General features: G+C 45.1%; 8 protein-coding genes across 15 annotated transcripts in view; 7 read left to right on the top strand and 1 right to left on the bottom strand.

The window, feature by feature from the left end:
- LOC307238339 (solute carrier family 22 member 4-like) overlaps nt 1–6,868 on the top strand; it is a gene marked incomplete at its 5' end in the record, with an annotated part of 7,572 nt that extends 704 nt beyond the window's left edge. Inside the window, 9 exons of the mRNA XM_080011271.1 lie at nt 1–4; nt 2,102–2,256; nt 3,144–3,315; nt 3,623–3,764; nt 3,912–4,009; nt 4,428–4,642; nt 4,753–4,935; nt 6,135–6,270; nt 6,405–6,868. The exon at nt 1–4 is cut by the window's left edge and continues 100 nt beyond it. Coding sequence (XP_079867397.1) covers nt 1–4; nt 2,102–2,256; nt 3,144–3,315; nt 3,623–3,764; nt 3,912–4,009; nt 4,428–4,642; nt 4,753–4,935; nt 6,135–6,270; nt 6,405–6,447 — 1,148 coding nt within the window. The 3' untranslated portion in view covers nt 6,448–6,868. The remainder of the gene's footprint in view (nt 5–2,101; nt 2,257–3,143; nt 3,316–3,622; nt 3,765–3,911; nt 4,010–4,427; nt 4,643–4,752; nt 4,936–6,134; nt 6,271–6,404) is intronic.
- A 1,722-nt stretch (nt 6,869–8,590) lies between these two features.
- Nucleotides 8,591–19,592, top strand: map2k2b (mitogen-activated protein kinase kinase 2b). 2 transcript variants are annotated; one of them, XM_080010700.1, is made up of 12 exons: nt 8,591–8,807; nt 9,194–9,499; nt 9,621–9,831; nt 10,197–10,343; nt 11,499–11,576; nt 11,681–11,732; nt 13,183–13,307; nt 14,211–14,424; nt 14,532–14,584; nt 14,760–14,821; nt 17,325–17,370; nt 18,184–19,592. In XM_080010700.1, the coding sequence occupies exons 2-12, from the start codon at nt 9,411–9,413 to the stop codon at nt 18,292–18,294; spliced, it is 1,188 nt and encodes a 395-aa protein (XP_079866826.1). In that variant the 5' UTR covers nt 8,591–8,807; nt 9,194–9,410; the 3' UTR covers nt 18,295–19,592. The 2 variants fall into 2 exon arrangements, with proteins under 2 accessions (XP_079866826.1, XP_079866827.1); XM_080010701.1 differs by lacking the exon at nt 14,760–14,821.
- A 4,860-nt stretch (nt 19,593–24,452) lies between these two features.
- tcf3a (transcription factor 3a) lies at nt 24,453–46,589 on the top strand. 5 transcript variants are annotated; one of them, XM_080011311.1, is made up of 20 exons: nt 24,453–24,754; nt 26,961–27,057; nt 27,494–27,566; nt 31,788–31,861; nt 33,379–33,454; nt 34,241–34,281; nt 34,656–34,791; nt 35,694–35,743; nt 37,364–37,463; nt 38,586–38,719; nt 38,838–38,988; nt 39,103–39,161; nt 39,294–39,372; nt 40,338–40,414; nt 40,546–40,719; nt 40,850–40,961; nt 41,052–41,178; nt 41,733–41,977; nt 44,689–44,835; nt 44,956–46,589. In XM_080011311.1, the coding sequence occupies exons 2-19, from the start codon at nt 27,004–27,006 to the stop codon at nt 44,826–44,828; spliced, it is 1,902 nt and encodes a 633-aa protein (XP_079867437.1). In that variant the 5' UTR covers nt 24,453–24,754; nt 26,961–27,003; the 3' UTR covers nt 44,829–44,835; nt 44,956–46,589. The 5 variants fall into 5 exon arrangements, with proteins under 5 accessions (XP_079867437.1, XP_079867436.1, XP_079867435.1 ...); XM_080011310.1 differs by lacking the exon at nt 41,733–41,977 and adding an exon at nt 44,066–44,307 and having other exon boundaries at nt 38,583–38,719; XM_080011309.1 differs by lacking the exon at nt 41,733–41,977 and adding an exon at nt 44,063–44,307 and having other exon boundaries at nt 38,583–38,719.
- A 6,350-nt stretch (nt 46,590–52,939) lies between these two features.
- Nucleotides 52,940–56,109, top strand: uqcr11 (ubiquinol-cytochrome c reductase, complex III subunit XI). Of its 2 annotated transcripts, none has more exons than XM_080011322.1 (3): nt 52,940–53,399; nt 53,820–53,947; nt 55,658–56,109. In XM_080011322.1, the coding sequence occupies exons 1-2, from the start codon at nt 53,350–53,352 to the stop codon at nt 53,938–53,940; spliced, it is 171 nt and encodes a 56-aa protein (XP_079867448.1). In that variant the 5' UTR covers nt 52,940–53,349; the 3' UTR covers nt 53,941–53,947; nt 55,658–56,109. The 2 variants fall into 2 exon arrangements, with proteins under 2 accessions (XP_079867448.1, XP_079867447.1); XM_080011321.1 differs by having other exon boundaries at nt 53,820–53,967.
- A 513-nt stretch (nt 56,110–56,622) lies between these two features.
- Nucleotides 56,623–64,267, top strand: LOC307238378 (methyl-CpG-binding domain protein 3-like). 2 transcript variants are annotated; one of them, XM_080011318.1, is made up of 7 exons: nt 56,623–56,746; nt 57,648–57,807; nt 60,863–61,000; nt 61,117–61,207; nt 61,352–61,529; nt 63,087–63,248; nt 63,329–64,267. In XM_080011318.1, the coding sequence occupies exons 1-6, from the start codon at nt 56,733–56,735 to the stop codon at nt 63,235–63,237; spliced, it is 732 nt and encodes a 243-aa protein (XP_079867444.1). In that variant the 5' UTR covers nt 56,623–56,732; the 3' UTR covers nt 63,238–63,248; nt 63,329–64,267. The 2 variants fall into 2 exon arrangements, with proteins under 2 accessions (XP_079867444.1, XP_079867443.1); XM_080011317.1 differs by having other exon boundaries at nt 61,117–61,529.
- Nucleotides 64,268–65,424: 1,157 nt separating this feature from the next.
- LOC307238372 (RNA-binding protein MEX3B) lies at nt 65,425–68,719 on the top strand (the record flags this gene model as incomplete). The annotated part of the gene is made up of 3 exons (XM_080011307.1): nt 65,425–65,968; nt 67,066–67,310; nt 67,487–68,719. 3 exons carry the CDS (start codon nt 65,425–65,427, stop codon nt 68,717–68,719), a joined length of 2,022 nt encoding a protein of 673 aa, XP_079867433.1.
- Nucleotides 68,720–81,395: 12,676 nt separating this feature from the next.
- Nucleotides 81,396–119,110, bottom strand: LOC307238338 (protein unc-13 homolog A; the record flags this gene model as incomplete). The annotated part of the gene is made up of 42 exons (XM_080011270.1): nt 81,396–81,684; nt 83,375–83,531; nt 84,311–84,397; nt 84,587–84,643; nt 85,366–85,513; nt 86,143–86,223; nt 86,333–86,389; nt 87,299–87,422; nt 87,677–87,820; nt 88,230–88,318; nt 88,406–88,483; nt 88,913–88,990; nt 89,292–89,435; nt 90,573–90,669; nt 90,793–90,919; nt 91,022–91,107; nt 91,548–91,675; nt 92,086–92,220; nt 92,518–92,607; nt 92,852–92,920; nt 93,218–93,371; nt 93,478–93,641; nt 93,724–93,839; nt 94,242–94,411; nt 94,615–94,756; nt 94,886–95,113; nt 95,551–95,770; nt 96,060–96,134; nt 96,658–96,736; nt 97,947–97,990; nt 99,037–99,139; nt 99,336–100,433; nt 106,951–107,161; nt 108,905–108,934; nt 110,084–110,138; nt 111,027–111,097; nt 111,647–111,770; nt 111,889–112,006; nt 113,486–113,585; nt 113,940–113,969; nt 118,428–118,505; nt 119,089–119,110. 42 exons carry the CDS (start codon nt 119,108–119,110, stop codon nt 81,396–81,398), a joined length of 5,697 nt encoding a protein of 1,898 aa, XP_079867396.1.
- Nucleotides 119,111–127,683: 8,573 nt separating this feature from the next.
- btbd2b (BTB (POZ) domain containing 2b) lies at nt 127,684–131,117 on the top strand. Its single transcript, XM_080011314.1, is given in 10 exon segments — nt 127,684–128,322; nt 128,675–128,794; nt 128,925–129,081; nt 129,284–129,389; nt 129,518–129,715; nt 130,032–130,224; nt 130,299–130,329; nt 130,331–130,387; nt 130,491–130,637; nt 130,748–131,117. Coding segments are annotated over 10 exon segments (1,800 nt in total). The 5' UTR covers nt 127,684–127,693; the 3' UTR covers nt 130,910–131,117.
- The last annotated feature ends 11,694 nt before the right edge of the window (nt 131,118–142,811 follow it).

Raw genomic sequence — 142,811 nt, 5'->3', positions numbered from 1 at the left:
ACAGGTAAGCTGCAATAAAAAAAAGACTGACACAGGTACCATACAGAAATGCTGTTCAATAAAACCTGTGACATATGTCATTTTACAGAGGACCAAATTACTCAAAAGTAAATAAATAAATAAATGGTTGCATTAAAAGTTTTGATTCATTTTATAAAATCTAAATTTTTGTAATCAGATTTTTTTGGGATATTCCATGAAAACATACAAACGGACATTAGCATAAACAATTTTTAATGGCCACACTGCAATACTGCTGAATTGAATTGATGTTTTTATTTAATGTTTTAATTCATAATAAAGCTTTTAGTATTTACAAATCTGCTTTTTCACAGTAATAGGCTGGATTTCCCAATGACACGTTTTCGAAATACGTATTTTTAAACACATATTACCAATGAGCTTTATCATAATAATAGTAGACCTTTTCCAAACGTCATTCAACAAAAGAAGGTGCGGTCTAACGTGCTGTGGTTGTAATGGTAAACTAGCACACTATATAGTACGCCACATTAGTGTTTAGTTAACCACAAATAAGAAAATAAATACTAAACAAAAAAAACATACTGTATCCAGTGAAATATTTTAGTATGCGAACACTGCACACTGCACTGGCAAGCATATCCCACAATGCATTGTGAGGGAAACCTTCCACCACAGATTGAGGGTGGTTACCCTCGAGGCCTTTTTCCCTTTTCTTCACCAGAGGGTGCAGGTGAAACGGCTTCCCTGTCTGTGTCCCATGCGTGCTTTGGCCTGCTACATGGACCGCACCACTCCAATTTGGTTGTCGGGATAACTGTTTGCAACCATCACATTGGCTTATGGGAACGTATCACGACGGCTTATGAGTCGGCAGGTTGGGCTACACCAACCACTCTCCGTGCCCACTCTACTCGAGGCGGGGCAGCTTTGAATGCCCTTTTTAGGGGCGTCAGGGTCCAGGACATTTGTACGGCGCTGTCATGGTCGCCGCCGTCCCCATCGGTCCGTTTCTACCTGCACGACAGTTTCCGCAGGGTCCCTTTTCCAGTCGATGCTCTGCATTGCAGCCGAGCGGACTTTGGGAATATTCTCTTTCACGGGCCGCTCGTTTCTGACGTGTTGCCTTTGTTTAGTGACAAACACTCTCTCTGTGGATACAGTGTGTGTAGAGTTGCTTCCCATTGGCCCTTCAGTGGGGCACGATGGATTGCCAGGGTTGTGCTTAGATTATGTTTACTGCTGGGTTTTGGCTGCTTAAGCCTGCACCCTGCACCGTTACGCACTTGGGCTGTGTTTGGGTCCAGCAGGGAGTAGCGTATCGGGGGTCTCCGCTCCTAGTATAACAATTGGAGCGTAGCCCCTAAGTGGCGGAGCCTCCTGACATAGAACAAGAGTTACTGTAGCTTTGTAACTACAGTTCTCTGAAGGAGGCATAGCCCCTAAGGGTTTTATTACCCACTGGACCCCCCATCAGTCTTGGTGAATTGTTTTCGGAAGAAGAAGGGAGTACTTCCGGGGTTTATATTGGCTATGCTGCTCCATCCTAATTGGCTGAAATTCCATTGCAACTGAAAGGTTTTCATGGAATGTTTCAAAATATAATGGACTTTTCATTACTGATTTAATTATTTGATTTCATTCTGTGTAATTTGCTCCTCCATATTATTTCAATTTGCTATGTGATTAGGGCTGTCGGGATTTGGGAGACTTTTCCCCAAATAAATTCCTGGTGGAGGTTAGACTAAATTCGAAGCATTTAGAGCTCCAGCCAATTGGTTGAGAATCACTTTTCTATGTTTGTAAATGTTGGTAAACACATTATTTCTAACCCTTTCAATGATACATCGATGCATCATTGTGGGGATGGTAGCTCAGGCGGTAGAGCTGGTCGTCTAGTAATCTAAAGGTTGCTGGCTTGATCCCAGGCTCCTCCTGCTAGCATGCTGTAGTGTCCTTGAGCAAGACACTTAACCCCTAATTGCTCCTGATGGCTGCGTCTGTCGGTGTTTGAATAATTGTAAGTCGCTTTGGATAAAAGCGTCTGCTAAATGTAGTGTAATGGCCAAACTGTCATTTTATGAAGCATTTCTCAAATGGTTGACATATTGTGTTGCAGGTTTGGCAGAAAGCCAGTGTTTTTTCTCAGCATGGCCGTACAAATAGTCTTTTCCCTGATACAATCTGCCTCCGTTAATTTGACCATGTTCTGCGTCTTCAACTTTTTGAGAGGATTGGCTGAAATATCCAGTTATATGGCATCATATATACTCGGTAAGAAACTATTTCCATCTGTATCTATGTCTGATGTCATTTCTCCCTCTTCGTTGACCTTCCCCAAGTCCACTTCTGAAGCAATAGCTAACATCACAGACAATCCCAAGGTCAAGAAATTATTTGTCACTTACATACACATACGGTCATACATATATGCAGTGAAATGTCATGACACCCGGTGATGATGCACAATCAGCTCTGTAAGCTCTAAAAATACTAGCTTGCAGAGTTTTAGAGGACTGGCAAAACAATGAGGTCGTAAACAGCAGACAGATACATCCACACTCGCAACAAAGACTTTCAAACTGAACATAGAAGAAACAAGAATGTTGTTGGAGGATTTTTATACACTCGTACAACCGTACGTGCAAAGTCGGCAAAGTACTGGAACTACCAGACAACACAGCTATTTATCAGCATCCTAGGAAGTACAATTGGGGTGTGTTTAAACCTGGACTTCATAGATTCAGTTGTCTCCGCAAGCGCCATAGTCATGATAACATAGGAGACGGAGAATATCAGAAAGGAGAAGGTGTAGATTAGAACGTCCTGAAGAAGGTCCTGGGCTTTAGTAGCGGCTTCTTTTCTTAAGTCATTCTTAACGGCACGTCCTCCCAAATAGGCTGTACATAATTGTCATCAGTTCAGGTTAGGTTACCTAACCAGCAGATAAAAGCAAAAGCTAAGTGCCGACGCGAAAATGAATAACATCCATTCAAAAGTGAATTATCAACTGACTACAAAGTGAATGAGCGCTGGTGACCTTGGTTTGAGATCGGTTTCAGTCAGTTCTGTCTAACTCCTGTCACACAGTTCTACAAAGGGTAACTATTATTTCTGGTCAAAAAGCTCCCATGAGTCATTTTTTTCTTTTTTTGGATCAGGGGCCGAGATCCTTAACAAGCGGACCAGGATCTGCTACAGCCTAGTGGGCCAAGGCTTGTGTTATTCCATCGGACATGCCTGCTTGCCTCTCATGGCGTACTTCATACGAGACTGGAGGATGCTGCTGGTTGCTGTCACCATCCCTGTCTTCCTTTATTTCCCACTGTGGTGGTAAGTTACATGTGCTGTCTGATCATTTGCCACCTTATACGTGCTTGTCGTCCATCATAATGTCGTACAAAATAAATGATAACAAGTTCAGTTTGTGCTTTATCAATGTCGTCACTTCGCAATCCCTTTGGAAAACAGGGTCTGCTGTAGTGTTGGGGAAACACCAGTGGGCAGCACATCGTTGGTCAAGATTTTAGTCTTTCTGAAATACTTATAGCCCCCAAAACCCTCCTCCCTATAACAGTTACTGGTAAGAACTGTTGTTGCTTTGGTGATGGTCATTGTCTCCTAACGTCTCAACATTTAGGGTGATCCCAGAGTCTCCACGTTGGCTTGTGACGATGGGCCGCTTTGAGGAAGCAGAAACAATTCTTCGCAACGCGGCCAAGAGGAACAAGATCGCTGCTCCCGAGGTCCTATTTGGGGCTGACGACTTTCACAAGCTAGTGGTACCAAATTCCAACTGCTAAAGCAATGGCTTTTGTTAAATGTGTTCTGTGCGGCGGCTCTTGTTCAACGCACACAAAGGCACTGTATGGCAGCTGCAGTGCACAGAACGACGCTCCTGACTTTTTTTTTTTCTGTCTATGATTCAGCAAAGTAAAGATGAAGAACAGAAGCAAAATTACACTTTTTTGGACCTGTTCAGGACAGCCAATATGAGGAACATGACGATTGCAAACATCATTCTGTGGTAAAGTCCTCCCTGTCGTCCCTACAAGTTATACTAACTTTTATTTTGAATTGTATGAATACCTTTACTAATCCTTTTACATTAGCAGCTTGTGGTTTGTGGAGGTGGATGTTGAGGTCACCATCCTCTGGGATGGATGAGAGGAGCTTGTCCAGTTCCTCCACACAGCTCCTCAGTCGACCTGGCGGACGATAGATGAGGACAATGTACATTTTAACAGAATCAGTAATAGAAATTGCGTGATTTTCAAAGAAGAAAGGAATAAAGGAATACATTCTTGGAGGTTATCAAACCTGTCCCGTCTCCTCGCCCAGTCGAGCGTAGGGTGGAGATGGCAGCAGGGGTTTACGCGTTCTCTGTGCGATGTCACCTTTATTCCTTGAATGATAATAAGATCCTGTTGTCCTTTCCCCGTCAGGGTGAGCTCTGCCATGATATTCTACGGTCTCTCCATCAACGTCGGCAATATGAGCGTCAACGTCTACATCAGCTGTTTCATTTTCGCGGTCACCGATATCGTTGCGACGTCTGCCATTTGGCTGCTGATCGATCGAATGCCCAGACCCATAATCCTCTTCTGCACTGAGTTATTCTGTGGCATTGTGCTTCTGCTTATCATCGTGATTCCTCCAGGTCCGTGGAGGGGGGGGGGGGGGGTTTAAAATGGACATTTTTAATAAGCACCTAGATACCACACGCTTGTTGCTGTTCTGTTTACTGTTTTTATTTTTATTTTTCTTCAGAAATGCATGTCATAATTCAAGTCTTAGCCATGCTGGGGAAGCTCTGCGTGAGTGCCGCCTACTCCCTCTTGTACTTGTTCTCCATTGAGCTGATTCCAACCGTGGTGCGGAACAGGGGCTTCGGTGTGCTCTCCATGGCCGCACGCATCGGCAGCACCGTTTGTCCCTATGTGGTCTACCTCGGTATGTGGTTCCCTTTTCTCCCGCAAGGGTGAATGGAAAATTTACGTCACTTGTCTGTCCCAGCGAGCGTCGGGTTGGATCCTGGGTTGGATCCTGAGATCAAACGGCCCAAAGGAAGTGGCTCAGGGCATATTCAGTGGTGCTCGATAAACACAAATGTGCACGTACCTGTTAGCGGAAGAACAGACTTTTGAGTTTATTATTTTCTTAGAATACTTGAAAAACAAAGACAACAGTGTCACAATGAATGAAGAACAATTCTATGTTTAATATTTCTGTGGCTATAAGTGATTGTGTTGTGATGCTATTGCTTAACACCATAACAAATCTATTGATTTAATGTCCGTGCAGGGTTCATGGATGATAGGGTTTTGTGATTTTGTGGCTCTTCTGGCTTTGCAAGAATAAACTTGTAGATCATTTGGATATTCACACTGTGGACGGACACTCATATCATTACGGAGTTAGTCACGCCGACATGAGCGTCGCTTACAGCGTAACGTTGCCCATGTTGTAGTAGACACGGGTTCATTAGTTAATGGAGACAGGTAAAACTTGGAAGGGCAGATCTTGAAATGAAACACAGCAAAGTCAATGCAATTTGCTCTCAAGAGGCTTGCACTTTTTAATTAATGAGATTTGGGGGGGGGCTTAGAACTTACCTTAGAACTATTAATGGTTCCTTACCTTGAACTGTTTTTATTATAAGCGTAATAAGAAGATACTATGGAGCCTGAAAACAACATCTCAAAAAGACTACAGCTTATCAGGCAACTCAAACTTAATCTAAAATGAATGTCAACCGAAAGCAGTGCAAATGAAGGATATTGCTTTGATTCAAAACCGACCCTATATAAATCTAAATTAGTTTTACATTTTATCGTCTTGGCGAGATATTGAGAAATTATTCTACAGAGAAAAATGTTGTATCTTGAAAATCTGTGCATCACCAGCATCACATCTATGTGGGGTTACTGGAAATTACTGTTATTTTGTGATTAATGATGACACTGGATATCCCACTTCAACAACATTCCTTTCCCAATGCTCCGTACTCATTTTGGTAGCAGTAGCACACGAGACACCCCAGTGAATGATAGTTTGTAATAGATTTAGCCTCATTCCAACTGTGAGAATTGTAAAACAAAGTCATTTTGAGTACACGTGATTTGTGTAATTTATTCTCTTGTTCGCTGCAGGGCTTTACAGCAAGTTGCTTCCTTACATTATATTTGGAATCATCAGCATTCTGGCTGCTGCTGTGAGTATGACCATGCCTGACACCCGGCACTCCAAATTCCCTGACAACATCAGCCAGGTTCAACCAATCAGATGGTGTGTATACTGTGTCTCTCCGTTTGTTTGTGTATATTCATCTGATGGAAAACTGAAAGCTTGTCTCTGTCTTTGTGTTCCGTTTCTGGATACGTTGTTAACTAAACAATTTTGCCCCATTTTCTTTGTTATAGTTTCTGCTCAAGAAAGAAGTTGTTGCAACCAGATGACGAATGACAACCATACGTGTCATTTCCCACACAAATGTGATTTTTTTTTTTTTTTTTTTACTAAATATGATTACAGGGTACCACTGTGAGGCTTTGCTGAAGAGTGCTAGTCAGCTGGTTGGACTACTAATGACAAATTGACTTATTTTAAGTCGCTTTGGATGGAAGCGTCCGCTAAATGGCGTAACGTAATGCACATATACAATGGGGAAAACAAAGATTAACCAGAGGACATAAAACACATCGGACGCAAGATGAAACGTAAGGCAGATGGGTAAAACCATAAAGCAAGATAAAACCCATAAAATAGCCATGGGCCGAAGATAAAACACATGTTCCCATATAGGGACGCTCTCTGACAAAGTCCTGTAGACCAAATCAAAGTGTTTCACGTGTACTTTAAAACAACGCCACACAGGCAAGCTGACCTCGATGCCATTGCACATTTAATTACGCCTGCCAAACTGTTCTGAACAGTTGAGGTGTTTAGGAGGTGGACGGCCTCAGTGGCGTAACAAGGTGGGCCCTGGAAAAAAATTATATTGGTTGGACCATCCCCACACGCACATGCACACCCTGCTCTCCGCAATCTGCCGGGGTCGGGGGGGGGGGGGGTGTCCTTTACGCACAGTGCTTTTTGTTTGCCTTGTTCAATACGTAACGCACACAGTTTTTATTTTTATTTTGAGGAACGGGGGAAGGGGACGCACAGCGGAGCGCATCGTTGGCGCGCCGATGGGATGGGCCCCTCGCAGCCACTGGGGGCCCCTAACGGCCCCTAGCGGCCACTGGTCCCCGGTGCAGCTGCACGGGCTGCACCGGCGGTAGTTACGCCACTGGACTGGCTCAATAATATATCCGCTGTTTGAGAGCAGAGATGTTAATGCTTCCAAGTTCAGGGTGGGGAATTAAAAAAAAAGGTGATCAATCAGGTAAGACGGGTTTGTTTGAATTTGAAAACAATTTGTTCGAGTCGCGTTTTCACCAATACCCAGTTCACACTTATAAATACGAAACTTGAGTTATTTGATTTTTCTTTTGTTTATTCTCAAGGTAAAACTTCCATAGTCATACTTACGTGTTTGTTCTGCAGTTTTCTCACGAGGCCATGACTGTGGGCCAAAGCACGATGTCGGGGGAAACAAACATCTTTGTTGATCTGTGCATATCAAATACATAAGCTGTGGAATCAGCGTAGATGGACCAACATCACTTACATGGCCAGCATGTGTAGGGGCCTCCACTTATTTCATCTTGACACAACTGAAGGAAATGAATGGCATTTATGTTGATTTTGCCAATCAAGCATAAAAACAAAACGAACAGAAGTGTGCATTCACTGCATCACAGTAAGCCTGGGACTTGTGCTGTTCTCGTTCTTTATGTCGCTGCATGTTGTTCGATAATCATACAACACCCGCGATACACATTAAAGAATCGTGGATTCATATATGATTGTATCATTCATTTAATGGGTCTGTAATCACCACCCCCCTCTTGCTACTTCACAAACGCGGTCATGGCTTTTAAAATAATAACGTGAAGTGTGTGTGTGTGTGTGTGTGCGTGTGTGATTGTGTGTGTGCTTAAAGAATTATTTGATGTTGTAATTCACAAATATATACATTAAATAAAAAATATGAACAAAAAATGAATATACGTGTCCATCCATAAATCGGTATTAACATTTTTAAATGGAAAAAAAAAAAAAAAGAACAACTCGTTCTTTCACGACATTCGTTTCTTTTAAGACGAGGCAAAGCTACACCGGAAGTACCCAAAGCAGTACTTCCGGTCGCGGTACTCCGGTTCTCCACTAGTCGGTGCTGGTTCCCCCGATCCTGTGCATGAGATTTATGCTGCATTTCGCTAGCACTCGGAAATCTGCAATACCGAAGCGGTAGTCCCGGTGTTCTCAGCTAAATGTGTGCAAATGACATTGTTCGAGAAAATATAACCCCCCCCCTCCGCTGTGAACATGTTGTTCGGCAACTTGTGAATTCAAAATTGTCAATCGTCTTTCCGGGAGCTACAATGATACGGATTCGATCCGGAACTCCGACTTGGGGTCGCGACTTTAAATGCCCGTCCCTTCGCATTTCGGTTTCCCGAGGAGGAGGTTGGATTTCTCCGAGTTCCGACCCCAAAGAAACGCGGCATAACTGTCTACAGAACCGCACACCTGCCAATAGGAATATACAATGGAGGATTAGACCGTGTTGGTTTAAATCATTTTATTCACAGAAAACAAGACTCAAAGGCGCCATAGTTTATGGAAACGCGCACTTTCTTGGTGTCAAGCTGAACGCTGTAGTCGGAGCTATCATGCAACAGCTAGCTAGCAGATGATGTCAGCTAACAGCAGTGGTGAGCTGATGGCTTTGGTTCAGTAGTAATCTTTGTACTGTACATGTGTGAGCTTTTCCAATCAAACCTAATCTTACTTTGACATTTTGCAATTCGTGTCGTGTAGTAGAGCTTGTAGAGTTTAAAGTATTACATTTGACGTCACAACTTTGTCATCATTGTTTTATTCGCCTGCCTAATTGCATTCCTAAAGGTCCTACCTAGACCCCCGACCCCAAACGTGGTTGTCTATAATGCACACAGATTAGTAACTAGCAAGAATGCTAAATATTAAATGTAATCATTTCAACTCAGATAGATAAGGGTAAATAAATGAAATGATTACAGTGGTGATAATAAATACAATTGTTAAATATGAATCTAATTCATCCTTGCTTGCTTTCCAGGTCTCATAAACTGTCAAAGGGTGCCTGTGTCTGCTCTTACACTGACTCTAGATTGACACCATGCGGCGCAATTCATCTTCTGATCACACCCATCCTGAGAGATAAGTCAGGAAAGTACCTGCCCTGTAATACAAGACATACAAAAATAAACCACATTGATTAAGACTGGGTGAAAAATAACGGCTCAACTCAAGACTGGACGTCATCTGAGAGAAATATGGCTCCCAAAAAAAGACCAGGGCCCTTAAACATTGCTCCGGCTGGTGATGGATTATCTACATCTTCCAATATTGATGTGGCTTCTGAGTAAGTCGTTGTGCTTGGCCGACATAGGTCTCTCTCAAAATTCAATCTTGGTTTCTCAATTAAGGCCACTCAACCGCAGAGCTGAATGATTATTTTCTTTCTATCAATTTCATTTCCTCAGGGCCAATTTAGAGGCGCTGCAGAAGAAACTGGAAGAATTGGATCTGGATGAACAGCAGAAGAAAAGGTTGGAGGCTTTCCTCACCCTGAAGGCCAAAGTGGGCGAGTTAAAAGAGGATGACTTCTATAGAATCTGTGAGCTTGGTGCTGGAAATGGAGGTGTGGTTAACAAGGTCTGCCACAAACCATCGGGCCTCATCATGGCCAGGAAGGTAAACCGCTGATAATTTGATTATTGATTGACATAAATTGGTAAAATTGTCACAATCTTGAAATCCTCTGGTCGGGTCTTAGTAATAGGAATCTTTCTTGGATAGGAAAGATGCTAATATGTTTATTTGCTAAAGGAGAAATGGAGAAAAGTAAAAGGGCGAAACAAAGCAACACTATATTCCAGTCGATATATATATATTTTTTCTTCTGGACTCAACTTTTAGTATGGTGGCCCCCCTAATGAATATCCTGGAAAGATTGACACAAGGCCAAGTGGACCAAAATGTCATTTTTGCACTGTCGTTGCAAGACAGGATCAGGGCCATTTTAACCCACAGCGATACTCTTCCTTGCATCCGCTCAGCTAATCCATCTGGAGATCAAACCGGCCATCAGGAACCAGATTATCCGGGAACTGCAGGTGCTGCACGAGTGCAACTCCCCCTACATAGTGGGATTCTACGGAGCCTTCTACAGCGACGGGGAGATCAGCGTTTGCATGGAGCACATGGTGAGACAAAGTCGTTGTTTTTTTATCACATGAGCGTTGGAAAAAGTAAAAGAAAATATATAATATTAAAGATAATGGGATTTTGTTTCTGACCCTCTCCCACAGTGAGCTCCAGGCAAGCCCAATCAGAAATCAAAACCCCATTAAGACAATACACTTTAATGTGGTTTCCGTCTAAATACTATATTTTCATTAAGCAGTTCAGTGTATGCCTGGTCTTTAGCCAGAGTCTCCTTTAACGAATCCAAATTATCCACTGGCGTATTTGAAAGGTCACACAGGAAGTTGACCCAGATGCAGAAGCTGTTAGTTTTACGCAAATGAAGCTGCTGGAGTGTGACATGGTGCATTGTGTTGGGTGTTTGAGGCGGATGCTCACACGAAAGGTGTTTCATATGAAAGTGTTTCATATTGAAATACAACTTAAAACCAGGCCTGTACAATTCCAGGTTTTGGGGAAAATACATGCTGTTACATCAAATCACAGTAGTACATTTTGATCAATAATTTACATTTATCGGCTTTTCATTCATGATGATTTATCAAGTAAATATTGGTGCTACAGGTCAACAGACAGTATTTAACTTTTTTGTAATTTATGATAAATGCAACATCAAAATCTGCACGGTGGGAGTATTTCACTCTCAAGGGTGAGCTTCTAAAGATGGAATGCAAAATATGCAAGCAGTGGTGTGCTTATCATAGTTAAACGTTGAAGAACTACAGCCAACTTACTGTACGCAAGTAAGTTGATGAAATAGTTATCAAATAGCTATCCCCATCATAGTGTGAAGCACACAAAATTAATTGAAATGTAGCCTTCATAAGTTTAAACTTTTTTTTTAAGGCCAGTATTTTGCTGTAATCTGTTCAAGAGGCAATTCCTGCTCATGGTCACACATTTCATGCAGAAGTGCCGTTTGGCAACTATGAAAAGGCCTTTGTAATTTTCAAGGCCTCATCTGAAACACTAAAGGGCGGAATGGCCGAGTCTGAATGTCGTTTATGGTAGTTAGGGAAAGGAAGGGAGCTTGTGAAATTATTTTTTGACCTCTGACTCCCTCTTGTGTTGTGTTTTTTGGTTGAACACGAATTAGCTGTGGACCTGCTCCGTGTAACACTTCTTGTCCTGTCCTCCCCTTGTGTGCTCTGCAGGACGGCGGCTCTCTGGACCAGGTGTTGAAGGAGGCAAGGATGATCCCAGAGGAGATCCTGGGGAAAGTCAGCATCGCTGTAAGTAGTGTTGCAAGAACATATTTGTTTGGAGTAAATATTTGTTAAAGTGGGTTTTTTTGTTTGTTTTGTTTTTGGTATTTTTATACCCTCTTGCTTAACAGGTTCTGAGAGGTCTCGCCTACCTACGTGAAAAGCACCAGATCATGCACCGAGGTAGAGTGATAAACCAGATGAATTCATGATTATGTGGCAGCCAAAAGTGTTAATAGTGTTATCACACCTGGGGGACGAGGATGAAAATAGAAATCACAATAATTAACTCTTGATCTTTAAAAAGGGGGGAAAAAAAAGTAACAGCCTTGACAATACGAGATTGGAAATCAGACCGATCCATTTCATTCAGACTCACGTCCTCTAACCCCTTTGTTTATGACATTCTCAGAGGATAAAGAAAAAAAAAAATCTTGTAGCTAGACATGTTGCTTAAAGCAGCGCTATGTACATTTTTGATTTGGTGCCCCCACAGTTTCTGAGTGCAATTGCACTTTTACACCACTGTTGCAAAACTCGGTCCGGTTTCCGTAAATTAATTTTACCGGACAACATTTGAACATTATTGGTCACGTTACAATAACAGTCTGTTACAAATGCAAATGTACGGGTGCCAGACGCACCACTGGCCCGTCTTTTCCGTGCCGTTGGGGAGGTGGAGCAGCTACTATACATTTTCTTATGAGCATTATTACCGGACATTTTGACCGGAAAGTTTATAATTTATCGTTTTTTTTTATAAATTTTACCAGGAAAAAAATGTAAATTACACCAGCCAAACATCAAAGACGTGACATAGTGCCATAAATCGTAAGGCACTTTTCTCCCGGTTTCATATCCGTTCACTAAAGTTACGTCGTGCAATAACAGGCGTTGGGTGGGAATGGAAGAGGTGCGGTTCTCCATAATACAGTGTACCATGAAAATGATTTGTAAGCTGTTATTTTAAGGCAAAAAAGTTACATAGTGTTGCTTTAAATGGGACCTATTGTGCAAAACTCACTTTCTCGGTGCCTGTGCACATACATTTGGGTCTCTTGACGGGCCTTCTAACACACAGACAACTCAGTCGAGTCGAGTGGAGTAGAGTGGTATTTTCCACAAAAAAAACCCCTTCAAAAACATGTTTTGGGGACCTCAGAGAACTATATGAACTTGTGTAAACAGGAGCAAAATAGGTCCACTTTAAGAAGTTGCTTAAGTAACATTTTTGTGATTGGCTTTCTATGCAGACTGCTGTACCATAAACCCCAACCTGCAATAGGTTAGATATATGGAGCTTATAGTTCATTTGTTCACAGGATTTGTCTGCATTCATATTATCTTCAGACTTTCTACTGGTGCTTTTGTTGCCAAACTTTGTTGGTGTATGATGTTGAAATATTCGCAAAATGTTTTTGCGCTTAGCCAGCTCAGACATACTTATTCATAACTGTGAGAAAGCTACACTCAAAGAGTGTGTGTGTGTGTGTGTGTGTGTGTGTGTGTGTGTGTGTGTGTGTGTGTGTGTGTGTGTGTGTGTGTGTGTGTGTGTGTGTGTGTGTGTGTGTGTGTGTGTAAGTAATATTTCATCATACTAGAAAATACATTTTTTCTATCAATCGTTGCTTAGACGTGAAGCCCTCCAACATCCTGGTGAACTCTCGTGGGGAGATCAAGCTGTGTGACTTTGGAGTCAGCGGGCAGCTAATAGACTCCATGGCCAATTCTTTTGTGGGGACAAGATCTTACATGTCGGTATGTTGGACGTCTCTACACCTACAGATTTTAAATTGATGTCCTGGTAATCCTTCTGCACTGTGGGTCAATATGAGTGTGCGTGATGCCCAGTCAGTTGACTGAGATTCTTCAAGTCGAGCAATTATTTATTTATTTATTTACTTTTTTTATTATTATTTTTCAGTCAGTGGGCATTATAATAACAGAATGAAACAGATAGAAGCTTACAAAATGCACAGGGATAACATTTCAATGGGCGAATTATAAATAAGGGGAACATTAATTATATTTTAATGTGTGAATCGTCCGGACACGGACACAAACATGGCTCTTCGTGTGCCCTGATCGCCGTGCCCCATTCCTCCAAATGAAACAGCTAAAAACAGTGTGGAGACAGGGCACAGAAGAACAGGGCACGGCTGGTAGACTTATTAAGATTATTTCCTGTGCGTAACGCATGCAGAGGTGGTGGTCGGGGAGAGAGTCACGGAGAAAGTATCACCATTACGTACGGTTTCCTTCCATCTCGTTCCATAAGGAGACTTAAAATAACCTACATCTAAAATTAAAACGCACTCTCCCGGCACGCCGTTCACAGGCAGTTCACTCGCTGGCATGCGCATCGTCTGTACCGTCAGAGAGGGAGACATGCGCGAGGGATGGCGCCCGAGGTGGCCGACTATATTGCCTATTGGGAGAGCCGAGCCAGCCGAGCCGGCCCCGCCGGGAATATGGGCGAATATTCACATTGAACAGCTGAATTCGATTCGATTTACAAAATTCTGAGTCGGGTACAGCCCAGACCACACACGACTTTGCTGTCATTATTGCTCATCTTGGGAGCAATAAGCAATATTGATGAGCAATAAACATCTTGAATTTGTGTTAATGCCTTTGTGTTATTTCCTGTCTGTTCTGTAGCCCGAGAGACTGCAGGGAACTCACTATTCTGTCCAATCGGACGTGTGGAGTATGGGCTTGTCCCTGGTGGAGCTGTCCATCGGCCGCTACCCAATCCCTCCGCCAGACACCAAGGAGCTGGAGGCCATATTTAGACGACCCATCTTGGACGGCGACGGGGGAGAAATGCCCAGCACTTCACCCCGGCCCAGAACTCCAGGACGGCCGGTCGGCGGTGTGTTCTCAGGCTTGCACAAACACACAAATTCTCTTAACTATGTCTGTTCATGCCTCGTCATAACCCTGCATGGCTGATGTGTCCTCCCCTGGCCTATTCCTCAGCTCATGGACCTGTCATGGCTATTTTTGAGCTGTTGGACTACATAGTCAATGAGGTAAGAGAGAAATTCTATGAAATACAATGAATAATACCAATCATACCACCTAGAAAAAGCAAGAATTCATGGCAATTCTCTTCTTCCACCCGTCAATGGCCTTAGAACAAATGGAGAACTTTCTCTTCCGTCTGTACCATGAACACATTATCTAACAGTTTCCTCTGCATTTTAGCCCCCTCCCAAACTACCGCATGGAGTATTTACCTCTGACTTCCAGGATTTTGTGACTAATTGGTGAGTCACTCTCTGCATGGGACCGTTGGTACATGTGGTTACTTACTAATTACTTATTATTGTTGTGAACTCACTTTTTTTAGTGCTTGTGCACGTTCATTTGGGTCTCTGGTGAGCCTTCTAATACACAAACTGTGAAATAACACAATGCAGTCAGTTATGTGAGTTGTTAGTTCAGAAGACGTCTTGAAACGAGCCCTTCAGCTTTGCTGCCCTAATATAGACCGATCAGCCACAACATTAAAACCACAACTAATGACCACTAATTGTGTAGTTCCCCCTCGTGCCGCCAAATCAGCTCTGACCCGTCGAGGCATGGACTCCACAAGACCTCTGAAGGTGTTCTGTTGTATCCCGCATCAAGACGTTTGTAGCAGAACCTTTAAGTCCTGTAAGTTGTGAGGTGGGGCCTCCATGGATCTGACTTGTTCTTCCAGCACATCCCGCAGATGCTTGATGGGATCGGACCCTCGAAGAAAACATGATTCATCAGACCAGGCCACCTTCTTCCATTGCTCCATGGTCGAGTTCTGACGCTCACGTGACCATTGTAGGCACTTTCGGCGGTGGACAGAGGTCAGCATGGGCACTCTGACCGGTCCATGGCTACAGTAGCTCTTCTCTGGGATTGGACCGGGTGGGCTAGACTTCGCTCCCCACGTTCATTAATCACCCATGGGCAGCCGTGACCCTGTCGCCGGTTCACCGGTTGTCCTTCTTTGGACCACTTTTGGTAGGTACTAACCACTGCCTACCGTGAACACCCCACAAGACCTGCTGTTTTGGAGATGCTCTGACCCAGTCGTCTAGCCATCACAATTTGGCCCTTGTCGAAGTGGCTCAGATCCTTACGCTTGCCCATTTTTCCTGCTTCCAACACATCAACTTCAAGAACTGACTGTTGACTTGCTGCCTAATATATCCCACCCCTTGACAGGTGCCATTGTATGAGCAATGTTATTCACTTCACCTGTCAGTGACTTTTATATTGTGGCTGATCGGTGTATGTGATTTCAGTAATATAGTGTACGTCACTTCAGTAGAATTAGAACCGCCCCCCACCTGAGTTACTCCACCTACAGTTGGAGTGCGACCAGACCCGCTAGTATCAAAGTATCAAATCAAAGTATGGGAACTGCTCTGTTGTTGGCTGCAGAGACCACCACAAATCTTTTAAAGGAAGAGGAATTAATACCAACTGCCTGTGACTAAACTAAAGTGTGTGTGTGTGTGTGTGTGTGTGTGTGTGTGTGTGTGTGTGTGTGTGTGTGTGTGTGTGTGTGTGTGTGTGTGTGTGTGTGTGTGTGTGTGTGTGTGTGTGTGTGACTTATTTCTCGCCTCAAACTTGTTCAGAAACAGATTTTGGTGGACTGATGAGGTGAAATCAGTGAAAGGTTACTGAGTAAATAAAACGGAGCCCCGAATAAAGCTTAAACCCCATTGGCTCACAGAACCAGGAACTTGTGCTCAAACCCCATTGACTAACAGAACTCGAGGCCTCGAGAGGGTGGCCACTCCCACTTAAACAGAGCGTCAGGAACAACGTGGATTTAGAGGCCGGTTTAGAATGGCTAGAATGCACAATTTGAGTGGTATTTTCATCTGTCCTCTTTAATACTCTAACACTCATTGTGTGTGAGTGTGTTTACATGCACACCATACTCAGAATTACTAGGATTAATCAGGTTTTTGCTTTTACACATGTAGCATTAGCGCTATTCAGCATTTTACTTTTGAGTCGGTTCTGTCTCAATGGTGCAGGTTTTCTGCATTATGGACAAAATGTAGAATCAATAAGTCGGAGCCCTCTTTAATATTCTAGCGCTTTACGGTTGCAGAACACAAGTGCTCGCCTTCGTCCCATTTTGTCCAAAAGCTGGGGATTGGACGTGGGCAAATTTGGAAAGCCGAAAGAGACCCGATGAAGTGTTTAAATGACAAGAGGCAGAGCAAAAACACTAGCCGTGTTGGAAGAGGAATCACTTTGATTGAACCGCGTGGGGAAACTTGTCATTTGCATTTGACCCATTCGATCACTATTTATGGGCAGTGGGTAGCCATAGCATTGCTCCGGGGACCAACTCCAGTTGTAGAGCCGTTGCCTTGGTCAAGGGTGTTGGCAGAAGTGTCTCACCAGAACCCTGATATTCATTTCTTTAGGTTGGGAGGAAATTCAAGTGAACATCGGAAGATTAGATGTATTATAACCCTTTTTCAGGCTTATCAACAACTTTATTTTCCCCAAGAGGTCTTCAGGAATGTCTTCAGACCATGGCATGCTGTGCCTCTAGAACCAGTGTAGACAACTTAAAGCCTACTACTCTCACCACTCTAACATCTAACATCTGGCCCAAACTATACCTGCATGTTTAACTCGTGCCCGAAACACCAACAAATGAAATGAGAATGTGTCACTCTTGCCTCTTAAGTTTCCTTCTATTCAGCTCCACAACCCATGGAAAGCTTTACGTTTTCGTCCATTGTGCTTATGTGTTTTCCACAGTCTCATCAAAAACCCCGCCGACAGAGCTGATCTGAAAATGCTGATGGTGAGTGTTTGGTTCACGGTTCCTTGTTTTGAACTAAAAAAAATCCACTGGTTTACTTTTGGGGTCACAGTATTACTATTTACATTATAGCGAAATCTAGACACCAGAAATGGATTTCTTGAGAACAATCAATAAGGGGCCTCGGATTCCTAATGTCACCCTTCAAATCTGCTTCCCTGTTTCTTCAGTATGAAGCACGCTTATCTCGCAGAGCTGTTATTCCACTCCCAGAGGATTGTGCATGCGCTGTCAATGCATAATTGTTCAATTAATTCATTTTGGCAGATAGTCTGTTCAGATCAAATAACAGTTGGGTGTAAAAGCCTCAAAGAAAAAATGTGATCATTGAAAACCTGTGGCATTCCCCCTGGTTTTGTTATTCAAATCGACGTAAAAAAAAAAAAAAAAAAATCCAGACTTGCTTTTATGATTCATCGATTATGCCAGGGAAATGAATTTAATCGTTAATAAATTTAATCCAGCATGGTTGGAAGGTGTGTGTGTGTGTGTGTGTGTGTGTGTGTGTGTGTGTGTGTGTGTGTGTGTGTGTGTGTGTGTGTGTGTGTGTGTGTGTGTGTGTGTGTGTGTGTGTGACACAATGAGATTACAATGATATTTAATTAATAAAGATCACATTGAAGATTGATTAGATTTGTTTTGTGTGACATTGTTGAAAATGAAAAAAAGAACGCTTAAAAAGTCCTTGGATTTCATTGTGTAATGTCATAATGAACCCTATTTATCAGACTTGTGGTTTTCTTTGTCCGAGTTTGTCTCGATTTAACCCTGATTTTTGTTTTCTTCTTTTTGCAGAACCATACGTTTATTAAGCGGTCGGAGGTGGAGGAGGTGGACTTTGCCGGCTGGCTCTGTAAAACAATGGGACTCCACCAACCCAGTACTCCCACACACACTACAGACTAAACACACACACACACACACACACACACACACACACACACACACACACACACACACACACACACACACACACACACACACACACACACACACACACACACACACACACACACACACACACACACACAGAGCGCGTGCACTTCGAGACCGACAGACAAGCTGCCGCACTCGTCGTCAACCACTCCTGTCCCGGGGTGACCCTCTGAAACCTCCGTTTGCATAATCAATCCATCATCCAGCCACATTCAAAGCAATTGAATCGCTTATTTGCGGGGAAGCACTTGAATATTTCTACTCACAAATGCTAATTTTGAAAGAAGCGCGGGTCAGGTTTGTACCGGATGCTCTCGAAAGTCATAAGGCTAAACACCGCCACGCTCAGAAGGGATACAAACTGTTTTTCCACTGCTGTTGTCAATCAAAACGAGACATTTCAATAATATATACACATATGACAACCTAGTTTTGTATTTGTTCTTTAGATGTATTAGTTTCCCTGTTTTTGGCATGACAACTGGGTTAGGGTTGACCTTACCCTCTGCCGCTGACCTTTTCAAAGTGCAACCAACGATATATAGAAAAAGCCGAAAGAAAGGAGAAACATACTGTGTGTCTCCGAGGTCCCAGAAATCGACCACAGAACATTAAACTCTTACCACAATGTTGTGTTTAAAAAAAAAAAAAGAAAGAAAAAAGTGCTTCATTGTCTTTTATTTTCACGCTCTCCGCTCCCATGACAGCGTTACCTACGGGATCGCTGATCGTGTGGCACCGACGCCGGGACACTTCACGTCACGTCTTGCCGGCTTCACGGGAAGAGGTGGCATGACAATCCATTATCCCCATAACGGTTAGCACAGCTGTATATGGCTATGTACAGTGAATAACTGGTTTCATCTTTTACGCGAATAAGATATGCAAAGCGTTTCTTAATGTCGGAAGGAGCGTCGACGACCGACTCAAGAGGTTGCAGTGAGGGAGGCGGTGAAATCTGGGAATGTTGTCTTTTTGGCTTTTGTCCTTATGTCGGGTTGCTGCTGAGCGCTGCTAAGTTTTGATTTAAATTGCATCAATGAGGCTACATTTTCCTTGTTGTTTGGTCTGGTATCTTTTAGGACTGAGGCAGTAGTACGCTTATTTGACATTACTGTGGACCTTGGCTGCAAGTGGGGCTCTTCTTTTTGTTCTTTTATTTCCATTTCTCAATGACATTCTAAGGAAATAAGCAGTTTGTGATAGTGGCTTTGTCACCGTAAAGGCACAATTGTCAATAAATTGGTGTTTTCTTTCGCTCTTTTTGACATGTGACCATGATCTCTTCATTCTCAAGTCGTATTCTGTGTTTAGTACACTCATCACACCACTAGGGGGTAGTAGATTAGGCTACACAGCAAAAACAAAAAAAACAACAATTTTTGTCTTTACATCAGATTTGCCACCGTACCGTGCTATGAATAGGAAAAAACTATTTAAAAATATATTGCACAGAACATGTTGTTTGCCGTGCATCCGTTGTAGTGTTGTGGTAACGAAACCAAATCACCTCTTCCCCAAAAAAAAAAAAAAAACTGAAACGCGCCCCTCCCATTCGATGTGAAGGTTACAGCAGCTCAAATTGCGTCAAATTCTGCTCGTATCTCCTTCGAGGATGAAACGTCTCCTTGAATGGAGCAACTTGAGGCTGCGGGAGAGAAGGCCTTGAGCTAGCAGGCAGATATGGGGTGTGTGTGTGTGTGTGTGTGTGTGTGTGTGTGTGTGTGTGTGTGTGTGTGTGTGTGTGTGTGTGTGTGTGTGTGTGTGTGTGTGTGTGTGTGTGTGTGTGTGTGTGTGTGTGTGTGTGTGTGTGTGTTGTGGCAAGTTGAAGGGGTAGTGATGGGAGGGAGCGTTTGTGTGTGTGTGTGTGTGTGTGTGTGGGGCGGAGGTGCGGGGGGGGCCTCTACTGCAGCAGAGAAACGGCAGTGTCTGCAGTCATTAATATGCAAATATGTAAATGAGGGTGTAATTAAGATTGGGCGTTTGTCAGTCTCTCTTTGATTGCTAATGAATTCCAATCTGCAAGAAAGGGGGAAGGGAAGATGAGCTGAGAATGAGGGGTGGGGGGGTTGAAAGAGGATGGTATTGTGCTTTTCCATGTTGCAAAAACCACGGTACGGTACGAGGAACATATCAAAATATCTCATTGGAAGCGACGGGAGAATGGATTCCTGCATGTTTTTTCCTCCCAAAGTGATAGAAACTCCACAATGCAGCCGTCATGTCACACAAACCAATGCAAACCCAAAGGGAGCTGCCGATCATGCCTATGATTAATTCTAGGATGTACATGCAGATATTTGATTTGGTTGCTCAGACAGATACCATTGCATGGAATGGACATCGAACACCGCTGCCAAAAAAAAAAAAAAAAAAGAGAGAAGAATGATTTAGCGTTCACGCAGGCGACTCGCAGTGAGAGAGATGGAGAGGGGAGAGCAGCGGTACGGAGGCAGGGTCTCAGGTCGACACTGTGGTGGCGGCGACGACGAGTGGCACATCGTGTGTCACAAACCAGGTTATTTATTTAAAAAAAAAAATTATATATTTGGGCAAAACAGCGGGGCCCCTTCATGCGGCGCTGTTATTGCCGTTTCAGTGGTCCCCGGGTACCTTTACATCTCCGCGTCTCAGCGTCTCCCTCATAAAAAAACGAGAGGACGGAGACTGCGAAATAAAAACAAATTAATCTTGTGAAGAACGTGGATAGCAGCTGCCTCCTTCGCCCTCCGGCCTACTGATTTTCTCGCTTTCTGCGCTCCCGTTTTTGGATACACCTTTTTTTTTTTTTTTTTTTTTTTTTTATACAGACTTGGCTGCTGTAGTTACTATAAAAAGGACATTAACTGTGTTGTAATACTGTGTGTTCTGGAAGGTAATAGGCCTTAAGACCTGGGGGCCACTGTTCACGGTGTCTTATACTAGGGGGGGTGGGGGGAGTTGAACATTAAGGTAAAAAAACAAATCTCTCCCGTTTATTTGTTTTATGTATTACACTGCACATCAGTAAATTGTTAAATAATACGTCAAAATAAATCATTTAGATGTTGCGACATAAAACTGATTTTAAAAAATCGTTGTTATATTCTATTTCAATCAGTTTGCATATTCTGAAAATGTTAATGAAAACGCTCAAAACAGTAAATTGCGTGGATTAATTAAGCCTTGATAGCTTTTGAAATTATTTTATAATTCATCATAAACGCGTCGAAGCGGGGCCGCATTAAAGTCTTGCGGGCCCGAGGGCCTGTAGTCTGTGGAGAGCCCTGCCTTAAGGTAGACGCACGACGCTGTGTCCTTTACTGTGTATCAAAGCTCAACCATTTTCCCAATATTTCAGCCTCATAAGTGTATAAAAAACACAAACACCAAAATAGAATCTGTAAAGAAAAGGCTTTACAGCTGATCCCAGGACTGCTCCATCTGGGTTGTTGGGGTGGGGGAGGTGTGTGTGTGGGGTGTTTATGTGGGCAATATGCAGTGTGCGGGGGGCGGGGGGCATAATGCTGTACAGGAAACAGGAAACCAGAAGTCATAACAGGAAGTCCCAGGTTTTCATATTGTACCTTATGCGGGGGCGGCTGCACTCGGGGGGTAACCCAGTTCCACGTAGGTGGAGAGAGAGAGAGAGAATCCCGGGGTGCGTGGGCACACACTTTTGAGTGCTGGCGGGTGGGGTGAAATGGAGTTCCACTATGAATCTATTTTTTGTCTTTCTTTCTTATAGTCTTGTGCTTTACTCTGCTACACCCCCTCTTCTCCCCCCCCCCCCCCCCCCCGCCCCCCATCTCGATGTTGTGGTGCAACCCTGCTGTTTGTCCTACTTTTCTTAAAGGAAACCAGCGAAACGCCGTTTGATGTCTCGTCTCGCGAAACGATACGATCACCGCCGTCTTCCCCCAGGTGTACGGGCGCTCGCAATCAATCCGTGACACCAGACTGGTTTTGTCATAATGGGGTCTCACGCTGTCTGCACGCTCTCCCACCTTTTTCTGCCGGCGCGGGCTGGCGTCAATGGCGGCGCGTCGTGCTCACACACTGTTTGACAGTGTGAGGCTGTTTTCGGAGCTCTTTTTTATTTGTTTTTTATTTTATTTATTTTTTTTTAGGTCAAGTCGGGTTCGGCTCGTTCTGTTCGGCAGGGATTTGGGGCCTCCAAATGTGAAAGAGGCAAAAATGTGTATTGAAGGTGCATTACTCACCACTGTCTGAGAAAATGGGTTGTTCTGAAATGAAACATCCACATTATGTCTCGAGGCAGATTTCCTTTACAGGTGTGTGGTTGTGCACATATGATTTTGATTGCGTCCCGTTTGTGTGTGTATGTGTGTGTGAGCCACACATGGTTCGCTGTTCTCGTAAAAGAAAAGAAAGGGGGGAGAAGAGGAGAGAAAAAAAAAAAAAAGGAAAAAAAAAAAAAAAAAAAGGCCGGCACAGATGTTAGTAAGGTTATTTCCACTCGTATACCGATGGAGGGTTTTTCTCGAGAAAATCGCAAAGAACAAGTACCGTAAAAACGAGAGCTTTGTAGGTATTGGCGGTCGGGTCAAGAAGACCAGGATCCACACGCCGCCGCTCATCCTTCAGGTTCTTGCCGTGTGTGTGTCTCGTGCGGTCATGGCAGAGGCCTGAGGAGGGTAAAAACGATATGATCAGACTGGGTTTTTTGGAAAGTGAAGCTATTTCAAATTGCCCGGTTTTCCCTCCTCTCTTGCGATCTCACGTTTGAGTACATACACTGTATGTCTATGTGTTGGACGTCACCATGTCAGACGCAGCTGTTGCCTTTTAGCTACTAAAGCAATTCGGTGAGCGTTTGCTTGGAACAGTGTTTTTAATAGACAGTGGATACACATTAACGTTAAAAAAAAAAAAAAAAGGTGAATGTCAGAGCAGATCCTTGAGGGTGCAGGGGGTGTGGTGTCTTTATCTGTTGAGGCACATGCACAAAATGGACTAAAATCAGTCATCCATCCAAAATAATAATTTAGAATATATACATATGTATGATACTGTCACTCAGTTATTTATTGAAGAAATGAGTACCACCGTTTTCCATAACTTAGGGCCTCATCTGACATCTCCGTCTTGGACTTGGTGTGCAGTAAGGTAAGCATGCAGCACAACGTATGCACGCTTTTTGTAGCTTAGACAGCGTTTTGTGGCCAAATTAAAATGCAGCCCTTGGCCAAAACCCGACTGCCCTAAAGGATATTGTTGAAATGTATGTGGGCGACCCACGTGTCCATCAAAAACCCCCCTCGCCCGATTGGTCCCGCGGTTCGATATTATCATTCCATCTTGTACTGGGCTGTCAGTCGGCTGGTGCACTTTGCGCTGTCCCCTTCCGCGAGCCGACCTAGATCCCCTAAGCTTGGCTACCGGGCGAAATGTAGTTTGTTGCATCTTTTGTTATTTTACACACCGTGTTATTCGAGGCGGTTGCGTGTGTTTACGTGGCATTTTTGACCAGTTTCGTTGTCTTTCTCTACCACCCCCCCCCCCGACAAGGCGTTTGAAATCGGACACCGCCGATGTTTCGCTAGCGTCCATCTCTCCTCTGGCGAAGGGAGGTTCGACTGTTTTTTTTCGGAGTCGTCTCTGGACGAGTGACTCGGTCGAAAAGACTCGTTCGCTATCCCGACCCTTCCGTGGCGGCACTCGGCCGTGACGGTCCACCGTGGTCGGGGGAGGCCGTGGGGCGGACGATGGACGAGAGCCAGGGGAGTCGGTCGGCCGGGCGTGGAGAATGGAGTTCTCGGAAGAATTGACTGCCGCCGAAAGCGCCTGCTCTGGTGGACCGAAAAGCGCGGATCGTCGCGCGAACGCCTCGGCCCTTTCAGCCGCCTCGGGCTGGTGCCGTGTGCCCCGTGCCCCGTGCCCCGTGCCCGGTGCCCGGTGCCCGGTGCCCCGTGCCCCGTGCCCCGTGCCCCGGCTGCTGCGCGGAAGACTCGCACGCTCGCCCTTCGGTTTCGCAGGAGTGACTCCCGAGTCGTTTGAAAAGGTCCCGGTTCGCCCCGAACGAGTCGTTCGCGGGTCTCGCGTCGCCGCTCTCCCTCGCGCTGGGCCGGAGCCGCGGAGGGATACACTTTTTTTTTTTTTTTTTTTTTTCTCCGGGGGACCGACAATGTGGAGGAGGCTGTTAAAATGTCTACTAGGAAAATGAAACGGCTACGGTCGCAACAATAACAAAAATCGGGAGTTATTGCAAAGAGTTTTAATTCCCACCGAGGTGCGTCGTCGGTCGATTTCGCGACGAGAAGCGCCAACCCCGGCACGGCGGCGGAGGAGGTTATATTCTAACATTGTCTTTGGCCCCATCTTCACCGAGCCCACGGTGCGGACCCGGGGAAGGATCCGATCCCCAACTTAGTTTTCCTCCGCTCGGGGAGCCCTTCTTCTCTGCTGGATGCCCGATCCCTAAGTCCAGGTAACGGAACACACACCGCAATTCAATCCGGCGTTTGCATGCGAAGGACAGTTGTTTCGCGCGGCCGTTTATCGCCCTATCGATCAACTTAAGCCCCAAGTTGCGAGCGCCTGGGCCGGAGGGTCCTGGAGGTCTGTCCGGCCTGGACCAGCAACATTTCCAGTCTAAACACTTCTTTGTTCCGTGGCTGTGACGATCCGGCACTTTTATTGTATCGGCACACGGCTCTAGCGGAGTTATTATTGTTATTTCCCCCCGCTTTGAATGTTGTCACCGCATATTTCATGGAAACGACACACACAACATTAATACAATTGTTTAATTCCTCAAAGAGGCGCGTCTCTCCACCTGTTCGCCACATGTTTAGTTAAATATTTGGATCAGTTTATTTAGCACACCGCCGCCTCCCACGATCCTCCACCTTTTCCCCCACAATCATTCTGGTACACATCGAAACCCTCCCACCGTCGAAGCGAAAATTATACTATTGTTATTATTTTATTATCATTAATAATTTTGAAAGGCGACACTATCTCGGCTGGAAAACACGGAACGTCCGAGCCGCCGCGCCGTTCACCCCTTTTCGCACATTTCGCCTAAATTTAGAAAAAAATGAGGAGAAAAAAAAAAAACCCCAAAAACATTTGGATTTTTAGGCTCTTTTTTTTTTTGGCCCCCACTCAACTTGAACTTTTTTTTCTGGACTGAGTCTTTGTGTTCATCGGTGATGTAGCTGGACGGGCAACAGGTTTTCCTGTCTTTTAGCAGAACTCGTAGGCTGGCTCGTGGATACACTCGCCCGGCCTTTGTTTTGGCTGTGTTCTCGCTATTTTATTATTATCATTATTATTCTTATTTTTTAAGCCTTTAAAACTTTTCGCCAATTGGGTAAAGGCCTGGCTTGGGGGGTGGTGTGGGGGTGGGCTTTTTTTTTTTCTCTCCTTTTTTTTTCTTTTTCTTTTTTTTTTTTTTTTTTGCGAATGGGACTTCCATTTGTTAGGAGGGGCCAAACTCCGCTCCCCCATTTTGACCTCGGTTCAATGAGACGCTCAAGTTGCGGGACAATCCCGAGTGTCATAACAACCGCGATTATTATTCTTTCTACATGCTTTGCACAAAAAGGGCGGCTATTGACTGCTACTACATTTTGTCAGATGTGTATTGATTTATAGCAAACACGAGCTGGCGAGATTTCCTCTATCCACCTAATGCTGGTCCCTGGGAGGTTTTGTCATGGCCAAATCAAATATCGCGAGTTTTCTTAAACGACTACCTCGATATCGATAATTTGACGATATTATGGGGATGGCGATTGCTTTCTCAAGATATTCACACACATACACAGGGCATTTTTAAGAAAAGGAACATTAGTTATGTGGTTATATTATAACCCAGCACGTACTGATCTTGGTCTATGAAGTTCAGAAAATTGCATTTGCTCTTTTGCAATGCAGCCTTAAAGACAACATGTAACTAGATCATCAGTTGCATGTAAACAATTGGTTCTGCGTAGTACACACACATATTATAGGTTCACATCCAAATCATCATTGCTTGATATCAAACACTTATGACCATGGTGCTACTGTGTTATAATATAACCGTAGCCGTTAAATGGTCTTTTATGTGGTTTAACATTGCATTTGGTCAGAGATCGCCTATTTGTTTTGCCACTGTCCTGGCACTGTGGGGTTTTTGAGGCAGGCCTGGCGAGCTGAGGAAAGGAGGGGAGTGGAGTAATCTTGTGGCTTAAACCATGGGATGTAATTCAGCAACCCATTTTAGATGTGGGCGAGCAGGGAAAATGATGTCACCGTCAGTAAATTTAATTAATTTTCTCCATTATCAGAGTTAATTGTAATATGCAATATGGTTTTAAACAAGGGGCATCTCATTTTTATCTTTTTTTTTTTTTTTTTTTTTACAATGTAGATATTAATTATGCATTAATAGCATAATCATTGGTGTACCAACTACGTATGCTATCACATATCTCTAGCTTAAAAGCTTAGCGAGTGGTTGCTCAGTGTTGGCGTAGTCACCAATATCCTTTAGTTAACTTGCCTTCTTGGTTCTGTCAGTGTTGATGATCAACTTGGAATGTATTCGGAACATTCATCCACTGTGTGCCTTCTTTAGACAGGGTAGTTAACCACCTTGCACAGCGGGCAAGCTGTATTCATGTTCTCCTCACCTCTGCCTGCAGTCGCTTACTGAGACTGAAAGGGCCAAGTGAACAGCAGCACAGAATGGCTGCAGTGGGAACAGACAAGGAGCTCAGCGACTTGCTGGATTTCAGTGCGGTAAGATGCCTCTAAAGAATACTTGACTCAGTCCAGTATACATCCTCTGCATTAGAGTCTGTGCTTACAGAACGATTGGCTTCCACTTTACCTTTTCAAAAACAGTCTTCCAAGAGTCGCTAAGGAGGCAAGCCGAAATAATAAAGCACCGGCACATTCACACATGCCTTAGTCTAGGGGGTTTTGACGGGTTGCCGTAAATCAGCCGCTATTTTATTAGACTGTTCTTGTTATGAGTCACTTTGCCTTAGCGTAATGGCTGACGCAGTCAAGGCTGGAATGTGTAGATTGTTTCCCAGCAATATTGGGATCTTTAGCGGCCATACACCAGATTGTATTTGCATCTAACCCAACCCTTTACAGAAGGAAAAGCTAACATGAGAAGCACACGCGGGATTACGCAGGAGTATCATCTCTCCCGTCGCTTCTGTTTCAGATGTTTGCTCCACCAGTATCAAACGGGAAGAACCGACCCACCACCCTAGCAAGCAGTCAGTTTGGAGGCTCAGGTAAGACAAGGCATTTAACCAATTCTTTCTATCTGTCTTTCCTTCTTTCTTGCTGTCTCTCTCTGCGGTTGGAGGTGTTCTTCCACGGTTTCAGTCGTAGGTTCCACTTCCTGCTTTCGTAGCCTCCAATGGGACGGGGACAGGAAATGCATAGACATTCTTCGTTGCCGCCAAAGATGATGGGGGCGACGATGATGGGCTTTTTGCAGCTAATTGAAAAAGACCCTTGGCGTAGAAGCCATGCAGATCCGACCCTAGCCCCCTCCACACCACCTCCTCCTCTCTTGCCCCCCTCTCTGCTTTGCAGGTGTCCCTTCCCTCACCTCCTCAGCTGTTGCCACTCTGTCACAATATATCGGGGTGGGGGGTGTCGACGGGAGCCATTCAGTGTTCTCTCACATCTGAGATACAGTCCACGCAAATCAAATTTTCCCACGGCGAAAGCCCACGCTCCTTGCCACAGCCACGGTTGCGCCTCTACACGTGCAGTAGCTCACTCAGGTAGCTGTGCGACCGAAACAGGATATTGATGTCGGGGAGCCAGAGATGAAAGGCAAGGCGAGACAAGGGGGGGGGGGGGGTTATATTTCTCTCATTCACTTGAGGGCCACTCTGATGTTCTTTTGCCGCAGCGAGGCCCTTTCTTACAAAGGAAAGAGGTTGCCGTTATCAATCTGACGGCCGCCCCTGGGATTACCCCTCGTCCTTTGGCGCGGTGTCCATTGGACGCGCAGACAATGGTGAAAGGTTCGACACCCAGGTAACATATGTGACTCGGGAGTGCGATCTATGCGCGAAAGCCCCCCCCCCCCCCCCCCGCCCCGCCACCTCGCTGCCCCAGAAGCCATCGCGCGATCAGTGTCTTTATTTTTTCAGGCGGATATCAGTTGTTTTGTTTTGTTTTGTGCGGCCCTGCCATTTACACCGCAGCTGCCGTGTGCCATCCTCGCGGAGCCGGTTAAATGTCAGGCTACCCCCACCCCCCAGTGTGACGAAGAGTTTGAATTGGCCATGGTATAACTAGTTGATCTACTATCATCGTTGTCCGTTTTGACTCTCGGGGTCTGCTTATCAGCGCGCCGATGTACCGACACCCCCACCCCCAACAGATTTAGCCTGGAGTTGACATAACCGCGCATGTTGTCGATCGGAGCTCCCTTCCCATTCCGCTCTAGTCTTTTCCATAATAGAGTCAAAAAGACAAGACAAGGGTTCCGCTTGTAGCCACGCGGTCTGGAGTCGGGGTGTATTTCTCACTGGGGCTCGGGGCTCGTCGTGTGATGTCTGCAGCATTTCTGGTGACTCACAGATTGAAACAGTCGGATCGGCGCAGGTTATTGTACATTGTTCCGCGTTAACAATCGACAGCGTTCACCCCCTCCTCTGGGGATTCGAACTGACATCATGCTTTGTCTCTGTGACTCAGTTCGCCACGGGAAGGAAGGTGCGTAGACTGAAACGGCATGCTCGCCGCTTCTAGGTGCCCAAAGCGGTATCCTGAAGGGGGGGGGGGGGGTAGAAAGAGGGTAGAAAGATAGACAAACGATGAAAGTTTAAAGTTTCCCGGCAAGTGCGGCTGATGTATGTGCAGGAGTTTTCCTCATGAAGCTTATGACTCAGGCTGACTATCTGTTTCCAGTATATCTTCCTGTGTAATTATAGACTAGCCGCGCTTAAAGGGGCGTTGCGCTCTGGGCAGAGCGCTGCGCTGGGGGCTGGGGCTCACCAGAGAATTCGTCTGGCCTTACTCACCCTCCGCACCGCCTCTCTCCCCAGTCACGGCAGGCTCCCGGAGTGGCTCCTTCCCTGTAATCTGAAATCAAAAATAAATGACGATATAGAAATAAATAATCAAATGCCATCAATGATGAATTTATCTAGGGATATAAAATAGAATTATCCTCTAAAAATGTTTTTTATAAGGGAGGATGAATGCATAATCTGTTATTAATCTATTTATTGTTATTATTGTTATTATTGTTATTGTTATTATTATTATTATTATTATTATTATGTCGGTCAACAAATTGTTTCTAAGAGCTGTTAAAAAGTTAAAAGGATAAAAGAATGGATCACATTTGAAATAGTCTCGCAGTTCAGTGTGTTCTCATCATTATCTCCCTAATCTGCTGATTAGAAGGAACATGCTAATCATTATATACGTAATTATGAATTGTAATGCTGCTTTGTTATATTAGTCCCCGCCTCCATTCTTTCATTTCGATTAGCGCAGCCATCAACAATGCCTTAATGTGTAAATTCCTATGAATTTTCCCATGCCTTCCATACATCCGTTGGTGCCAGGAAATTTCGCTTCAAGTTTAGTTCAAATAACTTTGGTCAATCACAGGCAGGGCGGACCGGTATACCTTTTTTTTTTTTGTATAATTGGGAGAATTCGAGAAAAGATGTATTTTTGCATTGTAATCATCTATTTTTTTGTTGTTGTTTATCTTTGTTTTTATCTAAAAAATGTAAATAAAATCCACATTGCAACAGTGTAATATAGATGGGGGATGTAAACTAAATAGAAATTGGTGCCCCATTTTAAGTCAAAAACCCAAGGTTGAGAGCAACACATGCCGTCTTTCCTTGATACGCTTGAATATTGTCCTACTGCTGATAGTATGACAAAATCCGATGTTTGGTGTTGATCTTTTGGCCCAAAACGCTCATCGGGAGGCATGGCGACGGATGTTTCCCATGGTGCATGTTGTTAATAACGTCTCACTATCATCCAAGTGAATGGTGTCAGTTTGGATCCGTCTCCGTCGCTTTACACCTGTCAGTCAGAATGAAGCGACGCAATGGATACCTGCGGGCTGCGGGATCTGTCTTTCGACGGCTCAGTTCGGCCGCGCCCTGTCCCACCCCCTTAAAATAGACAAATAAATAAAATGGACCTTTTATTGTTTTGATTGTTTGTTTTTGTTGTGAATTTTGCACTTGTACATACAGCTGGTGTAATCTTTTTTGGTATATAATTTATTTTTTTCAGTCTGGCCCACTTTGCTTTCATTCTTCGAGGGGTGAATGACATAACTCGGGCCTCTTTGAATACACACTTGCAACCCAGTTCACCCCTTTTCTCCCCAAAAACCCAAACTATTCAGTTATCCGAATGTAAACAAAGGGACAACACCCTTGGAAGACCCAAAACAAGGAAATGGAGACTCTCCTTTTCTTAAGCTAATTGAGGCTTGTGTACCGGTGATTTACAGCTGAAATGAATGAATGAATGAATGAATGGCTGGCGCTCCCTCTCCCTTTTGTGTGATTGACACGCAGAGTGACAGTCAGCCGTAGAGAGGGAACAAGACATTGTCTCCTTCATCTCTTATTCCGCCGGTGTCGTGCGTATAGATCACAGTTGTCACGGCAATCTAGCGGCTCTCAGTGCTCTGGACCCATCAGTCTGTTCTACTGCTGATCCTGTCATAATTCCGGCACCCCCCCCCCCCCTCCCCTCCCCTCCCCGCTGCTCTCCTCCCCTCTCCGCTTTTTAATTAGACAACAAAACAAAAATATGAATATTCATAAAGCGGGGCTTCATTAATATGCACAATTATGCAAATCAGCACGCAATTAAGCCTCAGCTTTCCCCCTGGAGATGCTGTGTTGCAGTACTAGAGGAGAGAGAGGGAGAGAGAGATGGGGTGGGGGGGGGTGACAGGCAGACATTTCTGCCTCACCAATCTTAGAAATCGCCCTCCTTTCCATCACGTTCACCTCTTTCTCTCCTGCTCTCCGGCCAGGGATGAACATGTGTCAGCCCCTGTCGTCGTTCGTTCTTTTGCTCCGCGCTAAGTGGAGGATGCGGGGGGAAAAATATCAGTGTGTGAGTTGTTTGAGTGACTGTTGCCATGGAAAAAGGTGTGTGTGTGTGTGTGTGTGTGTGTGTGTGTGTGTGTGTGTGTGTGTGTGTGTGTGTGTGTGTGTGTGTGGGAGTGGGAGAAGGAAGAATGTCGATGACGGTTCTGGAAGCCTCATACTGGGTGTTAATTATTCAAACTTCCTACAGCTTGTATCCACGCTATGTGACAGTGCCGTCGCCTCGCCATCTCTGTGTGAGTGTGGAAGTGAATCTCTCCCAATTAAACGTACCTCCAAGCGGGTCACCTTTATTATTTATTAATTTTTTAAATATGTAATTCCTCCACACGCGACTGTATGGAACGTCCTTAACATTTTATCGCCTACTTTTCATGTGTCTCTGTGTAGGTCTCGATGAGAGGAGCGGGTCTGGCCCCTGGGGATCAGGGGAGCAGAACAGTCCTGCCTACAGCCAGGGAAGGGTAAGTCCAGGCGGCCACTTCAAAATAAAAATTCAATACCTGAATGATGGGTCCCACTTGCACTGAAAGCTGTAATTCTCATGGCAATTTTTCGTATAAGTGTCATGTGGCGAAAAGAAGCCAGTGTTGATGGTCCGTTAAAGTTGTTCCGTAAATCCCCCCACCTTCGACCTAGAATCTTTCTGGGAAAATGCTGGTACGGCTGATTAGGAGTATGGGAATAAAAGCATTAACATTGCCGTAAAGTAGGGGTGGAGCTGAATCAAATGAAGCACAAAAAGTTGTTTTTTACAAATATTTATTTCGTACAAATATTGCAAAAGTTATTTATTGTCGAGAAGGAAAAAAAAATTGGGGGGGGGGGGATTGGCCAGTCTGAACCGTGGCACTCGCTTCAAAGACGAGAAACGGAAACATGTCCAGCCTCTACAGAGAGAGGTCTTTTATATTCTTACATTTTATTATTTTTCTTCTTAAAAATGCCACCCAGACCCTGGCCGTGTCTTTTACAGTTAGGGGTGCGGTGCGGGGACATCGGGCACAGGCGCTTCACTTGCCTGCCAGGCTGCACCGGAACGCTGAGCCGGAGGGAGAGGTAGAACGGGTGGAGAATATTTATTCTCCGGAGGCACAGAGTGTAGGACAGGTTGAAAATGATCACGCTGATTTAATAACATTGGGTTAGGGTTATTGCGTCCAGGGATGGCGGCTCTGGGACCTTATTGCAGCAGAGGGAACGGAGTCTGTCCAGGAGGGGCGGGGAAAGGGGAAGCAAAGCGCTTGTCTCTGCCAGGCAGGGAAAAAATCCTAACCGATTGAGAATGTACGTCCGTTGCTGACAGATTGCCCAAACGATCGCATCTACACTGGAAATAACATAATAATGGTGACTCATAACATACTGTAACCGTAACAGTCACCTATGTGGGAACAGACTTCATACGTAACGTTTCCGCAAAGGAGGCCCGTGTGCGAATGACGACCTACTGCCTTATTTTTTACTGATTTTTTTTTTTTATCCAGCAATGTTACGGATTCCATGTAGGAAAGGGGCTATAAAGGCTCAGAAATGAACCACAGTAATGTCATAATGCAGAGTTCAAGGTATTCTGTTCCTTCCAAGGTGCCAAACTCCCCCGTCTCTGCCCAGCTTTCCAAACAACCCCAAGGTGGCATCACTGCATCCAGTCTCATTGCACCACACCATTTCTTTTGTTTATACGGCTTTGACACTGAAAAGATAACCGCGCTAGATATCGAAATTCGGGATCGAACGCCACGGAACCCCCCCAATAAAACCCTGATATCGATGCAGCTTTGCGTCGATGGCATTAAAAAAAAAAAAAAAAAAAAAAAAAGGCCCCGATAGACGTTAGCGCAAGAAGGCCCACTGCTCGCCGCGGCTCAGCCCCAGCGCCGCTTAATTGCGGTCGGTGACATCTTTATTAACTTAATTACAGGCTCTATCGTATTTGTTATGTTCCCTAAGCCTGTGCTGTCCTCCCCCTCCCCCCCAGGGCTATGCAGAAGGAGCCATTTACAACGAGCACGAGGGCATCGCCTCGGCCCCCATATTCGGCTCAGGAATTGTTGGTAAGAAATGCTGGATTTAGATTTATTATTATTTTTATTTTTTTCCCACCTTTCACGTGTCTCTCCTGTATTAGAGATTGCTAATCTGTTTTTTTAAATAATAAAAAGAAAAAGGTACAATTTCACAGCCAATATCTTAATAACAACAATAATAATAAATAATCTTCACACCTTCTGAGATTCTGAAAGCTGCAGAATTTAGTAAACTGTGCAGAGAAGAGGGTGAATGTGAACAAACTGAGGGATGGAAGTGAAGAGAGAGAGAGAGAGAAATAAAAGGGGGGGGGCGTCCTTCCAGGTTAAATACACGAGCATACCTCTTTGTGAACAATCTATATTTATGCTTAGGTGGCGACGGATGAGAATGGGGTAATCGGGGATGAGGTGGGCGGAGGGGGGGGATTTTGTGTGTGTGTGGCAGTTTGTGTGTGGGGTGGTGGGGTAAAGGGCACCCATGCAAACAAGGCTCTCCCCAGGGATTACGGCGGCCTATAGATTTCCTCATCCGAACTGTCATGGGGGTGAAGGGGGGGGGGGGGGGGTGTGCTGCCGTAACCCTCGGACCGTTCATAATGGGCCAATTTGTTGTTGTTTGGCCGTTCGATGCCATAAATAGTACACATCATAAACGCCTCGCCGTGGCAGATGGGAGGCGCCTGGCCGGAGAAACGGGAACACCCAGATTGTGATTTAATAGTGACATTAAAGCGCCCTTTTTTTTTTTTTTTTTTTTTCCCCCCCGCCCATAATGACCTTATTTATCTCCCTCTCTCACGTCCCCAACAGGAAAGGCTGAGCGAGGGTCCTACTCTTCGTTCGGCACGCAGGTAAAACCACAACGCCGCGAGCCTCTATCCTTTATCCTCCTGTAGTCAGTAGTCATTTGTATTTGTTTTCTATTTTATCTTATCTTATTTCTATCTTATCTTTTTTTTTTTTTTTTTATTTGATTCCATTTTATTTTATTTGTTTTTTATTCCTTTTTATTCTATTTGTTTGTTTTATTTTATTCCATTTTATTCTTTTCTCTGCCCCCTCTCTGTTTTAATCTTCCTCCAATTGTGCTAATGTTATCTGCAGCATACCTGTAAAGCACTTTGTAACTGTATGTTTTAAATAGCGCGATTCAAATTAAGATTTCCTATTCAAATAAAGATTACTTGAATTTAAATTCACCTCCTCTGCTGCCTTCCCTCCACAGCCGGGCTTCATGCCCAGCGAGATGCCCATGCCGAGCCCTGACGCCCTCTCCCCGTCCGGCCTGAAGTCCAACTCCCAGTTCTATGCCTCGTACCAGGGGGGGAACCCACGCCGGAGAACCCCGCAGGACAGCATGGGTACGAGCAGGAGAGGAGGAGGAGGAGGGGAATAAAAGAAGGAAAAAAAAACCAAAAAAAAAACATACTCCGTCCCGGCTCAATTATATCGTGTCAATTTCGATAAGAAAATGAGAATATCCATACGTTGTTGTCGGAAGTTATGCAACATATTTCCTCAATTAAATCCCCCCCATAGACGCAAACTGGGTTGAAATTTTTATTTTTCTGTATTGGATTGAATTTGTTGGGTGATGTGTTTTCATAATGCACATCAGAATGGTATTACTGAAAATTTGGGAGCTATTGTAATTGCGTATTAAAAGTTTATATATTGATTTAGAATTGAATCGTAAGCCGTTAATATCAGATCAAAACATGAGCATCTGTCCAATACCCGGCACCTACTGATGAGATAAGACATAACACTTGATTAATCCTCGGGCGGAAATGATCTGATTACAGAATATTCGAGATAATATGATTATCATATATATATATATATATATATATATATATATATATAATTTTTTTAATGTGTGTGTGTTTTTGTTTTTTGAATGGGCAATTTCCGGTTTATATCCGGACACCCACGTCTCCACTTCTCCACTTCTACTCCCCGAGAAATCTCACTTCTGCTTAGCGTAATCTCAGCGAGAACAATGTCGGAGTAGGATACATTTTTATTCATCATTATTTTTTGGACGGGGCATTAATGAGGCGGCCTCGGCGACAGATGGATGGACATTCCTTTGGCGAGACCGAGAGGGATGAGGAGCGACTAGGCGCTCCGTAGGCGGCGGCGGCATAACGCGTGTTTACATTAAAGCATGCGTGCCTGTGTGTCCACCTCTCTCTCTCGCTCTCTCTCTCCCTGTCTCTTCTCCCTTTCCCTCTCTCTCTCTCTTTTTCTCTCCCCTCAGATCCGCAGCCAAAAAAGATCAGGAAGGTGCCCCCAGGCCTGCCCTCCTCGGTGAGTCCCCGTCCTGGGTCCTGTATCTGGGTCCGTGCAGTCGCTTGGCTTGGAGCTCCCTTACAGCTGTGGGAAGGAGGGGGAGGGAACAAAATTCCCCCTCCCCAAAAAAACATCCACTCTGTCACTCGTCCGCCATGTTAATTTATATTGTGTTGTTTTTGTGGGCCCTTTATTTTACAGCCACGTATCCCACGTCCTGCCAAGTAGACTTGTTAGACCACTGAAGGGAATCTACACGGGGGGACTGGTGGTGCTTATTCTACAGCCACACACACATGCAAAAAAAGAAAAATCTCTCTCTCTCTCTCTCTCTCTCCCTGGGAAGTCTATTTCCTCCTCTTGTCTGTTTCTTCCCCCACCCCATCCCCCCATCCTCTCTTTACCCCTCCGCCACTCCGCTCCGCCCCTCCTCCCGCCACCGCCGCCGCTCCCACCAACAGCCCTCCCCTTTCTCTCTCTCTCTCTCTCTCTCTCTCTCTCTCTCTCCCTCCCCCATCCCTCTATCCCAGCTGCCAGTAAAGTTGGCCGCCGTCCAGGACTCGGCAGATGGTTCAGTAATTAGGAGTGCATCTCTCCGTTCCCTCTTCTCTCTTTCCCTCTCCTTTCTCTCTCTCTCTCTCTCTCTCTCTCTCTCTCTCTGTTTAATCAAATTGCAGAGGAAAAACTTCAGTGCGGTTTTATTTTTTGGGGGGTGGGGGTGGGGGGGCGGGGGGTTGGTTTTTCGTTTTGAGCCGCGTAGTTTAATTCTTTTTTTTGCTCCGGAAACGTCTCGATCGGGCAAGGCGCTCTCTCCGAACGCGGCCCTCCTCCGAAACCTCGCCGCGGCTCCTGTTTCCATGGACATATCCAGAGAGTCTTGAGTTATGGGTCTCTAAAGCACGCTGCCCATGCCCCTCATTTAAGAGGCTAATGGGCGAAGGCAGCGGCGAGGCGGTCGACAAAAAAAAACACCCCAATGAAAACCCCCTGACACTGCACAACCGATGCGGCGCAGTTTGCAAAATTGTCGCAGCAGACTGTTTATTGAATGAAGACGTAAAATGGGGTCGTTTGAAAGAAATTAATAAATAAAAAAAGGTTGGAGCCCAGGGAAAGGACACGGAAGAGCCGTGCTAAATCGGGCATGTTGTTTATTCTAATCTAATTGAGCTCAAAATGGCGACGTGTATATGAGGAAATGTATAGTGGGTTGGGCCCCAGATTCTATTGATTGGTAGTAAGAATGTCAACCTCATGGGAGAAGGATTTACTGTTAGCCTCTTAACTCCAGCAAGGGATGGACTCAAATGGGGGGATGACAATTGAATAAGAATTTATATTGTTTATTTAAGTGTTAAGCCCTACTAGCAGGGGAAATACGAGTAGAGATTATATCGATATATAGATTCTCTTTCATCTTTAAATGCATCATGTTGACGAGTATTATATATGTCACAAAGAATGCCACTTGCAAGGTGCATTTTCTGTCCTTATTTTTTACTAATGATGCAAAAACTGTTTCACGTGAATTATTTATTACAGCTCGTTTCAAACCGCGCCGCATCTTACGGCGCAAACAAAAAATCTTTTCGAGTTTGTGTCTTAACACAACCTTTTTTTTTTTTTTTTGACCCATAGGTGTATGCTTCAGCCTCAGGAGACGACTTCAACAGAGACGGCGCCGGCTACCCGGCCTCCAAGCCGGGGAACGTGTACCCCGGGCCTTTCTACATGCAAGGTCAGAACCATCGTCATCCCCGTGTTTACCTTAATAGATGATGAACTTTGTTTCATTTCCCTATGCTGTAACGCGGCACTCCCAGATAGTGATGTTTGGTCGTAGGTTCATATAAAAGAGGAAAGAGAAGAGAAACCTAGTGCCCTACGTGGTTAGGAATGCCTTTCAACAATGTAATTATACCGGTCTCATGCTATTGAATTGGAAAAAAAATTATGTAAAAAATGTATTCTGCTAAATAAAGTTTGCTCGTGCCACTGCCACCTGCTAAAGCAGTTATCCTGTTTTAACGCACAATGGACCAGTCATTATGGATAGATAAGCAGTTTAAAGAATTGGATGAAGGGATAGATGGCCTAAAGGAATTAAGGAATCTAAATAGGCTTTTACGCATGAAGTTCCTTTGGAAAAAATCAAATTCTATTAAAGAAAAGGTTGTATCAAGTTAAAAAATTTCTCATAGAATTTGAGGAATAGTTAAACACTCATAACAATGTGCTTTTTTTCCATGTGATTGTTAACACTTGGTTGAGTTTGAGTCCAGAGTTTGTCTTATTTTGATTAAAAAAAAAAAAAAAAATTCCAGTCATTTTTGGAACAAAAAGCAAAATGATAAACAATATATGAACATTTCAACCCTTGCATACAACAAATTGTTATTATTCAACATAAATTAGGTGGTTACCATAGACTCCCCATAAAATCTCAGTGAAGAGCTCCATAATGACTCTCAGGCTTCAGTAGTGTTGTTCTTAAATATTTTTGTCATGAGTGAGAGTCACTGTTGCAACCAACCCTCCAAATTGTCCTGGATGGTTGAGAAATCAGTTTCTAAGCATATGTGTAAGTCAGCAGAGTAGTGCCTGCTGCCCGGGGCGTCAGCCAGTACAACACCCTGCAGCGTCCGGGTGCCGAGTGCTGCCTCATGCTTGAATGAAGTCGTCACAATGATGTGACATGTCTCATATGTGGCCCTCATTGTCTTTCTTTTCATCTCCTGTGGGTTGCTCCCCACACACACACACACACACACACACACACACACACACACACACACACACACACACACACACACACACACACACGCCCCACCACTGCTCCTGGATGCCCCCTTGACAGAAGGCCTCCACCCCTCCTCTGATCCGTGGGGCTCCGCAGGGTCCATGGTGCAGCCTGGTTACTCTGCCATGCTGGGAAACTCCCCCCACCTGGGCCAGCACGGCCCCTTCACCGCCATCAACCCCCAGGACCGACTGGTGAGGCCCCCGCCCTCGCGTTCCACTGTGCCAATGCCGTCTGGTTTGTTACCGCATAGAGAAGTCTTCATTTTCTGGGTTTTGTGAGATAAATCTTGCCCCCACCCCACCCCCGCAGAAACGGCACCCACAGCCCCTCTCACCACAGAGTTACCCCCTGCACGGCAGTGAGGTGAACGGGGCACCTCCCTCCAGCTTCCACTCGGGCTCAAGCGGCTATGGGCTCCCCAACCACACGCCCCCACTCAACGGCACGGATAACATTATGGGTAAAAACTCCTCTCCGTCTGCATGTCTTTTAAACCCCCTCAACTTCTTCAATGCAATTCGCTGTCCTGGCTTCTAACACCAAATGTATCGCCGACCGTTTTGACCCCCCTCAGCCAACCGAGGAACGGCTCCTGGAAGTTCAGGCGATGAGATTGGAAAAGCCCTGGCATCTGTAAGTGGTAACAAAAAAAAAATTGAAAAACCCCTGATATTCATAAGAAAATCATGGAGATATTTACATAAGTTATTTACATTGTTTTGCATATGTGACATTTTTTGATCTTTTCAAATATTCCTTTGTAAGATCTATCCCTCGGACACAAACAGCAGCACCTTCCCCTCCTCTCCGTCCCCACCTGCTGGCTCCCCGCAGGCTATATCAGGTGAGCGGTCAGCCATGATCAGCGTCAAGGTCACTAGAAGTCCACAGCGGGACTTGTGCGGTGTCTTGGGGTGGAATGACAAAAACCCCCTTTCTTAAAATATGTCATGTTCCCTGTGGCCCGAGCCTGGATGTAGCCCCATCTATCGGGCCGACGGCGGAACTGAGAAATTCTCCGTGGGAGTTGTGGTTAAAGGAATTTTGCTGACTAATCATTGAGGTTGTTCTTTTTTCCCCCCCTCAAAATTCTCACGTGAGCCGCATGATGTGCTCACCAAGGTTTAGTACCCAGACTATATCCATATTGGCTTTGATTCATGATGTCACTTTTGGACCATTCGGTGAAACAATAGACTAGTTAGAACTCATGAACTCTTGTTGTATACCTTTTATATTGCACAAGGGTCGAGCGGTGGTTCTCAACATGGGGTCCGGGGAACTCCGGGGGTCCTTTTAAGAGGTTCCAGGCGGTCCCCAGCTAAATCCTTAATACTTAGAACTTCATTGTGGTGTAGACAGATATAGAAGTTTGCACTTTATTTATACCTTAACAATAGGAAAGAGCTCCCAGAGATTTAATCTTAACACACAGGGTCCGTGGCCCAATGCGTATCAAATAGAGGGTCCTTGATAGGGGATCACTGGTGATAAAATCACCGGTCTGCAGTTTGCATTCTAGTTTCCCACTGCTCTTCAAAAGAAATCCTCAGGCGTGGTGAAGACAAGTTGGCAAAGAGCAATGAAGCCGAACAAGTCAATTTGCATAGATGAATAAAGCAAAGCAAAGTGAACGCTCTCCCATTATATATATTTTTTTAATTACAGGGCACATTTTTTTGAGTTGTTGGAATTTATGTATTATGTAATAAGACCAAGTGACACAAAATGACAAAGACGAAAATGAGGACTAAGATCACCCCCTTGCATCCAGTCCCTCTTACACCATGCGTCTCTTTCTCCGCTCAGGCTCCGCCTCCCAGTGGACCCGGTCCTCCGGACAGGCCACGCCTTCACCTAATTTCGAAGGAGGACTTCAAGCCCTGGTATGTCCAGTTTGTTTGTTTGTTTGTTTGTTTATTTATTTATTTACATCATCACCATTACAGCAGTAGAAGGCATGGTCGGTTTTGGGGGTTTTGAATGGCGATCTTTGCACCGACCGCTTCCACAACAGAACAAAATGGAGGACCGTCTAGAAGAAGCCATCCACGTCCTCCAGCGCCACGCCGGCGGGCAGGGAGGGCCGGGCTTGGCAGAGATGCACAGCCTGCTCACGTCCAGCCTCGGAGGACTGTCGCAAGCCTTCAGCAGCGCGGGGATGGGAATGGCTGGTCGCCTTCCCGGACTGGTGAGCTCCACAAAGCGGCAGACTCGAGCTCTGCATTTGACGACCGCGCGGCCCATCGTTGCCGTCATTAAAATTAAATGTGACTTCAACACAATAAAAGCTAGCCGTCTTCCTTGGATGTGTGCTGCAGGTTTCCAGTCACCACAACGACTCTCCTGGCCTGCCCTCTAGTGGCGGGCTGCTGCACAGCCACCATGGCTCTTCCTCCGTTCAGCCCGGCTCCCAGCAGGACAGTTTCAATGGTGCGTCCCTACTTCCTTGTGCCCTTTCTTCCTTTCTCCTTCTTCCGGTATTGTGAGTGTGATTTGGTTTCTCTCGCTCTCTCCCCGCAGGGCTGCCCGGTAGCCTCTCCCGCTCCAGCGAAGTGAAGCACGAGGACAAGGACGACGACGAGAACTCCTCCATCGCCGACAAGTCAGACGATGAGCAGAAGGACATGAAGGCTCGCATTCGAACGAGGTGTCTAAACCTTTCTTCAGAGAATTTGTTTTTTTTTTAAAAGGTTCATACACGGTATGGTTTTTTTTTTTTTTTTTTACAGTCTTTCTAATGATCACTACAGGTTGATCGTTTACTACACATTTAAGCTTTGTTTCTTTCTAAGACGTAAGTAACTTCTGCTTACTCTAAACCTAACTTTTCTGTTTGTATTATTTGGGAAACATAATAATTTAAGATCCTCAATATAAAAATGTATTAATCACCGGAGGGGAAATTCAGAGAACTTTCAGAAAAAACAAAGCACTCATGAAAATGGGACATTTCCCCTTAATCGTTTATTATTTTTAATGTTTCCAGAACTACACGGCTACATGACAAGGTCCAGGATCAGAACCAGACTGATCCTCAGTGGCGGAGTGCAGTGACTGCACTCCGCCACTGAGAAAATAACTTTCAGGTCAAACTGTACCCAAACTATTGTTTCCCTACACCCAAACTATTGTTTCCCCCCCACCCCCACCCCCACCCCCACCCCCCCACCCCATCTGCCATGTCGCTGGGCTCTCCGCCAGTTTGGATGGTGACATGGATGATGACGACGAAGATCTGCCGGTGGAGGTTAAGGCTGAGCGGGAGAAAGAGCGGAGGGTGGCAAACAACGCCCGCGAGCGACTACGCGTGCGGGACATCAACGAGGCGTTTAAGGAGCTGGGCCGCATGTGTCAGCTCCATCTGAGCAATGAGAAACCGCAGACCAAACTTCTCATACTGCACCAGGCCGTAAACGTTATACTCAACCTGGAGCAGCAAGTGCGAGGTCAGTGGGGGCCCAGGGAGGACGAGGAGGAGGACGAGAATCCAAAACGCCCACGCAGCTTCACCTCTGTGCTCCCCCACGTCTCTGGCTCAAATTCAGTCACATAGTCCTCTAGTTACACACGTGGTTGGTGTAGACGGCGTTATTTGTGTGTGCCGGGCAATATGTAAAATGCAGAGAAATGCATTTCGTTGCTTCAGTACTTGTACTCTGTGCAATGACAATTAGTTGAATCTAATCTAATCCTTTGGTCAAGAGGATTTGTTTAAGGAAGAAAAAAAATAATAAAATGAAAAACAGTTCCTCCTTCTTTCAAAACCCCTGACTTTGGTCAAATTTTGGTAAGTTTGGCGAAGAAACAAAAACCTGGAGTAACCTTAATATATTCAACTCAACATCTACACTAAGTCATTATCGTCATTTACCAAATATATTTATAGAACATGAATTTAAGGCCATATCGCCCGGCATTAAGTGTACTTATTTCCACGCCGCAAAATTGGGGCGATCTGCACACAGAGGAGACGGGAAGAAACCAAACAAGTGAAGCCGCGTGCGGGCGCTTTGAGATGCGCCCATTTCTCTTGTTCATCCTGTGAGGTTTTAATTTCTCTGGTTCAGCACACACTCCGCCGCAGACACGGAATGTGTCGCTTAGCCTCGAAAACATGTCTCTGTGCGCCACCCCCGACCGAATTAACATCTCCATTTTTATTTGTCCCCTAATTTGCTTTCTTACCACTCTTGCCTCATTACGCTGTTCCTAACCAATAGAGCTCGCTATGGTTAAGACGTTCTGATAGCTGAGGTACGTGCTCGATATAATCGAGGCTACTTTTTAATGAGTCAGAAGAGTCTAAATTGTAGCTTTGCTCTCTTCCTTTGACTATAAGTGTCCTTTATTTCTGTCTTCACATTAATTCCGCGCTATGCGTCTCCGTGCTGACCGCCCTGCACACTGCTTTACGAGGCGATTATCATGGAGTTGTCTGTCATCACGTTAACCTGCCTTCCACCTCCTTAGTGCAGTTGTCTGTGTGCCGCATGACCTGGACTCAGACATTAACCCTCCTTTATTTTTCTCATTTCATTTTGCTGCCCTCTATTCTGTACAATGACTTCCATTCGTCCATCCTCCTCCCCACCTTCCTTCCCGTTTTTTCCTTTCACAGATGGCAGCAGTGACCTCCTCTTCCTCATATTCCGATAAATACATCTCCCCTTCTCTGATGTATTTAACATGATGCCCTCTGTCTTCTCTCTTGGCTTTTTTTTCCTCTGTGGCTTTGCACTCTACCTCCTGGCAGAGGGTACCGCTTCCTCTCTCCCTCATCCTTCTCTCTCTCTCTCTCTCTTTGCCAGTCCTCAAACAGTCCCCCTTTAACTCCCACCCTGGACCTCAACAACCAAAAAAAATTATAAAAAAAAAAAAAAAAAAGACCCGATGTTTGGTTTTTTGTTTATTCGTTTTAAGGTGGTTTAGACTGGACTATAAATGTCTCTCCCGGTCAGTTTAACCGCAGCGTTTCGCTCCGTCCTGTTCTTTGCATTAAATCGCACACCCAAAGTCTCTCGTGTCGGGAAAAAAAGGCAAACCTCAAGTGGCAAAGAGCTCGACCACTCCCCCCCCCCCGTTTGTTCCGTGCGAGATTAGAAGGTAAAGTCGGTCTCAAAGGCTTCTGGGTAATTGACGACAGAAATATCAAAGAGCGGTGTCCTCTTGTTTCCACCGCTCCGCTCTCCCCTGCGACGCAGCCCGACTCCACCGGAATCTTCCTGTAGCAGGTCCAAAGCTTACGTCACGCTTGGCCAGACATGAAGGGGCAAAAACTTTGCCAGGGACTACATTAGGAAGTTTTTTTTTTTTTCCTTTTTTTCCCCCCACTTCCTTACTAAGTAGCTTCAAAGGAAAGGGGGGTGAGGCGGGAGGGGGGTGTGGGCTAAGAGAAATTTTCAGGGCGGTAATTTAGAGCCCGAACATCTGAGTCTAAAGTCAAAGCCTCGGGGTAGGATCAGGATCAGCAAGGGTGCGGTTTGGGTTTGTTAACCAGCCCTTCCCAACTCCCCCACTTCTCCTTCCGGCAGCAGCTGCAGCGTTGCCTCGGTGGCCGACGAGAACCTGACTGCCGAGGAGAAGGAGCAGCGAGAGCGCGAGCGCCGCCTGGCTAACAGTGCTAGGGAGCGGGTGCGCGTGCGCGACATAAACGAGGCCTTCCGAGAGCTGGGCCGCATGTGTCAGGTCCACATGCAGAATGACAAGGCCCAGACCAAGCTCATCATCCTGCAGCAGGCCGCCCAGATCATCCTGGGGCTGGAGAAGCAGGTGCGAGGTAGGTCCCGCCCCCGCCACCTCCGGACCACCACTAACCAGCTCATCGGAACAAACCGAAAAAGCCGATTCCGACAACCCGGGCGGCCAACTCGGAAACACAAAATGACAAAGGGACTGAAGGAGAAGGGGATGGAAGTGTCTTCCTGCTCTGCTGCTAAACTTGTCTCATCTACCATCCACTTTCCTTTCTTCTCTTTCCTTGTGTGACCCCACCCCAACCCCCCACCCCACCCCTCCATGTGTTTTGACCTTTCTCTTCATTCACAGCTGCATTGTGAACCTTTATACTAAAGCAGGTTATGTAAACTTGGCTTTTTTTTGTTTGTTTGTTTCTCTTCTCTACAATGTGGTACTCACCAACGTGTCCTCCCTCTCAAAGAGCGTAATCTAAACCCCAAGGCCGCCTGCCTAAAGAGGAGAGAAGAAGAAAAGGTGTCTGGAGTGGACCCCCAGATGCAGCTCGGCGGGGGTCACCCTGGTCTAGGAGGCGATGGACACAACTCAGTGAGCCATATGTGATTCTCAGGTGAGGCAAATGGGTTTACCCGTGTAAAGTGACGAATTGAAACTGACTTTTGTGGCGCTTGTACGGCCGGTCATTAATCATTTCCCCACTTTTTTTTTTTTTTTTTTTTTTGTCTTTCAGTTCCTGTTGATTGTACAGCCCTTAAAAACACGTGGCCTTAATCTGTTATCATGCATCGCAGTGCGTGTTAATCAAAATATGGAAAACATGGACACACACCTCATAATCGAAAAAGCCAGTGGCCACATTCCTGACCATGAATCAGAGAGTAACAAGCACATTCATTCATTAATTCATAGAGCTTTTAGGAATCTCCACAATAACGAAACCATGAACTCTGGAAAGGACATTGTGTTGGAAGAGTTTTTAAATTGACCATAAGGAGGAGGTTGGGTCAACTGGTCACGTTTTTGTAAAAAAAAATAATAATAATTAAAAAAAAAAAGAAAAAGGGTAAAAAAAAAAAAAAGAGAGAAAGAAGAAAAAGTTGCTTTTCATGTTGGGAGCAAAATTTGTTTGGATCAAATAGTACTTTTGGATCAATTGCTCATGTGAGCAAAATTTAGGATTTGTATCCTCGGATACAAATCGGCATTCCCGTCGGAACAGGAGGTCTTACATTCATTGCAAGCAAAAAGGACACCAGAGTATATTATATGTTTGAAAAATACTTATCTTACGTTTGCTTATTGCAGGCATAGTGTTGCGTTTTTGCTGCATTTTTTTATTATCCCCTAATAGGATGACTGAAATACCGACGGACGAAACCTCTTCCTTGTGTGCTAGTCCTTAAGGGCTGTAGGTTTCCTTTTTTGTTTATTTTTAGATGAAAAATGGAACCACAGTCACTGGCTTACAGCAAGGAGTACGTTTGGTACTTGTTGTACCCCCATGATCACTTGGCCTCCAAACTTTTTAAACTTGCACTATGTAACCTTGCAAGAGCTCCTGTAAGTCCTTTATCCCCCCTCCGATACGAGAGAGAGAAATGAACGTAGAACTTATGACGTAGTATCGCTTAAAAAAAATAAAAAAATTGGCGGCGGGGAGGGAGAAAATGGAGAGAAATAGTCTTCTAGCCGAGTCCAGTCAAACGCCTGTTGGTTTGTCTGCTCTTTCACTGCGTATCTTACGGAGCCTCATCTCCCGACGTGCTTCAAGCATCACTTACGGTGCTCACCGGTCAATTCTGACCAAATCAACTTCTTGTTTATATACACTTGATATTTTTTTTTGTTATTTATATCGGAAAGAAAGCGTGCGCGCTCTCTCCTCGTCAAAAAGTTACATAGTGCAGGTTTAACGTCACTGCCACGGGTAATAGAATTGAAAGACTGCCATGAGAGGGTGATATGCCGCCACGGGACCCGAGGACTCGCGATGAGCGGAGGATCGGCCGCAATCCCGGTCGCACGGTCGAGGGCGCGGCCGTCTCAAGCGTCCCGTTTCGGATGCCGGCCGTTTGGACTCGTGTCGAGCAGAGAGGAACCTTCCCTGCCCTCCTCGTCCACCGTAACCCGAGTCATTTCATCCACTGCCGCAGCGTCCGCCAAGGCATGCAGACATGTGGTCACTGGACATCCTGTGCTCCAGACGACGCCAGCGGCAGTCCCCACATCTGCATGCCCCCTTTCCGGTCCCGCCGCGGGGACGCTCTCTCCGCCCCGGCGAGCCTCGGCCACCAGGTCGCGCTTACTCAATATGAAGACTCAACAGAAGACTGAGGGCAAATTGTATTTTGGTAAACTACATTTAACCCAAAAAAGTGTTTGTGGGGTGGGGGGGGTGGGGGGGTGGGTAAAATGAAATTTGAAAGGGATCATGAGTGTCATTGTAACCTTTCTGGTGACTTTACCCAATTGCCATTTTTGTTTTGTTTAATTTGTTTTTTTGGTTGTTGTTGCTCCATGTTGCATTTGGTGACTTTCCCCAACTTATGTTTATTTTTTCTTTTGAACTATTGCAAAACCTATTTGTAAGGATCTTCCTTTTTGTAGAATTGACTTATCTTTTCAGTTTTTTGTATTGTATTTTTTACTTTGTAAGATAGTTGTATCAGTTTTTACTTTTGGAATGCTTTTTTTTTTTTTTTTTTTTTTTTTTACATTGTTTAAATGAAACAAACCACAATTTAGATGCCAGGAACAAAGTGAGGTGTACCCATTTTATAAACATGTTTGTGCCAGGTGCTCAGATGTTAGAAATGCCAATATTTTCTAGCTGTAACAGCACACAATTGGTATAGTTATCATTTTTGAAAACATATTTTAAGAAAAGCCTGTTTGACAAGGAACATTTGAAATATTCTGTTGTTGATTGACACATTGATACATAGATTTGCTTAACCTGGAACTGAAGGAATATTAATTTTCCTTCACTAAATTTTCACTCTCATTCACTGATATCCCGTCCCTTATAAATTTGTGATTATTGTGAGCTAGGTTTGGTGTGCACAATCTGCAAAACAATTCATTGTTTCATTGTGACAGCATATGAAGCATATAAATGAATCAAATGGGTGGCCTTAGTCATTTTCCTGACTTTGGGAGTTTTGATAATGGTTACTCACTAGTGCCTGAATACCTGTCTGCTACATGATGAAAGACTACTAGGTTGTACCTTTTTATAAGAAAAACATGTATTAAAAAAAATATATTTACTTGGGGGAACTTTGACGATGCCTCAGCACATCGAAATGAACAATTTAATTTACATCTCAGCACATCAAAATGAACAATTACGCTCATGGCACTGAGTTCAGTGTCTTGTTTGTGGAATGGATTAATAACCTGACTAGGACGTAATGTGACCCTGAAAACTGTACTTCAAACATATCTTATGTACCGAATTTATTTAAAAAAAAATATATAACTTCACCCCTGATTGGCATGTGCATTTTTATACGTGTACAGCTATATGCCCCCTTATTATTATTATTTTTTTGATGTCAACTGATGCTGATATGTAACAGTTTTGTTTACCAATGTTTGTCAGTTTTTTTCATGATCCCAAATTGCCCTTCATGGAATTACTGTGTTGACAACCCCCATGCCCTCTCACACACACACACACACCAATGGGAGATTGTGCTTTTGGTCAGATATTTACAATTGATACTACACATTGCTACTTTTCATTTATATATGAGTCTACAGTATCCATTTTATTTTGTTCCAAAACACACAGGTTTGTGCTATTTTTTAGCAGGGGGAGTAAAACTAAAAGCATCTTGTCCACAATAGACGCACTGCTACTAAACTCACTCTCATTCTCATATTTGGGGACATGTACGTAAGCTATGTCCTCAAAGTGCCTCCAGTTTCCTATTTTTTATATATAAAGTAGATATTGAGAACTGTCGTGTATATAACAGTAATGTAGCAATAAATGTGCCATTTTTAATAACAATATATCCCTTTTCCAATGTCTTTCATTGAGCTTACAACTACCTGAAAGGACGCAATATAACGTGTGAAATTGTTTTTCATTGTCTTGGGGCCTTGTAATTATAGATACGTTTTGGTTGAAAAGATATATAATCAAAGCAATATCAAATTAAATTAACCAAGTACATAAAAGTAACTTGGGTAGTTGGCAAATTGGCATTCGCTGGGGAAGAGATGAAAATATTACAATGAAAAATGCTTGTGGTTGATTGTAATAAGGTTTGTATTTTGTTTGTATATTAGCTGCAGGCAGTATTACATGAGGTCCAGGGTGTTTGTGTTGGATACAAATTATAGTTTTCCACATTCCCGTAGAACATCACTTTGTATTCACATCAATTACAACTTTTGGAATTCCCATGGAATGTATGATCAGTTGGTGCTGTCGCTCGTCTTTACATCAGCATTACTACCAAAATGAGTTACAACTTCAGAGTTTTCATTGAACGCAGCATCGGCTCCAGCTGTCAATGTCGTCGGCTCTCCCCGGAGCCCCAATCCGCATATATTTAACAATTTAGATGAAGTCAGAAAGCGTCGCGTTCCATTACGTCCGCAATTTTTCTAAAGATCGCCCAGCATGTCATTTATTTAGCACAAAAACAAGGATGTAGTTCAGACATGTTATGCATGTCTGATGACAAGAACATTGTGAAAATTTTCACTGGAGGTTTGTATGTAAAAATTAAAGAGCATTTATTTAGTTTATTTGAATAATCAAGTTATGATAATCAAGTTATGTTTGTCTTTTTTACTACAGTCGTATCACAAAGTCGACGTACATATGCATCAGGACCACAGATAATCTCTGATGGGAAGGAAATCAAAGTAGTAAATATTCTCCCTGAGATCACAATGAAGAAATGAGATTTATGAGATTGGCTTTAACACTATCCATCTCACCTTGGCACTTGGCAAGTTACAGGGACCAGTTTAAATTAATGATAAGGCCATTAGACCGGATCACGATCTAATAAAGAATTCAACCATAACCCAAATTCAGTTTGTTAAACAAACCATAAATGGTCTACATCAGCCGCAACATTAAAACCACTGACAGTTGAAGTGAATACCATTGCTCATCTCGTTCCAATGGCACCTGTCAAGGGGTGGGATATATTAGGCAGCAAGCGAACAGTCAGCTCTTGAATTTGATGTGTTGGAAGCAGGAAAAATAGGCAAGCGTAAGGATCTGAGCGACTTTGACAAGGGCCAAACTGCGATGACTGGGTCAGAGCATCTCCAAACGACAGGTCTTGTGGGGTGTTCCTGGTAGGCAGTGGTTAGTACCTACCAAAAGTGGTCAAAGGAAGGGCAACCGGTGAGCAAACAACAGGGTTAATGGGCATGGGAAGCTAAGTCTGGTCCGATCCCACAGAGGAGCTACTGTAGCACAAATTGCTGAAAAAGTTAATGCTGCTACAATAGAAAGGTGTCAGAACACACAGTGCATCACAGCTTGCTCCGTATGGGACTGCGTAGCCATAACGGTCAGAGAGCCCATGCTGACCCCTGTCCACTGCCGAAAGTGCCTACAATGGACATGTGAGCGTCAGAACTGGGCCAATATGGAGCAATGGATGAAGGTGGCCTGGTCTGATGAATCACGTTTTTCTACTACATCATGTGGATGGCCGAGCCAATTGAGCATCTGTGGGATGTGCTGGAACAACAAGCCCGAACCATGGGGGCCCCACCTCACAACGTACAGGACTTAAAATATCTGCTGCTAACGTCTTGGTGCCAGATACCACAAGACACCCTCAGAGGTCTTGTGGAGTCCATGCCTCCACAGTCAGAGCTGTTTTAGCGGCACATGGGGGAACTACACAATATTAGTGGTTATTGGTGGTGGTTTTAATGTTGTGGCAGATCGGTGTACGTTTTTCAATGTTTTAAGTGTCGTTTTGTTGGCAGGGCTCCGCCTCCCCATGGGCAAAGGTTCCACCAAAACGAGTTTCCGCCCGGCCCTATTTTCAAGGGCACCATCGCTGCATCCTCGGCTTAGCGCCACCCAAGATGATTGTGATTGGTTCAAAAAATACAAAGACGGAGGGTTTTTTTCCCCCTATACCAGAATGACAGAGGGTTGAGCCAGACCTTTCTCCAGCGCTGGCACAGCGCTAAAACAAATTGTGGAGATAGGTCTGGCTATGTGAGGCTAGTTGATATTATGATGTCTCGGTGTCTGTGATGCAGACTGTCATACGAGTTGTGGACGGCGGTGTAGGAGGGATCCACTGTGTTCTCTCTGCTCGGACAGTTAATGAACTGCATCTATTTCGGGAGTGTCTATATTCCCTTTTGTGCTGTGTGGGGCAAAGGACAGTCTGTATGTTACAACTGGCTTGAATTGCCGCAAAATAAGGAGGGACAAAACACCGCATCTTACACCTGGTTAGATGGGAACAGAATGTGTTTATTTACACAAAAGAGATAAAACATTGAATGAAAAGCTGGGTGTTGTGAGGTTGTCTCAACCCAGCACAGATACTTCCCGAAGAAACCACCACAGACCGATGGAGTCTACACCACGGACGAATGCCCCCCCAGAGCTATAACCTGCACATATATAATGAGTTGGATGATGTCAAAAAGTTCCTTGTATTATGTAATTATTTTTTGGTTATTGTTACCGGTAATTATAAATCAGGAAGATTGTATACACTGATATCTCTGGAATGTGTATAAATGCTGACAGTGATGTTATTGGGTTTTTCATTTTGTCAAACTTACTCTGGTGCGTGTCAGTTGTCCTCAGAAGTGTATACATTTGACGTTCAATATGCTGCGCTTTGTTTAATTTCTGGTAAAATAATACCTGTAACTTTGTATGATTAAGAACTTGTATCTTATATTCCTTAAGTTAGTTAATGAACTGTGTACTCCGTCAACTTGCGCATGTGCGCAAGGATTTCCAATGCGGCATTCATTTGTGGGTGGCGCCATCTTGGTGAGGTATCGGTTGTCGGTCACAAACTTCCTCAACGATAACGAACCGATCTGGATAAAACTCGGACGACGCCGATGTTAATGTTAAAACCCTGTTAAAACTGCCCCGAATACACATCTTATTCATTTTGTCTGTGGATTTCATGGGATCCATGACACCCATAAAGTTCTGATGTCCTACATCTGCACGTGTCGCCATCTTGGTGAATTCACGATTGTTGACCAACTACTAGACTGCAATGCTTTCATGTGACCTGTGCGTGCTGTCATTTGCACAGGCTGCACACATTGTTGCGATGATAATTTATTTGTTTTCATGACATTTTACGAAATCATTTGACAATAACGGACCAACCTGGATCAAACTTGGACAACGGCATGTTGCGACTGCCCTGAATACACATTTTATTCGTCTTGTCTCTAAATGCGGCGGATCCATGAAATTAGGACACGAGGAGGTGAGCCAGCTGGATTATTTTGTCTTCTCACAACAGTTTAACAGCTGTTGACCGTCAGCTAACAAGTTAACTTCAGCTAGCCGGTTCCTTGATGAGCCGCCGGCAACCGGATGTTGAATGACAAACACGTTGGATAACCTTATCGTAGAGTGGGCGGGGTTAATAAGGTGACTACGAACCACGTGTCAACAGCTTTGGATAGTATGCTGCATTACTCTGAACATGGAACTCGAGGAAATTCGACCTCCTCCTCGGAAAAGTGCAAAGAAACAGCCATTTAAAACGGAAGTTCGGGGCAGATCGCTCAGGGCCAATTTTTTTCCGAGATCCAGATCTGTCACAAGCGCATGCGGCACACGCTGTTTAACGGTGAACAAAGTGCCCTTTGCCTGGGTTTTTGTTTTAAAATAGCATGTAAAATACTCTAGATGTTATGTTTACGTACGTTTTGTCGATTCCACAAGCTCGCCAAACAAACACATGTTTACTGCGGGCGTGAGGAGCACATTTAAGGTGAGGCCTATCACCGCGGTCAAGGTATACTATAGGCATTACGGTAAGAGCGTGTAAGCGCTGGTTTCAAACTAAAGGGACATTCCGGTGAACGACATTTCACATTCAGTCATTCAATGAGTGAAATAGGCAAAACAAATAATTAGGTTAAAACACACAAATAACCAAAAATAACAACAACGATCAAATAATGGTAGAAAAATAGCTACCGCCTGTGAATTGTACTGCGGAATTCAAATTAGAACGATGAGCAAACGTCCTGTTTCCGCCGGCCAGTTGAACTGCGGAACGACAGCGGAACGACAGCGGACCGCCCGAGTGTGTCGCTCGGACGAACGCGGGAACTTCTCAACGTTGATGGCCAAAACGAAAGCCCTCTAAAACACCATACACGAGCTGCGTAATGGGCGGCTTTAACGTCGAAACGCAACACCCCGAATTTCCTGATATTGTCCGAGTGACATTCCGAGGCGGTCCACTGTCGTCCTGAAGTTGAATTGCTCTGCGTCACATGCCCCCCCCCCCCCCCCCCCCCCCCCGCTGGTCATAATGTGCACATGATGATGATGATGATGATGGTGGTGGTTGCATATCCAAGCTGTCACAACACATCATGAGGATCCCAATCATATCACGATGGGATCAGGATGTGTCGTGACTGTTTGTATAAGGTCCGGCCTGGTAGAAACCTGATAAGGAGGGTGGGGGAGGGGCCTCGGCTCGGGTTCGGCCCATCTCCCGGCCTCGGCGGCACCGCGTATTCTTTTGTGTCGATTTTTTTTGTTGTTGTTGTTGTTTGTTTGTTTGTTTGTTTGTTTTCGATGGGTTCGGGAGTCCCGTCTCCGCGGCGTTATTTCTGTTCGGTTCGGTCCCTAATGTTGGTTTAGGGTCGAGGGTTGAAGCCCAGATCCTGCGACCCGATCCGGGGAAGCTTCCCTTCTTGTTGTGACTTTTGGCCAGCTCATCCGCCTTTGTTATTCGCAGTTAATTATTCGCGCCGAATTGCCGATTTCCGGGGGGGGCCTGGAACGCAGCATTAGACGTTAGCGTAGCTTAGCGTTCGGCCACCGACGTGACCCTTTCGAGTTTTCGCTACAAACCAGGCGGCGAACTTCTCCCGTAAAGGAGAATAAAACGCAGAGGACATGATCGGCAAGCTGGTCGGCCACAAGTACGTGGCCATCACCAAATCCTGGTGAGGCGCCGAGCACTGTTCAACGTTGAACCCGGTCTGCTGGTGTTAGCCGCCTCGCTAGCACTCATCGGCAGGGTAGTTAGTCGTACTAAGGTCACAACGTCCGATCAGTCATCTCAACTCGGAATCTCTTCGAATTCGCCATGGGTACCGAGCAAATATCCCCGCAATTTATGTTTAAAGCACGTCAATTGCTAAGCCTCTTTCCCGCCACGCCGAGATTCCTTAGATGTGTTTTAATAAAACAGATGCGTTTAAAGTGAATATTCCTCAAGATGAACTAGTCAGCAGAGGACCAGGCCTGGGGTGTTGTTTACGCTGGATAGGTTATCGTATCCAAGTCACATCGATGCAGGTGAGCATCAATATTGTGTTTCAAGAGGTGTACTGTCAATAACGATAACGCTCTTGGCTGTACAGGATCCCCACCATGGCAGTGTGGGGCACAGCTGGAGGGGTAGCTCTGGTCCACTTCACAGACTGGAGGCTCTTCCTGGATTATGTGCCGTACATCAACAACAAGTTCGCAAAGGACGACTGATCATGTTGTACGTATGCGATAACTCAGGTGTGTCAATCCAAGGGATTTTTTTTTTTTTATCATCCATACTGAATGTGACATTTGAACTAAATTTCACATTCTTTCCCCGGTGTGAAGGAGGGGGAGGGGGAGGGGGGGTTGGACGCCTTTAGGTTTTGTTGTTAATCAGACATTTAAATTTCTGTAGTTGTAAATTCACAAGTATCCGAGCAATCACATCCAAACGGGCTTCATGTCGGAAACTGTATTCTGTTTGAGCAAGCTATAAATCTGAACTAATTACAAGTATGCTGTTAAGAAAATTATAAGTGCAATCTCTTACCCAACGTGACTATTCGATGCTCATTTTCCCCTGAATTGTACATTGGTGTAATGCAATATAATACAGGCCAAAAAAAAATCTTCTGTCCAATACTCTCTGCACAACCAAAACAGAGACTACAGATGAAGAGACGAATTCAAAGGGCAATGTGTTTGGATTGAACTTCAGAATATAAAGTTCTCTTGGGTGAGATGGAAATGCCCTAAAGAATTCCTTGGGCACTCTGGCTAAATTGTTGGACATGTATGTTATCGGCATAGGCAGTTTTACCATAAGGCAAAGGTAGACACATGCTTGGGGCCTCGTGAATTTGTGTTTACTTATTTATTTATTGTATAAAACATTGAGCCTAGTGAACTAAAACTATTTTGACCAATTATGGTCGCAACATCAGCAGAACAGTGAGGACTCGCCTCCCCTTCAGTGTGTGTGTGTGTGTGTGTGTGTGTGTGTGTGTGTGTGTGTGTGTGTGTGTGTGTGTGTGTGTGTGTGTGTGTGTGTGTGTGTGTGTGTGTGTGTAAAATTAATATTTGAATTACCTACTATCCTGGACCCCTAACCTCCAATCAGATGAAGTTATGCAAATTATAACAACCCACCAATGAACCCGAACTCCTGTCAAAGAGCATTACACTAGTTATTTATGGCAGACTACTCTAGAAACATTTTTACACCTTTTAACTTTAAAAAAATATATATAACATTTTTTTCTTGAATATAAAGATACCGAAACCATACCGTTACCCTCAAACCGTGATACATACCAAACCGTGAGCCCACTGTACCATCGATCCCTAACAAACACACGCACGCACGCACACACCCATGCACACATGTTATTGATCCTCAACCAAAACCTAATATTAGGTATAAAAGGGACCTTGGGCCAACCATTATTTTGATACACATTAAATTTCTTTATCAAAGAAATCAATTTGATTAAATTAACCCAGTGCCCCCTTGTGGAAATAAAAGGCAACATTCCTTTAGAGCAACTCTTAGCAATCATGCAGGTGTTGGAGGGAACAATACTTATTTGTGACTTTCTGATGGTGGTGTCATTTCCGCTGACATTTGCCTATGTGAGAGGAACCTGCAGAGTCTCGGTTGTTGTTCTAGGGTTCTTTGGCCTCCCCTAGATGATTTCAGGCCTTTTTCTTGTCCCTCCTGGGAATATCCACTACTGTCCCCAACTTTCTTTATTTGAACAATATGGCTCTGATTGTGGTTTAGCCAGATACCTTTTTAGAAATGGCATCGTAAGCCTTTCCAGGATAATGACCACCAGCAACTTCAGTCATTTATCTGAACTGATGGATGAAATGCACAATCTGTTATGGTTTTTTTTATCACAGCACTGTGAATGAATTGAAGTGCTTTCTTTCCTTCTGTCAGGTCAGTGACTGTGTGCATGGGAGTCTGACGATGCACACCAGGAGCTGCTGACAATTGTGTCCGACATCAGAACAACACTTGGAAACGGTGCGCGCAGGGAGACGCCAGGGGACTTTTCAACCTGACTACATCTGAACTGCATTGGCCTATTGTCACCTTTTGTATAAAGTTGCCAAGTTATTATTCAGAATCAATATATCATAAATAGTGGACCCTTTTATGTGTTATTCACCATATTCCTCAGATTGAGGTTTGTTTTGTCAGATTTCACAATGTTTTGGTACTCAGTTCGACATATACCTGATTTAGCAGGTGCTGGGGCTGTGTGTGATGGTTCAAATGTCATCTTGTCAACAGTAATGCGCTTAAGAGTGTCTTGGCTGAGTCTGCGGTATTCCCTGGTTACAATGATTCAACACAAAGCTATTGTAATAATAAAAAAATATATATACTTTAAATTGTGTCAGTGTTTCTTTAGTCTCCACAAATTGTCAAGTCTCGAGAAGTAGATTGGAAAATTAAACTACAGCTAAAAGGAGTAACAATCCATGATCATTTTGTTCTATTCATAGGTACTTTATTCATCCCTGAAATTGCGGCGTTAGTAAATATACAATAACAACAAAAACAGTGGTTCAAAAGAAAAAAAATACAAATTTAATAAACAAACCTAACCAATACACAAACGTGTTAATTTACATTGTGTGTGTGTGTGTGTGTGTGTGTGTAAAAACTGTTAATGATTTAGGTAAAATTATATGAAACAGAATGGCTAACAATATATTTATAAACGAATGCAATATAAATGGTTTAATTTATTTTCTAGTTTTCCTATTTTATTCATGCAGAGCAGATCGTCTCGATCCGATTTTCTCCACTGGAACTAGTTAACGGTAATCCGGGGGGCGGATGAATACGGTCGTCGCGCGGCGTCTCGCGGAGGGATCCGCGCGGAGGTGAGGAAGCAGGAAGGAACAGCTGACAACAAAATCCTCCGCACAGAGCCAGTCCACCGCTTAGTTCCCTGCGTCTCGTCCTCCAGGGTCCGAAAAGTCAACCGAGAAGACACAAAAACATGGAGAGAAAGAGGTGAGTGAGCGCCGCCCACGAACCGGGACAGAGCGGGAGGCGCCGGAGGGAACGCTTGATTTTCTGCAGGAATGCACGGGCGCATGTCTTAATGTGTGGAGCTAGCTGGAGGGGGTGTTTGGCTAAACGTAAAGCGGTTAAACTGTCGGAGTTAACGTCGCAAAAAGTTCGAGTAGAAACTTTACACACTTCCCCGACATAATGCGACTTAAAGTACATGGTGCGGCTCGGATCGCGAACAGCCTTGCACGGTTAACCGTTCGGTTGGCTCCTGCTAACATCAGCTAGCTTGATTAGCTGGAGTTAACACATTGTTTACATATGCATGATCGGCCTTGAGATGCATATCAAGTCACTGCAAAACGCACGAGTGACGAAGTTCCACGATCTTTGACGAAGTAGTCAAATTGGAAGTAAATACTAAGAACTCGTGTTTTTAACTCTATGATTGTTTGCCAACCATTGATTACTTTCCTATCATTTACACTGTGGACGTTGATAGTTTTTTTTGTTAATTTTTACTTTATTGTTTATCGCTTTGATTTTTCGGTGTATTTCTATAAATATATTTTTTGTATTGTATGTTCTCATTTTTTCTGTTGGCTTGGTGCACATCCCCTTTTTATTGCTCTTTTGTATTTCTTTATTTTTGTCTGTTATTTTTATGTGCGCTGTTGTAGCACTGCACTTATCCTACCTTACACTTATTGCGCTATTTTTCAAACCTCAAGTTACATTTACATTTTCTATATAATCGCTTGAATTGTGTGAATGTCGTTGAAGCATTTCATTGCACAGTGTTTCTGTGCATTTGATCAATACACGTGAAACTATCTATCTTTGCCCGTGTGTAACCATCAGCATTCGATTAAGTCACTTAATGTTTAATCTCTACCTCTAGTCCTCCCACGAAGCGCTTCCTGAACAAGCCACACATCTCCCGCAGCCTGGGAGGACACATGGCGCTGCACGGCATGGACTCCTCCACAGGGAGGACGCTCATGACCAAAGTGCAGGTGCAAAGCAACAGGCATCGCTATGACAACAGCAATCATATCAAGGTGAGACAGAGCGAGGATAACACACACAATCCTAAACTGTCAACATCTCCATCCACTCCTTTAATTATTATCACAGTTGCATAAATAACCTTTGTACCGCAATATAATCAATCAACCAATCGCCAGTCTTTCCAGTAGACTGTACTGAACATAAGATTTCTGCAAATTGGTTGGAGTTGCCGTACAAAGATGACTCAGACATTTTTAGGTTTGATACAGTGTTGATTATAAGAAAGTAAGTTTGAGCGGTAAAAGAAAAGGGACATATGCAATAAACAAAGCTATGATGACATTGGAAGTACAAATCCAACGTCCTTAATTTAGTCTGGTTTTGTCCCAATATCTCTCAGATTTTTGGTACTATAAACGACGAAAAATAGTATGAAAAAATAGTTTTTTTTTCTTTCAACCCCCCCAAAATCAGGTTATTACTGTATAAAATGGCACAATTCTAACTTTGAGCAAAACTATGGTCTGTGAGGCTGATTAATGCTGCATTCACATGGAACACGGGAGACAGCCAAGTCATGTTAGTGGACAAGAGCAAGAGAACACCGGCAGTAATTTCGTCGCAGAGGACAGCAACGTCCTCTGCGACGAAATTAAAGCCGGATGTTACGTAGATGAAGAGCCGACTCTGCTGCCGATGCCATAGACCTGGACTTTGGAGTCGGACCCCGTAGATAGCGTTTTCTCTGGAATACTGTGCTTAAATGGCTTAAATAAAAATCGTGCGTTGATATAAAAGGTTTTTTTTTCTATTTATCAATTGCATGGGGGCTGTAGCAAGGAAGCAGATGAAGGGTTTGGACGTGGCGGTGGTGCGGATGGTCCGATAAAGTTGCGGCTACAGGTTATTACTTATATAATAATAAAATTAAATATGAATGATTTAATATTAAAAGAAGGGCTTCTATTGCGAGTGGAACCAGGTAATCAGCCATTGATCACTCAGTTAACAGATCATTGATCACTACCAGAAACAGATCTCAACAGATCTCTCTTTCCAAACGACATAAAAATATCCATAAATACACCGATCAGCTACAACATTAAAATCACTGACAGGTGATGTGAATAACATTGCTTGTCTCCTTCCAGTGGCACCTGTCAAGGGGTGCGATATATTTGGCAGCAAGTGAACAGTCAGTTCTTGAAGTTAATGTGTTAGAAGCAGGAAAATGGACAATTGTAAGGATCTGAGCGACTTTGACAAGGGCCAAACTGTGATGGCTAGACGACTGGGTCAGAGCATCTCCAAAAAGGCAGGTCTTGTGGGGTGTTCCTGGTATACTGTGATTAGTACCTACCAAAAGTGGTCCAAGGAAGGACAACCGGTGATCTGGCAACAGGGTCATCGACGCCCAAGGCTCAATGATGCGTGTGGGGAGCTAAGTCTAGCCCATCTGGTTCGATCCCACAGAAGAGCTACTGTAGCACAAATTGCTGAAAAATGTAACAAGTTAAACAGTGCATCGCAGCTTGCTGCATCTGGGGCTGCGTGACCACAGACCGGGCAGAATGCCCATACTAACTGACCCCTGGTCACCGCCAAAAGTGCCTACAATGGGCATTTGGGTGTCAGAACTGGACCATGGGGCGATGGAAGAAGGTGGTCTGGTCTGATGAATCACGTTTTCTTTGCCATCATGTGGATGGTCGGGTCTATGTGCGTCACTAACCTGGGGAAGAGATGGCACCAGGATGCACTATGGGAAGAAGACAAGCCAGCAGAGGCAGTGTAAGGATCTGGGAAATGTTCTTCTGGGAAACCTTGGGTCCTGGCATTAGTTTGACACATACCATCTACCTAAACATTGGTGCAGACCAAGTACACCCCTTCATGGCAACGGTATTCCCTGATGGCAGTGGCCTCATTCAGCAGGATAATGTGCTCTGCCACTCTGCAAAAAATGTTCAGGAATGATTTGAGGAGCATGACAAAGAGTTCAAGGTGTTGACTTGGCCTCCAAATTCCCCAGATGTCAATCCAATCGAGCATCTATGGGATGTGCTGGAACAACAAGCCAGATCCATGGAGGCACCACCTCACAATTTATGCCATTGGCACACAGCACAACTTTAAAAGTGGTCAGATCGTTGTACTGTTAACGCTACACAACTTTCTGTCTTGTGATCGGGAATATTGTAGTCGTTGTGGTTTCACACTACATGACTGATCAGTGACAGGGGGTCACACATTACAAGACCTTACACCAGGACGAATCCCCAAAGAGTCTGTCGGGTCTCCTGAACTATGTGAACACACGCGAGAAGTGACACCAGAAATGACGCAATACCATGCCACGCGGGACAGGATTATTTATTTTTTGTTTGATTTGTGATCACTTGAAAAAATTAATAAAAGCTGAATTTAATTAAGAAATATATTAAAAACCTAGAAAATAAAAGTAAAATAGCTATGTTGTGTGTTTCTGACTGCTTCTCCGTGCTCTCCTGTCTCTCTTATCTATCCTTCTCGACTCCTCCCCTCCCCCCACGCCATGTCTGCACCCATTGGCTGTAGCTCGTTGTGTCACTCCGGACTCAAGCCCAACACGACCTGATATTAAATCTGCTTGATATCTCGCCGCCATCTGCAAAGCATCGGCGAGCAGTCGGATCGCCTTGTGAATAGTTCACACTACATGCTCGTCCCTCACGGGAGTGCACTATGATTGTCCTTTTTTCTGATCTCTGGCTTTGCTCTGTGATCTCCAAAACCCTGTGGGCGAGTGGAAAATTAGGCCAGGATCGCATAGTCTGAACTCAGCATTACAGGACTTGAAGGATCTTCTGCTAATGTCTTGGTGCCAGATACCACAGGACACCTTCAGAGGTCTTGTGTGAATACAGCATAATCCAAGCGTTTTGGACAGGGTCTGGATTGGGGAAGAAAACGCTATCGTTTTAGCTGTGTTTTTATGAAATGCTGTATAGAGTAAAAGTCAGTCTTGAAAAGAATAATACCAAAAGTGTTTAGGTAAAAATCAATAATAATTTTACTATTAGAATAGATTTGCCAATTTATGTTTTTTTGTCTCCGTTTCTGAAGGCTAAACCTGACTTAAACACAACACTACCAGTCCGACAGACGGCATCCATCTTTAAACAGCCAGTAACCAAGGTAACGAATCACCCCAACAACAAGGTGAAGGTAGACCCGCATAAGGCCGTGGAGCAACCCAAACAGGTGAGCAAAAAGTTAAACCCAAAACCGCTCAAAAATCCTTGCGTGTTCAAATTCAGTTTTTTGGTTTTTTTTTTTTGTTTATATTTGTGTTTGGATTTTTTTTTTTCTCTCTTTAGTTATTTTGGGAGAGGAAGCTGAGCGGCTTGAGCGCATTCGACATTGCGGAGGAGCTGGTTAAGTCGATGGACCTGCCCAAGGGCTTACAGGGTGCGGTGGAAAGTGGCTCATCGCGTAACTGCCTCCAGCTCCTTATATCCGTTTCCTGTGCATCCGATGACGCTAATAAAGTTTCTGTGCCATATTTTTTCCCCCTTGTGTGTTTGTTTGTGTGTTTGTTTGTATGCCTGGCAGGCGTCGGGCCTGTCTGCACGGACAGAACTCTGCTGTCGGCCATCGCCAGCGCTCTCCACACCAGCCCCACGCCGGTCACCGGACAGCTGACCGCCGCCGTGGAGAAGAACCCCGGAGTGTGGCTCAACACGACGCAGCCGCTCTGCAAGGCCTTCATGGTGACCGACGATGACATTAGGTTGGTCCCACACACACACACACACACACACACACACACACACACACACACACACACACACACACACACGCACACTGCTTTGATTCTGTACGACTGTCAGATGTATTAGAGAAAGTGGGGAAAATAGCGGCACATAAAAGTTTGGAGTTGTACGTTGTCATACATGTACGCTCCACCTCATGAGATATGCTGCTCAGGTTTTATTGGCCAAGTACACTTGCATACAAACGTTCTTCACCTATCTGTACTTATTGAGTAGATACAGTTTCAAAGACTTTAACTCCACTACGTTTCAAAGCAACTCTATCTTTACTTTTAACTCTACTACTTTTTTTTTTTAATTCGATTTATATTTGTATATATTTAGTTTGGAAAATATGGATTTATATCCATGTGCATTCTTTAAATCAGGATTTATATCTATCAAAAGCCAATCAGGATATGCTGCATTATAGAGACTGCATATGACAAGTACTTTTAATACCTTAAGTTCATTTAAGAGCAAATACATTCAAAAACACGGTACTTTCACTGTCACTAGAGTCATTTTGTGTGTGCATAATTGTACTTTTAACTTCACTAAAAGCTCAGAGTACTTAATCTACTGCTGCATGCAAGGAATTTGACTCTGGTTTTCAGTGACCTTTAGTACTTGCAGAACAAACAGAAAAGAATGTAAAAAATATATTTTTACATAAAAATACAATTATTTATTTTGCACTCATTGTAAATACTATACAACCAGTATTTCCAGCTTTAGGCTGGGGTTGGGGTTTAGGCTAGGGTTCCCACCTCACCTCAACCTGGAGTTTTGCAAAGTAGTTTTCCAGTCATGGGGGAAAGTCACGGAATATGACAAAAATATGCCTAAATGTTCTGGAAAACAAAAATCTGTCCTGAAAAGGTTGTATTCCATGTGCAACAAAATTATTTGTTGTTCATGCATTTTGGAGCAAATATGAATAGAAATACATTTTCATGAATAAAACTTGGAATCTTTCTACTCTGGAAACTTTCTTTCCTCGGTTTTGGCTGATTTAGCTTCCTGTCAGGTCGAGGTTAAGCTGCAACTTAACCTCGCTCTATCATACACCGCGCTAACTTCCACATTTCTCAGGTCAGAACATGAGAAATGTAGAACTTAGCACATTGTGAGTTAACCTGCCCCAAAACTGACATTGAGATGCCTTCATACGCAGTTTTCCTGAGAAGAGGTAGAATTGGCCACAATAAGTGATTATGACTGTGAGAGTGTAACTACGTGTATGAGCATACAGGGTCTTAAATATCACACATGTGTAGGTCCTTTAAAATCTCCAGGAAAAGGATTACTTGAAGAGAGTGGAAACCCCGATAGATCTTACTTGGTGTACAGTATATATTTATAGATGTAAAGACTTTGCTTCTTTTGCAATTTGCTGTACGTTCTGTACAAAAACTGAGCATACGTGTCTAAACACACTTGGCCAATAAAGCCTGGTTCCGATCGGCTTTGCCGCCGAAAGCCTTGTAGGACGTTACTGATCGGTCTGAAGTGGACACCCGCTGTTTCCACAGGAAGCAGGAGGACCTGGTGCAGAACGTGAGGAGGAGGTTGGAGGAAGCGCTCATGGCCGACATGCTGGCTCACATGGAGGACAAGACTACTGAGGCCAAAGCGCTGACCGGCGCCACCGAAGAGGAGAAACCCGACGAGGAGAAGTCATAGCCGAGGAACACGTAGGTGCACGGATCGCAGCGTGACTTTCTGTTCTGTCGTCTTACACGTGCATTAGTAACAGCTCTGTTTTCCTTCACAGGTGTTGTTGTTTTGTTTTGTTTTTTTCTTTTGCAAAAAGGAATCTGCCCGTCAGCAGCGTTCTTCTCTCCGTTCCTATAAAGGACTTTAAATGACCTCCGTTATGAAGATGTACCATTTAGACCCGTTTTTTGTTACAAATGTGAACCTAAATTGAATCCCACCTGCATGTCCTGTTGCAGCAAGCTACATTTCATCCAAGCGATGCAGATGTTGTTTCGTTTTTATTATCCTTTTTTTTTTTAATACACTTGATGGTTTAGTTTAAATGTTGCCACTTCAGTTTTATTTCATGTTTACCTCTTTTTATTACTTCAGAATGTCGACAGTTACAAACGGTGCTAAATACTTTGCGGCGTCCGCAAAGTGAATTACGTGTGAGAGGAGAGCCATCGCATTGTGTGTGGATGTCTCTCTCGGGTTGAGTTGGACAGAAACGTGTAGCTCACCCAGTTCCATTCGAACTGTTCGGTCAGAACGTCTCGCTGTTTTAAGACCTTCTCCGGCAAAGGTGCGCGTGCCCTTGAGGTGTTAAGCTGGTAATGTTACACGCACACAGTACTCCAGTTACTGTGAATAATTGGGTTTTGATGTGATCGCTGTTTCAAATGTTTACATGGGAAGACGTTCCTCTTTTATTTTTAAATCCATCTTGCCTGTGTTTACAGCATTTTTTTTTTTTTCTCAAGTCCATTCCCTTATCCATTTTAGGGGATTAAAACTGCAAATATTTGTAAATTTCTACGGAGGTTACATCAGCATAAAGGTGTAAATGGTGGAGAAAAATACATAAAAACATTGGGGAAAATGTGTGTACCCTGAAAAAGTGTAACCGTAATATGCTGCGTGCTCTCGATTGTACCTCATGTCAAATGAATTTTGTATTGTTCTCTGTACCTCTTTACAGACACTGTTTAAATAAATCCAACTCTTTTTGTAACTCGTGTGGATTGTGTCCTTTGTGACTTTCATTTTTGGTCATTCACAACAACACCCACAATGGACCGCAGGAGCATCTCGGGGTGTGTTCGTCATGACCCAACAAAGAAAATCGATATTGAGTGACAATCGTATAATTTAATGGGGCAGATTTTTGAATGTAACAAAAACACACTCCCTCCTCCCCAAAAAATTAATAATAATAATAATAATAATAATAGAAGCATCTGATGGCATGGTGGACCTTTGAACCCGTTGTCGGGCGGCGGGTGACGTCATGGCAGAGCGGCGTGCAGCCGGAGAGACAAAAGGCGGCGGAGCGGCTCAGGGCACCGCACAAAGAGGCTCCAAACTGTCCGGTCCCAACCATCTGCACGGGAGTTTCTCCAGCCTGCTCCAGACAATGAGGGGACAGTGACAGAGCTCGGAACGGACTTGAGGGAAAAGCAAACAAACAAAAAAAAAAAAAAACCCAGTAGTGATCCACACAGGGGGGTGTCCTCTGTGTTTTTTTTTTTTCTCTCCCCCTTCCCCGTTTAGAACGCTTTTCTCCCAGCGCTCCCACCGGTCTGGCGTGTTAGCTCCTCCGCTCCCCGGTCTCCTCCTTCCTTCCCGGTTATATAGCGAAGGGAGCACCGCGTCGGCACGGGAAGGGATCGGGATCGAGGTAAGCCGGGAGAAAGTTGGGTTTTGTTGGGGTTTTTCCCCCCGGTAGCCCTGTCTGGTGTGTGCGGTTTGTCTGGAAGTCGGGGAGGTTTTAGCCCACACGGCTAGCTTAGCATAGCTAGCCCTGGTGCTCCCAAACAAAGGGGTCGGCAACGTGACTGAGAGCCGCCCGGGGAAGCAGCTAGCAGAGGGCTCCTTGGAAATTGTTTGAAAGTGTATTTATCCCAGAAATGATGGCGAATAGTCGTGCAATCTCGATATGTAGATGTATGATTATTAAATGTGATATTATTTTATTGTGATCCTCCTTACTCGTGTGGCTGAGCAGACAAAGCAGGCTGTTTATGATCATCCGAGGTCTCCAGAAAAACAACACAACTTGCTCCTCCGCTTTGAGGGGAACTTGGTGTCTGATCGATTCGGTGTTTTATTCACTCCAGACCCCTCACCCAAAGACACCCTAGATCTGATGTGAGATCCACGGGGGGGACTATGCCCAGCCCTTTATTCCACCCCGACATCATGGACCACGACGTGGTGGTGAGTAGCCAGCACCGCGGCGGGGTCGCTCTGCCCCGGGACCAGACGGACCACGAGTCCCGGGAAGAGGAAGAGGATCACCACCACCACCACCACCACCAAGAGGCGCTCCGCTTCGCCCTGGACCAGCTGTCCCTCATGGCCCTGGACAAGGTAGACTGTGGCGGCGGAGGAGGAGTGGTCGATCCGCTTGACGGCACCCAGGGAACGGGCTCCGAGAACTACGTGGACCTCCAGATGCTGGACCACCACCACCACCACCACCACCCCGGCGGCGGGTCGCGGGACTCCCCGAGCTCCTGCTCCCCGGAGTCGCCCTCCGGACCAGAGTACTACGGCGGCGGCGGCTCGGGCGGGTACCACATGGCCGGCTCGCACCCCGCGATCCACGGGGAACAAAGCTCCGGCCTGTGCGGCAGAAAGAGGAGCGTCAACATGACGGAGTGCGTGCCCGTCCCCAGCTCCGAGCATGTGGCCGAGATAGTGGGGAGACAAGGTGAGGGCGATGCTGTTGTTTATTGTCATTCTGATCCGGCGGTGATAAACCCCAGACAGCTCTTTGTTTGGGTGGAGGGTCTCCGTGAAGTTTCCACCGCAAACCCAGCGTATTGTGCTTGAGTTCCCGCTCGTGACCTGTTTATTGGTGTTTCTTTTTAATTTAACGATCTTACATAATGTGGGTGATGAGGAGGGGGGGGGGGGGGTGCACGCTTGCCTTAATTTGCATGTCCCTGTAAAAGTGCAGGGAGACAATGGCCGGGTGGAGGTTCGGGAGGAGGAGGAGCGGGAGGGGGGAGGGAGAGGGTCAGACAAAGCGGCAGATTGTCGGGGAGTCTGGACATGTCTGGCAGCCTGCGCCACACAAAGGAAAGCCACCCGATCGTCCCGTTCCGGCGCATCGCGACCCCCAAATATTGTTAACGCTCGCCCCCCGCGTTTCACCCACTGTCGGGAATTATGATTATTGTCGCGATTGGAACGTTTTTGAGTGGAAAATAGAGGCCAAGGCGGGACAGACGCAACAACACGGGGCTGGGCGGCGTGTTACGCCCTGCACCCAGTGCGTCTGCCAGCCGCTCCCATTCACTAATTCATGTTTTGGCTCTCCATTTCATCATTATTGTTATTATTACTGTGATTAATACTATTATTAATATTATTATTATTTTGATGGTTATTGCCAGACACCCCGCGTGTGATCTGTTTTAGTGCGGAGCGGCGCAGATGTGGCAGCGTTATGGCATTGTTCTCTTTGTTTGAAAGAGCCATGCTTTCTGCCTCCCAGGATGACATCACGCACCGTGCGCCCTATTGGTCGCAGGGAATAAACCGTTCACACTTAAAGAGACAGCGCTGCACACTGGGTGGAGATAAACAACAACAGGCAGCCCATCTATTGCAAGCTTTGATCTGGGGACCCAAATATAAATCCATTGTTTTTATTCTTGCATTAGCTTCCCCCCCCCCCCTCTCTCTTATTCATTTATTGACCTCGCGTTGTTTTTCGCCATTGCATACGATTGAGCAATTTTTTTTTTTTTGCAATTCAACACCAACAACAACGAGTCTGTTCCCTCCCCGCCGACGCACAAGGTTGCAAGATTAAGGCCCTGCGCGCCAAAACCAACACCTACATCAAGACCCCGGTGCGAGGGGAGGAGCCGGTGTTCATTGTGACGGGGCGGCGGGAGGACGTGGAGATGGCCAAGCGCGAGATCGTCTCGGCCGCTGAGCACTTCTCCATGATCCGGGCATCGCGCTGCAAGGCGGGCACCGCGGCTGGAGGCGGGGGCTCCCTGCCCGGCCCGCCCCACCTGCCGGGACAGACCACCATACAGGTATGTTGTCGGGCTTCCATTTGATGTGTTGGAAGGACAATTTGATGATAATTATGGCAATCAAAGTAGTGACTACATTGCGATCACTGATTACGCTGATTAAATTAAGATTTTAGTGTTTTTATAAACGAACACATGGCTCCAGCACGTCCTTGAGTGGGTCCTTGTTATTGCAGGTTCGGGTGCCCTACCGAGTGGTTGGCTTGGTGGTCGGGCCGAAGGGCGCCACCATCAAGCGCATCCAGCAGCAGACTCACACCTACATCGTCACGCCCAGCCGGGAGAAGGACCCGGTGTTCGAGGTGACGGGCATGCCGGAGAATGTGGACCGCGCTCGCGAGGAGATCGAGACCCACATCACACTGCGGACGGGGGCCTTCGTCGACCTCCAGGGCGACAACGACTTCCACACCAACGGAACCGACGTCAGCCTGGAGGGCCTGGGCTCCCTGAGCGGGGGCCTTGGGGCTGCCTTGTGGTCCAGGGCCACCGGCCACCATTCAGGCCCTCCGCCCCCTCCTCCGCCTCCCCCACCAGCACCCGCGCCCACGCCCACACCCACGCCCATGTCCGTGCACCACTCCTCCGGTCGGAAGATGTCCTCTTCGGCCTCCTACCACGCACACAACGGCGGGGTGAGCTCAGAGGGCTACAGCGGAAGCAGGAAGGCCAAGGACGGAGGCAGCCCCACCAGTCCCTTCAGCACGGGCTCCAGCAGCGCCGGGGGCTTCACCTTCGGGGGCGACTCCACGCCGGGCCTGCCCTCCTCTGACGAACTGGGCTTCGAGTTTAGTGCTTCCAACATCTGGGCACCATTTGTTAACGGCGGTGCCGGCAAGTCGTCGAGCCAGCAGCAACAGCAGCCGCTCCGCCGCAACAGCAGCGGTCTGAGTGGCGGCGCCATCACCCCGCGCCTCTCCCCCACGCTGCCACAGGAGAGCGCCGTGGGACCCCTGGACCACCCGCTGGCCCGCCGTGCCCAGAGTGACCCCCTCAGCACCCTGTCCTGGCTGCAGTCGGGCGGCGCTGGCGCCGGCTCCTTCTCCGGCGCCTCCAGCTCCAGCTCGGGGGGTTCGTCCACCGGCTACTCCTCCTGTTCCGCCTCGTCCCTGCCAGGCGGCTCACCCACCGACTCGGAGGGCGGCGGCGGCGGCGTGGGTCTGAGCGCCGGCATGCTGAGCCGGCTGAAGGCGGCGACGGGCCCCGGTGTGGCAGGGCTGGTGGGCCTTGGCCCCGGCGCAAACAGGGACTGCTTCGTGTGCCTGGAGAGCGAGGTGACGGCCGCCCTGGTGCCGTGCGGCCACAACCTCTTCTGCATGGAGTGCGCCGGGCAGATCTGCCAGTCAGCCGAACCAGAGTGTCCCGTCTGCCACACACTCACCACGCAGTGCATCCGCATCTTCTCCTAAGGGCCCAAGGCGGAGCGTGGGGGGAGGGGGCCCCATTGGGGGGAGGAGGGGGGTAAACAAAACAAGTTGTCTTACTATCTTAAAACAAAACAACCTAAAACTGAATGGCACCGGGAGAGAACGGGACGACACACACTAATGATCTTCGCACACATAGGACGGACCATAACACCCGCAGTACGACAAGACAATGCTACACCCATTCGATTTATTGCCGACAACGCTGTCGAGATTATTAACAATGATGATAATAATAATAAGAATAACTCTATGGACTTGTTTTTGCGAGTGAGCTGAATAGAATGTGGTCTTCGCAGTGCGGACGGGCAGGGGAGAAGCAGAAGGAACCCAGTGTCTTAACTCTCTTCAGGCCTTCAGTCGCTCCGGCTCCTTCAGATCTCTCTCCGTCTGTCTGCGTTCTCTCTCTTTCTCTCTCTCTCTCTCTCTCTCTCTCTCTCTGCCTTTTTCCCTTTTGGGCACTTTTGTACTTAACAGATATATTTTGAGGAAAGCTGTCAATAAGGCCTACGATTTTTCTACTCGTTTCCTTTTTAGCGTTTTCCCCGAGGGGGTCGCCAACAAACCCCTAAGCGACGATCCTTCTCTCTCTCTTGCGCGCGCGTGCTCTCACTCTCCCACTCTCACGCTGTTTGTATCATTATGGGATGTGGTTGCTGTTTTACCCCCCCCCCCAGGCTCAGAGTTCGGTCGAAAGCAGTCAGGGCCAGGCCGACGCGAAACAAGGGCACCTCTCTTAACATAGCGTCCTGTTTTCTCAATCGCTGTGAACCTCCAGAATTGGGGGGGGGGGACCCACTTTTTCTAATTGTTAAACAAACGTATTCTCCTTTTTAATCGCCGATGTTGACGTTAACTTTGAAGAATGTTTTTTTTTTTTTGTTTGTTTGTTTTTTGTTTTTTTTCCGAGGCGGGTTTCTTCTCTCTCTTCCCGTTTTATCTGCCTGACCATCCAGCCCCATCTAACTTTTCCGTTAACTGCGTCCCATTTTCGGAATGATTATTTAATGTGTTTGTGACGCGAACCCCACATCCATCCATATGCACTAAGTCCTCTCTCGCCGATGATCTGTTACAACTCGACGCCGTTACCCAGTGTTTTTATTATTATTTTTTTTTTGTCTGCATTTCTTTTTATTTTCTTTTATTTTCCTCTGATTCGACTCGTGACTGTCAAGTGTGTGGCCGACGTGTTCTGACTTCCAGGGTGAGATGGGCTTTTCTGTGCCACCACACACATGAATGTCTCGTCTACATAAACTATCAATAAGGGTTGTTTTCTTTTTCTTTTCTTTTTTTGTCTAGTTGGTTCGAGCCGTCTTCGAATGCACTGCTACGCCCCTCCTAAAAATAAGAAAAGGGAAAAAGGAAAGAAAAAAAAAAGAGAGTACGGCTCTTACAATTGAGTTTCTTTACATTTAGGTCTTCCACCCCCACTTTTTAAGCAGCAAAGCTGTTTGGCACTCTTAAAGGCTCCGTGGAACGTCCCCATGTAGAGCTGTACCCGCGGCCTCGTTGAATGCACTAAGCGGCAAATCGCCCCCGTCAACGTTTTGCCCTCTGTCTAACAGCAGAAAATTAGTAACTCCTTAAAAGGCAGGTTGCATCTTCTCTTTGTAATTGTTTTTTTTTTTTTTTAATGTTTCCCATGTTTTTAAATCTCGTGCTGTGAGCTCACAGGTCTCTGCCTCCAGTGGTGGTTTTTTTTCAGTGTTTCTGCCCTTGTTTAAAATTTTTAGTTTATTTTTAACAGAACAAGCCATGACGACGGACATCAAAACGACAACTAATGCAAAAAAAACCAAACAAAACTAAAGACAAAAAAGGGCTTCCTATGATTTCTGATTTAGCAGCAAACAAAATAACCAACTGATTCTTTATGGCAGCTAGTAACCTACAGGTCATCCAGGGCTTCCAGACCACGTTGTTCAAATAAAACAAAAAACCCCGAAACAGCTGCAGAATGTGTCTGTCCCTTCCAGTCGATCCTCCGTTAAGTCCGCTGCCTACAGGGTAGGCACCGTCCCCATCGAGCGTCCTCTCCTTCCGCGTAATAATGCGTCAAATACCCGATGAATTTTTTAAATTTATTTTATCTTTTTCCGTGACGGCGCAAGGTTTCCGCTGGTGTTTTTATTCGACGCATCAACCGCTCTCATGGGAACAGTACCTCTGGATGACAGGGTTTAGTGCGGAGATGTTTAATGACTTGAATGGTCTTTTTTTTTTTTTTTTTTTTCTTTTAGTTTTTTTTGTCTGTCCACACATACACACACACACACACAGAGGGAATAATGCCTTGAAAAGCTGTACTAGTGCTGTTTTGTACGACTCGTCCCCCCGGTGCTTTAGTGCGACACCCTACTGAACCACGCTTCAGAACAATCCTTCTACTTAACGTAACGGTAGTGGCAGGGACTTTTTTTTTTTTTTTTTTGTTGTCTTTATTTTATTTTTATTTTTTTAAGCTGGCCTCATCTTGACGTCAAAACTGGCAACCCTTCCCTAATGAGGATTGATGTTGGATTTTTCCCCATGTTTTTTTTTTATTTTTATGAATGTGTCTACACGAGCAGGCAAATAATGACTGTTGTATGTGTTTGTGTTGAGGCCAATCTTTAAGCCCCCCCCCCCCCCCCATCATCTGAAAACTGTCCTGTTTCTCTTTCTTTGTGTGCGTTTTCCAGCCATGTGGCTCTAATGTAGAGTCTGGTGTTGCACCTGGATCTTGTTGGCCATGAGAATGTTAGGGTAATGTACAGAAGCTTACTCGGTAAAATCAAAACAAAAAGGTACAGATATTCTCACACTGTTTGCTGATTTTTATTTTTATTTTAAACTGAGCTTAGCCACCCCTCCCCTCCCCCAAAGGATTGAAAACAGGGTTTCCTAAGGCATGCTAACTAGTGACCTCTGACCTATTTTGGAGAGAGCCTTGCCAGTTGAGGCTGATGCACCCCCACCCCTGCACTCTCCTGATTTTGCTTTAATTTTTTTGTTGCTTTTTTTTGTATGCAGAACCAAAATTTAAGTGTCAGCAAACGTGTGTGTGTGTGTGTGTGTGTGTGTGTGTGTGTGTGTGTGTGTGTGTGTGTGTGTGTGTGTGTGTGTGTGTGTGTGTGTGTGTGTGTGTGTGTGTGTGTGTGTGTGTGTGTGTGTGTGTGCCCTGAATACAATCACTGGGATCTCATTTTTCAAAAGGACTCAACTGAAGATAAGTGTAGTTTTCAAAGAACATGTATCATTATTTGTAAGTTAATCATCTGCATGTCTTGATGAGCCACCGGGCGATGGCTAATAATTTTTAAGAAAAGGAAAAAAAAAAACTTTTTACACATTTTTATTTTTACAATTTATTTGCTTACCTGAATATCCCAGATAATAATGTGACCCTTTTTATTACTTCAAATTTATTTTTTTCCTTTTTTTTTTTTTTTTTTTTTTTCTCCTTATTTTCTGTGTACAACCTATAGGCAATTTATAACAAAATGAGAAAAAATTATTGAAGAAATTTTAAAATTGAAATATATTTTATTTGAAAGTTTATGGACCTTTTAACCGTGGGCTGGAAAAATTGTATAATCATATAATTTGAGCTGAGTTGACGGTTATGAGAAATGTATCAAGAGTTTTATTTTTTATGCTTCTTTAATAAAGTCTTGTTTTTGGTTTCATTTTTTACTGTAAAACTAAGTTGCGTGTCTGTCTTATTTATTTCGAGTTTAAATTCCCTGTAAAGCAAAAATAAATGTTTTCTGATTTTCTCACACCACAGGAAATGTGTTATTAACCACCCAGTCAAATTTGAATGATTTAAAAAACAAAAAAACAATCACCAAGTGCATATGGATTAGGTTTCAAAATTGTGGGGAAAAAAGGCAGTTCCCTCTGTGCTGAGGCAGTACCCAATCAGAGGAGAGGTGCGGCCTCTGAAGTGCCAAATGCCACACGACCCGAAAAATGGATACTCCCTCTAGAAGCTTAATTGGACTTGTACAGCCTTACACGTTTGAGCTTCCAGGGTCCACTGACCCACCTGGAAATCAACCTCGTTCCTCTCAGTGTGCAACAAATTCATCACACAGTCAACAGTCATTTTTTTTTCCTCCCATTTATGCAGGCTAACAAACACATGGTTTATTGTCAGTTTCATTCAACGACACATACCTGCAGGTCTTCTGACAGCTTTATGTGCAGATTGCTGAATGTCATCGTAGCAACACACAAGCTGAGCAACATAATATGCTCTAAACTGTTCAGATAACTCCGATTGTTCATAATATAAAAAATACAACTCAAATGGTTGACCTATCTTTTCTCACACTGAATTAAACTACTTGTACAGGTGCGTTCTGTGCAGAATGCAGGACGAGGCCCACAGAGGGTGAGAATGTCTGCTGCAAAGAGCTTAATGTTGTCTGGAAAGAAAAAAAAAAAAGGTATCTTCCACAATTAAAAGTATAAATAAACAATCAGTAGAGTATTAGATCTCTAGCACCAAAACACTTTATAACACATACTCCAACAGGCCCAGAATAGATGTACTGAAGATCAAGGAAAGAGCCGTGTAAGTTCCGTAATACTCAACAATCACTTTTATTGATTTGGAATGTGTAGAAATTACATTTGTGCTAATCAAATGGCATGCCTGTCTTTCAAAAACCGGTAGGGTAAAAACTGGCCCAAGAACCAAGGCACACCGTATATGCAATCATATTAGTGACGTCCATTAATGTATACCCAAATTATTTTATCAATGGCACAAGCAATCACTGGATGATTAGTCATTCTTAAACTGTAGCTGTATGGTCGTGGGAACTCACTGGAAATAAAACAAAAAACAAACTGCCCTGTGTGTCCTGGTCCATCCATGCGGCCAAAATGATTTGAGGCAGATTACAGGGTGATGAATAAAGTTGCCATCTTTTGGGTCCGGTTCTGTAAGAGGTGACCAAAATGGAGGGGAAAAATAAGACCAACGTCTCAATTGTTTTAACGCGTCAATCAAACAAATAAGTTAAATTCAGATACATATATTGATATTTGTCCAAGAAAGACAGCTCAGTGCAAACCTAGATAAATATTCAATTATTAACTACATTTTCCAAATGACACCTACCTTCACATAAATGCCACACATCATGAAGGTGCTCAATGTCAGTTCCCGGATAAACTTTTGAACCTGGGTGTGTCAGTCTGTCACCAGGGAAGCCACTTTGAAGCCAGATCTTTTTCCCCGAAATTCCAGAGTCCAGATCAGCCCTTCCCTTTTCCATGCAGACACTGCTTCCCACTTCATTGCTCTGTGGATCATAGAAAGACAGACACATACAAACATAAACAAGGAGGCGAATACCGGCTCTGCCTCCTCGGTGGAGGTCTGCGCTCTACTGAGTGCATTTTCTCGGTGTTATCTATGTACCTGTTCGAGCTGGATATCAAGTATTTGGTTTGTGCAAAAATCAGAAAGTACCTCTGTAACAGTGTTCATGGCATGTACTACATCCCACTGTAGCACTGTGACGAAAATACGGGTAGAGTAAGATTTTGCCAGGGTGCAGATTCCCTGCTGCGGAGCTGCCCACAAGTAGACGACTCTTGCATGCTCTGGTGTAAACTCTGCTGGAGGCACTTCCGGGGTCACAGGAAGGAAGGTTCCTTTTACACACGTGCGTGCCTCCCAGACTCCTTGAGCAGGTAGGGCAGATTTAAAAAAAGGCTCAGGCAGTCACTCCTCGTACACCAAGTACTTCCCGATGCCCTGTGGTGTCTCGGCTGGCGCTCTACTGACAAGGAAAACCACAGGCAACAAAACAGACTTGTTACAAAGCGTAATATATATATAATTTCTCACGTTCATAGCGAAATAAGATACTCAGACCGAATTCTCACATCAACTTATGAATGCATCCAATGAAATAATGTCGAGGAATAGATTGTTCTTATTATCTCTGATTAACAAAATTTCTATAAGTACGGGTATCTATAAAACAAGTTGGGATGGCTCAATACCACTGTTTCATTTCCGATACCAGTACCACAACCTTGAGCATCTGCCGATCCGATACCGATCTTTTTCTCTCTCTTAAATAACTATGCTGTTAATCATACATTTGTCTGGATGCACTTTGTTTAACATAGCCATCTAAAAAACATCATGCTCAAACTGCCAAACATTGTTCTACTCTCCTAAAGGAATAAATACTGCACATAGCCCACAACATGACTCAGTTACGCAGAGTCAGAGAACCTAACTTCTCCTTCAGCTTCTGGTCTTCTGGGACCTGGACGTTCATCTGGATCTGTCACTTCCACTGCTGTTCTAAACCCACAATGCATTTTCTGGCCACAAAGACATTGGTCTGTTGACCAGTTAAACAAGTTCAATATAGAATTTCCATTTAAATTCTGTATCTTTGTCACAAATAACTATGATTTCATATTTGTTGCTTCTTATAGACATACTAATTAATATGAGTAAAATGTGTAATTTATACTATCCAAGAGGATGTATTGTTCTGCACGCAAACATGCAAACATCATTCAAAACAAATAAGTTTTATTATTTTTATGTCTTTTCAATTTTTTCAATTTCTTTATTTTTCTATGCTCTTAACTTTTTTATTTCTTAAAATCCAACGACGGGTTTTTTTTTTTTTCACTCAAGTCACTCATCAGGAACCGAATCTTAAAAAACATAACAATTAAAGAGTCGAACATTTCACCCTGTACTCAGGCGAGAGCGATTATTATTAATTATTATTATTATTATTATTATTATTATTATTATTATTATTATTATTTAGGTGTGGTGTGTCGATACAGCGGGTGGGGGGCTTGACACGGCAGCACAGCGTGAAGATCGCCGTTGTTGGGCTGTCACGTGCTACTGCTTTCCGCTTAAATGGAGTCGAAGGACAGAGCGGAATAAGCTGGGATGGACTGTTGCCCACAGCCATAGTCCTAGTGGCGACCGTAGCTTGAGAACCTGGGAAATATTTAAGCAAATAAGATTCAAGATTCAAGAGGTTTATTTGTCACATACATATCCACACGTTCATACATATATGCAGTGAAATGTCTTTGAGATTATGCACAATAGTTACTAAACCGAACATAATCGCTAACCTAAATAAGGATAGCAATAAGAGTGTTTTATGTATGGTGTTTATATGTGCGAGAGAGGTGGAGCTGTGTAAATAGAAGAGACTTTATACATTTTTGTTGGTGTACTTCAAACTTTAAAATTGCAAGATCTCGTACACCGCGGATGACTCTCTGCCTTGCACAATTAAAAGCGCGCTGGAAGTTTAAAACGTAACGATAGCCCGTGTAGCTTACTGTCTGTGTTCTGCTCTAATGAATACGTTCCAGGTGCCTAGCACAGCAGACATCAGTACGAGGTGCATTCCATGAGTGCGACAGGAGTGTTTTCTTGCGCATACCTAGAATCTCTCTGTTGACAAACTACGAACCTGTCCCCTCAACATGCCTGTATCCTTTCTGTTGCTTAGTGTTTGTGGCGCGGGGGTGGTGTGATTTAAGCAGCCACCCCTGTCCTGGGTCTAGTTAATTGGGCCCGGGATCAGGGGCGGCTGTGCGCCTGTTGCTCATCAGAGCAATCGATGAGCGCGGGTTAAATCACCCGCCGCCGCACGCGCATCGGAGGGGAGTCTTTGTCATGACAACGTTCCGTCCGTCCGCAGTTCCCCCTGCTCCCGTGTTCTTTTCGACAGTTGTGCCGCCACATTCCTTTTCCCCACAAGGCGGTCCTTCTGACATCCAAATTCTGGTGACTGGTGACTTCCTGCATGTTGCGGCGGTTTCTCCGGTGCTCTGAATTTTTTTTTCCCTACAAAACCCTATTAAAAAGTACCCGCCAACATGGCTGGAAGTTTTCGCAAAAATCACCCGCATTTGGTGGGTGGCGGTTAACTGATTTCACACCCTACCAGGAAGGCGAGGTGTCCCTCAGTCCATGTTTGCCATTACCCACAAACGCAAACTCCCGATCGACACATAATTCCTTGTCTGTGGACCACCTACTATGATTACAACATAAGCACACAAGGCGACAGACACTCATTGGTGGGCACGTGCTGCAGATGATGGCGGGAGGATGGGGGACGGGGGAGGGAGATAGCCGCTTCGGCCGCATTCACCGGTAACAGCGCATTGTCCACGAATCCGAGCTGTCTCAGATGGATGTTTGTGAAGCCGCCCGCTGTCTAATGTTCGCCACAGAGGCCGGTGTTGGCGGTGATCCTCGGCTCTCCATCACCTTTGCACTTCGCAAAATCAGTCGGCGCCTTCTTCATCTCACCATTCTTCGGAGATTTCAATACAGAGACGGAGTTGTTCTGTAAATTCTGGCATCCAGGGGAGATGCATTTGCTGGACGGAGGCAAAGCGATCTAGCAAACTGTTGTAGTAGTACTAACTCGCGATTGGACGGGAGAACCACTGATGCTAATGCATTCTAGCATTTTTAATATATATATATATATATATATATATATGTTGTAGAATTATTAGGGCCACCATTTCAGACCCGCCCAAAAAATTCTGAACACAAAAATGGTGAAAAAGAGTTTAAGGGTCAAACTCCACAATACAGTACTACATAGTTCACAGTCTTTTCACATGTTTTCAACAATGGTTTTCTAACAAGTATAATGTGTTTAAAAACACGTCAATGAATTTACTTTACAGGGACTTCATTTATTTTTAAATGTATATTCCGTACAACACAGACAATTCATTCTATTATATAATTATAGAGCCAGAATCGATTACGCACATTTTGGTATTTTTAGTATTTTTCGAAGCGCTTGAATCTTTAATCTTCAATAAATCAACCACGGCACTCAGTGGAGTGGGGCAGTTACCATCTGTGGCCACAAGGTGGCAGTACAGACACATTTTAATTAAATATATTTTAAATATTTTTAAAATAATAATTAAAATAATGTATTAATAATAATTATTATTATTTGTATTAAAATACATTTTAATTAAATGTATATTTTTTTATATTTTTAAAGAACAATGAAAATAATGTATCAATAATAATTATTTTTATTTCGATATATTAGGTTTTATTTTTACAATAATATATTTGATTTATCCAGATGTCAGTACACACAAGTGAAATAACACATTTGGAACATAAAGGATGTTGCCAAAACTGTTAATCCTTTAGATAAATTTAATTTTCCCTTTATTTTCCAAACCACATTTATGATGTAATTAAATAAACGTGCATAAAAAGGGTTTCGGGAAATATAACCAAAGCGTTGAGTAACGTGAACATATCTTATACATGAAGTCAAATCGCTTTAATCCTATTGTTATTTTATGACCATAATATATCTATGTAATGTATTAATGTAATGCAGAATTGTCAATTTTGATTGGTCAATGAAATACTACCTAGAAAAGTAGTTCAAAGACCAAAAAGCCTTGTCTGTCTTGCTGTTGGTAGAATATACCAAAAATGTCATATAGCGAAGAAATCTACTTGAAATGTGACTTTTTTTTGGCGCATAAAAATATGTGAGACGTCGATTTTTATATTAATGTTGTGTGGTCCTTTATTAGGCGCTTTTCCAACGGCTTTGTCAGTGAACTCCCAGTTGTCGGCGCCTGCTGGCTTATGGTCAACAGCTGTCAACCGGAAGTGAGAAGCCAATTAGAGAATTAAAAAGGATCAATAGGATCATTTTGTACAAGAAGTCTCCAATCCCATGTGAGCGTGACAGGAGTCAGACGGTGTTTTGTGTCCTTTTTAATAGGAAGCAGGTCACAACCAGGCTGCACTTCCAACTCCATTCCATCCTCATTAGTACAATTACTAACGATAAACAAATTAGAAACATCCTCAGTAGAAAATAATTCTCTCATGCGAATTCTGTGTTCACGCTACATTCATATTGGGTTACAGATGATGTATACACAAGCTGGTTCAAAAATAAAACTCGATGAGTTCTGAATACATCGACTTTGAGGTAAAAAACAAAAGAAAAGAAAGAAAGACAGAAAAGAAGAAGACCGAGTTACATCAAAGACACACGTGCTGGCACAATAAAAATTTCCCATCATGCATTTGGAGGTGATTCTATTCACAGAGTGGGGCGTCGCTGGTCTCCATAGAGATGTGTCGGCGTGCATGCATGCATGCATGTGGTCTCACATGCACTCTTGTGCTTAGTGTGTATGTGCGTGTTGTGCGGTGGTCGTGTGCGTAATACAAACGGGTTGTATTTTATTGTTGTTATTATCATTATTATTATTATTATTATTATTATTATTATTATTATTATTATTATTATAGGGCCTGGGACTATACTATGTGTTAAGAAAGTGAATCATTTGAATGGTCACTGGGAGAGAGCAACAAGCCAGCGTTTAAAACGTTTAATTCTATTTAAAGGGACAGTTCACCCAAAAGGTCAGGTATAATTGAAAGTAAAATCCATTTATTCATATGTCAGGGGAAATTTATAGGCGCAACGGGGGAAAAAAGGCGCGAGTTGGAATCACCGGGCAACAATGGGTTTGAACTATCCCTTCAACATGATCCGAAGGGAGAGAGAAGGCCATGGTGAGCGTAAGTAACATTCAGTAACCTTGTTTTTTTTTTGTTTTCTTTTGGTAGAAGTCAACAGTGTTCAGTGAAGCCATGGGTAGGAAGTTAAAGTCATGTTTAGGCGCGCTCTACTTTGTTTTCACACGGCGTGATGTCATCATGTGCTCCACTTTGCGATCACTTCATTCTGTACAGAGGCACCCGTCACGGGCTTTTATGGGACTTAATCCAGCACAGGCTTTGAGATCAGCTGTTAAGGTGTAACTGAGTTTTTGTTAATTGCTTCGTAGCGGAGGGATGAGTGCGCCACCGCTGTGAGAGGTCCGGATGCAAGATACCGAGCATAAACGGGTGCGTGGTGGGGAGTTAAAACAAAAAACCTTCTACCTGCCATCCTGTCTTTGAAAAAATCTGCCCTGTCCTACAGAAATTGGCGTTCAACGAGTCAATTGAAGACCCCTATGCGATTCTTACAAAAATAAAGGAAAATAGATCATATTTCCTTGGATCTGGCTATTGCAGCAGGGGCTCCGTAGGCAGCGCACACGTACATTTGGACAAGTCAGTACCTTTTATATTGCTCACAATCTCAGTGCCAATTTTTAGCAAGTATAACATTCTGCAACTACGCACACACACACACACAGACACGTAACAAAAGCTATAAATGCTCCGCGTTGTTGTTCTTCATAGAAACTCAAAACAAAATGCTATTGCCTTGAGAGGTGGATTCAGACGAGTGTGAAGGCATTTAGAAAGAAGAATGAGGGGGTTTGTCGTACCACAGGGCGCCATTTTGCCATCAATTTCCGAACCCTCACTGTTGACAACCCCACCTAGGGCAGGTTGACAACTGTTGCAATGATTTCGATCGACAGTGACCGGTATTAACCAGCGGTTACGCAGGCGTTCCAGTCTACCGATCCCGTAGCCCTTTTTTGCGGTAAATGTGTACTCGGGGAGTGTGTGTGTGTGTGTGTGTGTGTGTGTGGGAGGGGGACCGGGGGGATGGCTGGATTTGTTGCACTCGGGGATATTGCTCCTTTGGAGTTAGAAAAGAAAAGTGTCCACCAAAGTATTTATGTACAATATGGCCGCGAAAGATGCTCCCCTATCGATTTGTTATCAACTCCTCCGTCAGTCCGTTCTGTTCACAAAAGTAAAGGCTGTGTCGTCATAATTAGACCGGGTTTATATGCACCATGCACACAGGGGTTGAAGGTGTCTACGCACTGAAGCCATCTTTACCAAGAGAGGAGTTTTGTGGGTTAAGGGTCCTGTGCATCTGTCGCATGGGATCAGCGGGTGAATCACAGTGTTCTTTGGGGTCGACATGCAGGACGCGGTACATCACAGGACAGGCAGCGAGGGGGGTGGGCGGGGGCGTACGACCCCGGAGAGACGGGCGCCGATCTAAGGCCGGCGGCGTCCGTCTTTGGGGTTTCGAGGGGAGGAGGCTGACCTTAGATCCGCGCCTCCTGTCAACATACACGCCACGCAGCATCGTCCGGGGAGACAGGCAGCGGGTGAGGGACGTTAGGGGGTGCGACATGGTCAGGCCGACGGACGGACGGACGGACGGGCAGATGGCATAGCTATTCCAGGAGCTGCTCCCCCAACCCTTAAGGAGATGGAGAAGCCAAAGTGCAAAGTGGTCTTCCTCGATCTGCGTTTTTTGTCGTCTTGTGTTTTTTAAATGTTTTTTATTGTTATTATTATAATACATCTTTGTTGAAAATGTACATTGTATAAAAAAAGGTGTAATATGTTGTTAGAAAGCTCGGGTGAGAAACTGACCGGTGCTCGCTAACATGTGCCTAGCGCTGAGAAGGAGGTGGGAGGGAGGGAGGTGGTTTTGTCGAAATGTTCAGAATAAGATGCTTAGAAACGTATTCCTGTGTGTGTGTGTGTGTGTGTGTGTGTGTGTGTGTGTGTGTGTGTGTGCACGTTTCAGAGTATTGCAGTGGTCATCACGCAGATAAACGTATGTACAGTGTGAACGTGTGTTGTATTGCAGGCAGCTGTTCATTCGGCGCATGGTGCACGTGACGCGACGTCGCCCGCCGCCCCTCAGCTGCGGCCCTCCTCCGGGGAGCGCTGGTCCGACTTGAGCTTGACGAACTCCTTGGCCACCTCGTCGTTGTTGCGCTGGGAGAGGATGCGCAGCACGGTGAGGCCCGTCTCGTCCATGTGCACGCGGCGGCCCAGCGGCAGCCAGCACGTCACGCTGCCCCTGCTGGCCACGTCCTTCACCTGCAGCAGGGCCATGCCCACCGTGCGGTCCTCCCGTGCAAAGCAGTAGTCCTTCACGCACACCTGCAGCTCGTAGCTCTCCGGACCCACCTCGGTACCCAGGGAGCTGCAGGCGAGGAGGAGAGGGCGGTTACGTATCCGTGTTTCACGTTAATCGACGGGGTGGTCTGACTCACCGCATTCCCCTCCCTTTCCGCTATCTGCGTGTTACTGTTTTCAGTCCCCGTCGCTACGTGAAAAAAACAACTCCAGCGCTAAAACTAAGTGTGGAGATAGGTCTGACTATGCGAGACTAGGTCACCGACAATCAAGTTATGTTTGTCTTTTTTTTACTAATAAAAGTCGTATCACAAAGTGGACATACGTCTTCTACTGTTTTGTGTGGCGTTTTGGTCGCGGGGATTTAACCATTTTAATGCCAAGGCTCGCTTCCTCACGTGCAAAGGTTCCATCAAAACGAGTTCCCACCCGGCACTATTTTGCAAGATCCTGGGCTTAGCGCCGCCCAAGACGAGTGTAATTGGTTTAAAAAATACAAACATGGCGGAGCATTTCTTTCCCCCTATACCAGAATGACAGTGGGTCGAGCCGGATCTTTCTCCAGCGCTAAAACGAAGTGTGGACATCAGGTCCGGCTATGGTAGACTATCAACCGGGAGGTTTTGAGGAAGTTGAGGGAGTGAAATGGATGCGCTGAGAATAGAACCGGCATCCAACGGGTTTGGTCTGACTCACTGTCAACAGGCAAACTATCGATTGGACTGAAATACCCTGAAGCAGTTGGGCTGCAGCTTATGAATCATACATGCATAAATATATGTAACAGAAAAGGAGGTCGGAAGTCAAATGTGAAATTGAACCACTCCCACATGTGTGTGTGTGTGTGTGTGTGTGTGTGTGTGTAAAACTATATATAATTTGTATATATGTATGTATTTTTTTTCATTACTAATTGTATACAAACTGTATACAATATCTACAGATATTACGGCGCACGGTGGCGCAGTGCATTGCACTGCTGCCTCACAGCAAGAAGGTCCTGGGTTCGATTCCCGCCTGGGGCGCTGTTGGCACCGTGCTCCGGCGGGTTATCTTCCAAAAACAGGAGCCTTTCTGTGTGGAGTTTGCATGTTCTCCCCGTGCTCACATGGGGTTTCCTCCACCTCACGTCAGTAAGGACCCCCACCAAAAACATGCACACGTCATCGTCTGACCAGCGATGGACACTTATCACCTGGTCCCCGGGCGCGTCCACGTATGCTGCCCACTGCTCCTGGCTGTGCCCCCGGAGGAAGGACAAGCCAGGATGGGTCAAAAGCAGAGGAGCCATTTCACCGGCCACCATCAAAGCATGTGTGTGTGCAAGCATGTGTTGTGGAGTGTCGTGTGATGATTAAAGACTGTTTCTTCTATTATATTTTATCAATCCTGTTTTCTTACTTTCTATCAATATATCCGTTTTGCTGTTTCTTATTTTTGAAGGCAGATTCATGTTTTTATAGGGCCCTAAATAAATAAGACAGGTTAAAATTTCAAACTCCCGGGCAAAAAGTGACAAACGACCGCCCGTGCCCACTCAACTGGAAATAAAACAGTCCAAACTCCTCGATTCAATCTTCTCACCTGGAATACATGATGTTTAACCTTTTGTTTTACATTTGGAGAAAGACAGAGGAGGGGCCGTGAGGTTTGAAATTGGCTGAAGGTGGCCTTTAAATGCCGCCGCACCGAGACAACCCAAAAACGATCAGAAGTAATTTACCGTAGGAAACAAATGAGGTGATGATGACACTCACTACTGGAAGCTCTCGTTAAACTTGGGGGACCAGCTGTTGTTTTTGGACTTTGTGGCGAATTTCCTCTTTTTGTCGCTGAGGTGCGGCCCGATGATGTAGACCTCCACGAAGGGACGGAAGCCCTGGGCTTTCCACTTCAGGTCATTGGCGGCCGCCACTGAGAGAGGAAGAGGAGGGTGCGGGGAGGAAGGTTACCGGCAGTTCTGATGCCTGTTCTGGAGATTAAAACGTGCTGGGGCAAATTCACAAAGAACAGATTGCAGCCGCTAATAGCACCATGAGCACGTCAACTTGCGCCCACTATCTGCGCCGTCTTATCGTTCGATTCACAAAGAATATTGCCAGAATTGCTAGAATAATGATATGCCAGCGCAAACACGGCCATAAAGTTGGACGCTGGACAACGAAATTAAAATAAAAAGGGTGCGTGCCTCGAATCACCTGATTTTGCGTTCAGATGCACAGGGAGACGGTCCCCCCTGTCCGGGGCATGATTTTCAAATCCCAATGCTTAACTTGACAGGTCTTATGCTTTGATGGCGCAGGGAGAGGATTGGCACTGCTGCCTTTATTTTTGTCCGCATGATTACCACCAGGTCTCTACAGACAGTAATAGCGTCACTCTAACTGCATGTGGATATTAAAGTTGGCGTTTGTGAATTGGACGCTATCTGCAACAAGGCTCATTTGCATAGAAACGTGCCAATTGTACGCCAAATGCATGCAAAAAAACCTCATTAAATATGCGCAAATAGCACAGGCGCACCGAGAAGCTACTTGCGTGGCAGCGCAGTTATCGGTGCATTTCCCCTTTTGCGGCTGCTTTGTGAATTCGACGCTTGCCTTTTCTGTTATTTGCGGCGGTTTTGGCGGCCGCAAAATCCGCCCAATCCTTTTTGTGAATTCGACCGCTCTGCCCAACAATCCGTCCGGTACCTTTCACGTTGATCTTGTGCTCCCCGTTGGGCTGCGGCAAGATGTCCACGTGCATGACCACCTCCCCGACAGCGTCCACTCCAGACGCTGAGAACAACGACAACAAAAAAGCCAGCTCGTTTAGCTGGTGTCATGTGTGCATGAAGGCGGTGGGGGCTGAAGAGGAATCATCCTGTACTCCAACTGTACTGTACTGTACTGTACTGCACTGTGCTGTACTGCACTGTACTGTACTGTACATGGTTGAAGTGGGATTCACGGTCCTGTCACTCTTACGTTTCTCTGGCGGCGTGTCCTCATTGGCCGTGCACCTGATGCCTTTCCCTCCGTGGACTGAAGCGGAAAGACACAAAGAGAAAGAGAGGACGTTGCGAGAACACCACGGCCGACACAAGGAAAGACGGTACAGGAGGTCCTTGGCGGTTCCATGGTAAAGCAGGGTGTCCGCACGTGTCTATTTCAAAACCTTTGAGGACACTCTCACTCATTTTTAGCAAAATATTAAGACGTAGCAGTAGTGAAAGGTAAACCAAAACGCAGTTAGATTGGAGTTAAAATGTTGTTGCTTTTTTTCTGAGTTGATGACATCCCTGCAATTTCAGTTTCTTTACATTTATTACATTAGATGGGAACAATCTATTACCTGAACCAATGGAATTTCACACTTGTTCATGATACTTACAGGCCTAATTTTCCTGAATTGATTTAAAAGCTTTTTAGACTAAGGTACCATGGTAAGGGTGTTTATATGGGGGCTGTTGGGGGGTTTGTTTACCAGGCAGGAATAAAACTGTAAGAATACTAGACAGGTAGAAGGATTTGGAAAAGTGAAGATAGGACCCTGGCTTCCACCAAGTAACCTCAACTCAGGTAAAGCGTTTTAAGGGAGACCAAAGGATTTCAGAAGCGATGAATCACTTCCTAGTTACAGCAGAAATGGCCAAACGAGTACTTAGTACCGCGGCCATTCCACCACGTCTTTCCTTTCAACCTCCTCTTAAACAGTGTCGCTGGCTCTATTCGTGGTCGTATTTGGGCTTCCATGGCCATCCTACCCTGAGCGTTCTGGGAGAGAACAAACTTCCTGATGAGCTTGTCGGTGGCCTGGGTGTAGAGTGACAGGGCGTAGCGCAGAGACTGCAGGTCGGGACTCTTCTCCAGGAAGGTTTTCTTCAGGCCCACACCGCCGGCGTGGAAATATTGCTGAATGGAAGGAACAAAGACGCTCGGTGAGTGCAAACAGAGTGGAGGATGCGGCGCGGCCCGGCGGGAGAGTGAAGAGAACGAATGCCTTCGTGGGCCTCCATGGTTTGAGGCTGTTTGGTTAAGTCAGGCCCACACAAACGCTAGCCGGCTCCACGCCGCCCCGGCGCTGTATCTAGGTAAATGTAGCCGACACCGCAGCGAAAAACACACTGAACTGCACATGGGACCGGATGAACGTATTTGGAAGTATTTATGGATTAAATGAGTGGAGGTTTTTTCATTGCATCATCCCTTGCATCCGTATGCTGTCTTCCTGGTGCATTATGTTGGATTTACCGTACCGATATAATATATATTTTCTGTTTTTATTTTTTTTAATAAAATGTTATTTTACATATATTAATTTTTCTTGTCAGACTCATTTATTGTTATTTTCTTAAATATTTCCTTACTTTCTACACAGTTTTCTTTGGAAACTGCCAATAAGCATTCCACTGCACATATTGTATTGTCCAGTATTAAAACGGTTGAATGTAATTGTACATTGTACACACGGATATTTCAAAGTCAGTCACGCAAAGCGATTCAATATGAGCGAATTTAACAGCTGATGAAGTCCACCGTACCTTAATAGTGTCCAGCGCCAACTCTATGACGGCACACTGTTTTGGAGTCAGAGCTTTGGCTTCTTCTCGGCCCATGTGCTCCTTCAGGACGGAAGACACGACGAAGGGTTAGCAAACACCTCAGCCGACCAGAATGTTTTTAAAGCACTCTTTTATGTTGCTTGTTGTTTGGTTTTGAGCAAGACGTCACCTTCAATTTGGAGAGCTGTCCCAACTCCTTAGCGGCGTTGAAGATCATCTGAGTGCCCTGCGGGGGAGAGACGGGGAGGGGCGGGTTACGGAGGAGAAAAAGGGGTGAGGCGTGATGAGTGAAGGTCTGTGCTCCACATCGATGCTAGGAGGTAAATGCAGACGGAGGAGGAGTGCGAAATGTTTGGACAGAATAGGAAAAAAAAAATGAGAGATGACCGCGGCGAGTGAAGGGGAAGGGAGGGGGCAAAACAACATCTATCCACACAAACATCACGGCCGTGTCACGTATGACCTTTCCATCGAGAAGGACAAGTTGCGTCTTCGGGGAGAATGCCGTTTTCCTCGGATGAGAAAAGGGGGAGAAGACGGAGGGTTTAAGAGATATACTGTTTCACGGCGGCACACGGACAGGTATGCAATCTCTCGTGCACCATGCGCACATGGGGTTTTGATGCAGAAGACGTACGAAGATGTACGTTACACTTGGAGGTGGGATTTTTTTTTTTTTTTACTTTGGAGGTTTGGGAGAGAGTGGGCCGTCACCTTTGGCAAAAGACAGTTCTCATGCTTACAGAGACTGTACGTACATGGACACACACACACACACACACACACACACACACACACACACACACACACACACACACACACACACTACAATACTTACAATCACCTAAAAAAAGAGGGAAGAGAAAACAAAGAATGGTGTGATGGCGAGATAGAGGTGTTGTGCTGTTTTATCACTACAGAAAACTGGCTTTCAGAAAAAAAGCTGATTTGACCGAGAAGGAGAAAGATGTAGAGCACCGATTGACGTGTGTGTGTGTGTATGGGTGTGTGTGTGTGTGTGTGTGTGTGTGTGTGTGTGTGTGTGTGTGTGTATGTGTGTGTGTGTGTGTGTGTGTGTGTGTGTGTGTGTGTGTGTGTGTGTGTGTGTGTGTGTGTGTGTGTGTGTGTAATTTACCGTCTGGTCTGTGAGTGTTGGCAGCACCACGGTCTTCTCCATTGTATTCATCACCAGCTTCCAGAGCTCCTTCAGCACTCTCTTCAGGACCGTCTTCTCACAGATCTTAGCAAACAGCGAGAGGCTGACACACGCACAAACACACGCACGCACGGACAAACACAAACACACACACACACACACACACACACACACCACACACACACACACACACACACACACACACACACACACACACACACACACACACACACACACACACACACACACACACACACACACACACACACACACACACACACATCGATTCACCATGGTTGAGCTCAAGGTTTAGCTCTAGGGTAATATGAGGACAGTCAATAAAAAAGCATGTCTCACTTGCTGTCCAGGAAGTCCATGATGGGCTGCAGTACGTTGTCCGCCTCCTGGACCACGCTGCCATTGGCGGGGACGGTCTGTCCTTTGACCTGGGCCAAGATGTCTCCCATCTGCCTCACGTTGTCCTCAATCTGGGGCTGGAAACTTGGAGAACAGACATGCGCTCATGAATATCAAAAAATGTATAATACTGTAGACAAAAAAAAAATATATATATACACATTTTTTTATTTTTTTGCATTTCCTCCGTAAACACCCAGAGGACCAATGACCCCAGTTCGAGAACCCCTGGATCTATAGACGTCAGCATGTGTTGGTGTCTGTGACGATCGTTAAACTTCTTAAATGTTGCACTGACAAATCCATTCATGTTTTTAATGCCGATGTAGAAGGCAGTTCTTTCTGTGCTGCAGTTTTATTTCCCACCAGCGTACTATACAGGATGCCAACACTCAAACCAAATATATCTTTATGTTGAAGTATGAATACCTTGGCTTCGCAGGAAACCCTGTCTCTATATTAGACAGTCCTTAGACAGCCCTTGATGACTCACCTGACAGAGAAGATGCGGCTGAGGTCGTCCATGACGCTGTTGAGTTTGTTCTGCAGCTCCTTCAGGAAGTCACTGGCCTCCACGTTCAGCTAGACGGGTCGAAGACGGAATGAGTATGAAACGCTGCATATTGCCAAGCGCTGTCAATGCTTGAGAAACACGTTTTTTAAACTTACGTCTTTGCCGCCCATGGCCTCAAACATCTTCTCCAGCTGGACCCTGAGCTGCTGGATGTTGTTGATGATGATACATGGCTGACAGGGAGAAAAAGGGAACCTTTAGCGCTCTGCGTTAAGTCGTACCCGTTTGCTGCAAACCTTCTTGTCGCTCAAGCTTATAATTGCCTCCCCTCTCGTTTTAGCGACATCCATTCCACTGGGAGTCAAGCCAGCTTATTACACAGTCCTAATTCACTGGAATTACCATTACTATTCACCAGACACACACTGGCACCAAGAGGAAGGCCGTTCCCCCGAAGGGCTCGAGGGCTTGGGCTGGGTTTAAACACTCCAGTCAGGAACCACCGCTGCTTCAAAACGACCATCAACGCTCCCGATTTCACAAAATCCTCCACAATCCTTGAGCTTGAATTTTACTTTTGAATCAGTTCTTTGTTGTTGTTCCACTTTTGTTCACTGTAACGTCTGTATGCAATGTCCACTGTTATACGACTTTTCACCTACCACTTTCTCCTTGTTGACGTGATTTGGGAAGTCCTTAGCGATGATATCAGCATAAGACAGGAGGACGTTGCCAATAGTCTGAAAGAGAGAGAAACAGAGAAATGGATAGAAATAAATGTTTGTTTGTTATTAATTGTCATTAATTTAATTGTTATTATTATACTATTATTTCTTTTAATTATGTATTTATGGAATGAGTTATTGTTTGTTGTCTTTATGTCATTACGTTAAGTGTAATATTAGAGTACATTTATGTCTTGTAATGCTAATAGAAAGAGAGGGAGCTAGACAGGAGCAAAGGATGGAGCCGTGGTGAGAATGACACATTCATTTGGCGACAGCATGTTTTCAACCGCGACGCTCCAGGGGCCAAAGTCACCTTGGCAAACCTCTTCATGTAGTTGCCGACAATCTGCGGGTCGGGACACTCGAGCTTGCGGATGATTTCGAAGCTCTGGTTGAGCTGAGAGAAGACGTCCACGACCGAGCAGGAGAACAGGGCGTGTTCTGACGTGACCTGGAACTGTAGAGGGGAGAGAGAGAGAGAGAGAGAGAGAGAGAGAGAGAGAGAGAGAGAGAGAGAGAGAGAGAAGAGAGAGAGATTGAGGGAGGTGGGGGGTGAGACCGGAGTTGTAGAAGAGCTTTTCTCCGCCTGTGCAGTGAACCATACCCATAGTGGAGCTGGACACACCATAAGACTGTAACGGTCCTTCGGATCAAAACATCCAAAAACTCACATTACACAGTTGTCCTAGCTCCACGCAAAGTTTGTCGTACTGTTACAGCTAATCCCGCATCAAAGAAAGAGAGAAATCTTTCCACCGCTGATGCCGGAGGGGGACATTCACCCACTTGGATCGGGTGGGGTGGAAAGCGGCTGCGATTAGAAAGCAGAGGCTGAGAACGCCGCCATGCTGATGCAGGGGAGAAACAGCTGCTGCAGGTGACGGTAATTGAACCCAGAGGACTTTGGTCACACGAGATGGTGGTGAAGCTCGCACATAGACACATATCGATCCCTCGCAGTGTGGGTATGTGTATAGGCTCCGGAGAGAGGGAGAGTGTGTGTGTGTGTGTGTGTGTGTGTGTGTGTGTGTGTGTGTGTGTGTGTGTGTGTGTGTGTGTGTGTGTGTGTGTGTGTGTAGGAATTCTAGTTAGGTTCCAGCGTCTGCTCATCTGTGTGGTGGAGTTTTTTTTCCTCTTCTTCTTTTTCCGTTTGCCTTCGGTATTGATCGCCCCGAGGCCTCCAACCTGCGTCTCTCCCTCGCCAAGTCTGCTGCCCTGCTGAGTCAGCCGACCGACTTCATTTGCATGAGAAGTACCAGATTCTATTTCGGGGCTACATTTCCGCACTAAGGAGCTAAAATTTTAATCCGTACTTTATCGCTGCCTGGACAGAAGTTGATAGTAACATTTAAGTCGAATGTTGTGGTTGTTTTTTTTTCCAGTTTAGAGCTGAGCCCGTAAGTTTCCCGAAGAAAAGTTCTGGCAGGGAATGCTTGTAAATGAAATATAAATACATCTGGAGAGCGTCTGCACGGTCCAACTCACTTTTATCCATTAGTCCCCTCACAGTACTTTTGTTTGTCCGTACCGGGAGAAATGCCACGCCGTATCTGTCGTAAAGGGTTATGAGGAAAATGTTGAGAGAAACCATTACCCCGTCTTTTTTGTCTCTTTCCAGTGCTCCGTGGAGGAAATCTCTGGAAACCTCCTCGTTCTCGTCCAACCACATAACGACAAACGGCTCAAACCAGCTACGGAGGGCGAGGGAGAAGAAAGTGTCAACATTCCGCTGACGACGCTGCATATAAAACAAATTATTTTTGAAATGGAAAAGGAGCGACGGTTTCCAGGTTTGGATCAAAAGCCAGACTCACGCCGGATAATCCGGCACGTGCTTCTGGAAGGTGACTAGCTCCTTGCAGTACTCGTTGTAGAGCCACTTCACCTTGAAGTGCAGGTTCATGTAATCGGCGCTCTTACACAGGCGGTGCTTCTCGTGCTCTGAAAGGCAGAATGAATGGAGGAGGGATCACCACTGACGCACTCTTTCTCCTCTTGACTCTCTCGATCGACTCTCTGTGATGATGCGCGTACGGCACTCACCCTCCATGGCGTATTTCATGTCCTGTGCGAACATGTTCCACATGACCTCAGCGCTGATCTTGCCCACGTTTAGTTCTTGCGGAAACCTGTGAGGGGCAGCACAGCGCTCAGACACTTTTTAACTGTTTAGCGAGATTAGAGATTACCATTAGATACATTCTTTTGCATTATTTAACATGAATAGATTGATATAAAGCAGCTAGGGGTTTCCTCAGAGACCATCTAAATCACAACTGACACCTACTATTTATTTGCGGCGGTCGTTTTTGTCTGAATTTGTTTGTTCTATTTTCATGGTTGAGAGGGCGTTCTAGCACATGGGATGCATTATAACATATAGTTATGGACTGCATTATAAATGTATATTTGATAAGCCATATTTGAGAATTATCCAATGCCCCCGGACCCCTCCTGCGATCTCTGGCGACCCAAGGAGGTCTAGCACCACAAGTTGGGAATCACTGATCTAAGGTGGTCTATAACACTATACGACGGAACGGTGGATTGAGAGAGGGTGAAAACTCACTGGTTGAGGCAGGGAGTGTAGGAGTTCTTGTCCTCTTCTATGATGGAGACGATGAGGGTGATGAGTTTGGACCAAAAATCCAGGTTCTTGATGCTTGGACCCTGTTCGTCTGGAGGGACCGCCTTGGACTGAGAAGAGTTCAATTCATGAGGAAACTTCTTGTGTATTTGCCTGTATCCTATGTCGTGTTTGTCCTACTGCATAACCAAACTACATTTTGAATGTTTTTAACAAAGGGTCTTTGGAGTATATATGCACGTAGATGAGTAGGAGAGGGAGGTCCCAGGAAGAAAAGCTGTTTGTATCCTAAACTAATGAGATCCAAATGAAAAAACAAACGAGTTTAGGAATATTATGTTTAGTCATGTGACCAGCTGCGGCCATCACCTGAACCTGGCTTTCATTTCAGCCGTGGCGGAAATCGAAAAGCAAACGCAATTTAATTTTTTCAAATGATTTGTTCCTTGGGGTTTTAGCACTGTGAAACCAAACTTCCACAGCCGCTTCAATGTGTCCATGCAACATATTTTAGACTTACTGGGTCTGTCTGGTACTCGCGGTTGTAGAGATCGTGGCAGTTGTTGAAGATGTACTCGTAGGTGGAGTTCAGACAGGCTTTCACACAGTCCTTCACGACCTGGCTGGCCCTGGGGGGGCTCTGAAGCTCCTGGACCTGGACAGAGATGTAAACACAACTTAAGCATGCAAGGGTGTCATGTGTTTCGCTGTATCTTCTGGGGAAAAAGGGCAAACAGAGACACAACCGAAGGCAAACATACGCACAAACACAAACATGCGCCTGCCTAGCACAATTTGGTTTAGAATAATAATTTGTTTGCATAAGCAAATATGAAGATGTTTCTCAACTTGTGCCTGAGGTTTCCCCTGCCAAATCCAACCATGGAAGGTCAAAAACAGATACTGAAGTCATTTACGTGAACGATATTGAAGTAAAATCATGAATCCTGACCTTCATCCTAAAGAAAGTGATGCTGGTCAGGAGGTCCACAGTGGACTTGAGGTCCTGGAGCCTTTCAGGACTGCTGGCTGGGAAGTTATTCTACAAAAGCAAACATTACATAAGTTGTTAATAGACATCACTGACGATCAAAACATTCCAAAAGGGCCACTATTCACTGTTAACTAAAAAAGAAAAACATGCTCATCGTAAGATAGGTACATGAAGTGATTAATAGCATAATCGCAACCCTGGAATTCCGACACACTCATTCTATATAAACACCGAACAATTTACGATGCACAATTTACGTCTACGATGAAGAGAGAAGAAAAGCTGTCCCTACCCGGTACATGGACAGGTCAATCCTCAGGGAGTTGTGAAGCTGGTCCAGCAGTTTCACAAACCTCTCCTTCTACATAGAGAGCAAGAGAAAAGAACAGCAGCCAGCCTCTCAGAGAGACACCATGGCTCACAGCTGATTTGCTACCATTTGACTGAGTAAACGCAGGACCGGATCTTTCTCGCTTGGATCCAAAATAGTAAACTAGGCGGGGCCAAATTACCCTTAACTTCCATATACAGAAGCCTCAGGGGTGAAGACTAGCAAAGTTAAGTACGCCTCTCTGACGTCTTTAGTTAAGTAGGTGTGTCTTCTTGCTTGAGTCTCAGGTAAACTGTAATGGAAATACAATTCAAGAGGAAAACTCACACCAAAGTTGGAGGCAGCGAATCTGTCAGAGGCGGAGACGTTGTTGGAGGACTGGGTGGTGTGGGCGTAGTAGGCATTGATGTTGGCCAAGAGGGTGCTCATCACAGCTGGCACGCCGGGGCACATGTACTTCGACGACAAGCAGGCGAAGTGGCTGTCGAAGCGATAAAAACATAATATTAACTTACACTAACTGGCGACGACCAAAACCGCAAATTGAATCCTGCATCACTGGCCGATGCCGACGTTCGGGCACTGACGTCATAGCCTGGTAGATGGATTCCACTCCGTAGCGCATGGCGAACTCGTCCACTATCTCCTGCGCCGTCTCCTCGAAGTACACCTTCCACGCGTCATCGCCCTTGGCGTCGGGGATCTTCACCACGCCGCCGTTCTGTTCCTCCGTGGTGTACTGGAACAGGTGCTGCGCCCGCAGAAAGCTCTGGGTGAGTACGCGTCACGGTCGCGGTGAGCATTATTGGCCGGAGACGACCGATGGGACTGACCTCGTGCAGGCAGGTGTACTGGACGTGGTAGGGAGCCACCGTCTCCTCGCCCTTGATCTCCACGCTGATGTGCATCCGAATGGCCCCCGACACTGCAGACTTATCTGTTCGCTTGTCTGACGGAGGAGAATAGAGAAAGAATCTAGCTGTAGTCCATTCTGTCTTTACCATGCTTTAGGGCAGACGTTCCCAAACGATTTTCTTGATTCAATCGGAGACACCCTTATTTAAAAGCAGCCTTTATTAAAATTCATTTATTAGCAGTTGATTTGGTCTGGAAGGGTTCTATTTTCCTAGTAGAGAGAGCTGGGTTTTTAGGGAATGTACATATAGTCGTGGCTCCTGTGACAATATCTAATTGAACTCGTTTTTTAAACCGATATTTGAATATAAGCAAACATATGCCTTAATGGCTCGTGACCGTCCTGCTGCATCCCTAGCAACCCCGATGCCATCCCAAACCCTGGTTCAAAACCTTCTCTGTCGTCTTTTAAAGGAAAAAAAAACAAAAAACTCACCCAGGTTGTACCAAACATCCATCTCTCCGCTGAGCGTCCGCACCTCGATGATGGTCTGGCCCAGGAAGTCGTCGCTCTCCCGTTTGAACCTCTGCTTCACCCGAGACTTGATGTCGTCGTCTTCGTCCCACACGCGTACTTTGATGCGGTCGGAGGAGTTGTGACACTCACTGGACAGCGACAAGGAGAGGAGTAAGTCGGGAAAACACATATTGGTTGACGGTCATATTAGAATTAATTTTTCTCAGAAAATGAGGGACAGCAGAGGGACACTTGGGATTAACGTCGTCTCAGATTGATACGATTGAATTTCAAACTCTTTGGCTTTTTTTTTTTTTTTTTCAGTGAAATAACTGAAAAAAACGCCACTTACAAGTGGAAGTTCTCCTCCCAGACGGGGTTGAGGTTGCCATAGATAGTTTTGGTCCTCTTCTTTGTCTTGCCCACTTGCACGGTGACATATGGGTCACTGGAGCCCGTTTTGTCTTTAGCCTGCAGTCCCTGGGCGCACACCACTGAGGATGACAGAGAGAGAGGAGGTTGTCAATCCAAAGAGAGACGACGACAATAGTAGCCCGACATCACGAGTCACCATCCATTTCTTTAACAGACAGGTATTGTGTAAATAAGGGGTGGAGTCTCACCGGTGATGCTAATCTTCGCTGACCATTTGGACGTCCCGTCCAGCACGCTCTGCTTGATCTGTTTCATTTGCGTGCCGTGCGTGGTTTTGTCGAGGGCGAACACCTCCTGGATGAGCTCGAAGATCTCGGGCTTGTTCCGCTCCCTGATCTTCATGCGATCCTTCAGAACCATGATGATGTTCTGGGTTCGATCCTCCGCCCCGTGCTTGGAGCTCTTCTCCGCGGCCCCTGACCACGAGACAGAATGAGCAGAGAGTAGTTAGGAGCCGAGCATGCAGAAAGAAAAGTTAGAATTCAGGATGTTTCTTTGAGCAGATGGAAATTAGACAGACCCACTGGATTCAATGAGTACGTGAATAAAATAAAACTGCTTCCATAATCTTTGGCTGTAACATAAAATGGAGAGATTGGAGAGTTTGCACGGATGCATAGACTATGTGAGGGTGTATAGAGGAAGAAGGGATGACAGCACATTATTCAGCAGATAAATTGTAATGGTAAGGGCAAGAGAATGTGCCGGTGGATAGAGGAGAAGAATAATGGGATGTCACTTGAGCAGAGGGAAACAGGTGGGGGCTGAGATGGCTTTGTCTGCAAAATAATGTTTATATGAATGAATCGTGTTTGACGTTGTGATGTTATGGATATATTTTAATCCTTCTTACTCTGCAGACAGTCGGCGTTCAGCAGGTCCTGGCATTTGTCGTGGCATTTGACGCCACATTCGGAGCAGCGCATGCCCTGGCGGGCGATGCCCCACAGCAGCCCCTCGCATTCGTAGCAGTAGGTGGGCGTAGTGGCCGTCCACACCTCAAAGTTGTGCGGCGTGGTGGAGGAGATGGGGTAGATGAGAGCCTGGAGGGTCTTCTTATAGACATGGCTCTTCTGCAAAGAGACATGGTGACAAACAGGGCTGTGAGGCCACTTCAGCTCAACCTCACTGCCTTTTTTTCCCTTTATTGTGTGTTCCCATGTGTGAGAGAGACTTATTCATATAAAACATTGATTTACAAAAAAAGAATACAGTATATACATTAAATAATATCAAATATGTATCAAATTATTATGACATAATTTTTGTATTATATTTTTAAATAACAAAAAAAATATATATGAATTTTTCTGATTTTTTATTATGAATCAAATATCTAAATATAAATATGCTTGCACCCACCAGCTCCTCGTTGCCCAGCGTTGTGGAGGCCATGGCTGAGGTGATTCCAGCCTTACGGGAGTTCTGCACCAGTGACTGGAAACCAAACGAGAGAGGGAGAGTGGTAAACCTTCTTCAATTTGTTTGAAAGTGCTTATTTTCTGGAGGAACATACACTGTCTCTGTCTGGGGACTACGGGGCATACGATGCCTGCAGGAGACACTGAAGTACTCACCATCGCCTGATGCAGCCAGACGGCGATAAAGCAGAGAGGAGGAAAGAGGGTGGAGGGAAAAGGGAAGATGGACGTTAACGGCACAGAAATCTCTAACAAAACCGGTAGATTGAGGTTTAATGGTGTATAGCAGTGCTTAAGTGTGTCTGTGTCTGTGCCATTGCCTTGGACATCGTTTAGCCTGACCTCTGAAAAAAGAGGACTTTAATCCGTTATACCCCCGAACTCTGTCTGTATGCAACTGTTTCATTTAGTGCCCGTCCGCAAACCAGCTGTACAGCTTGAACCAAGGCATCGTGGGTATGGAATTCCTTTCTGAGAGACTGAAGGAGCAGCCTCCGTGTGAAGTGGAGGTTTCAGAGGAGCATCCTGCGTTGTCTCACCAGGTCTCGGACCAGAGGGATGGCTTTCCTCTTGCGCAGGTCAGGCATGCTGTCAATACTGTAGAGCGCTCCCCCCATCCTGAGGAAGAAAAGCAACAGCCGATGTCTTATTACAACCCAATCAGATCAATGCTCGCTGATGGGGAAACAAATTGTGTCCTTGCCGGTCCTATACTCTCAAGGTCAAGATCAAGGTGAAGTTCAAGAGCTCTGGCTCCTTCAATGTGCTTCTCAACTAATTTTCGACCATTTCTCTACTTCCCTCCACACATGGAGAATAATAATAGCAGAATATGAGGCTGTATACTTGGGTTTAATTGACAGGTTTGTTATTTGGCGATTTCAGCAGTTCTTCAATATGTAGTCTCTGTTTTACTCAGAGGTCTTCTTAATCTACAAATGGCCTGGCAGTTTGTTTAGGGCAGCTCAATACTCACTGGCTTGAAGCCACAGGCTGAATAAGGCCGGTGTATAAAACAGTACAGGGGATCTCTCGAATGGAAAAGGAGAGATCCATTTTACTACTGCAACAACAAAGGCCTCCAAAGGCTCAGAAATGTGTAAGAAGACAAGTCAGCAACAATCTCAGAGTGAAGAAGAAAGCTTTGGCATGTTGTCGCATTGAAAAACCTTTTTTAATGGCAGTACATGGGTTGCTCTTTGACCTCCATCAGTACATATAATTAACATATATATAGGCCCTGACTGAGTAGTTGTCTTGGTCAAACCTGTGGGCCACCACCTTGTGTGATTAGCCGCTTAGGGTAAGAACAATAGACCTTTAATTTATAGCTTAGCCCTCAAGTGAAATTCCTCATTCAAACCCGAAGGTGCCATTGATCATTATACGAAGGTACTTTCACCCTCTATGCTGTGGGCGTGACGTGTCCACCAACACTCTATGTTTGTTGTCTCTATTAGCATACTGCTGCTAACCTTTGTTGAAACACTGACAAACATTGTAAAAAGCTATTATGCAATGTTCTTCCCTACTTAGTGAAAAAAAGACAAATTCCAGGAGTTCAGGAGTTCAAGAACTCACAAGCTTTCTGACTTTGCTATATAATATATTGAATATACGTATGATATATGATTGTGGCGATACTGTACTAGAATTTAAGGGGGGCGGTGATGAAATGTTCATGTGGCGAATATACAAGTAGGCATTTATTTATTTAAGGGCCTGGCACTCCCCCGCGTGACAGTGCTGATCAACATTTGATCAGCACTGTCACTGTCACTGGCACTTTCCTATTAATGAGGAAACTGTGTGGTATAGTGTGACTTACCCGCCTTTACCGAACCATAGTGAGTTGGACGTCTCTCCACGAGCCTGAGAGAGGGAAGGAGTGAAAGAGACAGAGCTAATGTTAAAGACCGCGGAGAAGAATAGAAAGAAACAATGAATGTTCAACGAATGCCCGTATAGATAAGTGGGAAACTGTTTCAAGAAAAAGAATGCATTCCGCTATATGTGTTACCCCATTTTAGGAAGAGCAAAGAAATCTCTTTGCATCTCTGGGAGTCTTACTGGACGAGAAAGGCTTGAAAGGTAAAAGTGAACATTTTTTGACTGAGGTGAAGACGGGTGAAAACAAAGGGGATTGAGTCAAACAAGCATCCGCTGTTCCTAAAACGACTCCTTTAATCGCGTCAACATTCTCCCGTTCGGGGTGTACCTACCTGCACGTCTGCTCCAACCATGGTTGACCAAAGTGCATGCGAGTGCCACTATGGCAATGACATGAAACTGGAAAGAAAACAAGAGTGGTGGGGCACAAACAAACAGACAAACAAATAAACAAACAAACAAACAAACAAACAAAAAAGACAAACAAACGGAAGCCAAGTGCAGACAAACGCAGTGCAAACATAACAACATAAATATCAAAGCATGTGATTATTCATCTGCACAACTCAATTCAAATGCAATGAATAGCAAAATAAATGTGCAAGTGAAGGTTATTCAAGCAAAGCTAAATGTGCGAAAATAAAACAACATTCCCGTGAGCAACAGTCGCACGCTGACGCACTTATTCACCCAGGACTAAAGTAAAGTTTGCAGGCTCGATTTCTTTTTCTTTTTTTTTGGATTTGATCAATTATGAAATACGGAACACATTAATTTTGCACTACAGTGTCTGGCGAAATGCACCGTCAAAAATAGAACTCTTGCACCCTGTCTTGGCCAAAACTGTAAATAATGCATGTCACATACATATTTCAAGCACTTTTAAGGTCTTTTTGGATGCATGTATATCTTTTTAGATGACACTTCGGCGGCGCTCATGCTTGGGCTGAATTAGGGATGGCAGCAGATCGGGCTGCAGTGAGAGACGTGCGGGTTCGAGGTTCTGATGGCCCTAACAAAGCTCTTACCTCGTGAAGCTGATCCAGAACCTTGTTGTAGAGTCTCAGCCAGTTCTCCTTGGCTCGGACAGCCGGGTCTACGGGCTCCTTAGGCTCCTCTATCACTGCAGGACTACAAACAGAATGTGCTTTCATTTGTGTCACAATGCGATCTAAGTAAAACCGTTTCTGGCCTGGAGCTGCATGGGGTAGAAGTGCATGGGAATTGATGGATGATAACGCTGATTTGTTCGGCGTTGATTTTCCAATACATTCTTATTGATTTATTCTGCTATTCCTTCATATTTTTCTGTTCCGTTGTTTCCTACCTCTCCGGTGGAATTTCTGTTTCTTCTGGCGGTGTCGGCAGTTGGCTCTCCTCCATTTGCTCCTCCATTTCCTCAATGGGGAAGTCGTCCTCTGGCGGAACAGGAGGTGTCTCGGCCTCCTTCTCCAGTTTCATCTCCTCGTCCGGCCGGAGATCTTCCTCCAAATGTAGAGTCAGGTCTTCAGAGTCCGCTGATTGAAGATTGCTGGTGCCGCCCAACTGGACCTGAGACAGTGCGGCTGCGGGGCCGCCGTGCGAAGAAGGGCCCATGGAGGAATGGAGCTGGGACACTGGAGCACCAATGGTGGCCGGGTGTGATGGAGGCATGGCGGCGGAGGCGGTGGGCTGCAATGACGTTGCGGAGGCCGGGGGATGAGTTTGCGGTGGTTGGGCGGCAGGGACGGAGGACAGGAAGGTGGAGGCCAAGCCTGTGACTGCAGCAGTCAGCGGTTTGGCCATGGAGAAGAAGGAAGTGGCGGATGGGGCCGCCTGAGGTGCGGGCTGAGTTTGGGGCTGTGCGGGCTTTGCAGTCTGGGTGTGAGGTTGACCAGTGGGGGCGGGGGGCTGTCCTGTCGGGGCCACGCCTGGAGGGTGAGCCTGGGTGGAGGCCTGGCTCGGCAGCTGGTTCGGGGGCTGCTGTTGGTGCAGAGAAGGCTGCTTCTCCAGAGGAGGCCTGCCGCTGGGCCCAGCTAGGGTTGCAGGGGCAGTGGAGGTGGGCGTGGGGGTGTAGGGTGGTTCAATATCCTCACTGAGCGTTCCATCCAGATTGTACAGATCCTCATCTTCATACATCATCTCTTCATCCTCATAGAGGCCTTCCTCTTCCCCTTCGTAGAGCCCCCCATTGTCCTCTTCGTACAGAGCCCCCTCCTCCCCCCCATCCTTGCTGTAGCCCCCCTCGTCACTGTATGCCCCCTGGGTTTCCTCGGGGTCCCAGTCCGGAGAGCCTTTGCTGTAGCTGACCGAGGAGTGGCAGGAGTGGTACGAGTCGTTCTCATCGTAAGGGTCCCTCTCTCCATACTCGCCACCGTAGTCTTCCTCACTCAGCTGACTGCTGCATCGACTCAGCTCTGCAGACGACGCATAGCTCCCAGTTGGGCTGGAGGAGAAGAGAAGAGAAGAGAAGAGAATGGCATTTACTATGATTTATCAATCATAGTAATCACATCACTATGATTGATAAATTAATTTGCGATTTGTAGTCCAATTTATCGGGTAAATCCTTCTATATCAAAGTAAACACTTCTGCATTTGGCACGACGTCAGCTGGCCATTCCAAAATCTCTCGTACATCTTGATGTGTGGACATAAATGACCTAGGCTATGAGGGGAGTTAATCGATAAGTAGAGGATGGTGATACAGAAGTGCCAGCGGGTCAGAGAAACAGATGGGGAGCAGGAAGGTGAGAGACACAAAGCTGACAAATGAAAAAGATTAAGAATCTGCAAAGGCAACAAACATGGGAGGAGTATTTATACTCTGTGATGAATGAGGCTATTAAACTAGAATATAAGGCGGGGAGGGGGGGTTGCAGAAGAAGATTGCTGAACACAGAGACAAAAAAAGGAGGAGATGGAGGACATAAAGAGGTAAAGGGAGGACATGAGGAAGAGAGGTCTCACTAACACCAGTGTAACATACAGTACATGCAAATGTGGTATTATCTGTAATGTTGTAATAATCATATATAACAATGTCTTAGATAGCACTGCGCTAGATGCAATCTGTAGCTCCGGTCAACAGCTTGTATTTTTTGTATTTCCTTGTGTTTATATTGCGCTTTAATTTCTGTCAAAACACTGCATATGGTAGCATTTTTCACGCTGATACTCCTGGCGCTTTTAACTTTTGTTGTGCCGGGTCACTATGCCAACGGGAGTGGGGGTATTGTTTACCTCCGGGACTAGCTAATTGCGCTCTCCAAGCCTACTCTACTGCCCGGAGCGAGACCCTGATGAGTTGAAGAGGAAATGTTGCCCTCCGTTTGGCACCGCCAAGCAAGGAGGTGGAGATACAAATCATTTCTACCCTCGATTGTCATGGGGAATGTGAGGTCCCTGGCGAATAAGATGGATGAGCTCGGAATCCCGAAGAGGACACAGAGGGAATATCAGGAATGCAGTATTATGTGTTTCACCGAGAAGTGATTGCAGGAACATATTCCTGACGCCAAGGCCACCGTCCCTGGCTTTCAGACAGTACGGCCTGACAGAGATTGCAGACAGAGCGGTAAGAAGAATGGAGGGGGGGGGTCGCTGAATTTTTGGAGACTTTAACCACACCTCTCTCTCTGCTACGCTTCCAACTTTTCAACAATTAGTCAACTGCCCCACCAGAAAAAATAAAACGCTGGACTTACTTTATGCAAATTTGAGGGATTCATACAGCTCCATGGGAGCCGTCTGCAACCTTGGCAGATCAGATCACAATCTGGTATTTTTCACCATCACCTACACACCCATTGTTCAGCAGCAACCTGTGACCACAGGGATTGTGAGGAGGTTGTCAAAGGAGTTGTGTTTTGATGCCACAGACTGGGACATACTCTGTGATGTTTCCGCAATAACAAGCCCTGGATCACCAACGATGAGCGAGGAGCTGCTGAATAAGAAGAAGAGAGCCTTCAGGGACAGGGACATGGAATTACTGAGGAGCATGGAGGCATACAGGCAAAAGCTGGAGAGCAAAACAACATGCGGGATGTGTGGTCAGAAATGAAAAAGATCACAGGCTTCAAGGTGAAGGGGGATCAGAATGAGGAAAGCCTAGACAGAGCCAATGAGTTGAACTTGTTCTTCAATTCCCGGGAATTCAGCACGGTCATCATCACAGCCGTTTATATTCCACTGCAAGCGTCAACCAACACAGCACTATCGGACCTGTATGATGTGTTGTGCGGACTTCAGAACGAACATCCTGACGTGGCTGTTGCGGTAGCTAGGGACTTTAACAGTGCGAACCTTCCAAAAGTTCTGCCTAATTTCCATCAACTGATCACGTGTACCACTCGGGGCTAAAGAACTTTGGACCACTGTTACATACCATACAAGAACGGATACAAGACCGTCTCACTCCCTGCTTTTAGGAAATCTGACCACGCTGCCATCGCTTTATTTCCGGTTTACAAGCCGTTCATCGTGTGTGGAACGGTAGTGACGAGGGACACAATGCGGTGGTCGGCCAACAAGAGGTTGTGCTTCAGGACGCTCTGACTGATGTAGACTGGGACATGTTCCAATCAAGTTCCAGTGACATCAGCGTGTTTATGGTAGTAGCTGTAAGCTTCATAGCTACGTTAGTGGACAGCATCGTACCTATGGTGAAAGTTCAGATATTTCCAAACCAGAAATCGTGGGTCGATAAATCCATCCGCAGCGGACATGGACAATTACAAAGCGGTGTTACAATCACAGTGCAGCGACAGACGGAGCAACCGTACACCAGACGCTTGTGGCAGGGACTGCGGACTATTACGAATTACAAGAGCAGCGCCTCCCCAGCCACAAGTGTGGATGCCTCCCCAGTCAACGAACTGAACTCCTTTTATCGCGGTTTGAGGCTGGCAATAACCGGCAAATTGGAGTTACACCGCTGGGGATGAGTGCGCACTGAGTGCTCAGTGTCTGAGCTTGACGTCAGGAGGGCTCTGATGCTTGTGAACACCAGGAAAGCTGCTGGCCCAGATGGCATATCTGGGCGAATACTGAAGACCTATGCTAACCAGCTAGCCCCCGGTGCTCAATAGGATATTCAACGCCTCCCTGGCCGAGTCGATGGTCCCATCCTGCTTCAAGAGGTGCACCATCATCCCTGACACAAAGATCGCCTCTCCAGCCTGCCTGAATGACTACCATCCGGTGGCCCTCGCCTCAGTGGCCATGAAGTGCTTCGAGAGGCTGATTAAGGACTACATCTGCGCCTCCCTCCGGCGCACTTTGACGGCTGGAAGGGGGCGTATGTGAGATTGCTATTCGTCGACTATAGTTCAGCTTCCAATACCATAGTCCCCACCAGACTGTCTGTCAAGCTGTGGGAGCTAGGACTGGACACGGTCCTCAAAGCCCAGGTGGTTAGGGTGAGCAGCCGCATGTCCAGCTCCCTCACCCTGAACACAGGATCCCCCCCAGGGCTGCGTCCTCAGCCCCCTACTGTACTCCTTGTACACACATGACTGTGTGGCCCGGTCCATCATCATCAGGTTTCGACAACCCCGTCATGGTGGGCCTGATCAATGATGACGGTATGTTCTGTAACGATGTACTGTATGCCTACCGGGAGGAGGTGGCTGACCTGTCACTCTGGTGCCAGGACAACAGCCTCCTCCTAAACGTCAGCAAAACTAAGGAGCTGATTGTGGACTTAAGGAGGGGATTACAACTGAGGACACAAGCATCATTGGTGATTAATGGGGCTTCTGTTGACAGGGTGAGCGGCTTCAAGTACCTAGGAGTCCACATCACGGAGAACTTAACATGGATTTTACATACAGACATTCTAGTGAGAAAGGCAAGGCAGTGTCTTTACCACCTCAGGCAGCTGAAGAAATTCAGGGTCTCCATGAGGATCCTCTAGTCCTTCTACTCTGGAGCAGTGGAGAGCATCCTGACAGGAAACATTGTTGCCTGGTTTGGAAACTGTACTGCTCAGGATAGGTGGGCCCTGCAGAGGTTGGTGCGTTCACCCGACGTACCACTGGAACTACCCTCCCCTCCCTGTAGGACTTATAAACCAGGAGGTGTAGTATCAGAGCCCGCAGGGTCATGAAGGATCCTCACCACCCCAACAACGGACTGTTCCAGCTGTTGGGGTTGGGCAAGCGCCTCCGCAGTCACACAGCGAGGACAGAGAGACTGAGACGGAGTTTCTTCCTGCAAGCCATTAGAACTGTCAATGCTGAACTCACCAGGGGTCCTCACTGAGACACACACATATAGGCCCCACACACATATACGCCTTATTGTACTGTATGTCGCATAGTGCACTGCATACTGTATCACTGTTCTGGGTTACTGCATACTGTGCTGTATTGCTGTTCTGTTCGGTGCTCCTGTATTGCTGCACCGTACTGTTGTATACTGTACTGTATATCTCCACACACACTACCTCACTTTATTTACATGCCACTTTACTGCACATATCTGTATATACAAATAGCCTATCCTATATACATAAGTCTATTCCCTTTACTTCTATTTTGTACCCCCAGTCTGTATAACCTTTTTGAGTCTTGTTTAATTGAATTGAATTGAATTGAATTGAATTGAATTGAATTGAATTGAATTGAATTGAATTGAATTGAATTGAATTTAATTGAATTTAATTGAATTGAATTGAATTGAATTGAATTGAATTTTATTTTATTATGATTCTATTCACTAACTGCATTACGTTTTAGGATTCAGATAGTTTCACTTAGTTAGTTAGGTCGAAATAAAGTTAGCTATCGTGTTCAGTTTAGAGCTTATTGTGCATAATCTCCGGGTGTATTGCAATGACATTTCACTGCATATATGTATGAACGTATGTACTGTATATGTAAGTGACAAAAAAACCTCTTGAATCTTGATTCAACATGTTCAGCACAGGAACCTCAGCTGCCTTCTCCCCTACCCCCAGCCACACAGACCCCTGCCCTCACAGCTGCTTCCCTCTCACACCTCTCCGGCGATCAGGACCGTGGACTCACACTATGCCTCCCCTCACCCCCCAACTCCAACAATGGACTTCAATACAGCCCCATCAACACCTCCCCTCACGTAAAGAAACAAACAGCCCCCCTCTACCACCCACCTGTTTCCTGTAGTCAGGTGAAGAGGCAGCTTGAGAGACTGCACCAGAAGTAGGCTGCGGGTCTGGATGGTATCAGCCCCAGGGTCCTGAAGGCCTGCGTGGACCAGCTATGTGGGATTCTACAGCACCTCTTTAACCTCAGCCTGAGCCAGGAGAAGGTTCCAGTGCTGGTACCTAAGAAGCCTAATAAGTCTACTTCATCTACACTCAATGATTACAGACCTCTTATATTAAACATCATGAAAGTCCTGGAGAGACTGATATTGGCCCATCTCACACCTCTGGTGAGCACCTCTCTGGACCCACTGTAGTTTACCCCCCACCCCAAGGTTGGAGTTGAAGACACCATCATCTACCTGCTTCAGCGAGCCCACTCTCACCTGAACAAAGCAGGCAGCACTGTGAGGATCATGTTTCTTGATTTCTCCAGTGCTTTCAACGTGATCCAGCCTGCACTGCTGCGAGAGAAGCTCCAAGAGATGCAGGTGGACGCCTCCACAACCTCCTGGATTATTGACTAGCTGACAGAAAGACCACAGTTTGTGCGGCTGAGGGAATGCGTGTCTGAGCCGGTGGTTAGCACAGGAGCACCACAGGAGACTGTACTCACACCTTTCCTCTTCACCCTGTATACCACAGACTTCCAATACAACTCGGAGTCATCTGCAGAAATTTTCGGATGACTCTGCAGTTGTGGGGTGTATAACTGGTGGACAGGAGACTAAGTACAGGGAACTGGTGGACCGCTTTGTGGCATGGTGTGGAAACAACCACCTCCTCTTAAATGTGACCAAGATGAAGGAGATGGTTGTGGATTTCAGGAGGACTAGGACAAAGCCGAACACTATTTCTATCCTGGGAGAAGAGGTGGAGGTGGTGGAGGGTTACAGGTACCTGGGTGTTCACCTGGACAACAAAGTGGACTGGAAATGCAACACTGAGGTTGTATACAGGAAGGGAGAGAGCAGACTCTACTTCTTGGGGAAGCTCAGGTCCTTCAATGTGTGCAGCAAGATGTTGCGTATCTTCTTCCATTCTGTTGTGGCTAGTGCAATTTTCTTTGCAGTCATCTGTTGGGGCAGCAGCATTAGAGCCAGCGACTCCAAGAAACTGAACAAACTGATAAGGAAGGCTGGCTCTGATCTGGGGACTGCTGTGGAGCCCCTAGACCTGGTTGTGGAGAGAAGGATGTTGCACAAGCTTCTCAGCATAATGGACAACACTGCACACCCCTACACAATCTGCTGGTCGGACAAACAGTGTGTTCAGCCAGAGGCTCCTTCAGCTCCGCTGCAATAAGGACCGTTACAAGAGGTCATTCCTTCCCACTGCAATAGCCACCTACAATGACTCCCTCCTGTGCCAGGAGAGGGAACTCCTCCTCTGAATGGCAATGCACAAGGCATAGCTTTACTTCACATTTAATTTCCATTTTTAAGCTTTACCTTGCACTAAGTTAAATTCTATTTTATTCTATTAATATTTATATAGTACAATAGCTCTTTTATATGTATGTCTATACAGTATGTGTGTATTTGTATATACTCTATGTATATGTTTATGTGTATATATGTGTACATACACATGTGTATATGTATATACTGTATGTATGCATGTGAATGTATATATATATATATATATATATATATATATATTGTATTGTATTGTAATTCATTAAAAAACCAACCTACCTCATTGTGTGTGTGTTTTTGTAAATTATGTGTGTTTTGTCATTCCAGTGTTGCTACTGCAACACTGGAATAAGTGTTTTTAAGTGTTTTTAATCTTATTTTAGCTAATAATGGTCCTTTGTTTCAGGACGCACCTAACAGCCCGCTGCTGGTAGTCGGCATCGTGGCTGTTGGTGGAGCACGGGTAGGAGGAGCTTCTGGAGCTGTGGCGCTGCTGGCTGATGGGATACTGGTGGACGGAGGCGTTGGGCTGCGAAGTGGTGTAGTATGGGGGAGGGATGCTGTTACTGGTCTCACTGCGGTAATCGCTGTCCCTGTCATCCACGGCACTGTCCGGGTCCTCGTCTACAGACACACACACACACACACACACACACACACACACACACACACACACACACACACACACACACACACACACACACACACACACACACACACACACACACACACACACACACACACACACACACACACACAGAAAAACATAGAAAAGATAGCTTCATCTTTTGCTGACGTCTAGTACTTTTGCTGAGATGTTTAAGTGCCAGACACATTTTTGAGGTCTTGAGAGAATCATAAGGATCTCTTCTCTTAAGGGTTGTTGAGCGTGTGTTCCCGTCACAAGCTTCGTTTGATTCGAGATGGTCAGAAACCGCTGTGTAAATATTAAGTTGACTATTAGGTTGTTTTGATATTATCTTAAATTTTAAAAAGATTCTGCATTTCTCCATGCTCCATTCTCCATGCTCCAAATAAACATTAACTACTATAAAAATCTAATTTGCATTAAAAAAACTGAATTATCCATTTAAGTCTCCTGTAGAATGTGCTAGAAACCCAAGATGGGTGATCACTGTCCTTCCTAAATCCTGTAGTGTGTGTACAACTGGGATGGAATAAGGAGGCTTTACATGTGTGATGTCTGTCTTTTGGTGTATCGCTGCCGTAACATGGTCAGCCAACCACTCCGTCAACCACCGTCTCACTTACAGGTTTTTGTTTTTACATTATGGGAACTAATCTGTGTCTACTCCTCAATGACATTCTTTGACACATGTTGAGAGCATTTGAATGCTTCTTTCTTACAGGATTTGCTTTTCCATTGGGATGTCAGTCCTTTAATCCAGTTTTCCCAAATTAAAAGACTCTTAACAGCCATTATATCTGTTTTCTGCTAATCCCTGTCAAGGTTTCCTGAATGACCCGCCTTTCTTTTCTCAAAACACACCTCGACACATGAAATAACAAAGCAACACGTCTGCGGTGACTTTCAAGAGCTAAAGGAAAGGCAAAAATAAAAAAATGAATTCAAATTAATCGAATGATTTTCCCGGGGAACTACAATGAGGCTCTCAAGGTGATAAGAGACATTAATCTCAGCAGGGTCGCTCACGGTAATCACAGCTAATATGGATGAGCTGTAAGCGCTCGTTACGGATCCATACAGTGCGGCCATTCGGGGGAGCCCTCATAGAAATGCAGCTGCTTCCTCCCCTTAATGACCATCCCGTCTTAGCTGCTATATGTCCTCCATGTCTGTACAGCACGGAGGCTCTTCATTTTTTTATGGACGCCATAGATCAGGGCTCAGGCCGCTTAGAAAGCCGCGCCAGAGTCGCCCCGCGGGGCTTAATCTGTCACAGGCCAAACCGGTGTCATCATCAATCACTCGTTAATCAATCATTAACCATGATGTTTGTTCACTCTGCAGGGCCACCGCCCCCATATCCCTCCATCCCATCATACACTGAGGGGGTTTAAAGGCGACCTGGCTTTCTTTCTCTCTTCACTTCCTCCCCCGTTCTCTCTCCCCCCTCTCCCCCGTCTCCCCGCCTCTTTCTTTGCGCCGGTGACGTCCGGCTCCAAGAGATGGATTAAAACCCTGCAGTGATGTGGACCAGTCTCACGGACGCTTATGTAATACCCACCAACAAAACATCAAGATGAAACACAGGAAAAGGGTTTAGGAGATAGGAGAGACGGAGCACAGAGTTCCATACGACAGATAGAATGACATCATGTATGATATGAATGTGTGTGTGTGTGTCTGTGTGTGTGTGTGTGTATGATGTTTTTTACACTCACGTGGCTGATCTCCCCATAAGCTCCAGTTACCTGAAATAAAAATGAGAGCAGGGAGGGGTGAGAGTATTGTTACTGAGTTCTAATGTTTTGATCTTGTAACCAAACAGACGGATGGATGCTTGGATGCAATAACACTTCAGTGTCTCAGGCCTGGGAATTGTGAATGGGGCGACGGTCCAGACGCTGCCCTGATACAGAGTGTTTCCCCAAAGAGCTGGCTCAGCAGAGCTGGCAGCCTGGACCGATACTAGGAAAGCGCTATCCTGCAGGAGCCTTTCCCACATTTGATACAGCTATTGATTCCTTCCAGCACAACCAAGTAGCGCTCTCTCTCTCTCTCCCTGTCTCTCTCTCTCTCTCTCTCTCTCTCTCTCTCGCTCTCTCCTTTGCTCTCTCCTTCTCTCTCTCTCTTTAAGGAATCTTAAAAGTCAAGTCTCTTTCTCTCTTTCTCTGTCTGTCTGTCTCTCTCTCTCTCTCTCTCTTTCTGCCTGTCTTTCTCTTTCTTTCTCTCTCTCTCCCGCTTTCTTTCTCTCTCTCACTCTCTCTTTCTCATTATTAACCTGGGATTTTCCTGTGGTAGCTGTGATCTTTTCTCTCTCTCTCTCTCTATCTCTCTCTCTCTCTCTGTCTCTAAGGAGGTAAACTGTACAAAGGAGGAAGTCTGGGCTACAAAGGGAGCTGTCCTTCTAGTGAACAGCTGTCTCAAACCTGGTGAAGACATCAACAGATCTCTGCGTACCTAGTTGTCTCTGAAGGGAGATGTCTTTACTCTTACTGACCTGTGATTTTCCTGTGGTTTGTCTCTATTTTTGTTGTTTTTTGGTTCCTTCTTAATCAAGTTTCTGCTGTTGTGATGTGACTTACTGAAAATAAAGGAACCTTAAAAGTCAAAGTCTCTTTCTCTGTCTGTCTCTCTCTCTCTCTCTCTTTCTGCCTGTATTTCTCTGTCTGCCTGTCTCTCTCTCTCTCTCTCCCTCTCTCTCCCTCTCTGTCTCTCTCTCTTGCTCTCTCTCTCTCTCTCTCCGATACACAACAACCATGTGCGGTTACACACATTAAGCACACGCTGGGGAAACACAATCGGATTACATCTCACCGGCCGAACACATAATTTCTCCGTATTGAGGGGCAAACAAAGGAGCCATTTTGCGTGAACTCCAGCGGAGGTCAGTTACTCACAGCACTGTGTCCCAGGGACAGGAAGTGGCCGTTCCTGTTCTTCCTGGTACGAGTACTGGTGGAGAAAAGGAGCGGCCCACGTTAGAGCGTCTTAAAACGTGTTAAAACGTGTTAAAGCGTGTTAAAGCGTGTTGCCAACTAGAAACTCACTTGTTAGATATAGAGACTTTTTTTTTCATAAAAAACAAATAGCGAAAAATCTAGTGGCTTTGAATTTGATGGTAGTGCACACAATTTGCTGATCACAACGTATAAATTCAATTATATTAGAGATGGCACCGATCCAACACCCAGTGCCTGTATCGGGCCAATACCAACGAAAAATGCTGTATTAGATATTTGGGGGGGGGGGGGGGGGGGGGGGAATCATAAAAGCACTTTTGAAATACCACTGTTGCGATATAACGTGAAGAGGAGTAAAGAAGGCCACACGATAACAACAGTATACTGTATATTTTGGTTTTAAATGCTCCAAGTCAAAGTCATATTTATGTATAGTGTATATATTGAGGTTTTTTAAAAGTGGTTTAACTGAATAAAGTTGAATAAAGTCATGTTGTTGGCCATGTCTTTCCTCCTGACAGGTAGTTAAGTGATTGTTGGCGCAGTTTGAGCATGGTTCTTCTCAACGGCCATTTTAAGCGAAGAGTATAAAAAATAAAAACAGCTTTAAAAAATAGCTAATTTAAAGCTTACTAGTTACTAGAAAAAGAAACGGATCAGTATCCTATCAGCAGATAGTCAAGATCAATATCAGTCTCAATATTGGCATCAGAAAAGAAAAAGCGGTATGGTGCCAGCTGTTATATATCTGTATAGATAAAAAAGAAATTAAATGGTGGTGCATTTAATTTCAATTTTGTGTATGAATCATATCGCCTTGGTCTTAAAAAAGGCTTTAGGAAAAGGCGATGGCAATAAATTATGTTTGGTGGCAGCTTACATCTTGGTCCCTCATTGCGTTGAGTTGCTCCAGTTTTTTGGCCCAGTACCGCGCCTCATCCTCGGGGATATCTGGAAACAACAGGTGGCAGTAAACACAACACGAATACAGCTTTCGAAACTCCCTGATGATACTTGTTAATCTTTCTCAATACCTCCGGAGATACAAATTCCTCCCGCGTAGTACCCTAAACATTATTAAAGAACATGTTCCGTTGAAATCTACAAAATCCGACCCTTTTTCCTGACCTCATTATTGAGTGACATTGGAAATGGGCCTTTTCACCCAGCGTAACAGAACCCAGGGCCCCTATTAATAGGCTTGGCAAAGTGATTTAGGACTCAGGTGTACGCTATCGACTACGGGAGCAAAACGACAGCTAATCAATGCTGAGACAGGAAGGCGACACACAAGCGACCACTAACAAAGGAACACATCCACGTGAAATGTAGATCAGGCCGATCGATCTTTCCCGGAGATGGCCTCATGCCTTCACGTTCCTCGTGTTATTCTAAATCGTAAAAATATACTCTCAAATCGAATTTATTCATCCTTTCTCCATTTTCCCTCCTACCCTAACTGTCTTCCATGATGGTTTTTTTGAATGTCGGCGCTCTCACCCAGAGGCAGCTCGAAGCGCGTGTCCAGCAGCACCAGGTGGAGTGTGGGCTCCTTGGTGCCGCAGATTTCATTGTCTGTCATGATGACCTGAGAGTCGAGGGTGAGCCACTTGCCCGGACCCTCCTGCGCAGGGTAAGGGGGGGAAGAACAATATGGTAAAACGTGAGCAGCGCGGGAAGACTAAACCCGACAGAGTTGTGCGTTTCCTCCATTTTTTTCCCACGGGGGAAAACGGTCGAACCTCATTTGACTGGCGGATGCTGCGCAGGGGAATCCACACAGTGCCGACCATGGTGTCCCAGATTAATCCCTTGTTCCACACCTCTACTGTCAGACCCAAGTCCAGCCGGTTGATCTCGCTGAGAGGGAGGGAGAGAGAGGGAGAGAGAGAGAGAGAGAGAGAGAGAGAGAGAGAGAGAGAGATGTTAGAATATGTGGAACATGGTGCACCTGGGAATTCTCTAGGTTCAACAAATGAAGAACATAAATAATGATTAATGAACAATTAACGCCAGAAAATAATTATATAAGTTCCTGAGTGTAGTACAGTGTGCGCGCTCACACACACACACACACATACACACACACATACAGTTATTGCTTGTGAGCTGGACTGTAACCAAAAAAAAAGAAAATGTGTCTCTGAGGAGGAGAGAACTGAACACGCAGCGTTTACAAGACAGCAGCTAGGCAACTATCGGGCGGAGGGGGAGCTGGAAGGGAGGGAGGGGTGGGTGGTGGTGGAAAAGACTGAGAGAATGGTTGACATGGAGTGGGGAGGGGGTGGAGGTGATTGTATCAAATGCCTGCAGGGAGAAAGTGGAAAACTTTAATTAAGAATGTGTGTGGGTGTTGGAGGGAGGCAGGGGTGGGTGAGGTGGATTTCCCGTGTCAGTGATGACTCCTTTCTTCCAAAGCACTATTTTGATGCATGGTGGGTACTGATTGGGGGAGGGGGGTGGGAGAGAGGGAGGGAGGGGTGGTTTAAAAGGGACTGGAAGGAGCAGATGAGGATTAACGTTACATAACGTGGCAGACAACGCTCGCCGCCACCGAGTGACGCGCAGAGCGGCAGGAGAGCGCAGTAAGTCGGTCCCACCCACTACGTCCCACATGTTTCATCACCTGCCACACATAACCACCACCCCCACCCCCACCCCGGCCGTCTGTGGGACGTTTAAAAACATAAAACCCTGCACTGGATCTTGCTATGCGCCAAACACCCGTGTAAGGGAGCGCCTCGTCTTCTTTCCAGGTTTGTTTTCTCCCAAGTTTCTTTAAAACAAGCAAAAGAAGACATACTGTTTGCAAAAGACTGGAGGCGGAGAAGAGAGGGGAGGATTAAATGAGGAAACTCGGGGTGGGGGGTGGGGGTGGGGGTACATGGGGAGATCAAGGAGCTGGGTTCTTCCTCCTGCGATGGAGGAAAAGGAGGAGCTGCAAGGGGGGGGGGGGGGGGCAGGGGTGAAGGTGGGGAAGGAGTATCGAAGGAGAGCGGATGAAAGGAGGGATGTGGCGGCGAGGGAAGGCGGAGGTGCAGATGGAGAGAGGACGAGACATTAAGAATGGAGGAAGGAGCTGGGCAGCAGGGATGGAGATGTGAGGGAAATGGAAGAAAGAATAAAACACAAGAAACAAGAAAAGGTCAAGAGAGGGAGAGAGAGAGAGAGAGAGAGAGAGAGAGAGAGAGAGAGAGACAGAGAGAGAGAGAGAAAGAGAGAAAGAGAGAGAGAGGTTTAAAGAGACACACACGAGGGCTCATGTGGACATTAGGGAGACTTGGGAAGATGAAATGGGTCCAAAAAAGAAAGGAAGAAAGAGAGTTTGAAAGGGCTCACAACATGAAATCTTGCTCCCAGCTGGGCAGGTTGCCCCTGACAGCGATGGTGGTGCTCTTCACATTTTGCACCTTCAGAGTCACGTAGGTGTTGAATTTTTCTGCCGGGGCGAGAGAGAGAGAGAGAGAGAGAGAGAGAGAGAGAGACAGGGATTAGGAAGAAGAGTGTCCAAGTGGAGAACACAGCTGACTGGTGGCTATAGATAAGAGAAGAATGGCCAATAAAAGGTGTGCCTCAGATTATATTTTTAAGCCTGTAACTGCACGCACCTCACCCTCCATGGTATGGCGATCTACAGTGTTTGAAGATTTATATATGTGTTATATGTTGACCCCCACTAGAGCTGATTTCTCATACCGTTAATGTCTTCTATTTCCATGTAGGAAGTTTGTGATTAAAGATTAATGCCACATAAACACAGATCCCTCGTTATTTATAGGATCCCTGGCTTTACCTTGGGGTCCATCCAGCTTGGCTTTCTTTACTGCGGAAACACAGAGAGAGAGAGAGAGAGAGGGAGAGTCACACACAGAAACACCATCTGTTCCTCTGCTAAATGCTAGCGCGTCTTCCACTTTGTCTTGTACATCCGAACGGGGCTGGTGAGGATATGAAAGAGGTCAGTATGAAACAGGACAGCGTTTAAAAAGAACAACAACTGAATGCTATATGACTTTGGATATAGAACGATGTACAACCACATTAACCACATTAATTAAAGAAATCAACAAAAAACAAAAAATCCTTCTTAGCACTATAGGAGTGTTGTCAATTACTGTCGTCTAAAGAGATGATGCAATTATGAAACATGAACTCCAACAATTTTTAGTCTTGTAAACAAACTTAAAATTTAACACATTGGGAATTTTTATCATCAGAGAGGAATCCCTTCCGTTTGGGATATTTGCGAAATCTGGAATTACACTGCAGTTGTGGTACACTACGAGTTTTATATCAATAGAATCGTGCAGGCAATGCAAAAAAAATGATACAATGATATAATAACATAAAATTAGATAACACTTCATTCATTCTGGAGTATTAAACTCAAATAGTGCGCTTCTACAATTACCTTATTGACATACTATTAACATGGTACTGTCTGGTACGTGGTTGTTGACTCAAGGAAATGAAACCTACAGCATCTAAAGGGGTGTGAGGAGCGCTTCTGTGTGGCAGCACAGTTGTGTAGAAATCCACGGTGGTGATTTAACGACGGCCACTTTCACACTGTGTGATTCAGCAGAGTGCGATCAGCACGGTGTGACATGCGAGGCGTCTAATAGCTTGGCTCTCCAAAAGGCAGGGGGCTGACTCAACTACCTCACAATTACATCTCACACCAGCAACGCCATGAAAATATACAGTAGCTAAATATTTGATTTTAGTAGTAGTAGTAGTAGTAGTAGTAGTTTCTGCACTAGTAGTGGTGGGGTAGTAGTACTGTGTACTTGCCGATACAAACAGTAAAATAATAAAACCAATAAAACCCATGACAGGTAAAGTGATCGACACTGCTCAACGGCAATGACTCATTCCAATGGCACCTGTCAAGGATGGGATACATAAGGAAGCAAGTGAACAGTCAGTTCTTGAAGTTGATGTTTTGAAAGCAGGAAAAATGGGCAAGCGTAAGGATCTGAGCGACTTTGACAAGGGCCAAATTGTGATGACTAGATGACTGAGTCAGAGCATCTCCAAAACAACAGGTCTTGTGGGGTGTTCCTGGTAGGCAATGGTTAATACCTACATGGGCTCAATGATGCATGTGTGGAGCGAAGTCTAGGCTGTCTGGTCGATCCAACAGAAGAGCTACTGTAGCACAAATCGCTGAAAAGGTTAATGCTGTTATGATAGGAAGTACCTACAATGGGCACGTGAGCCTCCGAACTGGACCACATTCTCTTCTCCATCATGTGGATGGCCAGAGTTAGGGTCCGATCCAATCGAGCATCTTTGGGATGTGCTGGAACAACAAGCCCGATCCATGGGGGCCCAACCTCACAACTTACAGGACTTGGATTTGCTGCTAACATCTTGGTGCCAGATACCACAAGACAACTTCAGAGGCCTTGTGGAGTCCATGCCTCCACTGGTCAGAGCTGTTTTTAAAAGCGATTATTTTTTAACACATTACGATTTGAATTACAAAATATATATAAATAATATATAAATATATAATATATAAATAATATATAATATATATAATATATAATATATATATAAATATAATATATAAATATAATTATATTTTTCAAGCACTTCAGCAAAAAAAGGGATATTTTCAAGGTATTCAAGTACTTCAGGACAAAATTCAAGCACTTAAATCACCTCAATGACCTGTTAAAAATAAGTAGTAAGTAGGAGAAGCTAAAGTAGTAGTGCAAATAGTATTAGTATTACTACTAGTATTAGTATATGTATAAGTAGTAATAGTAGTAGTGTATTCATGTAGTAACACTTCAATTTAAGTGATTATATTTTTGTATATATTTTATATTTTAAGTGATACATATTTACTGACCAGGACTTATTCATTAAAGATCCACATTAGCACCATTCCCTGTGTTACACAACAGGCTGATGGAATACATTTGCTTGGATAACGTTGGAGGCACATCTCTCTCGCACTCTGCAGCACTATTTTAGTTTTTTTTTTTTTTTTACTTTGACGTAACTCACACATACATTTTTAATGCTCCTCTTTTTCAACACTGCCTCACACACACACACACACACACACACACACACACACACACACAGGCAGCACAGGCATACTGCAACGCATCGGCCGGTGGGCTGTGATAATATGCACCGCACACACACACACACACACAAATACACACAAAACCTATTAGGATTTCAAAAATGTAGACATCACATTACATTTCCTAAGAACCAGAACCCTGTGTGTGTGGAAGCGCAATACGAGTCTAAATATTACTCTGGTTATTTCCATGTTTTATTCTCCACATGGAAACATCCACAGACACTGACAATAAAAGAGGGAAGAGAGAAGACGACATGGTGTAACATTTTCTTTCTCATTCCCTCCCACACAACTAAATCTCTGCATAATGTGCAGGTGTGATGGTAAGCAGCAGAGAGAATGACTCACGTGCCACTATGGAAAAATGAAGCTCGGGCCACACACGCACGCACGCGCGCACACACGCGCGCACGCACGCACGCACACACACATACACATACATACTCACATACACAGAAACATATGTTCTGTAAACCTTACGAAAGGGAGAGGGGAGGGAAGATCAGAGCAGCACTCTTAATGGTGTCAAGCGTGAAACAAGCCCCGGGAAGGTATACATTGTTTCATGTATTGTATAGTATTGTACACAAATAAGGAGACAAAAAGGAAAAAGAAGAAGAAGAAGAAGAAGAAGAAGAAGAAGAAGAATATGAAGAAGAAGAAGAAGAAGAAGAAGAAGAAGAAGAAGATCAATCAAATGGAATTGGATATAAGACAACAGGACGCGAAAGCTTTGTAACAGCAGACAATCATAAATCCCTCTGACGGAGTAAATTGTGATGAGGATCGGCTGTCGTAGCCACCCACACATACAGTATTTAAAGTCACACACACACGCACACACAAACACAGTCAAGCTCATAAACAATATGCCTGTATGCATGGGTCTAACATCAAATCAATTCACTGAAATGTAGGCTATGGACCAGTACCCTATATTTGGAAAACGGGGCCACATCAATAGGTTTGCAATGGCGTGCGATCTCTCGCGCTGACTTTTTTGAATTGCCAAATACTGTATATTCAGTTTTTACTTGGTAGAATGAGAAAGCAAGTAATTGAAACAGGTTAACCTGATCCTGAGTACAGGAATGAGAAAATGAGAATTGTTTTCTCGACAGTGTTTTCTCAATACAAAACAGAGAAACTGTCCATGGTAATTCACTTTATCCTGATCTTTCCTTGTCTACTTATCTGAGCAAATGGCCGGGAAAAGTAGATTCTGACTTACAGGCAAAGGAGAGGATAGCAAGGGAATCACAGAGGATTCCTGGCAGCCAAAGCACTTCAACTTGAGCTGTCAGAATGCAAAATACGAAATGGGAGGACTCACTTCAGGCCGTTCAAGGTTAAAAGCAGCGCTGGACTCTGGACACTCTAAGACACAGCATCTTATTCTACAGGATAATTTCACATCCTGGACAACACATCACATGCACTTGTTTGGTATTTGATTAATAAATCCAAATCTTTGACTTGGAAATACAATGAACACATTCAAGAAAACAACTTGCGTCTTAAAGAAAAGTGCTTTGCCACCGGACGTTTTAAAGAATGGAGCCCATTCAAGAGGAACTAACTCCTGCCAGAAATAGCACCGGTCACTAATGATGTAGAAACAGGACTCTGGGCTCTCCGCCAAGTCTACAACCCCATTTGATAAGATTGGTGGTTTCCGGATGCCCAATCTGAGACGATTTTTGTCATCGGATATGATTCAGTACATGCCATACCTGTCCATGCCACAGAGATAATAGTGAAACTTCGAAGTAATGATTAAAACATTCATTATTGTCTAACCAGCATCTCGTAAACAGTGAAGTGTGACTATGAATCATTTCGCTGGGGACCCCCCTGGGGCCTCTTGAAGGGCCCCTGAGGGAGTCCCCGGACCCCACATTGAGGACCACATGGTCTTGCAACGCCGAGATCCACCGCCTGTGTTTATGAATGAACTCAGGGGCTCAGGGGCCTTATGGCATCACGACTACCTGCGTGGGTGCAGCGTCTGGGTGGGCCCCGGAGAGTCATTTGTTTGCGAGGCTTTCTGTGAATGGCGACGTGACGCATCGCTGCTGGGAAATGTCACGTCCCCCCCACCCTGTGGAAGGAGAGCGACGTGACGCGCAGAGCACACCCCCGGCAGCTCCCTCCCTACTAGTATTCCCTCACGACTCTGGCGGAGCTTCTGCGCTGCGGCGGCGGAAGAGGGGGCTTCCTCCTCCGGCCGCCTCCGCATGAATGAACAGGCTGGATGACACACGGCGAGCCGGATTGCTCTCACACGTAGATGCTGTTAGACCATTTTTAGGAGGAAATACCTCACATGTCTCTCTTATGTTACAGTTTTTTTGATACGACAAGGAAAGCCTCTGTTAAGTTCATATAATACACATACAGCGGGGGGAAATGATCCACTCAGCAGTGCTGTCAAGCTTTCTGCAATGGTGTCATTCATATTTTTGTTAATGTATTCCTATAATTACAATTTATTATATGTATTTTTGCTTATATAATTAACTTATTGTGTACATACATATTCTGATTCTGATTATGTCCTGATTATTACAATTTATTACTCTATATATTTTGTTTTATCATTTCACTGCGCTGTGCGTGTATAATTACATGTGACAAATAAAGAATCTTTTGAGTTTTGAATCTTGAATCTCAACGTTAGTGAGATTGACTGACTTATGGACTACTGAGCACAAACCCTCGGTTCGGCTTTTCACCAAACAGCTATACCAGCTTCAGCACCGACACTGAAATAATCACGCTTTCACTAACATGAAGACGCTGCGTTACTAATCATTTATATTTCATCGCTCACCTCCCACACATAGCAGGGACATCTCTGACAGCGGCGTGAACGTGTCCTCTACTCGGTCCTCCGGTGATTTGCGTGGCTATTGTCCGCTTTCCCCACTTCTCCCCCGCCCCCTCCCCCCCCCCCCCCCCCCCCCGATAGCCCAGATCAAAATTCAAAATTCAAAAAAAAAAAAACGACCAAAATAAATACAAAGAAAGTTGATTCTCCCCTCGAGCTGGAGCCCCCTCGTCGTTCTCCGCGTCGCTTCAGCTCTCCTCCGCTCCTCGCGCGCGCACAGCCATCTTGTTTCAGCACCACCGTCCGCGAGGACAGCTCCCCTCGCCCCCGCGCGCGCCGGGTGACGTCACGTTTTGACGAGAGGCAGGCGGCCAGGAGTCTCTACTTCCGGGACGTGGAGCTGAATTCAATGAGTATGGTTATACACTGTCTGCTGGCCAATATGGACCCAGGCTCCCTGATCAAAACAAAAAAAGAAATGATAACATTATGATATTCTTTTGAATTACTTTCTGAATATGTACCACGAGTTGCACATACATACCCTGTACATGCATACTTTGGTGCACTACTGTATATATATTCATGTACACACAAGTACATATACTTTGCTCTATTTTTGCTCATTTTTTTCTTTTGTGCATTATATATACTGTACACACACACACACACACACACACACACACTTCTGTATATGTATGTACTGTATCTTCTTCTTTGGGCCGCTCCCGTTAGGGGTCGCCACAGCGGATCAGCTGCCTCCAATACCTTCTGTTCTGCGCATCTTCCTCCCTTACACCAACCGCCTGCACGTCCTCCCTCGCCACATCCATAAACCTTCTCTTGGGCCTTCCTCTTTTCCTCTTGCCTGGCAGCTCCATCCTCAGCGTCCTTCTCCCAGTGTAACTCTCACCTCCCCTACACCCGCGTCCAAACCATCTCAATCTGGCCTCTCTCACTTTTCCACCAAACTGTCCGACCTGAGCTGTCCCTCTAATGTACTCATTCTTAATCCTGTCCGTCCTTGTCACTCCCAATGTAAACCTCAACATCCTCAACTTTGCCACCTCCAGTTCAGCCACCTGCCTTTTTGACAGTGCCACCGCCTCTAAACCGTACAACATAGCTGGTTTGACTACCGTCCTGTAGACCTTCCCCTTCACTCTTGCTGGAATCCTTCTGTCACAGATCACTCTTCTCCACCCACTCCACCCTGCCTGTACTATCTTCTTCACCTCTCTCCCGCACTCTCCGCTGCTTTGGATGGTTGACCCCAAGTACTTGAACCCATCTGCCTTCTCCCCCTCCATTGTTTTCATTCTCAGCTTTTCGCCGCCATCCCTCCCATTCAGGCACATGTATTCTGTCTTACTCCTGCTGAATTTCATTCCTCTTCTCTCTAATGCATGCCTCCACTTCTTCAGGCTCTCCTCAACCTGCTCCCCACTCTCGCTACAGATCACAATGTCATCCACGAACATCATACTCCACGGAGAATCCTGCCTGATTTCATCTGTTAACCTGTCCATCACCATTGCAAACAAGAAAGGGCTCAGAGCTGATCCTTGATGCAATCCCACCTCCACTTTGAATGCCTCGGTCACGCCTACTGCACACCTTACTACTGTCTGACTGCCCTCATACATATCCTGTTCCACTCTTACGTACTTCTCTGCCACCCACGACTTCCTCATGCAATACCACACTTCCTCTCTCGGCACCCTATCATATCCCTTCTCTAAATCCACAAAGACGCAGTGCAACTCCCTCTGGCCTTCCCTGTACTTTTCCATCAGCATTCTTAAAGCAAACATGGCATCTATAGTTTCTTTCCTGGTATAAACCCATACTGCTGCTCACTGATCCCCACCTCTCCTCTTAGCCTCCACTACCCCATAGCTTCATGCTGTGGCTGATCAACTTTATTTCCTTGTAGTTACTACAGCTCTGTACGTCTCCCTTATTTCTGAAGATGGGTACCAGTATACTTCTTCTCCACTCCTCCGGCATCCTCTCCCTTTCCAGGATGGTGTTAAACAGACTCGTTAAGAACGCCACTGCCATCTCACCTCAACATGTCCATGCTTCCCCAAGTATGTCATCTGGGCCAACTGCCTTTCCACTCTTCATCTTCTTTAATGCTGTTCTCACCTCATCCTTGCTAATTTGCTACTTCTTGAGCCACTATCCCCACATCATCCACCCTTCTCTCCGTCTCATTTTCTTCATTCATCAACTCCTCAAAGTACTCCTTCCACCTTCTCAACACACTCTCCTCACTAGTCAGCTCATTCCCATTATTATCCTTCATCACCCTAACCTGCTGTACATCCTTCCCAGCTTGGTCCCTTTGTCTTGCCAATCGGTACAAGTCCTTTTCTCCTTCCTTACTGTCCAATCTCTCGTACAACTCATCGTATGCCTTTTCCTTTGCCTTTGCCACTTCTTTCTTCGCCTTTCCATGCATCAGCTTGTACTCCTGTCTACTTTCTTCATCTCTCTGACCATCCCATTTCTTCCTTGCCAACCTCTTCTGCTCTATGCTCTCCTGTACTTCCTCATTCCACCACCAAGAGTCCTTGTCTTCCTTCCTCTTCCCGCATGATACACCGAGTACCTTCTTGGCCGTCTCCCTCACCACTTCTGCAGTTGTTTCCCAGTCATCTGGTAACCGTTCATTTCCACCTATTGCCTTCTTGACCTCTTCCCTAAATTGCATGCAACACTCCTCCTTTTTCAACTTCCACCGTTTTATCTTTGGCTCTTCTTTCACTTTCTTCCTCTTCTTGGCCTCCAGAGTCACCCTACAGACCACCATCCAATGCTGCCTAGCAACACAGTCCCCTACCACCACTTTGCAGTCACTAATCTCTTTCAGATTGCACCTCCTGCATAAGATGTAGTCCACCTGTGTGCACCTTCCTCCACTCTTGTATGTCACCCTGTGTTCCTTCCTCTTCTTGAAATATGTATTCACAACAGCCAATTCCATACTTTTGGCGAAGTCCGCCACCATCTGTCCTTCCACATTCCTCTCCTTGACACCATACCTAGCCATCACCTTCTCATCACCTCTGTCTCTGATCCCTTCGCCAACATGTCCATTGAGATCTGCTCCAACAACCACTCTCTCTCCCTTGGGGACGCTCTCCACCACTACATCCAACTCAGTAAAGAATTCTTCTTTCTCTTCCATCTCACACCCAACTTGGGGAACTGACCACATTCATTATCAGCCCATCAATTTCTACCTTCATGCTCATCACTCTGTCCGACACTCTCGTCACATCCAAAACACTCTTGACATCTTCTTCCTTCAAGACTATCCCTACCCCATTTATCCTGCCATCCACTCCATGGTAGAACAGTTTGCACCCGGCTCCGATACTCCTGGCCTTACTCCCCTTCCACATGGTCTCTTGTACACATAGTACATCTACCTTTCTTCTCTCCATCATGTCGGCCAGCTCTCTCTCTTTACCCTTCATAGTGCCAACGTTCAAAGTTCCTACTCACAACTCTACTGCCAACAGTAGTACAATTTCTACTGACACCCCGTTGACTAACGGCACCAGTGGCGGTCGTTGTTAACCCGGGCCTCGACCGATCCGGTATGGAAATCAGATTTGTTGTCCGCATATTTGATTTGGCATGGTTTTTATGGCAGATGCCCTTCCTGACGCAACCCTCTCTATTCATCCGGTCTTGGGACCGGCACTGATGATACACTGGCTTGTGCACCCCCAGTGGCTATATTCTGTATATGTATGTATGTATATTTATTTTTTTAATTTTTTTGGGGTGATTTATTATTATTTATTTTGTATTCATTTTACTTTTTATTTTTATAAAAATATTATAAAAGTAATTTCTGGTAACGTTTTTAACTGTGGAATGCAAGGCAGCCCTGAGCACCACCAAAGATTCCTACACACAGCATAGGTCAAAATATTTTCATTTTAAGTTAAAAGTTTCTCCTGTTTTTTATGCTCAATCACTTGTAATAGCGCCTCCAAAATGGTTAAGGCTACCTTCCATTTGATATTATTTTCTACATTTAGTGAGTGTTGTGTGTCTCGCTGCAGTTCCTCACCTGGCCGTTAGATGTCCTCAGCGTTCCCTCCTGCTTCCTTGTGTTGCCCCAGCTGTTTCATGCACACAACATCAATATGTAAAAATTAAAATGGGCCTGGGGATGATCTATGGAATGGTATGGAACCAAAGAGTGCATAATGGGGACACGTTCTCCGTGACTGTCTTACACCTCCCTCTGCCCGCTGGTTTTGGGCTGGTTTTGATTGGTCACTACGCTGGTTTTGTCACACAGACCTGGCAACCCCTGCCCATTATCCGATTATCCCTCATGCTGGTTTGTTCGTTCACCAAAATGCAATCCTGTTACTCTGTCACAAAAATCATTGTTTTAGAAGACGGGTCCCCCTTCTACTGGCCTGTCTTTAGTGCAAGACTTGCTGTAGCTCCAGCGCACTTTGTTGCATCAGTACGAAGGGTCCCATCCTTAGCATTTGGGTCCATCTTGCTAGTTTCAAGCCTCATTATGTAATGATGTGGTTTCCAAGACCCAAGTGCACAGAAAGAACAGAGCCAGGTGGAAATTGGTGAGGTGACAAGGAAAAAACCCAAGAGAAAGCTTCTTGTCACTATAACTTGGAAAAAAACAGTGGATTATGGACCCAGCAGACACTGAGCAGTTGAGGAACACAATTGCAAACCGAGGTTGTAGCCATCGAGTGGCAAGAGCAGGCCCTTCTGTGCTGACGGCTACCTTGCAAACCCTCCCTGCCAGCATCGCCTCAATATCCACCCAAGTTTGCCAGCCACCAGAAGGAGGCTCCGCCAGTCAGCCTGCCTGCTGAATAACCTCGCCTACCAGCCGGGCCACCCACATGGAGCCTGACTTGCCGCCTCCAGAGCGCTACAAGGGTGATCCAGATTCCTGCCGGGCATTCCTCCTACAGTGCTCGCTGGCGTTCTGAGTAGCAGCAGTGGTATTCCTGAGCGGCCCGGTGGGACCTCAGGAGCCATCTCTGTGGGAGGCTGTGTCCCCCCCGCTGTCTGTCTCTCTCCCCTCACCTACCATCCGATGTCCCCAGCGGTCCACCCTGCTCACCTATGTGTTCCCTATAGGGAATATTGGATTTAAGGGGAGCTTTTTGTTGACTTTGTCTATGTGCCAAACCGTTACTGTCTCTCTAAGACTGGTGTCTACTCGTCTCTGTAATCGGCAAGTTCCAAAAAAGACTCAAAACACCAACCTGCCTCTCTGTCAGTGTTTGGTGTGCTAACTTGGAATTTAATATTGTATTGGTCAGAAAAAAATAGGTTTGTTTTCATTTCTTTGTCCACATGCTGTACAGTACAGTTGAATGAAGGATGTAAGGTTGATTCGAACCTCCTCTCTGCTGGTGAGCTGTGCCAACTCATTAGATGACAGTGCCTGCAGCTACTATTAGTTTATTAAAATCCCTGAGTTTGCTAAGTGGAGGGTCATTTGTTGTGCTTGACACATCAATCTCATCTTGTCCATTAAATTATTCTGTATATTCCTGCTATTCCTCCAATTGTCCTTTCTAATTAATTTGGGTTCCGCTCTCAAGTTTTTGTCGTTTGTGTACGACTCCCTGTCCAACCACATCCCTTATGTGACCAGTTATAAATGATTTTCAAACGGAGAAGAACACGGATAACCTCTGTCATGGATCTGGTTACTCATTAAAAGGATAAGCCTGGATAAAGAGAATTGGAGCCCTGTTTGTGTTTACTAAAGGTAAATGATTATACTCACTCTCAAACTGACAAAGCGGCGGACAAAAAGAAAGAGCGGGAAGAAATCTCAGTGTGAGAGGAAACTACGCCTGAAAAATGAAATTTACAAGCATTTTATCCCTGCTGTGTCTGTCTCTGACCTCCGCAGGGGCTCAGGACGAAAGTAAAGCTCCAACCCAGAGACCTTCGACAACAGTCCTGTCAGACCTCAAACAGCACTGCCAGCCGGACATCTACGCTGTAACACGAGAGTTAACCACTCTGGTTGCAGAACAAAGAGCTGAGATGAAACACACACAGTCAAAGCTGGAGCAAGTGGCAGCCAGGTTGCGAGCCAGCGAGGGCGAGGTAGAAGGGCTGAGGATGGAGAATGCGGGTATGAAGCACTGCGTAGAACATATACATGACACAAATTCGATTTTTAAGTAATGCATATTCGCTGTCCAAATAACATGTATTTCAGCACAAACAGCGGAGCTCCTTGCCCTGAAATCCAAGTCATTTCTACTTGACAATGAACTGACTTTATTAAAAAGTGATAAAGGTGATGTACCAGTTTGAATTATATTCAAGAACTTAATATATACAAATATCCATAACCTATTTAACACTTGTCCTGTAGTTTAGTGAAACAATAATCTCATGCAGAACCATTAATCCCTATTGTTAGCAATATTATCACTTGACATTGTCCTATTGGTGCCAATTCCTTCCAGAAAAGAAGGTGGCCTTCTCGGTCGCATTGTTTGAGACTGGCGATGGTTACATTGGACCCTTCAATACGGATACGACAGTAGTTTACAAGCACATCATCTCAAACATTGGCGACGCCTACAACAAAAACACAGGTAGCCAAATCAAATTTTCCACCACTCGTCATTTCTGTGCAGCTGGTGATGAAATCAAAGTTCCCTCCCTCCAAACAGTCTCTTTATTCTATACAGGAATCTTCACTGCACCAGTCAAGGGAGTTTACATGATTAAGGCCACCAACTTTGCTTATGGCCACAGCACTCACGGTGCTGCTGCTGGACTGACAAAAAACGGAGAACATGTTGTTTCAATTTACGGGCGTCAGGTGGCCAACACTGTGAATGCTGCTAACGGGGCCACCATGCTGCTGGAGACGGGCGATGTGGTCTACATCCGCCTGATTGCCGACCATAGACTGTATGACAATCACCATCATCACACCACCTTCAGTGGCCACCTGCTCTTCACCATGTAAAAAAATGTGATCAACAAATTATATTACGTGTAGAATTTAACAGCATTCATTTACGGCAAGTTTGAACTTAAAATGGAATTGCTAGACTTAGTGTAATGAAGAGGGGGGTACAGTATAGTGGAGACACTGGAAAATGTTGGTTGGAATTGGGTAATAAGCATGTGGTCACTTACTTACTTGTCTCGTCTTCTCTGTTAATTTTGTCAGATTCTACAGCAAATAATGTATTTTAAAATATCAGAGCATAAAGCATATTCAATGGTGTGCAGAGAGTGAAGCTGAAGGGCAAACACCCCTGCCTTTTTTTTTTTTTTTTTTTTAATCTCAGGTGCACAAGTGTCCTTTACCTATTCAAAAATAAATTCATCACATTTGAACTGCACAATCGATACCGAAGTAGTTTCAAGAGGTGTAATATGTACATACGTTTGTATTTTTTACTGGTAAACGTTTCCCCCAAATGTGTTCTTTGAGAATGATTGACAACGTGAATGAGCAACTGCTGGGCGCACAGCACACAAATTATAGATAAATATACGGCATCAGCCATGTTAACGTGCAATGGGGGAAAGTCTTAATTTCATGCGTTGTTCTTCGGCAAGCATGTTCGACACGTTTTCATTAACTTCACGTCAACCCACTATCACAGGGATGAGGGGGAGGACCTCTAGTGCCGCGTCTGTCCATGGTAGCGAAAAATACAGTGTCCAGTCTACTGTATAGTTATATATACATTTTATATATATATATATATATATATATATATATATATATATATAGTATGATACTGAACAACTATTTTCAATCACACTTTTATTCTTCTGTAAAATTGTTCTATATACAAGGTAAATAGATTTTGCTTAAAAACAATATGGAAAGGCTACGGTAACAACAAATTATGATAATGCATTTACAGTGAATACCCTAATTCTATGCAGAAGTGGTATGCATAAATATTGTTTTGGATATTAATATAAAATCAATATATTTATTTATTTACACACACACACACACACACACACACACACACACACACACACACACACACATATCTATGAATGGTCATGAACTGTCGCACTTTACTTTGTAATTAAACTTTTAATGAAAACATGCGGCGCCCTGACCCTGATCTGCAGGCGTTGGACTGGACGTTCGGGTCAAGATCGGAAATCGGTCATTGCGACTCGGCTCCCCCTTCCGTGCTAGATGTTCCATTGCCTTTGTTCGGGAAAACATGGATTCTCTGCCCTAAATTTGTGTTTGTATGGCACGCTTGTACATTTTGCAAACTACAACACGCATGCCAACGCAGCATAATGACTACCGAGTTGTTTATATCGGAGTTAGGGGTGTGTTTCACATTCCAAAAAAAACGTGAAAAGGGAACACACCCGGGCCACCGGGTATGTTATCGCGGTAAAACGAAATTCAGTCGAATGCAGCGAGAAAAGTCAAATGATCCCGTAGTGTCCACGAACAGCCACTAGGGGCAGCACCATGTGACCCAAAGAGAAAGTGACGGAACGAAGAAGAAGGCGAGCCCCGTGTTTACGTCTGCGTCACGCTCCGCCCCCTCAAGCTGTCAGGTTCAAGATGGCTGCCGGAGACAACAGCGGCAGGCCTCCTTGCCTTAATCTCTCCGGCCCGGGCTCTTTGGGGAACGGGCAACCCAGCAATAGCGTCTTTTCGATGCCGACGTCCAACGGCGGAGCCGTCGGCGGGGCGGGGGGCGCGCAGGCCGCGCAGGTTGCGGCTAGGCGTCCCAACCCCCAGGTGGGGCCTGGCAGCGGGGAAAGCCAGGGCCTTGCGTCCGGAGCTTCATCGAGTGCGCAGAACTCCCTCCGACAGCAGCAACAACAGCAACAACAGCAGCAACAGCAGCAGCAACAGCAGCAGCAGCAGCAGCAGGCTCAGGCTCAGGCTCAGGCTCAGGGAGCAGCAGGGGCGGCGGGCGGAGCTCTGGCCACCGCGGCATCGAACATGACCACTCCCGCGTCCAACGCTTCGTCGGCGGCAGTGCAGTCCACTCATTCGGCGCTCTCGGCGACCCCGGCCGCCGCCGCCGCCTCCGTGCTGGTATACCGAGAGCCTGTTTACAATTGGCAGGCAACGAAAAGCACAGTCAAGGAGAGGTTCGCTTTCCTCTTCAACAACGAGGTCCTTAGCGACGTCCATTTTTTAGTGGGGAAGGGGATGGGGGTCCAGAGGATACCGGCTCACAGGTATGTGCGTGTTTACTCTGTCACTATCATTTTGTCATCAAGTCCAGAGCTGTATTTTACATCTATGTGTATGAAAACCTGCACAGTTTCCCGAGTGTGAATTGCTGATGCAAAGGTTTGTTGTTATTTTTAAGGTTAATTGTATATTACCATTTTTTCCAATTTAAAATGTTTTAGCTAGTCTGTGTATTTACAAAGTTTTCGTTATGTTTTCATGACTTTATTATTATTATTGCCCATTGTTTCAATATAAGCTGCTGTAACTCCAATCTCTAGCCAGGGATGAATAAAGTATCTATCTAGCTAGCGGTTCAACACTTCTAACTGTTCTCGTCTGGTGTTCTGTATTCAGGTTTGTTCTGGCGGTTGGGAGCGCAGTGTTTGATGCCATGTTCAACGGCGGGATGGCGACCACCTCCACAGAGATCGAGCTGCCTGACGTGGAGCCCGCTGCCTTCCTAGCGCTGCTGAAGTAGGGCATCTCTGTTTGTGTCGCACGGGTGACGTGCTTCTGCATGTGTGTGAGAGCGAGGAGGTGTTTGTTCTGCAAGCTCCCTTGCAATTTTGGATATGGAGTCTCACTTCTGGGTTCCGTCTTCCAGGTTTTTGTATTCAGATGAGGTCCAGATAGGGCCCGAGACTGTAATGACCACCCTGTATACAGCCAAGAAGTATGCTGTACCGGCACTAGAGGCACACTGCGTGGAGTTCCTCAAGAAGAACTTAAGAGCAGACAACGCTTTCATGTTGCTAACACAGGTAACCCTGAAGAGCGAGAAAGGGACCGCCCCCTCAAATAATCTTTTCAGTTGTTTTTAGATGAATGGTAATGAATGTGAAACACTAGGAGAAAAGTTGACGCCTCCTAAACAGATTCCATTTAAAGACTCAAAGACTTAAAAAATCTTTACTCGCTGCAACGGACACTGCAATGGAATTTTTAGAAATTTCTTTGTTCTAGGCACGTCTGTTTGATGAACCCCAGCTGGCCAGCCTGTGTCTGGAAAACATCGATAAGAACACCGGGGATGCGCTTGCTGCCGAAGGCTTCACCGACATAGATTTAGGTAATATAACCTGGGCTCATCCTGCCTTTTCATTTCCACAAGGAGATTTTATTGTTTCCCTTTGTTACACTGAACCAAAACTTCAACAGCTATCGCTTCTCCGGCCTCACCATCTACCCTCCCCACAGATACGTTGGTGGCCGTGTTGGAGAGAGACACCCTGGGCGTCAGGGAGGTGCGGCTGTTTGGGGCCTCGGTGCGCTGGGCCGAAGCCGAGGCCCACAGGCAGCAGTTTCAGCCGACTCCCGAGAACAAACGCCGAGTCCTGGGCAAGGCCCTCACACTCATCCGCTTCCCTCTCATGACTATTGAGGAGTTTGCCGCAGGTGAAGAGGGAGAACGTCAAATCTGTTTCTCTCTTGATATCCACGTCATTTTTTCTTTCCCCCCCTTAGCGAGCTGAAATCCACCCAGTGTCTGGTGAACATAGATCAGTGAGATGAATACTGACAGAATGTCAGCGTTGTATTGGCATATTTATTCATTTTATTTTTGCCTCGAAGGAAAACTGGAGGCCAGAGTCGTTTGATCAATCACATTGGTCACATAGGGATACATGTTTAAGCCTCCCTTCAGAGTTGCCTGACGTAGCTTTTAACTTCATAGATGATCTTTTTCCTCAGCTGCCGTTGTTTCTTGCAGGTCCGGCCCAGTCCAGCATCCTGACGGACAGGGAGGTGGTGAGTCTGTTTCTCCATTTCACCGTCAACCCAAAGCCACGCGTGGAGTTCATCGACCGGCCCCGCTGCTGCCTCCGGGGAAAGGAGTGTAACATCACACGCTTCTGGCAGGTGGAGAGCCGCTGGGGCTACAGCGGGACCAGCGACCGTATACGGTGAGCGAGGAAGCCGCCGAATCCCGCCCGGCCTGGTTTTCCGTTTCCCGATAACATCCCTCCTTTTCTCCCAGGTTCCTGGTGAACAGACGGATATTTGTGGTGGGGTTTTGGCCTATACGGGTCCATACACGGACCCACGGACTACCAGGTTAACATCCAGGTATGGCGGCCCAGATCAGATACAGAACCAGAACTTCGAACACCCGGCGCCTTCCTTGTGACGTTCTATAGAAATGAGTGTCTCTTTCCTTTTGGTTCTGCAGATCATCCACACGGACAGTAACACGGTACTCGGGCAGAACGACACCGGCTTCAGCTGCGACGGCTCGGCCACCACCTTCAGAGTCATGTTCAAAGAACCCGTCGAGATACTTCCTAATGTCAACTACACCGCCTGCGCCACACTCAAGGTACCAACACTTTCCTGGAGTAAATGACTCATTTGTAGTATCTGTAAGCGGACATTACGCGGTTGTTTTCTCCTCCATTTTCGACCGTGGGTGTCCGTTGTGTCCTCCAGGGTCCGGACTCGCACTATGGGACGAAGGGGATGCGAAAAGTGACTCACGAGGCCTCGTCCACGGGCACCAAGACCTGCTTCACCTTCTGCTACGCGGCGGGCAACAACAACGGCACCTCTGTAGAGGATGGACAGATCCCCGAGGTCATCTTCTACACGTAGTCGCCTCTGATCACCGGCGTTGACCTTTCATCCCCCCCCCAAGCCCCCACCACCGGCATGATGACCTGACCTCGGCTCGGTGCCAAATTACAGCAGCCAGACTGATACTCTTCTTTCAAACAGCAACCCTCTGTTTTCTCCATGTGATGTACCACCGCGGGTCACACAAAAACACCAGTAGCTGTGATCTCTCTCTCTCTCTCTCTCTCTCTCTCTCTCTCTCTCTCTCTCTCTCTCTCTCTCTCTCTCTCTCTCTCTCTCTCTCTCTCTCTCTCTCTCTCTCTCTTCTCTCTCTCTCTCTCTCTCTCTCTCTCTCCTCTCTCTCTCTCTCTCTCTCTCTCTCTCTCTCTCTCTCTCTCTCTCTCTCTCTCTCTCTCTCTCTCTCTCTCTCTCTCTCTCATATAAAAACAGACTGTGGGGTGGAAAGGGGAATTTGATGTCTGGGCTGATTGAGCGATGATTGAGCTTCTTGAAGAAGGATCATAACAGATTTGGAGAGCGAGTTGCGGGAGGGAGGGAAGCCCCTTAGATTCTAATTCAGTATTTATGTCAGAACTCTTGACTGAGGACAAAAAGCTTGATGTTGAATTTCTCCCTGGCCACGTGGTCCATCTCCCTCTATCCCACCACAGTAGAGGAACGGAGTTGTGCTCCTGTTTGAATGTAGATTGTAAATGCAAATATACTGTAAACTCATCGTCATCGCTTGGCACACACCAGCATTTCAGTCATTTTGAGATCAGCTACATCGGCCCTTGACCCATGGACTCAATAGGTTTTAACGAATGCTTTCGGGGGACTGGAACCTTTTGTCATCGACAAGATTACAAGTGTAATCTTGTTGAAACGATTGTCTTAATATCATTGATATGAGGCGGTTTAGAGTGACCGCATATTCGACAACCTGTTCCATGCTTGGCACTTAAGTACAACGGGGGCCCGAAAGTCTGAGTGCACTATCAGAAACGACTTATTTTTTTTGCATTTATCAAAAAAAAAAATCTTTTTGTTGTTTTTATAAATGTGTTATTTTCATATGCTCAAATTCAAGCATTTTAGATCTTGCTGAATTGGTTGTATAAAATTCAAAAATTCCCGGTTAACGTTCCTGAAAACTGTTGACAGTTTATTTCATAAATATTATCAGGAGTATGCTCCTATTCAACAACCATTACCAAATTTTGTTTCAGTCAATAGGCCCCTATTAGGATAGTCATTGGTACTGGTAGCGCTTTAGCTTTGAAAAGGTACTGTTGAAACCCGCCTATCATTTGTTTTTAACAGTTTTTAAAGAGGGGATGGAAATCGTCCCCTCATTGAATAAAATAATCCCAGTGCAGTTTAAGGGAATATTTCTGAAGAGGTGATACAACATTTGAAGAATATTGAGAATTTGACAAAACAAGTTATTTTCATCCATAGCGGCGCCAGGCAGACCCAAAGTGACCAACATCTGAAGAGCAGTATATCGAGCTATCAGAGGCAAGGGAACAAAGAACGCCTTCATCAAGTTCGCAAATGTACAGGGAAAGCTACAGAGACAATGTGGGACTGCAGTCTGAGCGGGCCAGTAGACCTTCCCAAAACAGTGCTTCAATGTCAAATTAAATTCAAATATTTTGCATGGGTCCACCATCGCTATTACGGCTGAGAAAGGCTTATTTACAGATGTTTCAAAGCAGAGAGATATGAGAAAATGGCATCCTATATATAACTTCAAATTTGGGGAGGTTTTGCTGTTTGTAACTTGTATTTGATCAAGGACACATTGGGCATCCTGACATCCTGATTTAAATTTGTATGGCAGAGTGGTCACACATCCTAAACTTGCATCAGGGCTGTTCTGAGCCGATTCTGGCTAAGTTAAAAGGTAACTTACAAAATGGCCCAGGACACAATGCTCTTACAAAGAAACATTTGGGAGTGGACTTATACTTTTGGACCCCACTGTATACTAAAGATCTTAGTTTTGCATCTTCTGCTCCTACTAATGATGGGTGACACTAACTCATTTCTTTCCTCTGTTTTGAAATTGTTGAAAGAAGATTGTCTACTCGAAGGTGGTTAAAGGGTTGTACTGTATATTAAACTGGCATTTATTAACAATATTGATGTAATTTCAAATAAATATGGATTCCAGTGTGACGGACAGTGATGTTTTACGTTTTATTTGATCAATATAAAGACATCCTCATTTTAGGTCTAACATATTTTTGCTGTCTTTTTATGTGATTTATCCTGCCGTGATTTGTTTAAATAAGTCTTAATGCAGCAGTATCACTGTGCATCTTGGCACTGGAGGGAAAAATGATGAATGCACCTTTTCGGCCATTACACTTAATATGTATCACAAAAACCCGGACCCCACGTGCTTAGTATCACTGCTCCCCTTAGCCCTTGATTTATGACAAAATGATGAGAATTTGTAATTTTTTTTTAACTAACTCCTAAGTGAAAGCTTACTTTGGAGCCTGAGATCTCAAGCCCATGCAAATTAAGCTATCCAGTGGCCTCAGTGTGAGGATTTCCACTAGAGGAGCTTTTTTCCGCAAGCCATAGGAACCGTCAATGCTGACCTCACCAGGGGTCCTCACTGAGCCACTACCTTACTGTACTGTATGTAGCATACTGTACCGCATACTGTGTCATTGTTCAGGGTTGTTCGGTGATGCCGTATTGCTGCGCCGTACTGTTGTATACTGTGCTGTATTATCCCACTAACACTACCTCACTTCATTCACATGCCACTTTAATGCACATACCTGTATATACATAAATACCTATTACATATACATAAGCATATTCCCTTTATCTATTTTATTTTATTTTATTTTATTCTATATATTTTTATTTAATTCTATAAGTATTATTCGACTTACTGTATTACGTTTTAGGAATCAGTAGTTGGTCTATTAGAAATACATTTCTCCCTAGGACATATTGTGTGTTATCACCGGGTGCGTTGCATTACATTTCACTGCATATATGCATGAAAGTATGTATATGTAAGTGACGAATAAAAATCTTGAATCTTGAATCTTGAATCTAGAGATAGGGAGTGTAGTTCATTCTGCCTCCAGTAGATGGCGCCATTAATCAATTGTAACCAAAGCGGAGAGGAAGTCTGAATTGGAACTTGGCATTTTAATTAGGAGCTCTAAATATTGTCTAAGCATATTTAAAACTAGTTTGTACAGCACATTCATTCAACATTGCATTTACCTACAGTCAAATAGATGATAGCAGATTTTCCAGATGAGATTGTGGTTACACTATGTCACTTGCAGAACTTTGTTGCTGTCTCTTACCCTGTCTGTGTGTGGTGTTGAACTGGATGGATCCCATTCCAGTTTACGCTGAAGCTCTCCATGAAAGGCCATCACAAGGTGTTCTCAGTGTTATTATCGCCCCGTCGACCCAATTGGTGAGATATATATTTGTTCATCCCTATAGGGTTGATTTAGTGCACCTAAATCAAGTCAAGTGTCCTCAGTGCGCTTGACATTATAGTCACATCTGCAGTGTATTTTTAGTGTATTTATTATGAACAGTTACAGTATATCACATTTCTGTAACATCACAAGACTGATGACTTTTTGCAGTACTTCCAGATTGTAATAAAGAATGTAATTTCATACACTTACGCACGCACAGATGTAACCAAAACAGCTGATGTGCGGAAGCCTAAAAGAGTCAATAAAACCCTGAGAAACCCGTTAAAATGCAATTTTGTTGCAGTAAAAACATGTCTCACAATCTTGTGAGCTTCACATTTTCGAAACGAATAATTTTTCCCAGGCTTCAAAGTTTGCAGCAGAACGCTATGTTTCTCAATAGCCCAGAGTTCAACGAGTTTACCAAATCACAGGAACCAACAGTTTAATAAGGCCTGGGTCGAAACATGGGGACCTTGTCCTTTAATTGTGACGCATCCACACATGCTTTTGTGAAGGCCTGTTAGAAGTGCTGACCCAGTTCCCAATTTACCCAGTTTCCTTGCCAATTCATCCCAACTCCACCCTACTTGAACATCTCACCAAAGAATAAGGTAAAATAGGTCTCCTGTGGCTGTGCTCCCACTGATTGGCTGGCTACTGTCCATGGTGCTGATGGGAAAGTTGCACTGCGTGGTAATGTATTGCGCCTGCTGGGGGTCTGGCCCTCGGCTCATCTTAAAGAATAACATAAGAGTCATTAGCTCAATTCTGTTTTCTTTCTATTAGTGACGATTTGGGGTAACTTTGGTCTCTTTTCATTCCAATTAGCCTCGGAATGGAATATGATTTACCGCTAAAAAGTGCGGTTGACATTATGACGTCTTTCAGCTTTTCCGCACCCGCTCTAATTGTCACCTGTGTGCTTCCCTTTTACAAAAACAAGGCTGCTGGAAAGTACCAGAGTCCATATTTGATGATTTTGATGATTTATTTTCTGTTACGGGATCTGTTTTGGCAGTTGATTCATAACGGGATATGTGCTTTTGGATCTCTGAGGATAACTTCCACAGCGGATGATGTTCTTGGCCAAATAATTGACTTAATTATTATTCATCTTGAGATTAAGGCAAATGGTCACATTTTGACCAATCAACGCTCAGAATTGCCTCATTGGGCTCTTAAGGCAAATTGAAGAAGGTCGATCGCTGCAGGTGCGAAGGGATTTGACTTCGTTAGGTTATGTGTGTGGCTCGGAACTTAACTCATAATTGTGACATTGCCTTGATATTTGTGAACAAATTCCAAGGCCTCGGGCTAATGAATCATGGAGGCCCCCAAGAAATCCACCACATACTGATTGTAGCCAATTGAAGTACCCGTCCATCTGACACTTCATTAAATCGCCAGGAAGCAACATCAACATCGTATTAAAACCATCAAAGGACACACAGCTCCTGGACACCCAGGCGTTATGGTAATCTTACGGCCAAGTCATTAGGTCAATATGAAGTATCCAGAAATGAAATAAAAAAAATCTCTTATCCAAAATGTTTTTTTTCACAGTTTTGTTTACCGGTACTCCTCACTTAATGACCGAGTTCCGTTCCTAGGACCAGGTCATTAAGCGAATTGGTCGATAAGCGAGGACCTGTGTTACTTCACTGTAAGGGGGCGTGGCCATTGCGAACGCCAATGTAGTGAATGCTGACAGACTGTGGGAACGAGACTGAGACTGACAATGGTGATGAGATGTATATAGTGTATATAGTGTATAAAGGGTGATGCGCCATGAGATGCTTGATGCTGAGACGCCGTGGTATTGTACACAGCGCACAATACAGACTGGTCTGAGAACTGGTTGTAGGTCCGAACGGTCATTAAACAGGTAGGTCGTTAAGTGAGGAGTACCTGTATTAGGCTTTATAGAAAACACACAATTTTATAATATATAATATTATACTGTATATATCCATACACCCACAATCAATGTTATTATGCAGTATATACGTACATATACACAAACATATGTACATATACAGTATGTACCCAAAACAAGACGATGGGGCCTGAATTTGCTGAAGAAGCAGCAGCAGCAGCAGCAGCTAGTTAAACCAAAAAGAAAGTTGTTTGTATTTCTCACACACAAACACACACACACACACGCACACACACACACACACACACACACACACACACACACACACACACAGGTTCGCGTTCCACTCCTTGTTGCTGTTTCAGCTTGAGCAACTTCTGACGCAGCACATACTGGTGTCTCTCTCTCTTAATCTAAGAAAAGGAAAAGTTAAACATGTTTATCGACACTGCCTAACTGTGTGTGTGTGTGTGTGTGTGTGTGTGTGTGTGTGTGTGTGTGTGTGTGTGTGTGTGTGTGTGTGTGTGTGTGTGTGTGTGTGTGTGTGTGTGTGAGTGTGCGCCGTTAAGGCAGAAAAGGTAATTGCACTTGTCATGATCTTGCTTTCGGTGTCACGGCGGGAGACATTATAATGAAGTTTATTTCACTGTTATGACCGGATGCTGCAGTGTGTGGAAGCTGTGAAGTACAAACACCGACTGTGCCTGTGAGGCATACTTTTATTGTCTTTAATTCAAAGAGGCGAACTGACTCACCAACACGCTGGCCTTTTTTTTTTGTTTTCACTGGACGGCTTTTGAGATCAATTTGAGTCCTGTTGCTGTTCCTGTCCCGATATGATCCGTCTTGAGTGGTGGGGGCTGTTTTGTCCGGTGCCAAACGAGCTACAACGGATGAATGGCCCTCGGTGGCGGTTCCAGCTGGAGCGCGCCTCGCCCGTGCCCCTCAGAGGTTGGCATCTGATTTGATGTGATCTACCCAACCCGCCCCTGGGAAATTTGCTGAGCCATGGATACAGCCCGACTTGCGTTTTGAATTATCCACCAAGTGTACAGGGCTTTGATCTTTCCACATCTGTATGCTTGTACTGGATGGAGAGTCAAAGTGTCCACCGCGTCGATTCGTTCAAACTGCGAAATCTGTAGAAGCTGTCCAAGGTTTGCTGACCATGCACATTGGAAAAAGGTACAAAGCTTTTCATTACACATGCCATCAATTGTTTCATCACGGCAAACAAAGAGAAGACTGAACCACTGAAGCGGAGTCCCCAATTTGAAGCAAAGTTTTATGAAATATCGCCTCTGTGAAATATTGATAGGTAGATCTATCTAACTAGCGGGCTGTATAGTCGTCCATAGACCATTCTTTCTGATGGGTCCATTTGTTTTTGGATCAACGGGTCCCAATCACAATCAGCATAAAAATCTGAATCGGAATTACTTTATCTTGCCAAGGTCTGTCTTTGGGGGGGGGGGGGGGGGGGACTGGTGTGTTTCTCTCCAGAAGATGAGCATAAAATAAAAGCATAAGCAGTCTAAAAAAATAAAAATTCAATTCAATTAAATAACAACTAAAATGAAATCACAATTAAAATATCGAAATATACACAAATGGCCCACAAATACAGAACAAAAATAGCAAAATATATAAAAACATACAAAATGTACAAAATGTGATTCTATGCATAGGATACATTATTGGTATTGGTAGTGTAAACACTGTACATTTTAAATTATAAATCTCTGTGCTCTCTCTGCTTTCTTTCCCCATTTGTGCCCATTTTGAATACATATGACAAATGATGCCATCACGGCGATAGGAACACTATGTGGAGGAAGTCTTCTAATGGAGGACATGATGACCGATTTTTAGAAGGGGCGCCACCTGCTCCCAAACACACCATCAACATAAACAGCAGAAATGAGTCATTGGACGAACATAAACACCTGGGAACCGGGATTGGACTTCAGTTGAACTTTGAGCACGACACAGACGCTCGCTGTAGGATGGTGCAGCAAATGTATTTTACAATGCAACCAGACCCTCTGCCTGGTTGCCTGGCTCCGTAATTTGAGTCTGGGCAACAGCAAAAGCAACAGGCTGGGGAACTTGGTGAAGAGCGCCAGCGAGGTCACCGCAGTGAGCCCAGGCGGGGACCACTCCAAGACTGATTAGAAAGGAATGGGATCAGGAAGGGCGAGTGCCGTTCCAAACCGGCCTAGTTTCCGCCCCTTAGCGGAAGCTTTGAACCGATGGCCTCTGAGCGCTACTTCTGGTTGCCAGAATTCAAATGAGCCATGGATTTATTCATCCCCCATCAATGAATCAATCAATCAATTTGATTTTAAAGTGTAGAATCACAGTCCAAACACACCTCACAACAGCAATTAAGCTGATGAATGATGTGGCCTCTGACTCTGCTGCACCAATATGGTTTTCTACTGGTACTTTTTTATTACCCTATGATGCCCTTTTTCGAGCGGGTCGCCAGGTAGTCTGAGGATCACTGGTTCAATTCCCTGCCACCCAGCAAGTGTCCTCGAGCAAGGCACTACTCCCTAATGGCTCCCGATGAGCTTAATTGGTGACCTCCTTCTTTCATCGCCGACAAAATCACTTTAGATGACCTAACCTGGAGAACATACCAGAGCTTACAGATTACTACGAATGTGTAAATGCCTCCTTTCCAAATTTAGATGCTATTCCATTAAAGGTGACATAAGTGACTGAAATGGATCATCTTGAAGTTATGATCTTTTTCATCTCTTCACTAAAAAACTAAGAAAGGTTTGCTAAATAATAATTTAATTTAATAATCTCATTAGCAGAGCAGAAAACTAATGTTCCTACTGTTTGACTACATTGGTTGAATACATTGACGTTGGTTGTGTCTAGTTTTTCTTGCCATTTGACGCCTCAGGAAGTCGCGCCAACTTTTAGATTTACGTTCAAATGATCTTTATTTATTGTGCATCGTTTGAGCTTTGGTTGTCTGGGTTCTAATGCTCAACACTCCCGGAGAGGTGCACAGCAAAAGATAGAACTTAGTGAGCTAGAAATATAGGATTGATGAGGTCGAATCCCCCCATTGGATAGAAGAGTAGAGCCCAACAGGTGGATGCAGGGGAGGTGGAGTGTTTCACAATTTTCCTGGCCAGCCTGAGCCAAGCCCGTCTTCTATTGAAAGGATTTACATTTTGTAAGAATATATTGGGTTGAAATGGCCTTCAAAAGCATCCTGCATTCATCTGGCAGGCAATCTTGTGTTTTCTGCATCCAATGATTGACCTAAAAACATCCAACCTAACATATATCGCCGCCGTGAGCGCTTACAAAAAATGTCCACCCTCCGGCACATACACTGACTCGCAAGCTAATCCACCATGTGCACGTTTTGTCATATTTTATCCTATACAATGACTTTATCGAATGTGATAATACAGTGAGGAACATTGCCACAAAGCGACTACCAAGCGCAGGTATTTGTCATTTCGAACTGCTTTGACAATGACTGGCACTCCGGGGCAATACCCACTGCGGATAGGACCCGTGTTTATGGAAAGTTTGTCTGGGTCTCGGTGCTCCTGGCGAGCCACGAGCGCCTACGGCCCCTACAACATGTGGAACTCACAACATTAAAACATTTTGCAATATCAAACTTGTAGCTAGCAATTTTCCACTTGATACAGTAAATATTAAAAAGTGACGTGAAGAATGGATGCAGCTAGAGCTGTCGTGGTGCTCTTTTCAAGGACTTGAATCCTCCAATACTGGACTGGAATGCTGTCCCCTGCAACATATTACCCGATACGATAGCTTGCATGTGAGACTCGTAATGAGGGGTGTAGAGGAATGCTTGTCGTATTCATGGGATCGCATCGTTCGCCCTCCATTGGGCTGTGGGACCTGAGGTGCATACAAAATAACCTTCAAGTCCATATGGCGGAGGATGCGTTGGGCCTCTGGGGCGATTAGCCAGGGATGAGGCGTGCAATCTGCGGTCCCCGGTCAGGCGCGGGCACCGGCATGGACGCAAAGGGGTTAGGGTGGAACGGAACAAAAGGGAGTGAGTTGAATATTGAACATACTCATACAAATAATATACTAATATTGTACATGAACTGCATGCTATATATAGAGGACATGTATATGCATAATGCTATATACTGTATGCACTCACATATGCACTGAAACAGAAAGATAAATGATTTGTCTTGAATGCTGAATGGACAGCCAATACTTTTAACTGAGGATCTTCTATGTAGTATGGTTGTTCATTTTGTTACACATGTCATAATTCACAGGTATTGAGCTGTCCTGTTCCAGTTGCTTGACTCTTGGAAAGGGGTTCTGGGGATATTAGAGCCATTTTAAACATTCCATCCTTCTCCCTGTCTCGTCTCCGCACTTCCGGTAAATACCACGGTTACTCCCACAGAATGCTTTAGACATTCATCGGTCTGAATAGGATCTGACTGTAACAATGAAAAAACATGCCTTGAAAGGGTTTAGTGGCAGCTCACTGCACTCTGCACAGTCGGCAGGAAATGACAAAGGAAGCAAATAAGGAAACGTGGAGTGGGCTGAGGAGAGAGGAGCAAGGAGAAGAAAACAACTGTAATCCACATTTTGGTAATCCTCTGCCAGCATGACAGTCTACTTAACATACACAATTGTGAGCCTGTATTGTATATAATCACATTATATTTTTATGGCATAACTGTATATAAAATAGAACAACTTTGGTTTTCCATAGAAGCTGTGGGTTTTACTGGTTTACTGGTGTATGCCACCACAGAATAATGGATGTAGCAAGAGAAAATTGTCTCCATATTTGACTAAAGACAGTGCAGTATGCACCACTTATACTTTTATGTAGGTTAGGCTTAAATGAATTACTATTTCAAAAGATAATTGTGTAAGAAAGAATTCACTTTTTGCCAGCTAAGCTCAGTGCACTTAGGTGTTTTTTATGCCAAACTCTATGTTTAGAAATCTTTGACGTCCTTTTTGCACCAAGCGCTCAACCGATGAAAGTTTCCAAAACCCAAAAATACGAAAATAATATAAAAAATTTAAACATGTGAGCTTTCATCAGGGAAATGGTCAGGGGTCATTTTAAATGTGTGCTGAGAACTATGATACTCAGTAGAAGTAAAAATATGCCACATTACTTTGGTAAAAGTAAAAGGCCTCCATTAAACATAGTACATATACAGTACTGCATATACTTATATTACTCATTAACACCTTGGATGTTTTTTCCAGGCTTTTCTAAGTAATGGACTTGTGCTGTACGCATGTGATTATCATCATGGCTCTTCACACGCGTGGCGACAATCGAGACAAAAGAGATTCTCATTCGTTCTCTAATGGCAGCTCTTTTTACTGGCTCGAATTGTTTGAGTCAGGTTATTGAGTCACTTGGGTCACCAAGTCAGTAACCCAGAGCTTGGGGAATCAGCGGCCATAGAGCACGAGCACCGGAGACAAAAAAAAGTATCCACCATTTTACAGCCCCCCCCTCCTATGACCGCGTGGGAAAAATGCTTTAGGGGCCCCTGTCGGACCCGGTTGTAATTACACGGTTTGACCACTCTGTCAAATTGGCTTTCAAAGCCAATTTGGGCTTTGCTCAGAAGAAGCGCTCGACCAATCACAGCCACTCCCACTGACTCACGACTCACAAGCTCACGAGCTGCTCAACTGGAGTTGACAGGTATCAAGTCATCCGGTTCCACCCACTCCCACTCCCCCCTGATTCACACCATCAGACCACCAATTTGCTGCAGGAAAATGATCTGTTTCATTGTGATATAGGACTGAAAGACCAAGAGTTCTCGAAGGTTTATTATATATATATAAATGTTTATTTTTGAATAAGTTTTCATTGAAATTTTAATTTTATTTAAATGTTGTGATCAATCAACATCGAGTAGTAGTAAACAACTAAAAAGGGACAAATTTAAATTCATAGATAGTCAGTGACTGTCACTGTGGCACGGAATAAGCGGGTGAGTGAGTGATTTTGTGCAGCCCGAGTCAGACCTTCAGCTCCGGGCAGGGAGAGCAAGTAGAGAGTGATTTATTGACTTGGGTTGCAAATCACTCACTCACTGAGAGTCAGTCAGACCTTTACTTCAGCTCCGGGCGGGCGTCCTGGGCGGAGAAACGATGGAAGGTAAGCGTCAGACATAGGATTGACAGAATTGACGTTGACCGGATCTTTATCGGATGTGCGTGAATGAGAAATGGACAGAATCAGTGCGATTCAGTCTCATTCTATGTTGTACTCATTCCACTCCCAAACCACGTCTTTGGTTGAGCAGCATAGAAGTTTTTTTAATTAATTAATTAATTAATTTATCTTTTGAGCAGCGTAGAAGTTGCAACCTACATGGAACCGTGACCTCACTCTGCAAACATGTGCAGAGGCGCTACCTTGAATATAAAATGTGCTTAGAAAATAAATAACACTTGCACATCCATTGCACCACGATTTGCCGCTCATAAATAACTCAACATCATCGAATCGATACTGCGTACATTTTTTTTTAATCATTGATGGATCAATTTTAACAGGCCAGAA

The sequence above is a fragment of the Zeus faber genome (genome assembly GCF_960531495.2).
Source record: "Zeus faber genome assembly, chromosome: 12".
NCBI classification, from domain to species: domain Eukaryota; kingdom Metazoa; phylum Chordata; class Actinopteri; order Zeiformes; family Zeidae; genus Zeus; species Zeus faber.
The sequence above is the reverse complement of the archived record's forward strand: the minus strand, read 5'-3'. Positions and strand labels throughout refer to the sequence as shown.

Bases quoted from the DNA above. Each gene is read 5' to 3' on its own strand.
- map2k2b (XM_080010700.1), top strand. From the start codon at position 9,411: ATGGCTCCCAAAAAAAGACCAGGGCCCTTAAACATTGCTCCGGCTGGT. The intron at 9,500-9,620 runs GTAAGTCGTTGT...TCATTTCCTCAG, and splicing joins AATATTGATGTGGCTTCTGA to GGCCAATTTAGAGGCGCTGC. The intron at 14,585-14,759 runs GTAAGAGAGAAA...TCTGCATTTTAG, and splicing joins TGGACTACATAGTCAATGAG to CCCCCTCCCAAACTACCGCA.
- tcf3a (XM_080011309.1), top strand. From the start codon at position 27,004: ATGGCTGCAGTGGGAACAGACAAGGAGCTCAGCGACTTGCTGGATTTC. The intron at 34,282-34,655 runs GTAAAACCACAA...TTCCCTCCACAG, and splicing joins ACTCTTCGTTCGGCACGCAG to CCGGGCTTCATGCCCAGCGA. The intron at 44,308-44,688 runs GTAGGTCCCGCC...TCCCTCTCAAAG, and splicing joins GCTGGAGAAGCAGGTGCGAG to AGCGTAATCTAAACCCCAAG.
- uqcr11 (XM_080011322.1), top strand. From the start codon at position 53,350: ATGATCGGCAAGCTGGTCGGCCACAAGTACGTGGCCATCACCAAATCC. The intron at 53,400-53,819 runs GTGAGGCGCCGA...TTGGCTGTACAG, and splicing joins GTGGCCATCACCAAATCCTG to GATCCCCACCATGGCAGTGT.
- LOC307238378 (XM_080011317.1), top strand. The intron at 61,001-61,116 runs GTGAGCAAAAAG...TTCTCTCTTTAG, and splicing joins CCGTGGAGCAACCCAAACAG to TTATTTTGGGAGAGGAAGCT. The intron at 61,530-63,086 runs GTTGGTCCCACA...CTGTTTCCACAG, and splicing joins GTGACCGACGATGACATTAG to GAAGCAGGAGGACCTGGTGC.